Genomic DNA, 142,575 nt, shown 5'->3' on the forward strand with positions numbered 1-142,575 from the left:
CTTCATTCACTTTGAAATGAATATCTTAGGTCTGTTGATCCCATTCACCATCCTTATGTTCTGCTACATTAGCATCCTGCACCAGCTGAAGAGTTGCCAAAACCACAACAAAACCAAGGCCATCAAGTTGGTACTCATTGTGGTGATCGCATCTTTACTCTTCTGGGTCCCATTCAATGTAGTCCTCTTCCTCACTTCCCTGTTCAACATGAACATCTTGGATGGATGTGTCCTGAGCCAGCGGCTGATTTATGCCACCCATGTCACGGAAACCATTTCCTTCACTCACTGCTGTGTGAACCCTGTGATCTATGCTTTCATGGGTGAGAAGTTCAAGAAACACCTCTCAGAAATATTTCGGAAGAGTTGCAATCACATCCTCTTCTACATAGGAGGACAAATCCCAAAGGAAGGCTTGGAGAGGTCCCACTCCTCCTGTCAACACCCCTCCCGTTTCTCCACCACAGACTACATTTTATGAGTGGGTGCCTGGAAGCAGCTCTTCATTTAGGGGACAAATGATTTACACCAGAGTCTGAGGCTACGTGAAGGGATACTTTTAGAAATGTTACAGACAGATGGCATATTTCATGATAGTTAATGAACTCCTATTGCAAATTAATTTTCTCAGGTTTTGAAAATTTTGTTACCATTCTCTGGAATATCTCACTATTATAATAGGAACTTTGGAATTTTTTTCTTAGTTTTTGTAGTGTCTTTATCATATATCAATTTAAAATTTATCAAACGCTTTTTCATATATATTAAGGTGATCATATAGTTATTCTCTGTTATTCTGTTAATTCAGTGAACTACATTGTGTGATTTTCTTATTTTAAGTCAACCTGTATTTTCCCTGGAAAAGATGACCTCTTGGTCACAATCATTTTAATAAATAATTGGATTCTCAGGGTTTTCGTGTCTGTGTTCATGAGAAACATTGCCCTATAATTTTCCTTTTTAAATGTCCTGGTCAGATGTGCAACAGCATGAATGGACCTAGATGTATTATGCTAAGAAATGAGTCAGAGATAGAAAACCAAACACAATGCGATTTCACTCATATGTGAAATTTAAGAAACAGAACAAATGAAAAGAGAAAAAAAGAGATACACAAAAAAACAGATTCTTAAATACAGAGACTGAACTGGTGGTTGCCCAGAGGGCAGGTGGAGGGGGCTGGGATGGGTGAAATAGATAAAGAGGATTAAGAGGTACAAACCTCCAGTGTTAAGATAAACCAGTCCCCAAGATGAAAAGTACAGCATAGGAAATACAGTCAGTAACGTTGTTTGGTGACAGGTGGTGGTGCCTACACTTACTGTATATGAGCACTGAGACATGTACAGAATTGTTGAATATTGTATACCTGAAACTAACATAACACTATATGTTAATATATATTAAATTAATAATTTTAATAAATATCATAATATTATATATATATTTAAAGATTTTTTTTATTTATTCATGACAGACACAGAGAGACAGGTAGAAACATAGGCAGAGGCAGAAGCAGGCTCCCTGCAGGGAGCCTGGTAAGAGACTCAATTCCGGGACCCGGGGATCATGACCTGAACCACAGGCAGACGCTCAACCACTGAGCCACCCAGGTGCCTCAATGTATATTATTATATATTATATTGTATACAAATATACAAAATATATAATGTTATATATTATATAAATACCATATATAAATATAATAAATTAATATATTTTTATTTTTAAAAAGTCCTGGTCAGATGTGGCCTCCAAAAACGTGTTGCAAAGTATTCCTTTTGCTGCTAGTCTCTGAAATAGTTTGTGCACAATATTGGGTGTTACGTCCCCCCTTAAAGGTTTGGTGAAATCAATTAGTGAAGCCATCTGGGATTTCTCTTCAGGATGATTTAAAATTATGCCTTCAGTTTCTTTGGCACATAAAGATTATTCAGACAACTGCTTGTCTCAGTTTGGGAACGTTGTGATTTTTAAGGAAATTTCCCAGTTTAAGATGTCAAATTAGCATAAAGTTGTTCCTAATATCTTCTTATAGTATTTTTATGAGACTATGAAGTGATGCCCTATTTCATTCCTAAAATTGGTGATTTGTATTTTGTCTCTTTTTTGTTCCTGATCAGTCTTAGGAGGTTTATCAATTTTATTAATCTTTTCAAAGAAGCAGCTTTTGGCTTTGTTGATTTTCTGTTTTTGTCTTTACACTGATTTCTGCTCTTTAGATTTTTGTTTAAGATTTTTAAACTTAGGGGGCACCTGTGTGGCTCAGTGGTTGAGCATCAGCCTGTGGCTCCAGTCGTGATCCCGGGGTCCTGAGATCAAGTCCCACATCAGGCTCCTCTCAGGGAGCCTGCTTCTCCCTTTGTCTGTGTCTCTGCCTTTCTCTGTGTGTTTCTCATGAATAAATAAATACAATCTTAAAAAAATTTTTTTTTTAATTTATTTCAGAGAGAGAAAGAGTGTGAGTGGGGGAGTGCAGAGATAGGAAGAGAAAGAACTCAAGCAGATCCCAGCTAAGTGGGAGCCCATCACCACATGGGGCTCTACCCAGGGCTCCATGAGGGGGTCCATCTTCTGACCCTGAGTTCAGGACCTGAGCGGAAACCAAGGGTGGGAGGCTTAACCGACTGAGCCATCCAGGCGTCTCTGCTCTTATTTTTATTTCACCTGCTTTCCTTAGGTTTAATTTCTATTTTATTCTAGCTTCTTGAGAAGGAATCTTAAATCACTGATTATCAACCTTTGTTTTTGAAAGATGTACTTTAGAGCTACAAAATTTCCTCTCAGCCAGGCTTACATGGCATCCCACACATTTACATGTGATAGATTTTCATTGATTTGCAATTTAAATTATTTTCTGTTTTTCATTGTGAAGTCTTCTTTTTATCATGAGTTGTTCAGAAATGAATTTAAAATTTCCAAATATTTGGGGATTTCTTTATGCCTTAGTTTCTAGTTCAACTCCACCGCCCTCAGAGAATATATATGTGTGCATTTGGCTTTTTGAAATCTATTGAGAATTGTTTTATGACCCAGAAGAGGGTTTATTATGGTAAATGTTCCCCGTACATGTGAAAAGAATGGGTGTATTGAGTGGTGCTGGCTGGAGCTGGTTAATCAGATTGCTCAAGTCTCTATTCTTTCCTTCTTCTTCTTCTTCTTCTTTTTTTTTTTTTTTTTTAAGATTTATGTATTCATTTATTCAGGAGACCCACAGAGAGAGAATCAGAGACACTGGCAGAGGGAGAAGCAGGCTCCCCACTGGGAGCCTAATGTGGGAGTTGATTCCAGGACCCTGGGATCACAACCTGAGCCGAAAGCAGATGCTCAATCACTGAGCCACTCAGGTGCCCCGCTGAAGTCTTTATTCTTGCTGATTTTTGCTGTTTGCTTATTCTATGAATCACTGCAAAAAGTGTATTAAAATCTGTGTTCAGGCGCCTCGGTGGCTCAGTGGATTAAGTGTCTGCCTTTGGCTTGGATATGATCCCGGGGTCCTGGGATCAGGTCCCACATTGGGCTCTCTGCTCAATGGGGAGTCTGCTTCTCTCTCCCTCTGTCTGCGCCCCTGCTTGTGCACTCTCTCTCTCTCTGTCAAATAAATAAATAAAATCTTTTTAAAAATAAAAAAATTAAAAATAAAATAAAATCTGTGATCGTGAGTTTGTCTATTTTCATTTTAATCTCTTTAAATTTTGCTGTATATATCTTGACACTCTGTTATTAGGTGCATGCAGATATAAGATGTGTATACCTTTTTATTGAATTGACTCTTTGGGGGCATCTGTGTGACTCAGTGGTTGAGCATCAGCCTGTGGCTCAGGTCGTGATCCCAGCGTCCTGAGATCAAGTCCCACATCAGGCTCCTCTCAGGGAGCCTGCTTCTCCCTCTGTGTCTCTGCCTCTCTCTGTGTTTCTCACATGAATAAATATATAAAATCTTTTTTTAAAAAAAGAATGAAAAAAAAGAATGAACTCTTTTATCATTATTAAAGTTTATTTATTTGTTTGTTTGTAATCTCTACACCCAATATGGAGCTCAAACTCCTGATCTCAAGATTCTCATATTTTTCTGATTGAGCCAGCCAGGTACCCCGACTCTTTTATCATTGTTTTTCTTTTATCATTATTAAATATTTCTTTTCCTCCAACAATACTCCTTGTCTGAAAGTTTCCAATGTTCAGCATTTATATAGCCACACCAGTTTTCTTTTGATTAGAGAGTATGTGTTGTGTTTCTCTATACTCTTCTACTTCAAACCAAACTATGTTCTTATACTTCCTTTCTCTCCTGTAAATTTAGGTGGGACTTTTTTTCTTTTTGCACAGACAAGGTTTTATTACTACGAAGATACATAATACATATAAAATCTAAAAATCACCTTTAGATGGAATATTCTCTTGGATCCCATTATATAGTACACAAAAGGTTGATTTCTGATTTCAGAACAATTATTTCTTTTCTTTTCCAAGTTAACAACATAATTTCAATAATAGATGATACATTCTCCAAAACTGACACACATTATATTGACCGTATTGTAAATAAATGCCTGGAGGGCAGCCTACTCATTTTAGGATAGCATCCAAACAGCTTCCTTGAAATGTTCAAAATGTGCTTAGGATATTCACATACTACTCCTGCAAAAAATGTAACTTCTAAAAAACATGAGAAGGTTGCTTCTTTCCCCTGCTTCAGACACAAATTTGCTTTATTCTGAATATTCCCCGAGCTCCATTATTAGGTCAGGTCACTAATGACAAAAGACAAACTCCTCATTCTGAATGTCCAGACACTGAAATTCTGAAACATAACCTTATAGCAATTTCTTGATAATCTGTGTTTTTGTGGAACTTTCATTATACTGTCACCTCAGTGCTTAGTAGATCCTCTTTTCTTGGAGTAATTTCTTACATTGATGCCAGTAAGTGCGATATGTGCTTATATAATTGTTGTTGAATGAATAAAGGAATGGGCCCCTGAAACAAGACAGGGTTAAGAACTTAGGTGGGGTAGGTAGGTAGGACCATGTGTCCTCATTCCCAGACACTGAGGTTATCTGCTCTCTTCCTGGTCATTGTTAATCACCCTGGTAACCCCAGCTGGGTGTGCCAGGTAAAGGCACTGTCCCTCCCAATTCCTCACCTGTACTGTACCTGTCTAGTCTACAGGAGTCACTGGGTGGGAATAAGGAGATTCTAGGAGTGATTGTGCACGGAATAGAGACAGCATGGGACCCAGAGACAGGAATTTCTGATTCTAGTGTGGGCTCTGCCCAAACCTCACTGTGTCTCCCCTCAAGGCCTGCTTTCTCACTTTGAAAATGAGCAAGTTGAACTAGGTGGTCACCAAGTTCCTTATCTGGCCTAACATCATGTGAGTCTAGGATCACCATGTTCATACTTGTACCTAAATCTCAGGCTAATGCAAGCTACACCAGAGGGGTGGGAGATGTTTTGGGGCACAGAGCACCTTGAGAAAAATACCCACACATAAGCGAAGTTTTGACAACAGTTTTGAATTATTCAGAGTCCCCATCCAGCCCAAGTTAAGTGCTCCTGATAGAGGTGTTCAAATTTACCAGGGATAGCTTTAACATCTTAGCAAGGTCTACCTCTTTAAGAAACTGCACAGAGCACCTACAACCTGAAAGTCATATCCATGACCCATCCGCAGTCTTCTCTATGAATTCATAATAAAGCTCCACCATGATGGGCCTCCACCCAGCATTGGGATGGAGAATAATCCTTACACTGGACTGGAAGTGGCTGCTGAAAACCTAAGAAATCCAAAAGAGGTGCAGTCTAGACTTCGCCTGATACTATCCTGATTTGACTCACTAGTTCACGCATGTATTTAATACACAGGTCAGTTTTCACCAGGAAGAGCAAGTACCAAGGTCCAGAGGTGAAATGGACCATGTCAGGTTCCCAGAACTGCAGAAACAGAAATGTTTAGTGGTAGGGAAGGGAGGCCAGGGAGCAGGTTGGAGAGAAAGGCTGGGGCCTGGCCTGCCATGTTAAAGAATTCAGGCTTTATCCAGAAGAGTTATAGGTAGGAGAATGAAATGGTCAAATTTGCATGTTGGAAGGATCCTTACTTGCATATGGGGACTTGCAGTCTGGTTAAGCCTCAATGACCTGTGACACACAATTCAAAGACACAGTCTTCCCTGGCACTTCCCTGTCCTGCTCCCCCGTATCATCCAGGCTTTGGTCCTGAGATGCTTCACCTTGGTTGGCCATTTGGTTTACTATGCCCTCTTACTTGTATGCCCTCCTCCCAAGGATTTTGGATAATCCATCATACGGCAACATTTTCTTATACCTTCTACCTGGTTATTATTTGCGTTCACTGGTACCAATCAGTTTCTACTTTTTTCTGGCTTACTTATTGGCTTACTCACAGTTTCCTGTATACGCCCTTTCTCATCTATACAGATGGAAAGAAATATAGATTCTCATTTATAGAGAGATGGGCTCTTCAGGGGGGAAAAAGCCTAGTAATGATCTCCAATCCTCACTGCCCACCTGCTGGGGGCTTTTTTGCCAGCAAGTAGATAGTAGAGCGGTATTTGAATTCAGTTTCCATAACTTCTTCCCATTAGTATACTGTACTTCCAGCTGCTTGTCCCCTAATTGCTCTGAGCATCAGTTTCCTAGTCTGTAAAATGAGAATAACACCCCATCAGTCAGGTTCTGTCCCAGAGGCCAGGAGCCATAACCTGTTGGGGACAGGGCTCATGCTCCCTCTCGTGGCCACTTTGAGCTGCAATTCCGAATGGGTGAAGGAGCACCAGTGGAAAGGAAGGGCAAAGGCTCAGAAGTGGCATTGAAGGGACAGGAGGAGTCAGTTGGAAGACTTCTGGTTTCATATACCTAACCTGTCATGAGAATTTCTGCTTTGAGATTCTTGGCAAAAGTGCAGGTGCTTGACAAGTGTTTGGATTTTATGTATTGAAGGCTTCACCCTTGGACTCTAAGTCCTCTAAGCCCTCCCCATGTCCCTTGGAGATAATACTGCCCAGGAAAATCTCACCTAAATTTCAGATCTTGGTAATTAGAGGAGGGGACATATTTGCTTATTTTATAGACAGGATTTTCACCTGCCAAAATCAGTGCATTTCAGATTGATATTTGTTATTCAGTTGATAGAAACTGTGGCATCCCAAATTCATGGGCAGTCCATTCCTCGCTACTAACCTCTTCTCCTCTCAGAGGAGTGTGGCACTAGGTGGGAAGCTAGGGCAGCGGGGTTTCCCGAGGACCTCCCTCAGGGTCAGGGGCTTTCTGCCTTGGAGATCTGCACAGCCTGAACAGTCAGTTTCCAGCCTGAGTTCCCCAACCCGACCTGACTCTTCTCTCTAGTCCAAATGATAGAAGGCCTCCTCCAGATCACATAGATGGAGAGACTTGGCTTTGAATATGTCATCTTCCACAGTGACCCAGAGAAGAAGTGTGTCTGCTTGTTCTAGCCTGGGCACCTCCTGGAGGGGCCATCTGGGTGAGGCTGGAGGGCCAGCCAAGCCAGCAGCTCAAATGGGCTTTTTCTTGGCCAGAAAGCAGAGAGAGGGCCCTAGGCTGGCTGATGAGTCTGTGGCTGCCATGAGCAGGTTCTCAGTTACTGCGAAACAGAGGAGCATCAGCCTCATTCTGTTGGCTCCCTGGAGAAGGGTAGCTCCATCGGCCCCTCAGCGATCCACCCGAGATGGGGCCCACTCCCTGTTTAGGGATCTCTTCACTGGTCCTCAACCTCCTAAACGGCAGTGGAACACACAGTGGAGGTTAAACATGATCAGAGAGAAAACTATGTATTCAGTTCAAGTAGATGCCAGACCCTGTGCAAGGGGCTTTAGTTATGTTTTTGCTCACAAAAATTCTTAGAAGGAGGTACTCCTTTTTCCTGTCTTACAAATGAAGACAAAGATGCCCTGAGTGGTTATGTGACTGAGGTCATGTGGCTGGAAACATGGGATTCAGAGTCGGGTCTCTATCGCTGTTCAATTCTGTTTCCACCAGACGCTAACCCAGAAGGGTATACAAGATTCAGCAGAATTTGAAGTTGAGGCTGGTGGTGGAACAAAGGGTTTCTTCTGCCACTTTGAATAGCTCAGCCCCTTCTAAGCAGGTGCTGCAGCTTACTTTAGACAACTTTACTTGTCTTCCCCTGGCGTATGTTTTCTCTTGCTTCTCTGCTCCATTCCGAGGGAGGTAAGAATTTGATCTCGGATGACAAGGGAGCCTGCACCATTTTGCCCCACCAGCACCTGGCTGTGCCAAGTGAAATCTTGGGTGACTATTTCTCCCCTCATCTGGCCCTGCAGGATTATCCAGGGTGGTGAGCTGGGCACCATGATAGATGCCACATTTTCCATGATGGCTTACAATAGTGCCAACGCAGTCTTTACAGGAACCATGAGCATCACCTTCAAGAGGTCTGTTTCCTTGGGGTGCCTAGGTGGCTCAGTGAGGTAAGCAGCAGACTCTTGATTTCAGCTCAGATCATGACCTTAGGGTCATGATCGAGCCCCCGCCTTGGGCTCACACTGGGCATAGAGCCTGTTTAAGAGTCTCTCCTTCTTTCTCTGCCCCTCCCTCCCCTGACCTCTCTCTCTCTCTCCTCTCTCTCTCTCTCTAGGTTTATTTTCTTGCCTGTGTCCAAGTTAGGAGTGAGCCCTGTGGGGTTATTCTATGTGTTACGATGGACAATAAGTGCTCATGCAGCAATCCTGATGTCAAAGGAATTTCTACTTTGTTTTTCTCTTGGGCCAATCTTAGATGTTCCTTTTTTATCCCAGGACAAGGTAACAAGTTTCAAGATGGGTAATATGTTCAAACCTGAACATAATCTACATAGGATTTTTGGCCTCCTCTGATTTGGGAAAACACCAATCAATGAGCCTGCAGTCAGTCTACAAACAATTTTGGACCCCAACTGAAGTAATTCCTTACAGTTAATGTCTTACTTAACACTTCCATGCACTTTATTTCATTTGATCTTTACTGTAATCCTGGGAGGTAGGTACTTTTAGCTCCAATTTGAGAAATGGGGAAACTGAGGTGAATGCACAGCAGCAGTTGACAAAGTCAGGATTGGATGCAGATATCACTGCTGCTTCCCAAAGACCACTTTCTTTGCACGCTAGTGCTCTGCCTCCATGGGCTCTCAAGGGCACACAGGGATGAGGAGGACACAGCCCCCGTTCTCCAAGAAGGGAGAACCAGGTGTATTGGTCAGAGTTCTCCAGAGAAATATATGTGTGTGTGTATGCACACATTTAAAAAATTGTATTAATATATATCAATATAGCTAGTATATATAAGTACATTAATAGATTTATTTCAAGGAATTGGTTTATGCAACTGTGAGGATTGGCAAGTCCAAAATCCACAGGGCAGGCCATCAGGCTGGAAACTTTTGGGAAGAACTCAAGCTGCAGTCCTGAGGCAGAATTTCTTCTTCTTTAGGGAAGCCTCAGTTTTGTTCATAAGGCCTTCCAGCTGGTTAGGCTAGACCTGCTCAGATTATTAAAGACAATCTCCTTTGCTTACAGTGTACTGATTGTAGATGTTAATCCCATTTACAAAATACCTTCCCAGCAACTCATAGATTGGTGCTGATTGAATAACTAGGGATTATTACCTAGTCAAGTTGACCCATAAAACTCAGCATCTCACAAGGAATACTTGTTTACTGATAGGGCCTTTCTGCTGAAGATGAAGATGAATACAGCTTGCCATGTGTGGGTAGAGCTACTTGATAGTCGATGAACTGCAAATGCGTCCTGCTCACCACTGTGGGCAATTCAAACTGGTCAGGAACTGGGAGAAAACACGTGCTTATGTTTGTGAAGTTTTAGCCAAAATGTAGTATATGTTTCCTCACTGGGAAGACAGCAGGAAAATTCAAGGAACTTGATCATTGCAAAAGATAGGGAAATGGTTTGTCACAATGCTGTTAGAGAGGTTTGTGGCTTCTATGTGATGATTAAACACACAATGCCATATGGCCTGGGTTTGTTTCACAACTCGACCCTGATATTTTGGCCCTTGGAGTAAAATCCCAGGACCCCTACTCTGCGGGGACATACCCCCAACACCTCACACACACTGTAGAGTCTTCTACCACTTTCTCAGAGACGAGCCCATGAACAGCTCTACCTCCTTGCTCTCTCTCATAATCTGGTCATCCCCAGCTCAGTGGTGAGGCTGGAGGCAAAGGTCAAGGGTCACTGGCACAGAAGAAAGAAAGCCTGAAACAGTGACAGGACCATCCTTTCTGCCGAAGCTTCTGGTAAAGCCATTAGAATTTTTTTCCTGCTGGTTGTGCGCAACCTTGAGGCTAGGCACAGAGGGTGACTCCCCCCACTGCTGAGGGCAGTGTGTACCCTTGGAGACTCTTAACACTGCTCTTTTAGACTGTGTTTGGGGTGGAAGGGAGTTCAAATGGATAAGAGCTTCTATTGGTTACAGGATGGAGCCCATCATAACATACCCATTCACCTCTCTGGGAGGCCACTAGTTGTAAAGAGGCTCACCCAGGTGCAAGGCACTGTAAGGCTCATCTACTTTTGCCTTGGAGGGCGGGAACCAAAGTTGCTTGGTTTCAGACTCTGCCTCCCATCCATCTCCCGTTTCCCATGCTTACTACAGCTTTTTCCTTCTTGGATGGTGGTAACACCTCCAGATATCAAAGCTTCTGTGAATAAAGCTGTAAGAGGGGGGTCATGTATCCAAACAGAGGTATATGTTTTTCTTCCTGGATTGAGAGTGACTAAAGTCACTGGGATGGGAAAGCATCACGAAACCTTAATGAAAGAAAGGCCAGAATGAGCTCAGGGGACCTAATGTATAAGTGGGGGGAGTTAGGTCATAGAAACAAAAGCTACCTTCCATCGACTGCAGACAAATCAGGGGAGCTGTGTCTGATGCTAATAACCTTTTTTTTTTTTTTTTTTAAATTTTTTTTTTTATTTATTTATGATAGTCACAGAGAGAGAGAGAGGCAGAGACATAGGCAGAGGGAGAGAAGCAGGCTCCATGCGCCGGGAGCCCGACGTGGGATTCGATCCCGGGTCTCCAGGATCGCGCCCTGGGCCAAAGGCAGGCGCCAAACCGCTGCGCCACCCAGGGATCCCTAATAACCTTTTTTTTGAACTAAAGTCACAAGCAGCATTTTTACCATATATTTTTCTTTTATTTTTTAGCTCACTGCTCCAAGTTCCGCCGTTAAGTAAGTATTGTTCCAAAGCCCTCGCTCATCTGCTAATGAGTAATGCTTCTTTCATGTGATCTCATACATTTCCACATCTCCAAGAACATGGGTGAAGGATTGGAGAGGATAGGGGGACTCTGGGTTCCAGGGCTGGGAGTATGGCAGAAGCCATACAAATACAGAGGAAGAAAACCTGGCAGGCATCTACCACCCTTGAAAGCCAGCGCATATCTTCTGAGCCCAGGGCCAAGCCAATGCATTTGCCTGTGGTGGAGTAGCCAGTGACAGCAGGCTTTCATTGTGGGTCCCACCTCTGCCCCAACCCCAGAGTGGCTAAGGGCTGCCTCTGAAATACACCAATCCACTGTTTCTCAAAAGTAGGAATCCTCGCCCTATGGGGGAAAATGTAGCTGTTCTCTAAAAAGAAGTTTTAGCTTAGCCATCAACACTGCACAAAGAAAATGAGCCTCATGCTTAGAACAAGATAAACAGATTTGTGTATTTTTTTTTTAATGTTTATGTTTTGCTTCATCCCTTCCAGGGATAAAGAGCTGCTTCCTTGCTTGTTCCTTGTGACTTAATGCACAGGAATGAAGTCTTTAAAAACTGCATCTTAAAAAAATAAATAAATAAATAAAATAAAATAAAAACAGCATCTTACTCCCTAAATTTATCAGTTTCTTCCCTGGCCTAGATTTCCTGGGTGAAGAATGGATACTGGAAAGTATTGGAAGCCTGTCACTATGAAAAGCTTGGACTTTATTCTTCAGATAATCAGGGACATGGAAGGTATGTGCCTGCTTTTTTCAACAGGAGTTGCAGGATCCCAGCCGCAGTACTTTTTCAACGGCTCCACCAGACTGGAATAATGGGAAGCTGGGAGACCATACAGGTTATTCATAGAATCCAGAGGAGAGGTAAACAATAATCGTAAAACAGACCACTGTGGTCTAATAGATATGTAGTGTGAGCCATCTGTGCAATTTTTAATATTCTAGTAGCCATATTTTTTAGAAAAGGAAAAAATACATAAAATTAATCTTAATAATATATTTCACCAAATATATCCAAAATATCATTTCAACATGTAATAACAGTTATTAATAAGCTATTTTACCACATTACTTAAAGTCTTAGAAATGCAGTGTGTGGGAGCGCTTGGGTGATTCAGTTGCTTAAGCCTGGGGCTCTTGATTCTCCACTGAGGTCATGATCTCCAGTGGTGAGTTTGAGCCCTTGGAGGGGGCTCCTCATTGAAAAAGCCAACGGGTAAAGATTGTGTCTCCCTTGCGCACTTGTGCGCGCCCCCTCTTTCTCTCTTAAAAAAAAAAAAAAAGAAAGAAAAAAGAAATGCAGTGTATGGCCAACCTACAGCACATGTCAAACAAAGTCGTCTAACAGAAAAATATTCCACATTGCTTTAATTTTTAATACAAATTGGGGGATCCCTGGGTGGCGCAGTGGTTTGGCGCTTGCCTTTGGCCCAGGACGCGATCCTGGAGACCCGGGATCGAATCCCACATCGGACTCCCGGTGCATGGAGCCTGCTTCTCCCTCTGCCTGTGTCTCTGCCTCTCTCTCTCTGTGACTATCATAAATTAAAAAAAAAAAAAAAAAAAAATTTAATACAAATTAACTACAATTAAATACAATTTAAAGTTCTGGCCGTCAGGTACACGAGCCACATTTGTAGGTCAGCAGGCGCAGATCACTACTATGCTGGATTCGGAGTGCAAACGTGTTCAAATCCCTTGCAGCACACCTGGCAGCCCCGGCCTGGTCTCAAGCCCGGGCCAGGGGAGCCGCGCGCCCCGCCGTTCTGCACACCTTCGCCAGGTGGCGCTGCAGCGAACACCCTCCGGAGCGCCAGACCCGCCCCGGCCCCGGCCCCGGCCCCGGCCCCCGCCCCGGCCCCGGAAGCGAAATCCCAGGGCTGCGCGCAGTTCCTCCGCTCTCCCCGCCCCCGCACGCAGCCTGCCGGATCCCGGCTCCAGGAGCGTGCGGCCGGGCAGGATGGGCCGGAGCGCCGAGCTCGTCTAGAGCCGGGAGCAGGTGCAGGGGTGCCCCGCGGAGGGCGACCCCGCAGAGCCCGCGCGCGAGCTCGCTGCCTGCCCCCCCGGGGTTGCCGGCGCTGGGCCCGCGCTCCCGCCAACGCCCCGCAGCCCGGCCTCCCCGCCTCCCCGCCTCCCGTCCAATGTTTCAGAAGTCACGCCCGGCGCTGCTGCAGCCTCAGGATGTCGGGGACAAGGTGGAGACGCTTATGGTAACGTGCGCGGAAGGGACGCAGGGGCTCGGAAACCGCCGGCTCGTGGAGGGGGATTGGGACGTGGCCGAGGGTCAGCGGCCCTGCGCCCCCCGGGTGCGTGCGGAACCGGGCGGGGACGTGGCGGCAGAGGGATGGATCGGTCCAGGGGACGAACGGGGGGCGAGGGAGGCGTTGCACCCCCCCCGGGACAGACGAGCCGGGGTCTCGCCGCCGCGCTGGTGTCCCGGTAGAGTGAGCGGAGCTGCCGGGACCCGGGAGTGCCGGGGGTGTGCTCGTGCGACCCCGAGGGATGCGGGCGCTACCGGAAGCTGCCCCGAGTTGGATGCCTCATGGCGGGGGGGAGGGCGCTCGGGCGGGTATTTGGGCCGTCGCAAGGCCCAGTGGTAGCGCCAAGCCTAAAAAGCAGCAAAGTGTGCCCCAGCGAGGCGAGTCAGGTCTGCGGGCCCGCGGGCCCGGCGGGAGGGCGGCCTCTGCGTCTCCACCTCCCTGCGGGTGGGCGACTGGCGCGGCGGGGGGCGCCGGGCCACGCCCCCTGAGCCCGGATTGGCTGCTGCGGTCGTGCCGCCAGGCCGCCATTGGTGGGGGCGGGGGCGGGGCGGGGCGGGCCGCGAATCGCCGCCGCGTTGGTGCCACCGTCGGGCTCCCGCCCGCAGGTCACAGCTGCGGGGCAGGGTGTGTGGGGTTAATCCTTCAAAAAGGCAGCGGCCGCGGCTCTGCTTTACATCTTTGGAAACGTGCTTGCCGTTTCTCCTTCTGGGTCCTTCAGCTGTGGCCTGGAGACTTCAATAGGGTTCAGTTTTCCAAAAGGAAGTCAGTTGCTCGTGCAACCTGTTTGTTAACTTACTGCTTTTGCCTACTGTGTAGCGTTGGGTTTCTCATCCTTAAAAAAACCAAATTGTTACTCATCAGTTTTTTGTTTTTTGTTTTTTTGTTACTCGTCGTTTTCACCTTGAATAACTTTCGGCTATTTAGAAAAAAACATACCTTCAAAGGGTGTTCATGTGACAATATCGTAAGACTATTCAAGATGAAGGGCACCTGGGTGGCTCAGTGGTTGAGCTCAGGTGATCCTGGGGTCTGGGACTGAGTCCGCATCTGGCTCCCCACTGGGAGCCTGCCTCTCTCTGTGTCTCTCATGAATAAATAAATAAATAAAGTCTTGTTTTAAAAAAAGACTATTCAAAATGAAAAAAGTGTAAATTCTGGATTTGTTTTTGAAAACAATGGTATTACCTGTTGTGTGTGGGGTTTTTGTTTTTTAACTAGTAGAGGTTTGTACAGCTGGTATATATTTAGTATCTGTTCTAATGCCTGGAAAATTACAAAGTTAAAAAAGTTCAGGCTCTATTCATTCAACAAATATTTATTAAACCAATAATCTGCCCAATCATTAGGCTGTAAGGGTAAAGACCTAAAATAGTTCTGCAACCGGGGTGGTTAGGTGTGTGTGGCGTATGTGTGTCAACGACCACAGCCTTAAAAGACAAATCCCATACAATACCTATGAGAGAATTGGGTAAGCAGGGCAGAGAACTGCACCAAAGCTGCAACTACTTGTCATGCCCACAACCCATGCAAAGGGCTGAAGGGAGCCTGGGGAGATGACCCTCTCCCGGGATGGGCCACGCAGGGCCTCCACTAAGCTTTAGCCTATGGAATTGTGCTCAATGGAGAGCCATCCTGCAGATGATGGGATTCATTCATTTGTTACTCTTGGGCACCTACTGTGCACCAGGCTCCCTGGTCAGGGCTTGGACGTACCATCGTGAACAGGACAGCCAGTGGCCTCTTCTGTCCTAGACCCTAAGGGTACTGAGGAGCACTGAAGGTCAACAGGGCGATTAGAGGCTTTTTCACTGCAGGTGAAAGCTAAGCAGAGACCCCCAGGGATTAATCAGAGTGGGAGGAGCTGGGATGGGGTTTTTCAGAGCTAAGAGAAAGGCAAATTAGAACTGGCTGCACCTAGGCAGCCCCGGTGGCTCAGCAGTTAAGTGTCTGCCTTCGGCTCAGGGCATGATCCTGGAGTCCCGGGATCAAGTCCCACATTCGGGCTCCCTGCATGGAGCCTGCTTTTCCCTCTGTCTCTGCCTCTCCCTGTGTTCTCATGAATAAATAAAATCTTTAAAGAAACAAAAAGGGTAACAAGGGCCCACTTGATCCAGAAAGGACCTTGTAAGCCTACCAGTGGCCTCAAACTCTCCCTTAGGACACATTGGTCACTTCTGTAAGTTCCAGGTTCATCTGTAAAATGGGTTAAAATACCTCGCTTTTAAGTGTACACAGATGCCTCACCCAGTGCTGCTCCAGGAGGTCAGGGGAGGGTAGATTAGTAGTAGTGGAGGCTTGAGGCTGCTGGGACAGATGGGTGTGGGCAGGCACCGGCAACACTGACAGTATATCAGCAGGACTGGGTCATGTAGCAGGAGGTACAGTGAGGAGTCTCACGTGTCTCCCAGACTTACCACTGGAATATCTTGTGGAGTGGAGGCAGGGGTGTGGTGAACTATTGCCTGGGTTTCCATTTTGGAGCAAGATTTGGAGATGCCTGGGGGCCTCCCAGGGAGAGGGGTGCTGGGCTGAACTGGCTGTGGGCGTGGTGCCCTGTGGTGTGGCTAGGGGAGATAAGAGAAACCTCTGAGGCTGAGGGACTGTAGCAGCCTGAAAAGCAGCCCAAAACAAAGAGGTGGGCCAGCTGTTTGAAATGCACTGGAACGGCCAAGTAAGGGAAGGTCTGGGACGGGCAAGGGTCCTGGGATGGGCAGGTTCCTGGTGAGCCGGAGGGGCAGCTTTAGCTGGATGGCAAGTGGTGGGGACTGAGGGATGACTAGCCAAGAGAGAGCAGAGGAGACGTAACATCAGGCTGGAAAGATAGGGGCTTTGATGCTTGCTGCCAGAAGATGCCACTTGGAAGGATGAGGCCGAGAAGCTCAGACTCACAGGAATAGAGCTTAGCCAAAGGAGCAGGACAGGGAATGGTGAGGTAGACACATTTTGCTTGGTTGCAGGTGTTGTATTATCAATTCTGTCACCCTTGGATACTTGACAAGCCTTTTGAACAGAATTAGGAAGTTAGGACCTCCAGTATTTAAGTGATTTTTTTTTTTTTTTAGTCTTTTAAGTGGTTCAAGTTCTAATTTGAGACTTGCTCGTTTGGTAGAAATGTGGAGTGATCTCTGTTCCCTTTTGTGAAACAAAAAAACCACAGTTTATGCACATTTTAGTTCTGGGTGGGTGGCTGTAGGTGTATAACCGGAAACTTCATAGTGTCTTAGGACAACAGCGTACTGTGTGTTAAAGAATAATCGTGCAAGTGCCATTTAATGAGAAGATCTTTTTTGGATGGAGTTTGCCAAATGTCTTATTTCGAGAAGAGGGCTTTTCTTTCCTGGTTGGATTTTTTTCTTTAAAGATTTTATTTATTTATTTGAGGGAGGCGGAGCATGAGCCAGGGGGAGGGGCAGAGGGAGAAGCGGACTCCTCACTGAGCAAGGAATCCTAGGACCCTGGAATCCTGACTTGAGCCTAAGACAGACGCCTAACCAACTGAGCCACTCAGGCACCCCCTGGTTGGATTTTTAAATGCACCTTTTCACAATTGTTTGTGATGGAGCTGATTCTGCAGCAAGCCGCAATGCCTCTAGCATGGTGGGCTCAAGGAAGGACATTTAGTCTTTGCCCTCTCCATTAGCCAGGGTATACTACTGTCCTGGTTTAAAGGAGAGCCAGCAAACCCAGGGGTCAGGGGTAGCTGCTGGTCTTCCGTGCCATCTGTGATCTGCTTAGGTCCCAGGGAGAGGCATGGGTATGAGAGAAAGGGAAAGCTTCAAGTTAATGAAATGGACAGGTTTTTACAGGAAGTGGTCCATGTTTTACACCGAACCTGAGCTTATGGTTTCACTTCCTTTGTCTCACTCCTGTAAATATCTACAGGTTCTATTACCAAGAGAGCCTGGCAACCAATAGTTCAGACACTAGGTTCAGTTGATTTTACTTCTGTGAAGATAAGGTGATGGTCGGGACAGAGAAGGAGCTGCAGTTGGTGGCCTAATTCACGGGTGGACGTAGATGTGTTGTTCAGGAGGATACTCCTTCCCCATTCTCAAGATTAAGGGCAGAGAGATCCCTCTAGCAGGGAACTGTGTTCTCCACAGCATTCCAGCACTCTTCTTTCCTGGGTACGCTTTTCCCTTCTCTGAAGTGGGAAGATAATACAGGTCGTCGCCAGGTAGTCTCTCGGGGTGGAGAAAGCAGCAGGGGCCATGAGGCCTGTGGCTGCAAAGTTGCTGATTCAGTGTTCTCTTGCCCTAAAGCTGCATCCGGTGATCAAGGCTTTCCTGTGTGGCTCCATCAGTGGGACCTGCTCCACACTCCTTTTCCAACCCCTGGATCTCCTCAAAACACGCCTGCAGACTCTCCAGCCCTCAGCCCATGGGTAATACCTGCTGTTCTCCATTTCTTTGAGGAACTGGTTTCAACAACTTCTCTCAGACACAAAGCATCTCAACTGTGTTAAGTCAACTCCCCTTCTGTGGGTTGCTTAAAGAGAAACCCAGGCCATGCCCAACTTCTATTTGATATTTCTTATTAAGTAAATGGGGCCCTCTGAAGACCCCTTCCTGGGATCTGCCTTGGGGACCTTGCATTTTACTGTGCTAGCTTGTAATGTCGTAACTGTGCTGTCTGATATTCTGATATGAGTAGTATGGGTAGTTTTCTGGAAATAAGGCGAGTATTACGTGTTTCATTTATGCCCCACATTGGGCTCAGCCCTGAGGGAAGTACATCAAATGCATGTGAAATGGGGGGTCATCCCATTGTTTGCAGTGTGACTGGGCAGATACACACGTCTGTGCCAAACGCTGCACATGTGGAAACTCAGTGATTCCCAGATGTGTTGTGGAGATTCTTGAGTGCTCTTAGGAAAGAAGTCTTTGGATGGGAAGTTCTTTTCTAAGGACAAACTCTAAGGGATTTTTTTCTTTCTGGCCCCCATTTCGTCTGCTTTCAGATCCGGACGCATTGGGATGCTGGCTCTGCTCTTGAAGGTGGTTCGCACGGAGAGTATTCTGGGCCTTTGGAAAGGAATATCCCCTGTAAGCTGCCTTTTGGGCCTCCTCTTGCACCCTCTGCTTTAATAGTTAGCCCTTTCTGGGGTGGCTCAGCAGTTGAGCATCTGCCTTCTGCTCAGGGTGTGATCCCTGGGGCCCTGGGATCGAGTCCTGCACTGGGCTCCTCACTGGGAGCCTGCCTCTCCCTCCGCCTATGTCTCTGCCTCTCTCTGTGTGTCTCTCATGAATAAATAAATACAGTCTTTAAAAAAAAAAAGTAGCCCTTTCTCACGCACCTCACATATCATCCCAAGGAAGGATAGGTGAGCGTCAGAAGCAGGGGGAGGACTTGTGTGCTCTCCTGGTCTCTGTTCCTGCTCACTGTTGCCAGAGGGCTTCTCCCTGTCTGTGTTGCCCTAGACGCAGCTTTTTGGAGCAGTAGCAGGTCTAGAGCAGGTGCAGCTGGTACTGCCAGCTGCCAGCATATCCTTGCCCTTGCCCTTCGGTGCAAACAGGCTGAACTTGCGTTTCTTTACCTGTGGGCTCTTCCTGGCCCCAGGAACCTGCTTTGCTGGGAGTGCCAGGGCATGAATGCTCACCCCAGCCCACAGCAGCCCCTTCCCAATGGAAGATAACCGCTGATGTTTAAAAACCTCACTCTCCCTCCTCAACAGGAGGGGTAACTCTGAGGTGCCCTACACTGATTCCCAGAGTTTCTGCAAAGGGATTCCATTGCCCAGGGGAGTCAGTAATGGGTCGGCAACCTGACCTTCGCTGGGTGCCATCTCTCTTGCCTCACTGCCCCATTCTCTTATGGATATTACCTCCACACCTTCAATCAAGTACTTGCATGCAGATCTCCATCTTCTTTTGGTAAAACCCAGCTAAGACAGTATCTAACAGCACGAGTCTCTGATTTCTTTCCTCCCTCTGACTTATTCTGCAGTCCATTGTGAGGTGTGTCCCTGGAATTGGCATCTACTTCGGCACTCTCTACTCCTTGAAGCAGTACTTCCTGCGAGGTCATCCCCCCACCGCCCTGGAGTCCGTCATCCTGGGAGTGGGCTCTCGCTCAGTTGCAGGGGTCTGCATGTCACCCATCACTGTGATCAAGACACGTTACGAGGTGAGTCTGACTGCTTCAGGCCTTCAGGGTGGATGAACAGAAGCACTGGGCTTTTGTCAAGGGGCCACCGAGGTCAACTCCAGATTTAGAATCTAAAAGAGAGGCTCCTATGGTCAGAGAATCTAGGCCACATGTGATCCAGACCTCCTGTGCCCTGGTAATGCCATGTACCCTGAAGTCAGGTTGGTTCATTGTTCAAAACCAGGGCCGCTGTGAAAGCCACTGGTCTTGTGCTTCCTTTGCAGAGTGGGAGGTATGGCTATGAGAGCATCTATACAGCCCTGAGGAGCATCTATCGCAGTGAGGGGCACCGGGGACTCTTCAGTGGCCTGACAGCAACACTCCTTCGTGACGCACCCTTTTCTGGAATCTACCTGATGTTCTACAACCAGACCAAAAATATCATGACCCATGGTACGGACAAAAGAAGGTCTGGTAGGGAAGAGATATCTCCAAGACCTCGTATCCTCACCACTTCCTCTGTGATATGAGACTCTTTATTCTTAGCATCTCCAGATTCTTCTTAGACTGTTAGGACCTAAGCCATGTCAGCCTTGTGTCAGGGTTGGGTGCTAGACCACAGTAGTAGTGGTCATGACATACTTGGCCACTGACCTTTCGAGTTGATAGACTATGATAGCAGAGTACTGGTATTACACCCCACACTTCTTGAGTGGGGTGGGGTGGAATAAAACATGTTTTGCAGAAGTCCTGCAATAATACCTCGCAGATTTACCTGATCTTTAGAATGCTGGGTCCCACCCAGGGCCTCCTAAATCAGAAACTTTGGGGTAAGATCTGGGAGACTGTTTTTCTCAAGAAGCACTTGATCTGATTCTTATCAGACACGTTTGATAAAGTTGGGAGGTTAGCACCTCCCTTGCCATGTTCCCAGTCGAAGTGATTTTGAGCCCTCTGTTTGGGTGGAAGGGTACCAAACCTCAGGCATTCTGACAGACCCATGCTGTCAGTAAGCTCATGTTGGTCATGACGGGGGTACGATCAGTGGGCAGCGAACGTCTAACTAAACAGAGCCTGGTCCTGATAGAAACATCCTGTGGAATGAACCTGCATTCAATAAGGTGTCCCTGGATAATCTGAGCAAGGAAATGCAGTCAAGGTTGTGGAGGTGGGAAAACTGGCATGCCACCATCACGACAGTGGTAATCAAGTAAGTTGGGGTGCTTTAGGAGTTCATTGCTCTGCCAAAGGCACCAGGAGGTATGACACTGCAGGTCACAGCCTTATGTTGCCCTAGAAAGTTAGGGCAATAAGGGAGCTTGGATGTACATTTTTGACTTCCCTATGTGTATAATTGTTTATTCTAATTCCGTTTAAGAGTAAGTTGCAGGAGTGATGCCCCTTTACCCTTAAATACCTCCATGTCTGTTTCCTAAGAACAAAGAGATTCTCTGAGAACGATTTCCTCAAAATCAGGAAATTTATTTTTTTTAATTTTTTAAATTTTAATTTTTATTATTTTTTTTAAATCAGTAAATTTAACACAGTTACAGTTCTTTAGTCTCTAGCACCTATATCAGGAAGCTCATGATGTTGTTTGGACCCATTGTGGGCGAGGTTGACTTTTTGTCACTTGGACAAGATAGTGTCCCCACTGAAAACTCATTTTTTCTTTTGTAATTTGAAAGTGTCAGTGGGGGGGAACACTTTGAACCTGTATAAATCTGTATAAAACATCCTGTTGCTTTCACTTGAATGTTTGAGCTTCAGTCAGTGATTCTTGCCCAAATCAGTTACGGTGATGGTTGTAAAGACAAATTTTTAACTCCATCATTCCCATTCACACTTGGTTATAGCTTTAAATATCCACTCCTTAACCTTGTTTGAATCTAGACTCCTCTGACTTTGGGGAAGAATCTGTGGGCCACTTGGTATTGATATTTATGTGATGAATGTGAGATTCATTTGTAATTGAATGTTGCCTTTGTCCTGTTTCAGACCAGTTGGATGCAAACCTTATCCCTGTGGTAAATTTCAGCTGTGGGATCTTTGCTGGCATTCTGGCCTCCCTGGTAACTCAACCTGCGGATGTTATCAAAACTCATATGCAGCTCTCCCCAATGAAATTTCGGTGGATTGGTCAGGCAATGACACTCATTTTCAAAGTAAGGCTATGGAGTAAATATTGGTTCTTGTGGTTAAGGCGCTCCCTCTCCCTCCCTCTCTCTCTCTCTCTCTGTAGTTCATGTCTTTTAAATATTAAAATCAGCTGCAGAGCTTTAAAAAGTCCCCACTCCCAGGTCACAACCTGGGCTGCTTCTATCTGAAGGCCAGATCAGTAGCTTAAGTTCCCCAATGATTCCAAAGAATCACTGCTAAACACATCTGGTTGGTTGTGGGTTGTTTTGGGTTTTTTGTTGTTGCAGGGTTTTTTTGGTGGTGGGTGGGGGGAACTGACTACATTAGGACAACCTGTGATACCTGTCAAACCTGGCAGATTGCTGGGCTCCACCCCAGACCTATGGAATCAGGCAATCTGGAAGGGCCTGGTCATCTGGTGATCAAGGACCAAGGAGGAACTAAAGTCAGAAAAAAATAACAAACACATTATTTGGTTTCTAGAAATTTGCTCTAACACAAATGCACAAACGGTATTATTAAAGATTTTTTTTTATTAAAGATTTTTTAAAAATAAAGATAAAAAGTACAGGAGACAAAGTACACTCAAGCACCATTTTTTTTAAAGAGTTTATTTATTTATTTATTCATGAGAGACTCAGAGAGAGGGGCAGAGACTTAGGCAGAGGGAGAAACAGGCTCCCTGTGGAGAACCTGATGTGGGACTCAACCCCAGGATCATTGACCTGAGCGAAAAGGCAGACGCTCGACTACTGATTCACCCAGGTGCCCCCACTTAAGCACCATTTAAAAGCCCTTGGGTTGGTCCCTTGGAAGCACACAGTTATCACATACCAGCTATTGTTGTTCAAGCTAAGTTTGTCCCTACATTTTTATATTTTTCTGTATGTAGCAGAGGAAACAACGTGAGCCTACGCATGCTTTATCTGTCTCACCCTAGATATAAACAGATAGTTGGGAATCTGATCATAGTCTTCACTGCTTGGGTCGTCTGCTTTCTTATTCTCTATACCCAAAACCCTAAACTTTGAAAATAATATTATTCAGTTATGTATGAAAATAGCAGGAATGATAACGGTTGGAATGAATAAATCAGTCCCCATTATGAAGGAGGAATAAGAGGTGTTTTGTCTTTAATTCTTATATAGGACCACTAAGAGCATATGGTGAGTTAGGAAAAGATGCTCCCTCCAGGCACACAAATGGCCAAAAAGGCGCCCTTTTCTCTAGCTTGGTGCCAGAACCCAGGGTGTGGCATCCACACTGTGGCCTGGATCTTAGCTGCCTGTTGGGTCTTGGTGCTTACATGAGCTATATAAGCTATCCAGCTGTATACGGCAATCCAGTATAAAGATTTTCAGCTGAGGGGGATCCCTGAGTGGCTCAGCGGTTTGGCGCCTGCCTTCGGCCCAGGGCATAATCCTGGAGTCCTGGGACTGGGTCCCACATTGGGCTCCTTGCATGGAGCCTGCTTCTCTCTCTCTCTCTCTCTCTCTCTCTCTGTGTGTGTGTGTGTGTGTGTTCTCTCATGAATAAATAAATAAAATCTTAAAAAAAAAAGATTTTCAGCTGAGAAATTGTCCCAGCTAAAGCAGGCATAAAAAGATAGAGTTTAGTAAAAAGTTATGCAAAAATGTTTTTATGCAAAAAAATGTTTTTAGTTCATTGTCTCCTTAGATCCATTATTCCGTTTTGGTATCACCTATAAAAATCTAAAAACCCAGGCTCGAAAATGGGGTAACAGAGACCCTCACTCTCACGCTAGGTGTGTTCATTGCGTTGGTACTTGGCTTCTAGAGTATTGACGTTCGTTTTCCTCATAGGATTATGGGCTGCGTGGCTTCTTCCAAGGTGGCGTCCCCCGGGCCCTCCGCAGAGCTCTGATGGCAGCGATGGCATGGACCGTGTATGAGGAGATGATGGCCAAGATGGGACTGAAGTCCTGATCAAGAGGGACCAGGCAAAGATGGGCTCTGTTGCCCTGCCTGGCTCTTGCCAAAGGCTGCTTCATCTCACTGTCCTAGAGTAAGATGAAGTCCTATCTGGAAAACCAGGCTGATGTATCCCCTTCATTCCCCAGTTTGAGTAGGGAAGAGATGGGCCTGACTCAAGCCTTCAGAATCTCCCCAAAGTGGAGTTACTGCCACATACAGCACACTGGGAAGTTAGAAGGGTTTGCACATCCTGCCAGGCTACTCGATAAGGCATTTCTGGAAAGAGCTCTTTCAGGTGGCTCTGCCTGTTTGGATCTGTTCTGGGACAAGGCTTCACACAGCCAGAGAAGCTGCGGCTGAAGAGCTCCAGTGGGGGAAGCCGGGTTGGTGGAGAGAGAGGGGTCCTTGTCACCAGGCTTTAGTGTGTCTGGGATGCTGATAGGATGAGAAAGAAGAGATGTCATTACTTAATTGGTTACTAATCACCTCAGAGGCTCTGAAGAAGTGGGGACAGTGGCTTCTTAGCCTGTAAGTGTCCAGATGACGTTCTTTTTGGTTTTGGCCTCTGCACTGTTTCAATTACAAGTTGTTCTGGCATTTTTCTGCAGCTAAAGTTCGCATAAGTAAAGTGGAGCACTTTATCATTGAAAACTGGAAAACCTAGTGTCTGTACTGTGTTTTAAAATAACCCAATAGTCTAAGGGGGCTGGCTCTTAACCTGTATAGGTCCTAAAAATCTAAACATTTTTTTTAAACAGCTTTATTGCACACATTGTACAATTCACTCATTTCAAATAAGCCATTCAGTGATTGTTAGTATTCATCACTATGAATCCATTTTAGAACACATTCATCCCCCAGTAAGATCTCAGATTTATAATTAATCCTCATTCTGAGCCCCAGCCCCCAACCACCATTGATCTGTTTTCTTCCATAATTTGCCTTTACTGGACAGTTCGTATAAATGTAGTCCTACAATTTGTAACCTCTTGCATCTGGCTGCTTTTACATGGCATCATGTTTTTGAGGTTTATCCGTGTAGCATGTTTAACACTGTCCTTTTGTTTGTTAATACAGTATGCCTGTATGAGATTTTATTTTTCCATTCATGAGTTGATGATTATTTGAATTATTTCCACTCGAGGCTCTTATGAAAAATGCCACAATGAACATTTATGTACAGGTGTTAGTGTGGACCTATGTTTTCATTTCTCTCATGTAAATACATGCCTAGGAGTGGAACTGCCGGATCATGTGGAAACTATGTTGAACCATTTGAGAAACTACCTGACTGGGTACCATTCTACATTCCCACCAGCAGTGCAGAAGGGTCCTGGTTTCCCCACATCCTCCTCAACACTTGTTATTATATGTTTTGTTTATTATAGCCACCCTCGGGGGTTTCTAGGTGTTTCTGTCCACTTGCCAACTTAGGAAAGAGCCATTACATTATCATGACAGCAGGAAGGGGAATTTTGGTCTGGTTAAGAATATAGGCTGTTCTAGATGGAAAGCTTGGTTCTCTACTTATTTAGACACACTTGTAACTGTTCACAGAAAGTGGGGATAGTAATGATGAAGGTTAAAGGAGCAGATGTTTCTGGTGGTACCCTGGGTTAGTTTCCTAGGGCTGTCACAACAAATTACCACAAATTGGGTAGCTGCTAGCGGAAATTTATTCTCAGTTTTAGAGACTAGGAGTCTGAAATCAAAATGTCAGCAGGGACATCTTTTCTCTCAAGGCTCTAGGGGAAGATAGCACTGGTCTCTCCAGGCTTCTGGTGGTTGCTGACAATTCTTGGCATTCATCACTTCAATCTGCCTCCATCTCCACAAAGCGCCTGCACATCTGTCTCTATGTCCTAATTTCAATGACACCAGTAATTGGATGAGGGCCCACCCTACTCTAGAATGACCTCAGTCTGATTACTTCTGCAAAGACCGTATTTCCAAATAAGGTCACATTTCCTAGGAGCTAGGGTGAGGGTTAGGACTCCCAGGGTATGCACAATTCAACCTCAGACACACATTAAGTTTATTTATTTTTATTAAGTTTAATCACAAGTTTAAGTTTATACTTAAGGTTTAGGTTAAAGTGTCCCATTCAAAATAACAGAAGGAGGAGTCTAGGAGAGGACAAAGAGGATCCTAATCTCAGCTGCACTGAAGCCACCAGTGCTTGGTGACCTGCATGCATGAGGCCTCGTGCCAGAGAAAGTAGAATATTATGTAAGACTGGAAATGTTGCTGGGATAGGAATGGAGGGAAGGCCGGTCACCACAGGTGATGGATATAGGGGTTGCCTCCCAAAAACTTAGGCCCTGACCCTCATCTTGGGCCACGGGAGCCTCATGCCAGTGGGGGCCCTCCCAAGAGCCCCTGGCAGATGAGGGACAGAGATGAAGTCCAGAGGTATAGGCTTCACTCCAATCTATTCATCTTATACTTGGCTGGTGAATTTCAGTCACCAGAGTCACCTTACATGTTCATTTGTTCTTTCAGCGCAAAGAAATAATAATTTGGAGAAACAGTCTAATTTCCTCTAAACATGGAGTAAAACTGGAATTGCCCCTTTTAACCCTGATTCCAAAGGCAAGTGGCCCTGGATAGCTGCATTATCTCCGGCCCCAGGAATTGGTTTTTCCTCTTCTGCAGTCTGTCACAACTATTAAAGTTTGAGTTTCAGCTGATTGGAAACACTGCCCAGTGCCTTTTTAAACTAATTTGTTCTTGACTACCTCAGACTTATATTTATTTAGAGGGAAAGCTTTGTAGGAAGGAAACACTTATTTGGCCACTTACAGGTAAGGCCTAGTAAAGCATGGGCCAAAAGAGGACAGAAGCAAAGCTTTCAAGATGTTATATTCAGTTTCCAAAAATAAATTACAAAATATTTCAGTCATAAAGAGTAGAGCAAATGGTACAGTGGCCCTTCATTCCCATTACTGAGAGATGAAACAATTATCAGGATTTTGCTACCCTTGTCTTTCCACTCTCCCCTTTATGAAGGCTTTAAAAAAAAAAAAAAAGACTCCAGACACAGCACCATTTCACCCTTCCATAGTTCATCTCTAAAAACGCACACCTGTAAAAATAATGAACTTTCTTACATAACTACAATGTTATTATCCCACCTGGAAAACGTTAGCAAATTTTTTGCATATTATCCAATACCCAGCCCATATTCACATTTCCAGTTGTCTCAAAACAGATTTTTTTAGGGGTGCCTGGCTGGCTCCATCCCTCAAGTGAACCCACTAGATATCAGGGTTTTAAGTTCAAGCTCCACATTCAGTTTAGATGAAGGGGGATACAAAAGCAGAAGGAAATTAGATAAAATTAAGTGTCCTTATAACCTGCAGTCCATTGCCAAATGCTTGAGGCAGGCAGAGTATAATGTTACTCCAGGAAGCTCCCACCCATCTTCACGTTAATGCCTTGCTAGAGAGAAAAACAACCCTAATTTGACAATAGCAAGGCCATTAAGTTTCCAGTGATATTTAGCATATGAATATCCTTCTGGAATTCACCTTATCTATACTTCCCCTAACCCCAAAGTATTTATCAATAGCTCCTCACAATCCCAGAGCAGCAGCCACTGCTGCTCTTTCTGCCCAAGAGTCCTGTCCCCATGTTTTAATAAAATCACCTTTTCACACCAAAGACGTCTCAAAAATTCTTTCTTGGCCTTTGGCTTCGGACCCCACCAATATTCCAAAACTACATCATAAAGCTTACTTAAAAATAAGATCTTAGGGATGGCTCGGTTAAACCTCCAACTCTTGGTTTGGGCTCAGGTCCTGATCTTGGGGCTGTGGGATGGGGCCATCCTGGGCTCTGTGCTCAGCCAGGAGCCTGCTGGAAAATTCTCTCCCTCTGCCCCTCACCCCCGCTTGTGTCGGTGGGGTCTATCTGTCACTCTCTCAAATAATTTTAAAAAACAAAATCTTAGTGTTTTTTACAGTTGGCTTATGAGAATCAGGATGCAAACAAGGTCCTGAGGTTCCTTCACCAGATCTCCCACGGGGTAAGTAAATTTGAGTGAAACCACAATTAGAATGAGTGAATTCCCGAGGGTCTCATCAAGTTAGGGAACGGAACAGCAGGCACAACAATCACCAAGCTAGATCTGCTCCCCAAGGTAATGTCCCTCCCATGCCCCCCAGGGTGAGTAGCTTGCTTTCCAACTTTTTGCTGACTTCAAATTCTCAATTTTTTTCACCATTCCGTCTCCAAAAATAGTAGCCTCTAGGTGTTATCTCAGCGTCCAAGTTCTTCCCAGTGGCTCATCCAAGTGGGAGCCACTGGGTTAGGGAGCCGACAAAACTCAGGTCTAAGGTCAGTGGTTCTCAAAGAGGCTGCATGTTGGACTCACCCAAACAGTTTTAAAACCTGCTGATGTCTGGGGTCTGCCACCCAGAAATGTGAATGTAATCAGCCTAGGTTATGGCCTGGGCAGGAGGAGTTTAGAAAGTGACCCAGGGGATCCCTGGGTGGCGCAGCGGTTTGGCGCCTGCCTTTGGCCCAGGGCGCGATCCTGAAGACCCGGGATGGAATCCCACGTCGGGCTCCCGGTGCATGGAGCCTGCTTCTCCCTCTGCCTGTGTCTCTGCCTCTCTCTCTCTCTCTCTGTGTGACTATCATAAATAAATAAAAATCAAAAAATAAAATAAAAAGTGACCCAGGTGTGGGCCGCCTGGTGGCTCAGTGGTTGAGCGTCTGCCTTCCGCTCAGATCACGATCCCGGGGTCTTGGGACGGCGGCCCGCATCCGGCTCCCCCCAAGGAGCCTGCTTCTCTCCGCCTGTGTCTCTGCCTTTCTTTCTGTGGCTTTCGTGAACAAACTAATACAATCTTTTAAGAAATAAAAGTAAAAGTTCCCCAAGTGACCCTTATGGCGCAGCCCTGGCAGAGAAACACGGAGGAGCCCCGCAGGGCGAGGTCCCACCGGGCGGTCCCTAACTCGGCTGCAGGGGTTAAGCAGGAGCCGGGGGGCGGGGCGGGGGCGGGGCCAGGCCAGAAACCCGGCGGGAGAGTTCGGGTCGCGGCTGCCAGCACGCTCGGCTGCGGCTGAAGCCAGCGGAAACGCCTCCGTTTTACAAAACAAAGGGAAGAAGCGGGAGGCGTGCGCGGTCGGCTGGCGCCGACCTCGGGTGGGTTCCTGCGGCCCCGGCGCTCCCGCAGCTTTGGGTAGCGATGGAGCGGAGCCCGGGGAGCGGCGGGCGCTGGGAGCGCAGCAGCCCCCCGGCGCCTCCAGAGCTCACCCCGGACGTGGAGGAGCTGCAGAGCCGCGTGCAGGAGACCCTGGAGCTGCTGTCCCCGCAGGACCTGCGCAACTTCCGCCTGCTCCTCAAGACCGTGGACGAGGAGCCGCGGGTGAGCCCCGTGAAGCTGGAGCTGGAGGGCCGCAAGAAGGCGGGGCTGGCCCGTCTGGTGGCCCAGAACTACTGCGAGCCCGCCGCGTCGCGCGTCCTCGTCAAGGTGCTGCGGCAGCTCCGCCGCGCCGACCTGCTCAGGCTCTGGCAGGGCGCCGCGGACCGCGGGGGTGAGCCCGGGCGGGCGCCGGGGGGGCGGGCGCCGGGGGGGCGGGCGCGGGGGGGGCGGGGCCGGGGGCGCGCGGCTCGGCTCGGCTCGGCCTCCCGGGGGTTCCCCGCGCGGCTCCCGGTGGCGCGCGGCGGGAGGAGCGAGCCCGGGGGGAAGCGGTCCCGGCAGTGGCCGTTCCGAGCGCCGAATCCCAGGGACCCGCCGGCACCTTTGGCGGGGGAGGGCTCAGAAATCGGATGGACTCCGCAGGCCTGCGATGCTTTGTCAACACGCACCTCCGGGAGAGCGTGATGTGGGAGGCTCACCGTCACGTCTCCAGGGCATGTATTGATGGGGGGCAGGGAGCCCCTCCTGCACACCCTGACACCATTTGCCATAAATCTAAGATGTGGCTTATGATCGAGAAACGCAGTATGTAACAGGTTGACGGAGGCTGGGCGTCCCTCCTCCAGATTTAATAAACGTCCGTGCACATAATACGCGTGGGTGAGGGTACAGACAGAGAGAAAGCAGCAGTTAGGGGCGAGCCATCCAGATAGACGCTGAAATAAACGGTCGGTGACCTCTCCTATCAGCAGGCGTAGGATCTGATTGAGCTTTGAGCTGTGGTACTGTTACTGACTTTGTTTAGACTTGTAGTGGATCCCAACTGCCTGGCCCTCCAGACACGGCCTGTAGGCAGAACACCGGCCGGCCTGCGGACCTTTGACTCGCCCTGTTTTTCTGCACCTGCACAGCGTTTGTGCCGGCCCTCCAGCGTACTTATTCATGTATTACACTTTTGTTGCTACCTCTTTAGACTGTGAGTCTCTTACTCTTGGCAAAGTGTTTGTGGGTTGTTTTTTTTTTCCCCAGAATCATCCAGACTACACAATATTGTGGCTGTACACTTTAGGCACCCACTAAATATTTGAATTAAATACTAAGTGATGACGTTAAATTTTTAAAAAACACCTAGTCTTTTTATCTGTCCCTTGATGGAAACCTTGATCTCCTTTTCAGGAAGGACATGTGCAGTAATGTCAATCAATTAGACCTTGTCCTTTTCATCTCTGGCTTGGCTCTTTCTGCCCTTGTACCTAACTGGGGTCCAAGGGAGATCTGTTTTAAGTTTCTAGCCTCATGAGTTTGAGGAGAGTGTGTTCATAATCCAGGTAACCTGTTCTAAAATGAAATTGAAGCCTGCTGGACCTGAAAGCATAAAAGGCAACAGGATTCCTTGGGAGGCGTTTCCTGTTAACAAGAATGACAGTGGATCTTGATTGAAAAGAAGAAAATGGGAGTTATACTATATGTTGGCAAATCGAACTCCAACAAAAAAAAATATACAAAAAAATACAAAAAAATAAAAGCTATAATAGTGATTCTACCCCTTTGACTCTACAGAGGAGAAAACTAAGGCAGAAAAAATAATAATACTCTTTCTCTGTTTTATTCTCTTTTCTCAAAAATGCATTCAGGGATTCCAAGAAAGATTCTAAAGAGAAGCTATGACTGTGTGGATGGAGAACTGGTAAATATTTTTGCTCTTATATCAGCAGTACACACTGGTTAGGAAAGATGGTATTTAGCCACTTTTTCTAGCTGACATTGGAACATTTTTTGTGCAGCTCTAGTTAACTAAAGGGGATTGTCTGTACGGTTGTCTAAAGTAGTCAGATCTCACTGCTTTCTGTTATGATGGTGAAAGATAAACATGAGCCATTGAAAACTACTGTGCCTGCATTAACCAAACAAGGTAGGCACTGCCGTTATCTCTCTTTGTAAATTGAGAAAATGAGGCACTAGACGTTCTAGCATGACAGGCTCTATGGCCTTGGATGGCCATGTAAATCACTGGTTGCAGAGTTTGGTTTTTTGTTTTGTGATGGAAATTTTCAGCAAATACTAATGAAGAATAGAAAACGAACCTTCCGGTTTCCAGCCCAACTTACTTATGACCCCGTGTCAGCAAATTAATAACATAGGGCCAATCCTGTTTTGTCTGCTCCCCACTCCAGTAATTTTATTTTATTTATTTTTTTTAAATTTTTTTTTTAATTTTTATTTATTTATGATAGTCACACACACAGAGAGAGAGAGAGGCAGAGACACAGGCAGAGGGAGAAGCAGACTCCATGCACTGGGAGCCCGATGTGGGATTCGATCCCGGGTCTCCAGGATCGCGCCCTGGGCCAAAGGCAGGCGCCAAACCGCTGCGCCACCCAGGGATCCCCCCACTCCAGTAATTTTAAAGCAAATTCAGATACCTTCTCACTTTTATCTACAGATACATGCGTATGATTCTTTGTCTTTGAGCATGACAAAGAGATTTTTCAAAACAGAACCACAATGCCATTATTCTACCTAAAAACAACTTCCGTAGTGTGTACAAAGATGCAGTGGCATTCAGATTTTCTTGACGTGGTCTGTCTTTCGCAGGTGATTTGTTTAAATCAGGATTCTGATTCATACAATACAGTTGATTGCTTTGTGTCTTAAGACTCTTAGGCTACTTCCTACTTCTTTAAACTTTTTTCTTATTGTTTACTTGTTGAACAAACTAGGTTGTCTGTAGAATGTCCCATATTTTGGATTTTGATGACTACAGTCCTGTGTTGTCATTGACTATATTCCACTCTCTGCCATGTTTCCTTAAACTGATAGTTATATGTATACATAGGAATTTAAAACTGAGATTGGCCTATTAGTCCCAGTGTAAGGAAGATATTTGAAAGAAGTATAAATCCAGTCATGCCTCCCCCAACCTTCCTTCCATAGCTAATAAGAAAGACAGGCAGTATTGCACCCCTGATCCAAACCGGGAAACCTCACCATTGATTCTAGAAGAAACTCATTATTTCCTATCTGTGACATTTTTGGATTTGTGAATTTGGTTTGGTTTAAACGTTGGCTTTCCTGAAAAATAGGACCGTTATGACCTGAGTGGCAGTCGGAAGGCTTTTCTCATGTGTGTGGAGAAGAGCAGACCAGGGGCTCACCGGGACATCGAGCTAATGAAGGAATGGCTTGGCCAGTGCCAGTTTGAGCATACAGCGTGCATCGATCCGAACAAGATGGTAAAATTAAAAACAAAAATGAAAAACTGTGGCTTGGATCTTATAATTTTCCTTTCTTTTTTAAAAATTGGATTTTAGAATGCCTGGGTGGCTCAGCGGTTTAGTGCCGCCTTCAGCCCAGGGCCTGATCCTGGAGACCCGGGATCGAGTCCCACATCGCGCTCCCTGCATGGAGCCTGCTTCTCCTGCTGCCTGTGTCTCTGCCTCTTTCTCTCTCTCTCATGAATAAATAAATAAAATCTTTAAAAAAAAAATAAAAATAAAAATTGGATTTTGAGGGGGGCACCTGGTTGGCTTAGTCAATTGAGTGTCTGACTCTTGGTTTCAGCTCAGGTCATGATCTCAGGATCAAGCCCCATGTCTGGCTCTGAGCTCAGTGGGGAGTTGGCCTCTTTAAAGAAAAATTTTTTAAAAACCTTTTAAAGGACAGCCCTGGTGGCTCAGCGATTTAGCGCCACCTTCAGCCTAGGGTGTGATCCTGAAGACCAGGGATCGAGTCCTATGTCAGGCTCCCTGCATGGAGCCTGCTTCTCCCTCTGCCTATGTCTCTGCCTCTCTCTCTCTCTCTCTCTCTCTCTCTGTCTGTCTCTCTCTGTCTCAGGAGTAAATAAATAAAATCTTAAAAAAAATAAAAATAAATAAATAAATACCTTTTTAAAAAAAGATTGGGTTTTGGGGCACCTGGGTGGCTCAGTAAGTTGAGTATCCAGCTCTTGAGTTCAGCTCAGGTCATGATCTCAGGATCCTGGGATCCAGCCCCGGCTCTGCACTCAGTTGGGAGTCTGCTTTAGGATTTTTTTCCCCCTCTTTCTCTGTCCCCACCCCTGCTGGTGCTTGCTCACTCTCTCAAAAGTAAATAAAGAAATCTTTAAAAAAATAAAAATAAAAATTAGATTTTAATACCTGGCAAGAACCAGGACTACTGAGCAATCCCACGTGTGTCCTGATAAAATTTTTGATGCTTTTGTAATCTTAAGTGTGTGATACCTTACTTCCCCTTCTAGTCAAGCAGGGGCCTCTTGGGCTCCAGTCTTGGCTAAGGCTCTGCAGTTGAAGAGGGAAGGGGACCCAAGAAGGTATCCTAAGCAAGATGAGCAAGGAGGCCCAAGGACAAGGTGTGTGTGAATCTGGAGTAGGCAAGCTCCAGAGCATTTGGGAGCAGGAAAGACCAAAGAAACCCCTTTGAGAGATCACCAGGAGGCAGGCCATAGGGATTCCAGTTCTTGTGGGATTCATTTAAAACCTGAAAGAGGTGTAAAGAGGGAGCTAAAAGCCATGGGCAGAATTGCATTGTGGATTAACTAGATGATGCTGAGTGATGGTGGGAACTCCATTTGACCACTCTGACTCTAGCTGAGTCAGGACCTACACCTGCCTTAATTTAAGGATTATAACATAAGAAGACCCTTCCTAGTATAAATAAATGTTAAGGAAGAGTGCAGTAGGGGCTGTGTGTGACACATAGACCGTCTGAGCTGGAATCCTGTCTCTTCTGAGTTGTTACCTTAAATCTGATACTCAAACTGGTGAATTGTCCCTCCTCATTTGGCCATGTGTGGAGACACTTCGGGTTGTCACAACTGGAGTGTACTACTGGCATCTAGTGGGTGCTTGCAATGCCCAGAACAGCCCCTACAGCAAAGGATTTTCTGGCCCCAAGTGTCCATAGTGCAATAGTTTTAGCAACCCTGCCTAAAAAGGATTGACTACTTTCCTTCCTCTTCCTGGAATGGGGTTGATGTGAGTGACTTATCTTGGGGGGCTATCGTGATAATGAATGAGCTTCTGTGTGTCAAAATTCCCAGAATACGAGCTGGCTTATAGCAAAAGCCCAGTAAGCTTAGATTTTATTTTTGTTTCAAAGGTAAAAACAGACTCTCACTTTCCCCAAGGATTGTACTAGAATCACTTACATATTGGCTGGCTTTTTATCTGGTGCCTTCCATTTGAATGGTAGATACTGCCAAAGTTCCTTTTATTTATTCTTTTAAGGATCTTCAGTAGTGCTTTTCTTGCATCCCAGCAATGTTTATAAATGTTTAGCACTGTTACTGGCAAAAGTATTTCATTGTTTTGGGTTTCATTTTCTAGATTATTAGTTTAGTTAAACATCCTTTGGCCGTTTTTTTTCCTTCTGCAAATTATCTGTCCTGTCTCCTTTGCCTTTTTTGGCGGTGGTCTTTTTCCTATTCTTACAGTTATTTTCCTGGACATTATTCATTTACAAAATGTAGTGAAAATACTTTTCTCTTACTCTATTATTTGTCTTTTGATTCTTTTTGTTCTCTTAAGTTGTATGGAGGTCTTTAAAAATTTTTTTTGAGTAAACTTGTTAATCTCTCTTGGCAGGTTCTTGACTTTTGTGTCTTGATTATATCCCATGCCTTCCCAACTTAAAAAATTTAAATAATTTTTCTGTATTATTTGTATTTAAAAGTTTTAAGGTTTCCGGGACACCTGAGTGGCTCAGTGATTGAGCGTCTGCCTTGGGCTCAGGGTGTGATCCCAGGGTACTGAGATCAAATCCTGCATCAGGCTCCCTGCTCAGTAGCGAGTCTGCTTCTCCCTCTGCCTATGTCTCTGCTTCTCTCTCTGTGTCTCTCAGGAATAAATAAATAAAATCCTAAAACAAAAAAAAGTTTAAGGCTTCTTTTCTATGGAATCTTGTTTTTGGAACAGTGTGAGATAGGAGGTCCCATCTTATGTCCAGATGGATAGTCAGTTGTCTCAACATTTATTGAATGTTGAAGACATATTTATCTTTCCCCCACATATTTGAATCTCCACCTTTATCATGAAACAAATTCCTATATGTAATCTGATTGGTTTCAGGAATCTAAAATATTTTGTTCCTATATTTGTTTATATTTCTGCCAGTATGTCACTGTTTTCATTCACCATGATTTTTCTAGGATATTTTGATGTCTGATAGAACCTATTCCTCTCCATTTTTTTTTACTTCTGAATGTTCTTGACTCTTCTTCAATGTCATCTGTTCTCTGTGAGCTTGGGAATAATCTGGTTAAGGTCCACCGAAATCCTTTGGGAGTTTGATTGCCATGACACTGAATTGAGATTCATTTGGTATGAATTGGCAAATTAATAGTATTAACAGAACCATTGGGCATGTCATGGTGTATGTTGCCTCTTCCCTGAAGCTTTCTTTATCCTTTTCTTCATTTAGGTATTATGTATTTCTTCAGTTTATTCCTAGGTATTGTCCTAGTTTGGGTGTGACCATGAATGGAACCCTCTTTTTCCATTATGTGGTTTAAATGATTGTTGCCAGGTAACTGGGAGGGGTGTTTTATCTTTGTGAGTTAACCTTGTGTCCAGTCAGCTCACTGGTTGCTAGTTCCAATAGTTAGTTGTTTGATTATTTTATATTTCTAGATAATCATGGTATCTGTAAGTAATGAGTTTTGGCTCCTTGTCCTGTATTTAGACTTCATTTATTAAAAAATGTTTATTTAAATTCAATTTAATTAACATATACTGTATTATTAGTTTAAGAGGCACAATTTAGTGATTCATCAGTTGCATATAACACCCACTGCTCATTATATATATCACATGCCCATCACCCAGTTATCCCATCCCTCCACCGTCTCCCCTCCAGCAATCCTGTTTGTTTCCTACAGTTGAATGTCTTAGTTTGCTTCCTTCTCTATTTTTATCTTATTTTATTTTATTTCATTTTTTAAAGATTTTATTTATTTATTCATGAGAGACAGAGGCAGAGACTCAGGTAGAGGGAGAACCAAGCTCCCTGCGAGGAGCCGGATGCGGAACTCAATCCCAGGCTCCCGTGAGCCGAAGGCAGATGCTCAACTACTGAGCCACCGAGGTGCCCCTATCTTATTTTTCCTTCCCTTCCCCTATGCTTATCTGTTTTGTTTTCTATTTTTTTGTAAAGATTTTATTTATTTATTCATGAGAGACAGAGAGAGAGGCAGAGACATAGGCAGGAGGAGAAGCAGGCTCCATGCAGGGAGCCCCACGTGGGACTCGATCCCAAGTCTGCAGGATCACACCCTGGGCGGAACATGGCACTAAACCACTGAGCCACCTGGGCTTCCCTCTTTTGTTTCTTAAATTCCACGTAGGAGTGAAATCATATGGTATTTGTTTTTCTCTGACTGACTTATTTCACTTAGCATAATACTCTCTAGCTCCATTTACGTGGTTGCAAATGGCAAGATTCCATTTATTCTTTTTGATGACTGAGTAATGTTCCTGTGTGTGTGTGTGTGTGTGTGTGTACACACCACATCTTCTTTATTCATCTGTTGATAGACATCTAGGCTCTTTCCATAGTTTGGCTATTGTGGACATTGCTTCTATGGTTATTGGGGTGCATGTGCCCCTTTGAATCACTATTTTGTATCCTTTGGATAAATACCAAGTAGTGCAATTGCTGGGTCATAGTGTAGTTCTATTTTTAACTTTTTGAGGAACCTCTCTACTGTTTGCCACAGTGGCTGCACTAGTTTGCATTCCCACCAACAGCATAAGAGGGTTCCTCTTTCTCCACATCCTTGCCAACATCTGTTTCCTAAGTTGTTCATTTTAGCCATTCTGACTGGCGTGAGGTAGACTTTATTTAACTTTTAATTTTATTGAAGTGACTAGGATCTTAACTGAGGGGCATGGGAGCAGCAATAGTAGCCATTCCTGCCTTGCTTCTCTAGGGGGCTTGATCCTGGTGACATCTCCTCATAGATGCTGGCATGGAAATATTATTGGTAGACACTTCCATTCCCTTCCATTTCTAGCTTATTGATGACATTAGTTGTAGAGAATAATAATTTCTATATGTTAAAATAAGTTAACAATATAAATTTCTATATGTTAAAATAAGTTAACAATATAAAATTTATGTACATTAGCCCTTTGGGGGATTACCATTCTATTGTATTTTGTGGTAGAGAATAAAAAATGACCTAATTCTGTCAAAGAAGACCCAGTGGCACAGGAAGCATTCTGAGAGCAACCAACAGGGAAGTGACAGGTTAAAGAACTGATATTTACCTCATACTAACCCTGTTCGAGACATTCTTTTCATATTTGTCATGTCCTTGGACTGCCTAGGAAAGGGGCCGTCTCTAGCATTTTGGTTTTTTTTTTTTTTTTTACCTTCAGTTCTTTTGAATATGTTATCCTATTTTCAGGAGTTACTCAGGAAAATAACATTATTTCGTGATGGACTCAATGAAATTAAAGGTGATGTTGGCTGTTGCCTCATTACCCTTATGTCCCATGGGGAGAATGGCTTTATTAAAATGGAAGATGGTGAAAAAGTCAGCCTGCAGGACATTTTTGAAATGTTTAATAATAAAAATTGTCCAGCACTTCAGGAGAAACCGAAGATCTTTATCATCCAGGCCTGTAGAGGAGGTAAGTGGAGACTTCTTTCTAATAGCCATGTTTCGGGGATGCCTGAGTGGCTCAGGAGGTTGAGCGTCTGCCTTTGGCTCAGGATGTGATCCGGGGGTCCTGGGATTGAGTCCCGTATCGGGCTCCCTGAGAGGAGTCTGCTTCTCCCTCTGCCTAGGTCTCTGCATCTCTCTGTGTTTCTCATGAATAAATAAATAATAAATAAATAAATAAAATCTTAAAAAAATAATAGTCATGTTTCTAGGAAATTTTCATATGGATGATTGAGAAAAGAAGTTAAAAATATTTACTTGTTTGTTTTTTAAAATCAGAGGCCCCTCAGCTGATGTGGCTTTAGTTGCATGGTATCCTGGAGATTTTGGACTGGGAGAAGGGCTAGAAGAGGAATTTAGCTGGGATAGAATGGTTAGCTAAGGCTGAGGTGGGCCTTGTGTCATGAGGTGGGCCAGGGAGGCTCACAACTGAGAAAGATGTGTGCAATTCTCAATGTCCGTGGGATGGCAGGTGGCCTGTGGAGCTGACATCCAACTTTTGTAGCTTCTTCAGATATTTCTCTCTTGTGGAGATACAAGTTTTGTTGGAACTTTGAGTAAGGGTTCTTAGTGTCTGTGGTATATTCCTGTAGTATGTATTTTTGTTCTTCAAAACACAGAGAGAAGAGACAGCGGTGTTGAGACCGATGATGAACCCATGGAGTCTGATGATGTATCTGAGAAGAGGAGGCTGCCCACATTCAGTGATTATTTCATCATCTATCCCACCCAGGCAGGTGAGTTGTGAGGTGTGAGGGTATATGACAGTGACGCACACCTTCCAGAAGTTTTGGGTCATTCGTAACTTTCCTTTTTTTTTTTTTTTTTTAGATTATCAGTGCTTTAGAAATTGACATATATGAGGAGATTTTTTAACTCACCATCTCTCTTTACAGATGTTCTCACTTTTAGAGATGGCAGGTTGACATCTTATTGTTTGTTTCTTACAGGAAGACACAAACCTCTGAGCAAAGTATCACGTGGTAAATAAGATCATTGGCTTTCATATGAAAAAGATCTTGTCCCAAAAGCTAGTTCTGCCACTTGCTGTATTTGAGACCTTCAGCATTTTTAAATTTCTAGATATGTCCATTTCTTCATGTAAAACAGGAATGATGGAATTTACTTATATCGGGATGTTCTATAAATTGAATTATATAACCACAGATGTGCTTATCATAATAACTGGCATAATAAAAAAAGTAATTAGGTTCTATTATTACTAATACATTATGTTAATAAGATTTATCATCATTACTAATAGTGTTATTAATAGTAAAAGCCCAAAAGAATCTTGTGGTAGACTTTATTCATTTGTAGGAGAGGTAGAATTGAGAGGTCAAAGACATTTCTTTAGCTTTTTTTTTTTTTTTTTTTTTTTAAGTAATCTCTACACCCAACATGGGTGTAGGCATCAGGAGTTGCATGTTCCACCAACTAAGCCAGCCAGCCAGGTGCTCCCCTTTAGCTGTTTTTATCTTGACCTCTTTCAAAGAGGATAAAGGCAGTTTGCAAAAATACATATGGAATTCAAGATAAAATGTTAGTGAAGAAATGTAAGCAAAGGAGAATAGGGCAACAACTTAAAATTAAACATACTTAGTGGTAAGATGTGAAGAATACTATCCCGATTCAAGTGAGATGTAAGATTTCACTCCTTGGTTATTTACCCAAGAGTGGTAAAAGCACACGCTCTCCCAGAGACTGGCACACAGATGTTCTTAGCATCTTTATTTGAAGTAGTCAAAGACTAGAAACAACCCAAATGACCATCAACAGGTGAATGAATAAACAAATTGTGGTGTGCCATCCATGGAATACTACTCAACAATAAAAAGAAATGAGTTCCTTATATAAGCTAACCACAGAATTATTATGGAGCATTTAAGGGTCAAGGTGAGGAACTTAATGTTCCAGTTTTATTGAATGAATGGATTTTATCACTGTGTGCTGGACTATGTATGTTTAAGGTCTAGAGATTCAGTATTATTATTATTATTATTTTGAGATTCAGTATTGAACAGAAGAACTAAGAATCTCTGCCTACATGGAATTTATGTGTTAGTGGAGATAGACAATAAACACATAAACCATATATTGTGCTACTTTATGATCCCATTTATATAAAGTTCTAAAATAGGCAAAACTAATCTGCAGTATTGGAAATCAGGATACTGCTTGCCCTCAGGGATGCAGTGTTTGGGGTGGTCATGACCAGCGCGTGCAAGAAGAGGACTTCTAGATGCTGGCACCAACTTGTTTCTTGAGGAGAGCACTGGTTAAAGGGTGTGTTCATTTTATGAAAATTTATTGACCTATTATATACCTCATGCACACTTTTCTGTGTGATGGTTACCTTTCAGTGAAATGTTTACTAAAAATAAAATATGTTGCATGGTGACCAGTGCTATGGAGAAAGATAATGCAGGGACAAGGGATACAGGGAGTGTCCCAGGGCAGGAGTGGAGATTGCAGTTTTAAAAAAAGAGATGGGGCAGCCCCGGTGGCACAGCGGTTTGGCACCACCTGCAGCCTGGTGTGTGATCCTGGAGAACCGGGATCGAGTCCCACGTCAGGCTCCCTGCATGAAGCCTGCTTCTCCCTCTTCCTGTGTCTCTGCCTCTCTCCCTCTCTGTGTGTGTGTGTCTCTATGAATAAATAAAATCTTTAAAAAAAATAAAAATAAAAATGAAAAAAAAAAGATGTATATGGGATGCCTGGGTGGCTGAGCGGTTGAGCATAGGCTCAGGGCATGATCCCAGGTCAGGGGATTGAGTCACACATTGGGCTCCCTGTGAGGAGCCTGCTTCTCCATCTTCCTATGTCTCTGCCTCTCTGTGTGTCTCTCATGAATAAATAAATAAATAAATCTTTAAAAAAATTTCAAAAGAGATGTATAGAGATGTCCCCACTGAAAATCTGATTGTTGTGTAGATACTTGGGGGACATGAGAGAGTGACTCCAGATATTTGAGAGAATTTGTGTTGTAAGATAAGAATACTTAGTATATAGCAGTAACAAGAACTCTGTGTATGGACAAATAGGCCACAGGCTGGAAGAGAGAACCTAGAGGCAAAACCAAATATGTAGGGAAACTAGACAGGTGACAAAGCAAAGCAGTCATTGCTAATCAGTGTAGAACGAATGGGTGTTCAATAAATAGAGCCAGTTTCTTCATGGGAGAAAAATAAAAATTTATTTTCAGATTTCTTGGCCAGGTTTCATTGCATGAAATGTCCAGTCAATCTATGGTAGTGTTCCTTTTATATGATATTTGTGGCTTCCCCCTCTTTTATCAGTCTTGCCAGTCGTGTATTTATTTAATCAAGAATCTATTTTTAGTTTTGTTAATCTCCTCTGATATCTGTTTTTGATTTCATTAATTTTGACTCTTGTTTCCATTTTTCTTCCTTTTGGTGGTATTTATTCTACTCTTCTTTTCCCAACTATTTCATTTAGGTACTTGGCTCATAATTTTCTTTTTTAAAAATATAAGCATTTCTATTTTTTAATTTTTTTAAAAGATTGTGTTTATTTGAGAGAGAGAGAGAACACAAGCAAGGGGAAGGGGCAAAGGGAGAGGGAGAAGCAGACTCCCCCACAACCCAGAGCAGGAAGCCTGATGCAGGACTCCATCCCAGGACCCTGGGATCATGACCTGAGCCAAAGGCAGATGCTTAACCAATTGAGCCACCCAGGTGCCCCTCCTGGTCCTAAATAATTTTTCCTTTGACCTTGTTTGGTAAATCGGTGGAAATTGACTAGCTTTCAGCCAAAGTCTAAAGTTCTCCAATGTCACTTATCAGACTCCATTTTTTGTGGCCTAGAATCTGTCTTGAGGACTGAACCCATGGCCATGGACTTAGGATCGCTGATTATTTTCAAAGCAATGAGAACTTTATAATCTTTCATTTGATAAGATACCTGGCAGCTACTCTGATTTTCGTTTTACTGACTGGCACATGATTCTTCAAAGAGCTTGAGACTATGTTAGGTTAGAGGAGGTTCTCAAGTGTTATTTGCCATAACCCACAAGAAGATTGTGTTTCATCAAATCTAATGCCTTGATTGTAAGACATACCATTATTTTGTATCCTCAAGAAGCTACCAGTTGATCTATGACACAGAAGATATTATAGAGCACATCCAGATTTCAGAGATGTTAAAGTGGAAAAAAAAAACCTTTGATCTTAGAATTGATAAAATACATAATTCACTGTAGTTTGTCATATATATTTATGTAAAAATATAAATATATGTGTAACACACTAGTTTTATAAATCATAGCTGCCCTTGCTACCATTGAGCCACTTTAATATTTTCTGGTATAGCCCGTTTTATCCCATTATAAAAAAATGCAGCTTAAGGGACTCCTGGGTGGCTCAGCAGGTGAGCGTCTGCCTTCAGCTCAGGTCATAATCTTGGGGTCCTAGGATCGAGTTCCGCATTGGGCTCCCTAGAGGGAGTCTGCTTTTCCCTCTGCCTATGTCTCTGCCTTTCTCTCTGTGTCTCTCATGAATAAATAAAATCTTAAAAAAAAATAGTGCAGCTTTAATCCACTAAATTGATTTATTGGCTGATTATTGGGCCACAACCTGCAATTTGAAGAACACTGGACAGAATGGTTCACCAAGCTTTGTGATGAGGGGTTTCTGACTGTGATTTACTCTAAGAGGGACAATACTGAAATTCCTGTATAGTTCCCACACTGAACAGATATGTTCTGTGAATTTGTTTAGAACTTCATAGAGATAAAACTGAAGTACGAGCTGTACATGTTCCATGTATGCCATTTGAACACATGTAAGTATACATTCATGACACTATCACCATGATAGAAACAAATGCTTCTATCACCCCAAAAAGTTTCCGCATGTTGTAATCTACCCTTGCCTCCATCCCCATCCCTATGCAACCACAGTTGCACTTTCTGTTGCCACAGGTTAGATTATATTTTCTGGGATTCTCTATAACTAGAATTATATAGTATGTATATACTTTTAGTTTTGTTAATCCCCTCAGATATCTGATATACTTTTTAGTATGTATTTCTTATATATATATTTTCTTGCCTGCCTGCCTATCTTTTTCCACTCAACATAATAGTTTTGTGATTCGTTCATGTTTTGTGTATCAGTAGTTCATTTCCTTTTATTTCTGAGGAGTATTCAGTTGTGTAAATATAATACAAAGTGAACACAATGTGTTGAGCCATTCACTTGTTTTTGAACATTTGAGTTGTTTCTAGTTTTTGGTTATTACCAACAAAGCTCCTGTGAACACACATGTGTAAATCTTTGGGCATATGTTTTTGTTTTCCTTGAGTACATACTAAGAAGCAGAATGTTTGATTCATATAGTAGGTATATGTTTGACTTTTATTTTTTATTTATTTTTTTTTTGTTTGACTTTTAAAGAAACTGCCAAATTGAAAATTCTTTTTCAAAATGATTGCATCATTTACATTCCCGCAAACAGTGTATGAGAGTTTTAGTTGCTCCACATCTTTGTTATCAGTTGGTTTGACCTGTTTTAAAACTTTCAGAAAGTCTGAGGGGTGTGTAATAGTATCGCCATGTGGGTTTAATTTGCATTTCTTGAAGAATTAATGATTATCTTTTCCTGTACATATTGGCCATTCATATATCTTCTTTTGCTTAATGTCTGTTCATATCTTTTACCTAATTTTTTATTGGGTTGTTTGTTTCCTTGTTGAGTTGTAAGATTTATTTATGTATTCTGGATACATGTAATTTGGAATGTATTACAGATGTTTTCTCCCAGTCTGTGGCTTGTTTTTCAATTTCTTAGTAACATTTTCAAAATATAAAAGTTTTTGGGTGCCTGGGTGGCTCAGTCAGTTAAGCATCTGCCTTCGTCTCAGGTCATGATCCTGGGGTCCTGGGATTGAGTCTCATATCAGGCTTCTGACTCAGTGGGGAGCCTACTTCTCCCTCTCCATCTACCCCTCCCCCCTGTTTGTGCTCTCTCTCACTTGCTCACTCTCTCTCAAATGAACAAATAAAATCTTAAAAAAAAAAAAGTTTTAAATTCTGATGAAAAAAGAAATTCTGATGAAGTCCAACTTATCAGCTTTTTCTTTTATAGTTTATGTTCTTTATGTTCTAAGAAACCTTTGCCTATGTTGAAGTTGCAGAGATATCCCCATGTTTTTTCTGTTTCAACCTGGATTTATTATCAAAGTGTACAGTTTTGATATTCCCATCAAATTTCTACACTAAACAGACATGTTTGGCGTTTTTTTAAAATCTAATTGATAATAAAAATAATTTCACTAATTAAACTTTTGAGGACCCTAAAATGAATCTCTATGGGTGTATTTTGGGGGAATTTAGCTTAAAATCCTATAGCAAAAGCCAGAAATTAAAAAAAAAATAGGGAAGGGATAAATGAAGTAAATATGGCAAAATGATGATAACTGTTGAATCTGGGGGATGATTATATGGGAGTTTGTTAAACTTTGCTTTCTAATTTTGTGTATATTTGAAGTTTTATTTGGAAAATTCATATAAGAGAATTGCCCTCTTGAGGGGTTAGTTTGACCATGCTGCTGGTCACAGGAGTCCCCTGAGACACTCAAGTACTTCCTCTTTTTTTGTGTCTATGTCTCTTATGGCCCCAGACACTCTTATTAATGCAAGAATGCTTTTTTATTCTCAGCTCAAAGCCATTTTCCAGGCTTAAATGTGAGTAAAAGACAATGTTTGGTGCAAAGAGAGGAGTAAAATGGAAAAAACGTCTTGTGTTTGTATTGTAGATCATGTTGCTCTACGGCACCCTCGCACTGGCTCCGTGATGATTGAAGCAATGTCCGAAGTCTTTAAACAGTACGGAAATAAGTGGCACATCGCTGACTTTTTCACCAGAGTAAGTAAATTCCAAGGGAACAGGTGCTCCTTTCATGCTGATGGTAATGCACTTGATGAGAGCATTTTCAGGCAAAGGTTGACTTTAGCAATGGAGATGAGATTACTCATCTCCATGAGTAATGAGAGATACTGAAAAGTTGCCTGGAATGATGGGCTGATCATAAGTTTCGATGACTGTGGCATTCAGACAACATGGTTGAGCCAGCTGATGAGGGAAATTGATTGTGACATTTTCTGGTCATTGGTAATCTGAGTGCGTTCGATATGAGGTGAGCATCAAAGTTCTTGCCTGACTTGGCTTCTCGAGAGAGGAGAACCTTGGAACTTTAAGGATGGACTCTAGCTCACATTTGTCTTCCCAGTTGGTAGCCCATAGTAAACAATCATTGAATGAATGCATGCCCATAGTTACAGTAGATTTATACATGAACCATAGTTTGGAGAATGGCCCGGTTATTGTAGTTTATCATATCAAGATTAAAGGGTAATTTTTTTCTCAATATGAGAGTTTTATACCAACCAAAAGAAAGCTAATTAGAAAAAATTGCAGAAGGGGTACCTGGGTGGCTCAGTGGTTGAGTGTCTGCCTTCGGCTCAGGTTGTGATCCTGGGATTGAGTCCTGCATCAAGCTCCTTGCAGGGAGCCTGCTTTTCCCTCTGCCTATGTTTCTGCTTCTCTCTCTGTGTCTCCCAGGAATAAATAAATAAAATCTTAAAAAAAGAAAGAAAGAAAAAGAAAAGATTGCAGAAGAGTACAGTAAGAGTGATACTAAAGTCTATTGCATGGCTCACTCCAGAGCAGTTACTATTTTCTGCGGTTCACAGAGAGTAATCCATTAAAGCCTTCCAACACCTCTCAAGTAGCTACTGGGATTCGCATCCACCGTGACACATGGGGGCTAGTCAGTGGCCCAGCTGGCATTCCAGCCTGGGCGGAGTGCTTCTACAGTTCATGCCCTAATCAAAATTATGTATTAATTACTTCACACCTCCCCAAGGTATAGTAACTATTTTTGTTTCTTTAGAATAGATTTATTGTTAATACTTTACATATGATGCTTAATAGCTTTTAAAACTCCTTTTCACCTCATAGGAACTTGGGGGGAAATATTAAAGGGAGGGGCCATGGATAGTTTTGATGCTTATTTCAACCATATTCCCAAATATCTTATATTGTTCAATTTCTCTAAGAACATAGTTTCTGGTCAGCTCAGGAATATGTCATAAAAAAGACAGATTTAACCAGCTCTGAATAGAAATCCATTTTAACTGATGCTAACTGAAAAAATTGTTCATTAAGCCTTTACTCAACACCCTTCATTTTTATTTACATACATGAATTTTACATATTTATTTTTGTTTTTCAATTTTTTTTTACTTTTTTTAAAGATAAATAGTGCAGGGTAGGGGCAGAGGGAGGTTAGACTCCTCACTGAGGTGAGACTCGATCCCAGGACCCTTAGATCATGACCTGAGCCAAAACCAAGAATACACTTAACCTACTGAGCCACCCAGGCACCCAGCCATTCAGTTTTAAAGCACTTTCTGAGTAGACACTGGCCAAAACAACAACAACAACAAAATCCAAAAATGTGCATGATGAAGCTACATACAGCTTAGGTAGCAGATGGTAGATGTGCTTATTGTAGAGTTGTGGGATGGTTTGGACATAGCGTAATCCAACCCTTTCATTTTACCGTGAGTCACCAAGACTCAGAAAGGGTTAATGCCTTGCCTACTATTACCCATGGGCAGGTTGAGACCAAACCCAGGTCTGTGGACCCAAAACTAGTGCTCTTCGCATCCAGAGTGCTACCTTCCAAGCACTTGGTGGGACGTGCTCATCTGAATGCCGTCTGCATCACTTTCGGGAATGCACAGAATTTCACTATGTGGAGTTTACTAAAAGGCTTTTTGCTCAGGGCTCTTGGACAGTTTGTGCTTTAATCTTTCAGGTGAATAACAGAGTGGTGCACACTGAGTTTCATCTGCACGAGGAACCAATTAAAGTATCACTTGTCATGGAATCAACTTTAACTAAATCCGTGTACTTTTGACAGCGGGAAGATGAAAAACTGAGGACTGTTTTGTAGCCAACTTTGTAAATAGCGGGGAGTATTTGTAGCATAGAACGAATGGTTATCATTTTGCGTTATTACTGTCACTGGCTGTATTTCTCCAATTTGTTTTGTCTACATACGGTATTTCTCCAAGACTGGACTGGGCTTATTTGACACTTGTAAATAATTTGGCTTCTTTGAAAAGAGAACTGTTTTTTGAAAATGATTTTTCCTGAACTGTTATCAAAACATGGGAGTCCAGCTCTATGCGTGGACCATTTTTATTGTGTGCTTCTCTTCTTGATTACACCCCATCATCTTCCGATTTGGTGCTGGTGTCCTCGTTTCCTTGGCTCAGTCTTCATGTAGTCTTACCTGTGTTTCACCTGATTTCCCCCATATTGTTGTCTGTGGCCAAACTCGTCTCCGTTTTGACTCTATAAGCCATTCCTGAGTCTTATCTGGATGTCTTCGTTTGCACTTTATGCCCTTGATGCCTCATTGTTCACATTCGCCTCATTCCCCAGCTTCTCCTGTGCCATTATAGTACCTTGAAGAGGTACCTGCAGAGTTTGGCTGAAGCATCCTTTGTGCAGGAAAGCTTTTGTAACCCCTCATGCTAGGTCAGCCCTTTCTACATGCCCACAGACCCCGTGACTTAGCAGTTAGCACCACTGAACTTATTAAATGACCGAGTATTAGCTGTTGATCTCTTTCTCCGGTTCAGTCATAAGCTCCAAGAGGCAGAGGCCGCTCGTCTCATTCATTGTTGTGTCTCACCATGCCTTAAGACATAGAGAAGCACTGTGATGCATGTTTATTGAATAACTGGTCTCTGTCTTTCCATTATTTTGTTCATTCCTCAGACCTTGCCTCATTACCTCTGTGCATCTAGCCACCTTCTAGTCATCCCCACCAGGTTGGATGTCCTGTGGCCACTTTAACTGAACGAGTTGGAAGTCAACCTGTTACCCTTAAATCTCTCCATAAAACTCATCCCATTATTGATAATCTTTGACTTTCCACTGCCTGCAGAATATATGCCAGTTCCCCTAAGAGAATATTCTAAGTCCTTCTCTGTCGGGCCTTAAACTATACTACTTGTTTTGGGGGGTTATTTTTGTTGTTATTTTAAAGATTTTATTCACTTATTCATGAGAGACAGAGAGAGAGAGAGAGAGAGGCAGAGACATAGGCAGAGGGAGAAGCAGGCTCCCTGTGGGGAGCCCAATGTGAGACTCAATCCCAGGACCTCTGGATCACAACCTGAGCTGAAAGGAGATGCTCAGCCGCTGAGCCACCCAGGTGTCCCAACCTATACTACTAGTATACTACCCACTTGTCCTGGGTCTTGACCACACCAGATGATTTGCCCTCCCCTCAAAAGTCCCCTCTCCCAGAATCAGGCTTATAGATTACTGAATGTTGAATGAATGCTTTTGGCTATTTTATCATAGTTCATTCTCTCCTTTCCCTTTGAAATGCCCTTTGTTTTCATTATGTTCTTCCTCTATACCATATATTCCTTAGGGTGCAAGTTGGGTCCCATCCCACTAGAAGGAAAACCTGCATATAGGCCAGGTTTAGAGTAAGAAACTCCAGACTGAGCATGAGTTTTCATTGCAACCGTGTTCTAACTTTCTGTGTAACTTTGGACCATATTATGCCCGGTTTCCACATCATAAAAGGAGATTTGGCTCGGCTGAGAACTCATTCCACTGGACTTCAATGAACTTTGGCTTCTTAATAAACTGTGAATATCCTGCAGGTGTGGCTATTCCTGAACCTAGAGGTTCAAGCTGGCAGTTGCCTGACATGGTTGGGCCTGTATGAGGATACAAGTGTTTGGTGAAAATGCTCTGAAGATTGAGGGTCACAGTGACTGAAGCAACCCAGAATCTCAGGCCAGTCTCCATTTCAGGGACAATTGTGTCTTTTTTAGTTAATGTGACTTCTCAAGTGTATATGTATGTGATTTAATTTTTAAACCTGTTGAGTTTTGTATTTGATGTGTAACTTCACTTTTTTTACATAAAGCATTAAAATGTCACCTTGGTTCATAAAATATGAATATCAGGTGAGCCTTCTCTGTTCATTTGCATACGGTGTGATCCTAGGATTCCTGGCACAGGGGCTCATCTCAGGGGCACAGCAGCAGCTGAAATAGACAATAGCTCTTATTTCCTGGGAGAGGTTAAGTGACTTGTTCAGAGTCACAGCATGTAATGAAGCTAGGAATCCAATGCATGAACTTGTATTCAGTGCATGAATACAAGACAAAAAGTGCCAAGTGAGAGAGAAATGGTGTAAGACAGAATCCTTTCGGTGGACAGAAATCCATTTAATTAAGGATATGAGAGCTTTGGGACAAAGGAAGGAACAGGGAACGGTTATTTTGGAACATTGCTCAGGCCATTGCAGGTAAGTTTCTTGGAGAGGGCTGTAGCACAACTGGATAACAGACCAACAGGTGAAGGAGGAAGCTTGGTTGGGGAAGGAGGTGGATGGTGCCCAAGATGAACTCGAAACCTGGAGCCAGCTATGTGTCCTATATTCTCTCAGTTATAAATAAGAACAGGGACTCCCCTAGCCATCCAGTGCCCTGTGTAGTCCCCCCAAAACCACAGTCCCTAGCACAATTGTATATTTGGAAAGAAACCTACACCAGATGTTTATATTTTTATTTTTTAAAGATTTATTTATTAGAGAGAGAGAGAGAGAGAGCCACGCGCACACAAGCACACACAAGTAGGGGAGGGGCAGAGAGAGAAAACCCTCTAGCAGACAGTACCTGAGCACAGAGCCTAACTCCAGGCTCGATCTGCAACCCCGAGATCACAAGCTGAAACCAAGAATTAGAGGCTCAATTTAGGAGCCCCAAGATTTTATCTTTTTTACTTTTATTTATTTATTTTTTAGATTTTATATATTTGAGACACAGAAAAGCAGGGGGAGGGGCAGAGAGGGAAGGAGAAGCAGACTCTCCACTGAGCAGGGAACCTGACCTGGGCTTGACCCTCAGGACCCTGAGATCATGATCTGAGCTGAACACAGATGCTTAGCTGACTGACCATCCAGGTGCCCCCTAGTTTTTATCTTTTTAAATATGAGCCCCAGAAATCAAGTTTGCAAAAGGAAGGCTCTGAGATTTTAAAAAATGGGTGTGTATAAAAATGCTGCAAAGACTTGTGCAGAGGACTGGGAGGCTGCACAGTGGAGGACACCACAGACAGTCTTCGGCAAGTGCTTCTTGGGGCAAGGGCTCCTCACGGTGGTTTACTGCCACTACAGTTGGTACCTTCATCTTTGGACTTCTGTGAACTCGGTTCTTCGCCAAGGATTTTCATCATGTAGATTAGTTCTCAAGAGCAAAGTTATTGTGATCCCTGGGTGGTGCAGCGGTTTGGCGCCTGCCTTTGGCCCAGGGCCCGATCCTGGAGACCCTGGATGGAGTCCCACGTCAGGCTGCCGGTGCATGGAGCCTGCTTCTCCCTCTGCCTGTGTCTCTGAAAAAAAAAAAAAAAAGGAGCAAAGTTGTTTTGTGAGAAAAATAGAATTTTGTGGAGAAACACCTGAGAGTAAAATGTCCTTGTAATGCAGTAGTCTTGGGACTGAAGGGTGCTTATAGAACAGAGCTGCTAGGGTGGCTTGGGAATGTCCCACAGGGCCCTCCGGAGGAGTCATGCAGTGACAGAAAACTGGCCCTAAAAGCCACCCATTCAGTTCATACAGCTAGGTTTTTTTTTCTTTTGAGAGCCGAAATGCCTAGATATTTTCAATAGTTTTGAAGAATGCTTAAAGCCATGCCTGTTTGTTTCCTTGCTATCAGCTTTTTATTTTTTTCTTTTCTAAAAAAGGTTTTATTTTTTTGTGAGAGACAGTGGCAGAGACACAGGCAGAGGGAGAAGCAGGCTCCCAGCAGCGGGGAACCCCATGTGAGACTTGATCCAGGACCCTGGGATCACGACCTGAGCAGAAGTCAGACGCTCTACCGCTGAGCCCCCCAGGCGCCCACGTCTTTGTTTTGTTGTTTTGAGAGAGGGAGAGGGAGGCGCGGCGGGGGCGGGGCGGGGGCGCGGCGGGGGCGGGGCGGGGGCGCGGCGGGGCGGGAAGGGCGAGACGGAACCTTAAGCTCGGTGCCGAGGGGGCTCCGTGTTACGACTCCGATCGTGACCTCAGCCAACATCAAGAACTGGCAGCTCAACCGACTTAAACTTTTTTTAAAAAAATTGTAGAATAGTTGTCACGGGCTTCAAGTCTTTAATCTCCCTGGAGTCTTTTTTGTATCCCAGAATATCTTTCGAGTATTTTTCAGTGTCTGCATAGTACTATAGGAACAGAATAAATTTTTAAAAACTAACTTATTGATAGAGATTCCTCTTCTAAAAAAAAAAATCTGCCCTCTGTATAGTCTTTTTTTCCTTTTGATTTATTCAGGAAAATTTCCCATAATCAGATTTCAAACTCTGAATGTATTCCTGAGCTGTTCTCCCAAGAAATGAAAATAATTCCTTCGGCTCTTATTGATGGAATACTTGGGCACGATGTGATCAAGACGTAAGGGACCCGCAGGTTCGGACAGGGACCGGCACAAGGCCCCCGGAGCCGGGAGCGGCGACGAGAGCCCAGGCCGCAGCCCCCGCCGCCGCAGCCGCGCTTTGCTGACGCAGGACTCCGTGGGCGGCCGCGCGGCGCGGAACCTCTTCGCGGCGCCGGAAAGCGCCACCGCCGCAAACGGCTCCGCGGGAAGAGGGTGCCCAGCCGCCCTTCCGCTCGGCTTTTGTTGTCATTGGCTGCTGGCGGAGTATATAAGGACGTCACTTCCGCCCGCCTGTCCTTTCCGCGCTACCCAGGGAAGGGTCCATACGGCGTTGTTTTGCGTGAGTGCCTTGTAGAGTTCCTGGCGCCCCCAGAGCCACCAGGAGGGCTTCCTGTTGGGAGTGCGGGGTGCGGGGACCGGGAATGGAGCCGGCAGGGACAGCGAGTCTATATCCCAGGCCCCGCGCGCTCTCCGCCTCCGCCCGGCCGCTCCGCACGTGGTCGGGCTCGGGCCCGCAAATTCCCACAATGCTCTGGGAGGGCGCGGAGGTCGTGCTGGACCCGGGGTGCCCGGTGCGGGGGTTGGGGGGTGCGGACTCGCCTGCGCTGGTTGGCAGGGGTGCAGAAAGCGTCGCCGCGCCGCGATCGGGGCGGGCCCCAGCACTCGGCCCTGCGCTCAGGCCCAGGCGCCTATTTACAACGGCTCGGGCTGATTGGTTTATCCCTTTTTTGTTAAGGTTTTTGGCAAGGTTTTAGAGAAAATTAGTTGTGTTCCCAGAATTTTGAAGCGCCCACCTGCAGTCTGCTTGAAAAAAAATCTTGTTCGCATTTCTGCTTCCCTTGCTCAATTTCTGCACTTCGTTAACCATGACTCCTATCTTCGTACTTGGTTATCTTTGCTCATCCATAGCTTTACTCCTGCTGACCCTGGAGGGTTAAGTGGCAATTCACTTTTCGTTTTGTTTATTTGGGTGTTTTTCCCACTTCCACACTCTTTGCTGTAGTGTGTGGGATGCGTCTCTTCTATTGTCATTACACTAGCCTGTAAACTGAAAAGTATCCTTGGGTTGGATTCCAATAGGAAGTTGTTTAGCTCTCAAGAGTAATTAGAATGCATCTGGTCCCTAAATCTGGAATGAATATGGCTGGATTGTTAACTGCTTTTTCAGGTTCCCATCGTAACTTAAAGGGAAACTTTAACAATGTCCGGAGCCCTTGATGTTCTGCAAATGAAGGAGGAGGATGTCCTCAAATTCCTTGCAGCAGGAACCCACTTAGGTGGCACCAACCTTGACTTCCAAATGGAACAGTACATCTACAAAAGGAAAAGTGATGGTTAGTCTTTGCTTTGGTTTGGGGGGAGGGGCATTGCATTTAAGTTATAAATGAAACCACATCCCTTCATTGGAAATAAGCTTTAAAACTAAGTAAAAGTGGGGTGCGTTACTGGCTTAGTTTGTAGAGCATGCGACCAGTTCTCATCGCTGTGAGTTTGAGCCCCATGCTGGAGGTAGAGATTACTTTTAAGAAGTTGTCTTTTTTTTTTTTTTAAAGATTTTATTATTTTATTTATGAGAAACGCAGAGAGGCGAGACACAGGGAGAGGGAGAAGCAGGCTCCATGCAGGGAGCCTGATGTGGGACCCAATCCCTGGACCCTAGGATCACACCCTGGGCTGAAGGTGAGAGCTAAACCACCCAGCCACCCGGGCATCCCTACTTTTAAGAGATTTTAAAGATTAAAGTGTTCTGGTGGTTTTTGGAAGGCTAGCTTTCCGGGTTCCAGTGGAAGAGTATATCAAATGGTAGATTATGGGATTGCTTCATGAAGGAGCTGTGAGATAAAAAGATGATGAGGAAGCTCACTAGCTTATCTTGTATTGTGCCTTTTATTTTGCAGGTACTGATACGTGTTCATTTGACTGAATTTTCTTTTTTAAAGATTTTATTTATTCATGATAGACGCAGAGAGGCAGAGACACAGGCAGAGGGAGAAGCAGGCTCCATGCAGGGAGCGTGATGTGGGACTCCTTCCCCAGACCCCAGGATCACGCCCTGAGCTGAAAGCAGATGCTCAAACGCTGAGCCACCCAGGGGTCCCGTCATTTGACTGAATTCTGAGCATAAAACGGAGCAGGAGATAGGAACAAATAGGTTTGGAAGGCATGTTGGGAAAGGCAGTGAGTGCTTCAGCTCAAAGATGGAGCCACTGAAGGACATAAGCCTGGGAGTGGCACGTTGTAAAGCAGTTTGGGGCGAATCTGTCATGGAGGCAGGTGAAAAGGAAAGTGGCGAGAGGCCAAGAAGTGGCTAAGAACTTGTAGGAATCCACATGGGGGCCTGATGGAGGGAGGCTTAGTGCAGGAAGACAGATGTGCTTCGCCTGCTGAATCAGGGCTGCACACTATTAAAGCTCAAGGTTGAGGCCACCGTGGCCAATGAACTTCTGAGTGTCGGAAGTGTGCTATATAAACAGCAGGGTTTTCGCTAACACCAGTAGAGCTTGTCTCTATGACTGGAGTTTGATAGTACTCACTGCTACATTGTTTTTGAGAAGAAAATCCATTGCAAGTTACGAGGTGTTAAAAAGCTCTCTGCCATCATAGGTATCTACATCATAAATCTGAAGAGAACCTGGGAGAAGCTTCTGTTGGCAGCTCGTGCCATTGTTGCCATTGAAAACCCAGCTGATGTCAGTGTCATATCATCTAGGAATACTGGCCAGGTTTGTAAATAATATGATTTTTATAAAAAATATGCTTATAGACCTTGTGGGTGTAAGGAAAAGTAAGAAAAAGTATTTTACTACTTGGAAATCTTGAATTGCTAGTATTTGAGGTCTTTAACGTATACAATTTGGCATCTGGTGGTGTGTTGAGCTTCAGTTTTCATATCCTTGTGTATTTTCGTGCGCCACCAAGTAGTGAGAGTTGATCTTGTTAAAAATGGTTTATCAGAATTTTCTGTAGTCCGTTTTTTTCTATTTAAAATGGTGAAATAGTCAAAATTTGGGTGTCCATTCCAATTTTTTTAAGATTTATTTCTTCATGAGAGAGAAGCAGAGGGGAGAAATAGGCTCCCCTTTGGGGAGCCCAATGCGGGTCTCATTCCCAGGACTCTAGGATCAGGACCTGAGCCAAAGGTAGATGCTCAACCATTGAGCCACCCAGATGTTCCTCAACTGCAAAATTTTTAAGAACGTTTTTCTTTTTTCTTTTTTTTTTTTTTTTTAAGTTTTTATGTGTTCTTTAGAGACACAGGCAGAGAACCAGAAGGAGAATCAGCCTCCATGCAGGGATCCCGATAAGGGACTCAATCCCGGGACTCTGGGATCACATCCTGAGCCAAAGGCAGGCGCTCAACTGCTGAGCCACACAGGAGTCCCAAGAAAGCTTTTCTAATAGGGTACCACTCCCTTTCTAAGGCTCAAGTCTCCTAAGAGTAAGAATCTTTGCCAACACAAAAGAAAACTTAATTTCTTTAAATGGCCAGTGGGTTAAAACTTGTTTTGCCCCTTTTCTCTTTTGACAATTCTTTTTCTGTTGAGAAAATTTAACAGTTAATAGCCTATGGTTGACCTTCAGCAGCCTCACCAGTAAGCTAAGCAGTCGATTAACACCTTTTGTTAATACATATATATATACTATATTTTAAGCTGTAGAAAGGAAAATACACCATACTGTAAAATATGTCCTTAATGAGTGGATCTCCATGGTTTAAAACTAATGGTGGTGTTCAAGAGTCCACTATATATAAAAGCTCTAGCAAGGATTTCGCTCAGCCCATTTCTAATTTGAAAAAGATGTTTAGCTTGGATTTTGACAGGCATTTAAATTGTATAATGAGACAGGTTCTCTTGTACTTGAAGGTTGATGGTAAAACTGGTTCCCATGAGTTTAAGATTGTTTTCCAGGGGGTTATTCCCCAGAAGCTGGCTTGCGACAGGACTTAGAGTTCAGTGCATGGTAGAAGACCGTTAAGAATGAAAATTAGTGCCCACTCTCAATTTCCCTCCGCAGAAATTTACTGTGTGTTTATTTTAAGTCTAGTGTTGCTAGGGGCTTGAGATACAGCAGGAAAACACCAAGTCTGCCTTTTTTGAAGGGATGCAGGAAACCAGTTTTATAAAGGGAAAGAGTATATTCCTGCTTTATTAAAATAGGGTAGCTGTGATGAAATTGAACCAGAACGTGGAAGTGCTTATTGCTGTCGGGCACTGTTGTATTGTCTGTGTTGGTAAATTTAACTTTCATGATCCCATGAGGAAGTTAGAAGCACATAAATAACCTACCACATTCACTCCAGGAGTGAATTAGTTGGTTCTTGAAACCAGGCGGTGTGGTCCTGGAGCCTCCAGATGTGAGGAAGCCAGTGAGCTGCAGGTGATCTAAGGGATGTGGGAGTGGGTTGGGCATTCCAGACAGACGGCCTGGAGATGGGGTGTACTTAGTTAGCATTTCTGGGCCCTGGTCTATAAGTATTTCTCAGGTAGCATAGAGGACAAAGAATTGTGGGTGTGAAGTGCTTTGATGTTTTCATTGTTGAGGGGATATTAGAAGGGCTCCAGCTCCATGGGCTGCTTTGGGGTTACAGAACTGAGTGTCTGCACATGGACATTTGGGGAGGTCCTGGGATGCCATCCCTGGAGCACTGCTAACTCTTGGTATTAATTCTTCAAGCGAGCTGTGCTGAAATTTGCTGCTGCTACTGGAGCCACTCCTATTGCTGGCCGCTTCACTCCTGGAACCTTCACTAACCAGATCCAGGCAGCCTTCCGAGAGCCAAGGCTTCTGGTGGTTACTGATCCCAGGGCTGACCACCAGCCTCTCACAGAGGCATCTTACGTTAACCTGCCTACCATTGCTCTGTGTAACACAGACTCTCCTCTGCGCTACGTGGACATTGCCATCCCTTGCAACAACAAGGTAATGGCATTATGACACACTAGAGCCTCAATAGTGAGTACTCTTGAAACAGTTGGGCATTCCTCTGCACATTGTTAGAGCTTGGAGTTGAGGCCACTGGCTGGCCAATGAACTCACAAGTGTAGGTAGTGTGCTACATGAGGGGCAAGTCTTTTCGCTAACACCACAAGGGTCTCTGGCCCAATGAGTGGAGTTTGATAGTAATTCTTGCTACAAGTAGAATTCAGATATGTCAGAGCTTTAAGGAGAACCCGGTTTTTAAATGGTCTGTGTTTTCTGCTTTTCTCCATATTTCTTAACTGTTTGGGCGACTCAGGCATTACTGGGCTTTTTCGGTTTTCAGAGCAACTTGATGAATCCTGCAATGAGGTCCTTAAAAGGTGGGTTGTGTATGGTTCAAATTGGTCCAGTTTATTGGTCTCAAAACCTTGGTCCCATGTAAGAATCACCTAGAGATGTTTTAATACCAGGGTCCAGGCACTCTTTAGGTATTTTGTTTCATTGGGGTGGGGGGTTCTTGATAGTTGTGTTTTTGTATTTTAATTCCCATGGGTCCAGTGGAGACCCACTAATTAGAGTACTCCTTGTTAAAAATAAGTGCTTAAAATGGGAAATGTGTCTATTTTCTTGGTACCAGGGATCTAGATGATGGGACAGAAAAGTGGAATTGGGAGGTGGCTAGGTGTCTCTTCTTAACCTGGCACTCTTGCAGGGAGCTCACTCAGTGGGTCTGATGTGGTGGATGCTAGCCCGGGAAGTCCTGCGCATGCGTGGCACCATTTCCCGTGAGCACCCATGGGAAGTCATGCCTGATCTCTACTTCTACAGAGATCCTGAAGAGGTAAGCTTCCGCAAAGGCCTGTGGTTACATAGCAAATCAGACATCTTGGTTAACGCTTCTTTGAAATAAAATTTGTCCCAATAAACTTTTTTTCCTTAACCAGATTGAAAAGGAAGAACAGGCCGCTGCTGAAAAGGCTGTAACTAAGGAGGAATTTCAGGGTGAATGGACGGCTCCGGCTCCTGAGTTCACTGCTACTCAGCCTGAAGTTGCAGACTGGTCTGAAGGCGTGCAGGTGCCCTCTGTGCCTATTCAGCAGTTCCCTACTGGTATGTATCGTGATAGATCAGGCTAGTCACTTGGATTTTTGCTAATAATCTAACTTAAAAGATCTCCATGACTATATATACTAGTATTGAAAGGTTTTTATGCCAGTGTGGTATAGCTGTGCTGATAACTTGACAGATTGAATTTGGGTGCTTTTGAAGTGGTCTGGCCTTGCGTGTTTGTCCTTTGAAATGTGTATTTGGTGGAATTCATAGCACAGTGCTGGTGGCAGCGGGGCTGACTATTTTTTGGTGTTTTCTTAACAGAAGACTGGAGCGCTCAGCCAGCCACTGAAGATTGGTCTGCAGCTCCCACTGCTCAGGCCACTGAATGGGTAGGAACAACCACTGAGTGGTCTTAAGCTGCTCTTCCACAGAAGGAACAGAATGGAAATAAGGTTGACGGAAAATAAACAGTTTCTAAAAGTCTTGTCCGTTTCCGTGTTTCATTTACAGATCAAGATGCCTGGGATTACTTCAAGTCTTGACTTCCGTTTTACTTCTCTAAAGCCTGCTTTAGAACATAGTGCTTCTTGGGAGTTTCCTTTTAAGTGCCAACTCTTGATTTCAGCTCAGGTCATGATCTCAGGGTTGTGGGATCAAGCCCATCATTGGGCTCTATGCTGGACATGGAGCCTGCTTGAGATTGTCCCCACCCGCTACTCTTGTGTACACTCCAAAAAAAATGGGATAATTGTAAATATTATAGTGGTGCCCTTGGAATTTTTTTTCTAAGTTCAGACCTGATAATTCTTTTACTAATGTCTGCACTGGCAAATTCTGTAGAGCCAGAGTAGAGTAAATTGGCTTTTAGTGATAGCCCTGCTGTATGCCAGTTGTGTGGCCACTTTTTTTTAAGGGCCAAATTACCAATCTTTTATTTTTTTTTAATAAATTTAATTTTTACTGGTGTTCAATCTACCAACATACAGAATAACACCCAGTGCTCATCCCGTCAAGTGCCCCCCCTCAGTGCCCGTCACCCATTCACCCCCACCCCCTGCCCTCCTCCCCTTCTACCACCCTTAGTTCATTTCCCAGAATTAGGAGTCTTTATGTTCTGTCTCCCTTTCTGATTGTGTGGCCACTTCCTGAGTGGCCTCTGTATTTGAATACCAGCCTAGGTTAAAGGTAGAGTATAGTCTTCTGGAACCACTAGAGGGGCCCCAGCCTGTCACCAGGTCAGCTTGCCTTCAGGTTCTGGGAGGGTTGTACAGGTGTGTGTACAAAAATGTCATCCTGTTGTGCTCTCCATATCTGTTCTGTGTTTTCAATTCTATTTAATATGCTTAACAGCTCTCCTGAATTCCTAATAACATTTGACCCATTAAAAATTAGAGAAATAAGAGTGGAGGTTTTGAGGAACCTAGATTTGTTGATTAACTCCCAAAGAGCTATAAATGTCTGTAACCTGATTTCCAGGTCCCCTTCCAGTAGGACAGGGGTAGTGAAGGGATCCCATCACTCTCAAGCATGGTGATTGTACATTGGCTATGCAGAACAAGTTTGGATACCTCTACCGTAGAACTATAAAGTGCAATGTGCTTAGGCCTTGAACTCCTAGCACTCTGTAGTGCTCTAAGTGGCTAGCAACACCAGTTAATTCCTGGGATCAGGATGGCTGGGGAGGAGGTGGGGAGAAACAGGTACAGAAGGAAACCCAGGAAATGGGAGCAGGGAGAGGAGTAGATGGTATTAACAGCTTGCTTATTAGCATTATCTGGGGGTAGGGGTCCTGTTCAGGGAACAAGGGCTTGAAAAACTATATATTCTGGCAACTTCATCTGTCTTCCAGAGAATAATCATGGCGTCCTATACCTGCTCTCAAGCTATGTGTGCTAGTGGCCAGGACCTCCAAACCAGAGACTTTGCTGTGTTCTTTTGCTTCTTGCTTAGGCATTTGTTTCCTGGCATTCCCACAATAAACAGTTGTTTTTTCCCTCTAGAATCCCTGGCATAGTTAACTTGTGCCCAGCATGAATCAGGCAAGGGATCCTAGGTGGAATTTTTCACAGATCTTACCCACCTAGGTTTAGCTTGCCCAGGGCATCTTCCTGCCTCCAGGAGAGAGATCCTATTCCTTTTGTTCACAGCTAAGATTCTGCCCCAACCCAGCACCGCAAGGTGGCTCAGACCTGTCATCCCACTCTGTCAGCATAGTGGCCCCATGGGTCCAGACCCAGTGCCTTTAAGCCAGCAAGAACTGGGATAGGCATCTTAAACACTGACTCAGTGGTGCCTACCTGATGGTCAGTTCATCAGCACTGCTGAAGGGAAGATTAACACACACACACACACACACACACACACACACACACACACCCGGTGTGCACCCTGCAACTGGCAGCTTTCCTAGCAGCCTTGAGTTCCCAAGGACCTTGGCTGGAGTGAGGAAGACTTCCTCCTTCACTGCATCTGATTTGGCCCAGTGGGCCGCCTCTATTTCCTCAGTACCTCTCCATCTCCGTTCACACTAGCACTAATCTTCCTGGACATGGTAACTCATTCAGTTGTCCCACCTGATCTTGGGGACTGCTGTGAATAATACATGGTTTGTCATTTTTCTCTTTAACGATACTTACCATGAGAAATCCCTAGCTTAAGGTTTTTCCTATCATAGCTTCCAGCTTTTGCACTTCCCTGGGTCTTCTACACTTCTAGAAAACGAATTACATCCAGAAGTTTTGTAGAGTTCTCCCATTTCTCCCTCTGCTTTCCTAAATACTTTGAGGATTTCTCCTTCCATAGATGTGTTTCTTGCTATGTCCCAGGACAAGGGCAAATCAACATCCCCATTGAATTCAGCCCTACAGAACTTGACACTTGGTAGATACCGGTGAATGAATACTCTTGAGTGAACAGACTAAATGTTAGGAGTGCCTCGGTGGCTCAGTCGGTTAAACATCTGATTCTTGATTTCAGCTCAGGTCATGATCTCAGGTTGTGAGATTATTGAGCCCCACATGCAGCTCCACACTGGGCATAGAGCCTGCTTGGGATTCTCTCCCTCTGCTCGTTACCCCCCACTTGTTCTGTCTCTAAACAAAATCTTTACAAAAAAAATTTTAAGTCTTTGTTTAGGGAGCATTTAAGAAAGAGCTGAAGAGGGGTACCCGAGTGACTCTTTAAGTGTCTGCCTTCAGCTCAGGTCATGATCCCAGAGGCCTGGGATTGAGCCCCACATCAGGGTCCCTGCTCTGCAAGTAGCCTACTTATCCCTCTCCAGACCTCCCCCATCCCTCCCACCACTTGTACTGTAAATAAAATCTTAAAAAAATTTTAAAAAGCTAGAGAGTTACATTCCACTTGGCAAACCTGGGGCTCCTAACAAGGCTTGAATTGCCCACTCTGTTGCATGTTACTCATCTGCACAGAGCTCACTTCACAGGCAGCTGCATCACCTGCTCTAAAACTTTCTTAGGGTGTTTCAGTCAGCTCCACGTCAAAGCTGCAGCCTCACACGGTGTTCAGGGACATGCTATATACTCCCTGAGCTTGGCTTGGGTTGTGGTCTGGTGAGTGGGTGGGTTGGCCTGGGTCTGGTCTGGGCTGTGACCCTGCACCAAGTACACGCTCACATATCCCAGTGGCCAGTGAAGGGACTCTGGCTGTTGTACTACCCTGGACATCCTATGCTATGAGAGAGGCAGATGGTGGAGCAGGCTTTGGAATCAGCCATGCCTGAGATGAAAGAAAGCCCTACCCAGCTCCTTCCTCGTGTGTGGCTCTGGACAAGAGATGATGTCTCCCAGTGACCCAAGTGGCCCCAGCATGGGAATAATGGAATTGTGATTCAGGGATTGTTGTGCACAGCAATTAGCCTGGGTCCTGGCAGGTAGCAAACATTCATTCTATGAATACATTGTCTTGTTAGTGCATAATTTTAAAAAATTTTTAAATTGTAAGATGCATCATATGTGCAGATGACTGCAAAAATATATTTGTATGTTATATATTTGTATATTCTAAAGAATCAAATGAACGCCTCTGTAGTCATTACGTGGATTTTGAAATAGGTGCCAGGACCTGAGAAAGTGAGCCTCCTTGCCCCCTGAAGTCATAGAGCTCCTCCTGCAATCCCTTGGTTCACTTGATTGTTTTACCTAAATGTGCCCTTGCAATCAAGAATTGTTTAGTTTCCCCATTTTTTGAGTTTCCCAAAAATGGAATCATAGCATATCTTCTTGTGTGATTTGCTTTTAAAATTTTTTTAATTTTAATTTTTCTGGGGGGAGGGGAGGGACAGAAGAATCTTAAGCAGGCTCCATGCTCAGTGTGGAGCCTAAGGTAGGGCTTGATCTCATAACCCTGAGTTCATAACCTGAGCCCAAATCAAGAGCGCTTAACCAACTAAGCTGCCCAGGTGCCCCTTGTGTGATTTGCTTCTTGCCCTCAATGTTATTTTTGGCTTTTCATCCCAGTTGCTTTGAACACTTTTGATAGATCCTGGTACACCAAAATTTCCCCAAGTCTAACTTTACCGGCTAACATCAAATGGCTTCACAATACTATACAAAATCCTATGAAAACACTGCCACAACCCTCAGTACTTTGTATTAAAAACACCATCCTTTCTTCTTCACTGCTCAGAACTGCTGCCTCTCAAAATCCAGGGTCTGCCCAAGCAAGATCTGATCAGGCTGGCCTCTCTATTCTACCCCTTGCTGACACCACCCAGGCGTCCCAGTTATATACATTTTTTAATCAATTAGTACATTTCTATTATGAATCCAGTTGGGATTGTACCGATCCTGTAATTTAGAGCAGTATAGACTGATTTACAACACTTTTTTCAATCCTATATGTCTTGCCAGTTTCTTATTTTATGTTCTTCCCTCAATGAAATTATATAATTTTTCCAGAAGAGGTTTTACACATCTTTTGGTAAATTAAATTCCTAGAGACTTTGGATGCCTGGGTGGCTCAGTGGTTGAGCGTCTGCCTTTGGCTCAGGGCGTGATCCCAGATTCCCGGGATCAAGTCCCACATCAGGTTCCTTGCATGGAGCCTGCTTCTCCTCCCTCTGCCTGTGTCTCTGCCTTTCTGTGTCTCGTGAATAAATACAATCTTTAAGAAAAAATTCCTAGACACTCAAGATACTTTAGATCATACCCTTTCATACCCTTAAGGAAACCACTTTTAGCAATCCTGTTGTAACAGCTTAATCCATATTCTAAGTAACAGATAATCCAGTGATGAATGTCACTATTGCCATGGGGCTTCTGACTCTACCTGAGCAATCCAGACCTGTGGAAGGCAAGGATGACATTACTAAATCCCATCCATGAAAAATCTGCTCCATTCACTACTCCATTCTGTACTTATTCAGTAGAGCAGAACCTGTGGTGCTGAGTGCAGCAGGTTTCACTTAGGAATAACCCAAGAATTACTCAATTTTATCTCTACAAAGAATCTCAAGCAAAATAAGAATTCAACATTCAATAAATATTTATTAAGGACTTAACTCCAGGCCAAACAGTGTTCTAAACGTTGGGGATAGAGTGGTGAATGAAAACAAAGCCTGTGACCTTGGTACCTATATGTTGATTGGAGAGGCAAGTAATTAGTTAACAAGCAAACCATTTTCTATGGGAACAGAAGTGAGGATGATGGAAATATGGAGAAAAAGTTATGTCTGAAACAAGAATCCTAGGCATTAAGCTATAGAGAAGAGAAGCAAATAGAATCATTGAGAGAATCAAAAGAGAGTAAAGAAACCCCTCTGGAAAGAGGAATCTAAGGCCAGTCTCACCAGGTGGAGCTGAGAGAGATCTACTCTCATGGGGAACTGGGGCCTTTACCATAGGCCCTGGAGTCCCTTGGAGTCCATGCTCTGTGAAAGGTATAGATCTCAATCTCTACTGTCTGCCCCACAGAAAATTCATCTACAGTTCTCCCCCTCCCTTTTCCTTTAGATATTTCTGGAAATGAGTTGGGGACCAGGAAAAAAAATCTCAAACCACTTAAGACACCTACCCCAGTTCTGCTTCCTTCTGTATCCTCCTGAAAGTGTTCTAAAGAGCACTTTCCCCTCTCTGTGGGTTGTTGGCTCAGTTCACACTGGTGCAAAGAGCACCGCACATTGCCAGAAGTGCCCATCATCATGTCGCCACCAAAAGGCCCTGCACCACCTGCTGGGCCATTGGCCTCTGCATTTCTTTCTATCCAATACCCTATCCCAACCCAAAGGTGTCTTCCATTTATGATTTGCAAGAGAAAGTTACAGCCTTAAGCATGGGAAAGTAGTTCTCTGGACCATCATGGCCATACACAGGACTCTGCTCAGGGCCTCAGAGGCTTTCAAGCCTGAAGGAATGAACGGCCTGGTTTGATGTTTATTTTAAAATCTGTTATAGAGGACAATTTTTTTTAGAGGATAATTTTTTTGTGCAAGTGTATATCATTTCATACAGATACAATTGTTAAGCAAATTGGCTTTTCAAAACAATGCCTATTAATATTCTGCATTTGCAATTTAGAAATGAAGAAATATCACAATTTAAAATACAATGGACAGATTTAACAATAAGACACTGTTGGAGGGAAGTTTTGTGAACTAGAAAAACATGAAAAAGTTACAAGAAGAACAGATACAGAGGGGCAGAAAGAAGTTAACAGGATAAAAATGAGAAAGTCAAACATCTAGTGGGAAATTGCAACAGAAGAAGAGAGAATGAGGAAAATCACTGTCAACAAGAAAAGGCTGAGAACTTTCTGAAATTCTCACAAATCCGCAAATTGAGGAATCCCACTGTGTACCAAGTAGGATCAATTTTTAAAAACCCGTCCTTTGCATTGTTGAGGAATCATGGAAACACCAAAAACAAAAATGTTCTTGAAAGCAGCCAAGGAGGAAAAGAGCACCTGAGTATTCCCCATCAAGAGAGATGGAAGAATGAGAAAAATGGTCAACCCAACTCTGTTATTCAAGAACTAGGACAATATAAGGACTTTTCCAGACAACAAAAATAAAGTTAATAAGGGGAGAAAAAGGTGATGCCAGAAGGAAGCTGTGGCCAAGAATGCTGGTGGTCCACCAATGCCCATCCTCCCTTCTTCCACACTAACAGCTTCCTTGATTTTTATAGCTGGGCATAGGCTGAGAAGCTGGTACCTCAAATTCCATGGTGATAGAATGTTTGGTCAGGTTTTGAGGCCTGCACTACTTTGGATGGTAGACTACAATTTGACCAAATCTGTAGCATTAGGGAAACGGTAGGAAAGATCCAGAATGATGGCTTATGTTGACAATTTTTTTATTGCTTTGGGCAAAGTCATGAGAGAGACAACTCCAGCTAAATCTAGTGAGCCTATAAAGCAGAAATGGAAGGATCCAGAGTTTTGCTAATACAGGCATATTCTATCTCTGGCATCTGTATATTCAGCCAAGTATTTCCAACCAAGTCAAACAGTTAAGAGCTATGCATCAGAGGGGGCAAACTCTGAAGGGGAAAACATTCTTACTCTTTGGAAAGATGGCATGCAGGAAGGTGAGTTAAGATAGGATTAAGGTATTGTTTTCTATTTCAAAGCTACCATAAACAAAAAAAAAAAATCTGGCAAAATCAGATTATGGTAATAGGGCTTTGGAGCAGGAACTCTCATACTGGCTGGTGAGAGTATAAAATGGTACAGTTTGGCATTAATTAATAATAGAAGCATCTGTAATATCCTTGTTAGGGATGTGCACCAAAGCAACTCATGCAATTTGCACTAGGATTTGTGGACAAGAATGTTAATCAACAAACCTGGAAGTGGTCAATGGTCCATATACAGCACTGTTGATCAACTGTCCTATATTTATATCACAGAGTACCAGGCAGCAATGAAAATGAACAAAGCACAGCTCACACAATGACATTCATCAACTTCACAAACTTAACTTTTGGTAAGAAAGTGGTAACAAAAATTATTCCTAATATGTGGTTCCATTTGTAAAAAGCTTAAATACAGGCAAAGGGAAACTATAGCAATGTATTCCTTGGTGGCACACATTATAGACATCAATAAAGCATCCAATTTATGGGGTAAAAATCAAAAAAAGGAAAAGAAACGGGTGCCTGGGTGGCTCAGTTGGTTGAGCATCTGACTCTTGGTTTCGGCTCAGATGGTGATCCTGGGATGGAGCCAAGCACTGGGCTCTACACTCAGTGGAGACTCAGCTTCAGATTGTCTTTCCCTCTCCATCCTGCTCTTGCTCTTTCTCTCAATAAATATAATAAAATCTTTAAAAAAATAGAATGCTTAAAAAAAGCATTCAATAAAATATATACAAAGAGCAGAAAGGACATGTTGAAGATAAAGTGTTTCAATATCTTTGTAAATGAGAGAGGTTAAAATACCAACTTTAGAATATAAGAATGTCTCTCATCCCACAGTTTACTGTTTAATATATAACCTACCACTACCCCATGGGTGGATCTGTCCTCCCCCTCTTAATCTAAGTGAAATTTTGGAATTCTCTCAACTAATAAGGAACAGTGGAAACTGTATTGTGTGATTTCCAAGGACAGCGTGAAAGTGCCACCACCTTTGCTCTGGATTTCTTTGTTCTGGGAATTCCACCATCATCCAGTGAAGAAGCCCAAGAAGCTGAAGAGAAGCCCACTTGAAGAAGAAGCAAGGCCCCTTGCTCCCAGGCCCCAGACCAGCCGAACTGCCAACCAACAGCCAGCATTAATTTGCCAGCCACATGAGTGATCCGTATTGAAAGTGGATTGTCCAGTCTCGGTTTGAGCCATCTCTGTGGATGCCATGTGGAGCAGGTGTAAGTCATTCCTGTCAAGCTCTGTTGAAATTGAGTATTTGTAAGCAAAAGAAATCACTCTTGTTTTAAGCAGCTTACTTTTAGGCAAGTTTGTTATTCAACAATAGGTGGCTAATACAATGGAAAAATTCTAGAGGCCTTTCACTACAATAAGAAAGAAGACATGATGCCTACTATTGCCAGTCCTTTGTATCATATCAATGAACTTATCAGGCAATTAGTTACTCTTGTGACTAGGCAAGAGTAACTAATTATAGACACAGTAATAGCCAATTGACTTTTCCCTATAGAATTTACAATAAGCATTTATCTGTAATATTATAGCTTTTGTACCTATTGTATATGTTACCTTTATAATATAAATTGTTAAGTGGCTACCAAATAATTTGTATGTTTATTTTCCTATTTTTAATACTTTACAAAATTTCTCCTTTATAAACATAGCTGTCATGAACATCCTTGTGGCTAACTGGATCAAATGACAGGGATATTTTAAGGATTTATTTTTTATTTTTATTTTTTTAAATTTTTTTATTTATTTATGATAGTCATACAGAGAGAGAGAGAGAGAGGCAGAGACATAGGCAGAGGGAGAAGCAGGCTCCATGCACCGGGAGCCCAACGTGGGATTCGATCCCGGGTCTCCAGGATCGCGCCCTGGGCCAAAGGCAGGCGCCAAACCGCTGCGCCACCCAGGGATCCCTATTTTGAGGATTTAAAATAAAATCATTACATTTTCTTAAATTGAAGTTTAGTAGTGTCAAAAGAGAATGCAGGGATCAATTTATCATCACCCACAATAATTACCAATTTTTGTTAATCTGATTAATGAAAAATTTCATCTCAGTGCCATTTCTTTTGCTTTCTAACTAGGTAAAGAGGAATTGCTGACCTGCTTTGAGTTGAATGTCTGGGAAGAGGGTGCAAGGCTTGCCGCTCTTAAAGCATTCCTCCATGCCCTGGGAAGTGGGTCTGAGGGGCATAAGGTCCCCTCTGCCAGCAATAATCTATGCATAAGAGGATCAAATAAAAAGCCACTGCTTTCCATGTTTGCTGCAAAAATAAAGAGAAAAAGAACGTAAACTCTCACACCTTATAATTTTGTTCTTCACCAATATTTGCTGAAAGCCATGTGCTCTTCATGGAGCTAGGAACATGGGATCTGACAAAACTGGAAACATTCCTTACTGTCTGGGAATTTACCTTGTAATTTGGAAAGAAGCCAAACCGAAAGGCCTTTATCATGTGAAGGTGTGGAGAAGTAGAGATATCTCTACTGCTTTTTTTCCCCTGTAGAAAGAGTAGGTTTATGAATTGAAGATAGAGTACTTGAGAAAAAACTTCCATTTTTATATTTCAAAGAATTTACATCTTTCACCTTCCCCACACCTACAGTAGAGACTACCATCTAAATTAAAATGGGAAAATAGAGGAACAAATGGCTTTCATTCATCTCAATCCATAAACCAAAGCAGGGCACCTGACAGATCACTGTCATTCTGTTAACCACGGGAGGGCAGTGGCACTCCGCATGTGAAATGCTTCCTGGCCAGTACATTTTCAAATACTGATGAAGACAGGTGCCTTTTCCATCAGCTGAGATGTAGTTCTTGAGACCAGAACACCACCCAGGGTGCTTTAAAACATGGCTTCTCTCCTGTTGGTAGGGTTCCACCGGGAGATGGCTCGAAGGTCCCCTTTTGTGACAGATTCACAAGGAATTGCTTTTGAGCCCCCTGCATCTTGCCAGTGATGGGCAGTCCAAGGGACTCCGTATCCCAGAAGACTTCCTCCAACTCAGATGGGCACTCACCATGAGAAGGCACCATGGGAATTTCCCACAGCACCTTCCTGAGGCTGGGAGGGGCATATGGTGGTCACCAGTGCAGTTCCAGGTGTCCTAGCTGGCCTGGAATGATCCTACTTTGTGAACAAACTGTCTTTTGCTTTTTCTTCTTTTTAAGATGATTTTATTTTATTCGAACTTTCTAGAAACCAAATTAATGCATTATTTACCAGAGCACAGATCCCAAACACTTGCTACTGTAGAAAATGCCATCCACCATTGTTCAGGAAACCAGAACCTTAAATAAAAGACTGAAAAATTTCAGCAAGTGAAGAATATCTAATTTAATTCGTACCATTCTGGTGCATATTATACACATTCCAGATTGAAAACAGCTTTTGTGAAACAACCCAGAAAAATCTAATTAAGAGTTCTTGTTCTTGCCTTCTAAATCCCCTTGGGCAGCAGCTTGGCCTCTTCCCTTGAGGGGTCACAGCTTATTACCACTCTGGACTGCCTCTTGGGAGGCATTCCCCAAAAACCAAAGCCCTTGGCTCAAGGGACTCTTATTTTCCAGCATGGGAAATCTTTATAAGACAGTGAACTGAATTTCTGACACACAGAGAAAGAAGTTTGGAATGTGTGAGATGAAAAAAAAGGGCAGTGTAAGAGGGTTCCCTTTTCTCCGCATCCTCTCCAACATTTGTTGTTTCCTGCCTTGTTAATTTTCCCCATTCTCACTGGTGTGAGGTGGTATCTCATTGTGGTTTTGATTTGTATTTCCCTGATGGCAAGTGATGCAGAGCATTTTCTCATGTGCATGTTGGCCATGTCCATGTCTTCCTCTGTGAGATTTCTCTTCATGTCTTTTGCCCATTTCATGATTGGATTGTTTGTTTCTTTGGTGGAAGGGGGGAGGAGGGCGGGTGTTGGAGGGGAATGGGTGACGGGCACTGAGGTGGACACTTGACGGGATGAGCACTGGGTGTTTTTCTGTATGTTGGTAAATTGAACACCAATAAAAATTAATTAAAAAAAAAAAAAAAAAGGGCAATCGAACTGCATATTATCACTTGGGATGGAAAATGGAAATTGACATGATAGGCAATGAGACCAGGTTCTATCACTTCTAAACTGGCTGCAAAGGATATTTCCAGCGAGGGGTCCTAAATATGTTTTGAACACCTGTAGGGCAATATTACTGTGCAAGTCTAGTCTCTAGGTTAAGGGTCAGTCATGCAACTTCACTCATATATCTTAGAACTCTGCTAACAGACTGGACCTGCTTTTGTAATGGCCAAGCAGCTCCATTTAGACAATCTCCCATGGATAAACACTAAAAGCTCAGGAGGAGATGTCAAAAGCTGTTGCTGGAAGATAAAAAAAAAAAAAAAAGTGGGTTCTGGAAGGGAGTTGACCCCTATAAAGTCACTAGATGAGTGTCCCATTTTTTTGTAGCTGTTATCTTTTGTCAACCCCTATCAACCTTGATCAGGACATGCATAACCAGAACTAGTTTGAGGCAATTGAGTTAAAATCACCTGTAACCCCCCTGGCCCTTATTGGCTATCATCTCATACAATGTATTTCCTATCCACGTTTTCGCATGTGCAGGGATGGAATGTATACCTGAGATTGTTCAAGAACAAAGGATGTCTTTGTGAAAGGACTAACTACAAGGGTTACAGCGCGTGGCAGGCATACAATGAATGTTTTCTTCCTTTCTCCTCTTCCTTCCTAGGAAATAGTTACACTGAGTTCAGACTTCACATCCCCAAATTCCTCTTTTGATCCCTTCTCTGAGCTTGGTATTGTCTAATAAACTTAAAAGGAGGGTGTCTGTCTGTGGATTAAGTATTATGGAGCAAAGAGCCTTCAAACACCAAAGAAATCCCAAGTCCAGGTTACTGCTGGAAAAAAGAACAGCATGAAGGAGTTTAGCAGAGAAAGTAGCTTTTGGGGGACACTTAACATTAGAAAGTAAAAGGACCTAGTAACCACTGGAAAGGACAGCTAAGGCTTCTCCCTTTATCCAGAAACAGGCCATGGTAGGATAAAACCCAGGAGCCTCGGGCACCCTAGGGAGGATTTAAGGGGGCTCTGTCTTGGCTACCATCACAACCAGGCCCTCATAATTCTATCACCCTTGCTTACCTTTAAGCGTTTGTCTGTCTCAGCGGTGTAGGGTGAGGAAGTGACTTGTCCCACCTTGATGGTGCCTGGCTCTAGTGACGAAGGGCTCAGCCCAACCGTGCCTGCCTAGGCCTTTGGCAGACAAGCTCTTGGTAAACGTGGACAAGCCTAAGCCTGGCTGGAGAAGGCTTCCTTCAGGATTTGCCTTTTGGGAGTCAGGCTCACGTGATCTGAGTCACTGAGGTCAGCCCCGGGTGCTCAGTGCACAAGGGCACTGCACTCCCCCTTAGCCTTAGCCCGGACTGCCAAGAGCGGTGGCAGGTGACAGCCGTGCTAGCCGGCTGGGCTAGGCTCCCTCCTCCACAGCCTCTAAAATTGGAGCCTGTGCTCCAATAGGTCGGGAAAGAGGCACAGGAAGACGGGCAACTGAGTCCAGTCCCACATCCCTCGCTCCCGGGGGTGCACGGGCCCGGCTCCGGGAGCCTCGGGGCTCCGGGCAGTCCCGGCCTGGGACTTGCGAGCGAGCGGAGGGCCGCACGACCCGGCTCCCCGGAGGACGAGGACGAGGACGGGCCCGGGGGCTCCTCGGTCTCCCCGCCCCACCAGACCTGCTCCCCGCCCCGGGGGCGCCCTCGGTCCCCCGCCCGCAGAGGGGCTGACCCAGCAGGCTGCTCCAGGGCACCGCAGCGCTCCCCCATCCGCCTGGGGGCCTCGGGGCTGGGGGCCCCCCTCGGATTCCTCCTCACTCCAGGTCCGGGCGCCGGCGCCAAGGGAGTCCCCTCCCCACCTTCTAGCCCTGTTTATCCGGCGACCCACCCTGGGCGCAGGCCCGTCTCCCTCTCTCAGCGCTCTCAGCCACTGCCTGTGACCCAAGATCCCTGGGAGATTCCCAACGGCCCCCCGCCAGCACCCCAACAGCACTTAGTCACCCTCGGGGGAATCCAGCTAATCCCAACGGACCCGGGGCCGTCCCAACGGTTCCCACCAGCCCCAAAGGCCTCTAGCCAATCCCCAAAGGCAGCTAGCCAGGGGCCAACGGTCCCCAGCCAACCCTGAGTGACCCCTGGTCAACGACCCTACCTTCAAATCTCCTGAGGGGTGGGGCTGGGAGGGCTCCTCAGAGGACGCTGTGTTTAAAGGGGTGCTGGGAGGATGAGGAGGAACTGACAGAGAGGGTCTGTTGTAGGCCGAGAAGAGGAGGCTGCCTGGAGAAGCCATAACTTGGGGTGGGGGCACCTCTCATTATCTAGAGTCCAGCTGGAGCTTAGAACCAGAAGAGGGGAAGTGGACAATGCTGAGTAGGAGAGAGGAAGCGAGATCACAAGGCCTCCATCTCTAATGGAGAGGGTTGTGCAGTGTAGTCAGATGTCTGGTGTAGAAGGAAGCTCTGGGGACAGGGGGGACGATGGAGGAAGTTCGCAGGCAAGTCTGGGGTGAGAAGCTGGCCAGGAGATTGTGTGGATGAACTAAGTAGGAGGGAAGATGGCCTGGGCTAGAAGAAGATGGCCTTTTGGGTGGAGAATTGTAGACTTGTTTTAAAGCTACGAAAGAGAACCTAAGTCACACAAAGCAAGAAAGAATATCCAATGGAAAAAAAGATAGTCTCTTCAACAGATGGTGTTGGGAAAATCGGACAGCCACATGCAGAAGAATGAAACTAGACCACTTTCTTACACCATACACCAAAAAAGACTCAAAATGGATGAAAGACCTAAATGTGAGACAGGAATCCACCAAAATCCTGGAGGAGAACACAGGCAGCAACCTCTGTGACCTCGGCTGCAGCAACTTCTTGCTAGACAAGTCTCCAAAGGCAAGGAAAACAAAGGCAAAAATGAACTATTAGGACTTCATCAAGATAAAAATCTTTTGCACAGCAAAGGATATAGTTGACAAAACCAAAAGACAACAGAATGGGAGAAGATATTTGCAAATGTCTTGCAAATATACTGTATTTGGATATATACTATATCCAAAAATCTGTAAAAGACTTATCAAACTTAACACCAAAGAACAAATAACCAAGAAATGGGCAGAAGATATGAACAGACATTTTTCCATAAAAAGCATACAAATGGCCTACAGACACATGGTAAAATGCTCCACATCACTCGGCATCAGGGAAATACAACTCAAAACTACAATGAGATACTACCTCACTCCAGTCAGAATGGCTAAAATGAGCAAGTTAGGAAATGACAGATGTTGGTGAGGATGCAGAGAAAGGGGAACTCTCTTACACTGTTGGTGGGAAGGCAAGCTGGTGCAGCCACTCTGGAAAAAAGTATGGAGGTTCCTCAAAAGTTGAAAATGGAGCTACCCTACGACCCAGTAATTGCACTACTGGGTATTTACCCCAAAGATACAAGTGTAGTGATCCAAAGGGGCATGTGGACCCCAGTGTTTATAGCATCAATGTCTACAATAGCCAAATTGTGGAAAGAGCCCAGAAGTCCATCGACAGATGAATGGATAAAGAAGATGTGGTATACATATGTAATGGAATACTACTCAGCCATCCAAAAAAAAAAAAAAAAGAAATCTTGCCCTTTGCAATGACATGGATGGAGGGTATTATGCTAAGTGAAATAAGTCAGAGACAATTATCATATAATCTCATCTGTGGAATTTTTTTAAAGATTTTATTTATTCATGAGAGACATGAATGAGAGACATGAATAAAAAAATAAACTGGGACATAGGCAGAGGGAGAAGCAGGCTCCCTGTAGGGAGGCTGATGCAGAACTGAATCCCAGGATGCCAGGATCACAGCCTGAGCCAAAGGCGGATGCTCAATCACTGACCCACCCAGGTGTCCCTTTGAAGAAAACTTGCCCTTTGCTATGACGTGGATGGAACTAGAGGGTATTATGCTAAGCAAAATAAGTCAGTCAGAGAAAGACAATTATCATATAATCTCACTCATCTGTGGAATAGACAAAACAGAGGATTGTAGGGAAAGTAGGGGGAAGAATAAAATGATAAAGTCAAAGAGGGAGACAAACCATAAGAGACTCTTAATCATAGGAAACAAGGTCACTGGTAGTGGGGGGGGGTGAGGTAACTGGGTGATGGACATTAAGGAGGGCACATGATTGTAATGAGCACTGGATATTATATAATAATACTGATGAATCACTGAACTCTGCCTCTGAAACTAACAATACACTGTATGTTAATTGGATTTATTTTATTTTTTAAGATTTTATTTATTCATGAGAGACTCAGGGAGAGAGGTAGAGACATAGGCAGAGGGAGAAGCAGGCTCCCAGTGGGGAGCCCAATGTTGGACTCAATCCCAGGACCCCGGGATCATGACCCAAGCCAAAGGCAGCCATTCAACCACTGAGCCACCCAGGTTTCCCAATTAATTGGATTTAAATTTAAAAAATAAACTGGGAAACCATAAAAAAAAAAAAAATCCTGTCATCTGCAAAAAAAAAAAAGAACCTGTCACAGACCAGGCAGGATGGTGGAGACGGGGGTGTGAAGACAGGGAGCCCAGTTCTGCACTGTCCACCCAACATTTTAGTTCTCTTCAGACACCAGTTGTTTTTGTGTTCTGCAGTAAAACCCAGAGTAAGCTCTTAGATAAAATGACAATGTCTTTCTGGAAGAGGCAAAACCGGTATGCTGACGATCCTTATCAGAAGTATCATGGTCGGACAAACCTGAAAGTATAATTCAGAAGTTTTATGACCTCCCAGTTATTTAATATGCACCTTTGCGTATATGATGTCTTTGCAAAATAGAATAAATACAAAACTTGAAGAAAAAAAAGAAAACATTTGGCAGCACTTTTGAAAATGGGAATGCAATTCTACTTTTCAGCACCTACCAGGAAAGACAGAGGTGGAGAGAGTGAGCAGTCCATCCCTGCAGGCAGGAAGGGGTGAATTGAGCAGAATTGACAAGCAGTCACTGACTAAAAAGCATATCTTCTGCTAATGATCGCCATTCAATAGAAATTGATAACAAGGGCATTGATAGACTCCTCCCCACTGTGGCGACTGCTGCCACATGCCTCTCCAGCTGGGTATGGCCCTAGGGACTAACATTATTGCTGCCTTGTTTTTAGCAGAGGAACTTTGGGAACAACCTAAATGTCCATCCACAGGGGAAAGGCAAAATCAAAGATGATCCAAGCACTTGAAACAAGACATACAAGGAATTCACATACCTGTGTGTCTGAATGGATTCTAAAAACACTGAACGAGCAAACATGCTTTGAATATGAAAATATTCATATTGACACTTCTTAAGAAAAAACACATTTATGTAATATGTATATTATATACATATATAAAGTATAAGGAAGACAGGCCTGGAGAGACACATTCGTGAAGCAGTTATACTGAACAGGACTTGAGGGCACTGGGGTTGGGAGTGATACTAAAGAGGATTTGGATTTAGGGATGTCTGGGGGTGCTCAGTGATTGAGCATCTGCCTTCAGCTCAGGGCATGATCCGGGTTCCCAGGTTAGAGTCCCACATAGGGCTCCTTGCATGGACCCTGCTTCTCCCTCTGCCTGTGTCTCTGCCTCTCTGTGTCTCTCATGAATAAATAAAATCTTTAAAAAGAAAATTGGAATTTTGAATTCCAGCAAAGAAAAAAAGGCAAATGAAGTTACTGGTTTAATTAAAAGTGGCACAACTGGAAGTAAGCAAGTATTTTTTTTAAAAGTACCTATGATGAGAGGCGCCTAGGTGGCACAAGTTGGTTAAGTATCTAGTTCTTGACTTTAGCTCGTGATCTCAGGGTTGTGAGATCCAGCTCTGCATCAGGTTCATGGGCTGGGTGTGGGCACAGAGCCTGCTTAAGATTCTCTCTCTCTCTCTCTCAACTTCCCCTCTGCCCCTCCTCATGCCTCTCTCTCTCTTAAAAAAAAAAAAAAAAGTGTTAAAAGTATTTAATGAAAAAAAGGCATCAGCCTCTTCACTCCATTGTTTAGAAAGTACAATACTCTCCCTCCGCCTTGCCTCATTTTGAGGACATGAGTGGGACACAAGAACATCCTGGCCATACCTCACTGATTTATGGTCCTACCTACATATGGAAACTCTCTGGAGCCTTTCAGGCCTTTTCACAGCCTGCTGTTTCTGGGGACCTGAGGGTCAAGTTGAAGCCTTTCCAACCCAGCTGTGCCCCAAGGTCCAGCTTGGGGTAAGCATAGCATGCAAGGTGCTTGTGATTTGCCCCTACCTCTTGTATCTGCCATGCACACTCTCATGAACCCTCCCCACTCACCTCCCTAACCCCCACCCTCTACCCCACCAGCCTCTGTTTGCTCTGTTCAGTTCTAGCTCCTTCCCATCCCACCCAAGGACACCACCTTCTGGCCCTGGCTGGGAAGTAAACATGTATGCTTTTGCCACCAATATTGGAATGTTCATCGCAGTAGAGTACAGTATCAGAGCAGGATGTGAGGTAAAGGAAGTTCTGGAAAATGTGAAATGTCCTAACCATCTCCAAGAAATGTGTTCTTAAAAGGACCTTGACCATGCAGGGAGCCTGGTGTGCTGCCATGAGAGTCAGGTGGGAAACCCAAGGGTCTGAGAGGAGAGGCAGATGCCTGTGTAGGGGGCCCAAAGGACACTGTGGTTCTCAGGAAGGATGTTTTTAAACATGGTGGGGAAAACCCAGGTGTAGAGACTGAAGGCTGAGGAGCTGGCCCAATGGCACTGGCAAGCAGTGGAAGGAATTCTAAGACCAACAGGGTGCTCAGCTCCAGCTCTGGCCAGGTCCCCCGTCTATGGAGAAGGAAGGGAGCAGTGCATGCAGGTGTAGGTGTGTGTTCAGCATGTGGATGTCCTGGGATGAGGATAGGCTGCCCTGCACTCCATGAGGCACTCTCAATCTGCTCTGTGATCACAGCAACAGGAAGTAGGATGGGTGACAGGTGGCTCTGTCTTCCCAGGATGGTTGGAGTTGTTTCTTTATATTATTTGCTCTCATCTCACTACATATATATAGATGCTGTCTTTATTTTTTTTTAAACATTTATTACTAGAGAGAGAGAGAAAGCACGAGCAAGGGGAGGGACAGAAGGAGAAGTAGGCTCCCAGCGGAGCAAGGAGCCCGATGTGAGGCTTGATCCCAGGACCCCGAGATAATGACCTGAGCTGAAGGCAGACACTTAACTGACTGAGCCACCCAGGTGCCCCCTTTTGTTTTTAAGTAGGCTCCATACCCAGTGCAGAGAACAACACAGGGCTCAAACTTAGGGTTAAGGTTAGATCAAGACCTGAGCCAAGCAAGATCAAGAGTTGGGCTCTCAACCGACTGAGCTTCCCAGGCACCCCAACAGATGCTTTCCTAAAAGCATACCATGTGAATTTTTCTCTGACATTTCCTTTCTCCTGTGGTCCCAGAGCTTCTACTCTTGTGATACCTTGGTTAACTTTATCGTTTTACCCCTAAATATGTCCTTTTTATCCATACATTGTTCAGTTTTCCCATTTGTTTTTTTTAAACTTTATTAAGATATAATTCACATACCATACAATTTAGCCATTTATAGTGTATGATTTCTGTGGTTTTTCACATGCTCAAAGAGTTGTAGTTGTGTAACTATCTTCATAATCAACTCTAGAACATTTTCCTTATCCTGAGAAGAAACCAGAGCCCATCAGCAGTATTCCCCAGTCTCCCTCATCTCTTTCTCCAACCCTAGGCAACTGTTAATGTGCTTATAGTCTCTATAGATATTTCTGTTTTGGATACTTCATATAAATGGAATCATATGCATATGGTCCTTTGTGACTGGTTTCTTCCTCACAATATAATGTTTTCAAGGTTCATCCATATTGTAACATGTATTCATACTTTTTTAAATTGTTGAATAACATACCACCTTATGAATATACCACATTTTAAAAATCTGTTTGTTAGTGATGGGCATGTGGACCATTTCCATTTTGGGGCTGTTACAAATAACGTATTATGAACATTTGTGTATAAGTGTTTGCGTGGGCATAGGTTTTCATTTCTCTTGCAAATACTCCTAGGAGTAGAATTTCTGGGTCACATCTTAAGGAACTACAGACTGTTTTCCAAAGTGGCTGCACCATCTTACATTCCCATCAGTAGTGTATGAGGGTTCCAACCCTTTTGCATCCCTACCCATACTGCTATTATCTGCCTTTAAAATTGTGTTGATGTGCATTTCCCTGATAACTGTGTGCCTATTGGCCATTCATATACCTTCTTTTAGAGAACTGTTCAGTCCCTTGCTCATTTTTTAATTGGGCTCATTTGTTTTTGAGCTTCCTACCAATGGAATCATAGCATATGTATTATGCTTTGTGTGATCTGCTTCCTTTTCTCGATGTTATTTTTGTGCTTCTCATCAACAGTTGCCATGTTCCTGTAGAGTCATTGATGACAACGTCCTGCTATAACAAAACACCACAGCCTGGGTAGTTTATGAACAACAGAAATGTATTGCTACAGCTCTGAAGGCTGGAAGTTAAGAGATCAGGATAGCATCATGGCTGAGTAAGGGTCCTCTTCCGAGGGAATGGAAGGGCTAGGGAATTCTGGGACTTCTATTTTATAAGATACTGATTCCATTAATGAGATCTCTACCCTCGTGGCCTAATCACCTCCCCTAGGTCCCACCTTTTATACCATCATGTTTGGTGGTTAGGATTTCAACATATGAATTCTGGAGGGATACAAACATGCAGACCACAGCAACTGGAATGGCCATTTGAATTGTTTCCACGTTCTGGCTCCTACCAATAAGGGTGCTTTGAATATATTTGATAGATCCTGGTGCACTAAAATTTCTCCACTGTGGGTTTTAAACTCTAACTTCACCAGATAATGTCCAATGGTTTCATAATCATATATCAAATCCTATGAATAGAGCCACAACCCTTGGCATTTTCTGCTGAAAACACCATCCTTTCTTCACCTCTAAGAAACGATGCCTCTCAAAAATCCAAGGTCCATCCATGCAAGGTCTGATCCTGGTCTCTTCTTCCCCAAGCTCTGTGAGTCTGTCCCTAGGCCAATACTATATTCTTCTAATTAGTAAAGGTTTATAGTTTACTATAAACTTTCATTACAGTTTATCATGACATCTGGTAGGACAGATTTTTTACCTCCAGATTTTGGTTACAGAAAGATAATTTGCCTAGTGTGTGTGTGGATATACCAAAGGCATTGATTGGAACAAGGGAAGGGTGGTTTTCTATGAGCAGAAGCCCTACAGGATCCATTGTCACAAGGTAAAGTGATAGCTGTGACTGAAAGGAATACTTAATATGATAATGGGCCAGAGGGCTGGTGGTACAAAACAACAGGAGCAAGGTCTTCGGGGAAAACAGGACTGTACATTATCCTTTGTTCTTCCTTCTTATGGTCTTTCCCTCTGTAGCCTTCCAGAAGTCACAGGATTGTTCCAAATACTTCCCACAGTTCCTTTACCAGTCCTATCTTCTATATCCCAGTGTCAGAGACCTGAAGGGCTACTTCCATCTTGGAAAATGAACATTAAAATAGAAGGAAAGGGCTTTCAGATTTCACTAAGGAGAATGATCACTTTGTACATCATAAAGAAATGGAACTTAAAAACTCATAGCCAAATTCCCTGATTCTGACTATAGGAATGCCATTGGATTTCTCCACTATCCTATCAATATATATAAGAAAGTGGTGTCCAAACCACAAGGAGTAAACTCTTAATCCTTCTTTGAATTGAATAGCACACCTAGCATCTTTATAAAGAAATGGAATAGCATTGTGAGCATTATAATAAAATAGAAACCAGAAAAGCACTCCTGATATGGTTGAGCAGGGTTTGGTGAAATTATATTTCAGTTATTTATAGCATGAACGAACAAATTCAAGATGCTAAATGCATTTTTAAATGTAGTCTTGTCAAAGATTGTTAAGCACAGAATTCTCACCATAGATCTAGGTGTCAACTCAAGGTGCAGAAACATCTGAAGCGTCTGTGTAGGATTCTGTCTCCAGGGGGCCCTCGGCAGAACGCTTTGGCCCTTGGGGCCCACTCTGAGTGAGATGTGGGTCTTCCACTCTGGAGTCTTACCTTGGTTTTCTTCTCTTCTCTCCATTAGATATGCCTAGAAATGAACCAGGAAGAGGCATCTACCTACATTTCCCTGGGTAAATGAGGTTAACAGAATTTTCCTACTCTTCTTCTGTGGTATAATAAAAAATATATTGGTCTTTGCCTCTAGTTCCTGGCACAGAGCTCCTAAAACTCTTGGAATTTCCTCAGTGAGAAGAATGCCTTGTGTGCTAATAAGATGATTCAAGGTCGGAGCCCCTACATAGCTTCAGGGTGGCAGCTGTTCACTCAAAAACCAACCAGATGATTAGAGGGCCAGACCTTTCAGCCCAACTCCAACTTCTAACCCTGTGACCTCCAGGGAGGCGAGAGGGACCAGATTGTGTTCTACCACCAATGATGGATGATTTAATTAATTATGCCTAAGTAGTGAAACCTTGATTTAAGAAAAGAAAACAGCCTTTATTTTTTCAAGTTTTGTTTTAAAGATTTTATTTATTTCAGAGAAAGAGAGAACAAGTATGAGTAGAAGGAGGGGCAGAGGGAGAAGTAGACTCCCCGCTGAGCAGGGACCCCCCCCCCCTCCCCAACATGGGGCTCCATCCCAGGACCCTGTGATCATGGCCTGATCCCAAGGCAGACACTTAACTGACTGAGCCACCCAAGAAAACAGCCTTTAAGGAGGTTCCGCAAGAACCATAGGGCTACCCTATGACCCAGCAATTACACTACTGGGTATTTACCCCAAAGATACGGATGTAGTAAAATGATGGAACACCTGCACCCCAATGTTCATAGCAGCAATGTCCACAGTGGCCAAACTGTGGAAGGAGCCACAATGTCCTTCAACAGACGATTGGATAAAGAAGATACGAGATATATATATATATATATATATATATATATATATATATATATATATATATTCAGCCATCAGAAAGAATGAATACCTACCATTTACGTTGACATGGATGGAACTGGAGTACATTAGGCTGAGTGAAATAAGTCAATCGGTGAAAGACAATTATCATATAGTCTCACTCATATGTGGAATATAAGAAATAGTGAAAGAGGGACCATGAGGGAAAGGGGGAAAATGAATGGGGATAAATTAGAGAGGAAGTCAAACTGTGAGAGACTCCTAACTCTGGGAAACAAAAGGTTGCAGAACGGGAGGTGGGTGGGGAGATAGGGTAACTGGGTGATGGACATTAAGGAGGGCACTTGATGGGATGAGCACTGGGTGTTATACTATATGTTGGCAAATTGAATTTATTTTATTTTAAAGATTTTATTTATTCATGAGAGACACAGAAAGAGAGGCAGAGACATAGGCAGAGGGAGAAGCAGGCTCCCCACTGGGAGCCTGATGCAAGACTTGATCCCAGGAACTGGGCATCATGACCTGAGCCAAAGGCTCAACCACTGCGCCACCCCGGTGCCCCAGGTGTATTGAATTTAAATACATTTTTTAGAAAAGAACTTCTGGATTGGGGATGTCTGGCTGGCTCAGTCTGTAGAGTGTGTAACTCTTGACCTTGGAGTTGAAAACTCAAAGCCCCATGCTGATTATAGAGATTACTTTTTTTTTTTTTTTTTTTTTAAAGAAAGTACTTCTGTGTTGATGAACATATCGTTGTTCTGGGAGTGTGGCTGTCCCAGAGAGGACACAGAAGCTCTGTGACCCACCCCCAAACCCCAAGATATCTCTTCCCTATGTTTTTTTCTTCCACTTGGTTCGTTCCGAATTATACATCCTTTATAGTAAACTAGCAATATAAGTAAAGCTCTGCGGGTCCATTTTTATATATAAAATTTCTCAAGTGAGCCATTCCTGCATGTCAAGTTTCACTAAAGAGATTCCTCCCAGGACTAGACAAGCTCTACACAAAAGACAAATTCCAATCCCACACTTAATGTCAAAAAGGCAGTTTTCTAGAAAGCTTGCTTTGTCCTGCCTTCAGAGTTGCAGATATATCAAAATCACCTTTCTGTTACTGGAGATGGGGTCTTGGGACCCCACAATGCTAGGAATGAAGCCGGACCTAAAATTCAAAGGCACAGGCAAGGCTCAACTGGGGCAACAGGTGGAGGTGAACAGAAACTCAGCGCGGCCAGAGCGCAGTACGGCGGGTCTCCCCGGGCACCGCCCACCTCCCCACCATCGAGGCCCGGCTCCAGTGCAGGTTCTCACGCTGGTCCATTATGCTAATGAGGGCAGGAAGGGCCTCCTCCTGATTGGTGGATATTGAGAGGCACCTCAGGCTGCTCAGGTGGTTTTGAAGGTGGCTTTTTAGGTTTGTGGAGCCTCCGTGAACCGGCTGTGACTGCAGCTGGTGCACTAGACGCAAGCAGTTTAGTGATAACAGCCAGCAGGGAATGCATATTTTTCACTTGAGATTTGTTGGTCCCTGACTGTCTCATTTCTACCCAGTTCTTTAAAAACGTGAAGCTGGATTACTTTACTGCCTTAGTGTATTTAAAAAAGTATTCTTTAATCGAGTAAGACACTAAAAGCAAGAAGAGAAAGAAGAGAAGGGAGGAAGGGAGGAAGGAAGGGTGTCCATGGTCAAGTTCGATTCCAGACAGTGGTAATACTGTATTTATAAATGTTGCATATTTTTTCAGAATTTAAAATAAAATCAATAGACCACAGAGAGTTTTTGCTTTATTTATAAAATAAGGAATTTGGTTAAGTGATCTCTAAATTCCTTTTTTCTCCCGAGTAGTGGGTGATAGAGCAGGTTCCCCAGGTGACCTGATAAAACTTCACATGGGCATGGACAAAGAAGTGAGGTTGCCTTCTGGGGTCATTCAGCTGTTTGGTGGCAGGATGGGGACTCTCGCCAGCACCCCTCAAAGAAGTGCAAAAGCTCCCGAGGCATCACAGCTCCGAGTGTGGGGCATGCTGGTGGCATCTGACTCCTCTCTCCCTCTGCTGTAGCTTCAGGCAGCACCTCCCTGAGGACAGCAAGAGACCTCCGGGAATTTACTTCGTATGGCGTCAGGCTGAGGGAGGTAGCAGAGGCTGTAGAGGTCTGGAAGGTCTGGAAGACTCAGACCATATTTACTTTTTAGGAGGCTCAGATGGGCCCACACAACTAAGAGCTCAGGACTGGTCCACGACTGGTGGGAGGAAGCCTGTTCCCCTTTGCTTCCCTTGCCTTGCTGCTGTAAGTTGGGCTCCTGAAGATATTAACTAAAGGGAGAATGAGTAAAGTAGTTATTGCAAAAATGTAGGGCCTGTGGCTTATGAATTATACAATACACGATGAATATTGATTCAATCCTTTACCCAAAAACTATGTACTTGGAAACCAAGGTACCCAATCTTTGTGCTGGTTGCTGTGGTGCTAATAGCAAGAATTCAGTAATTTCAAAAACCACCGTTGCTCAGCTTAGGGACTGAACTCTCCATGTAACCAATAGAAAATGTCATAAATTTTCTCTGCTCATGTCTCCAGGTCCATGTCACTACCCTCTAAAAATATCTTACCCTCTAGACACACTGAGGTGCCCCATATCTCCCTTCCAGGACTTCACAAGGCACTATTCCCTCTCCCTCTGTAGTTTTTTGTTTTGCTTGGCATATGGCAGTTTTTACAATTTCTCTTGGAGAAAAAGAAGGAGAATATATTTTTGATTTTTTAAATTCAAAATATGTTTCATATTTTGAGTGCTTGGCTGGCTCAGTCAGTGAAGCAATGCAACTCTTGATCTGGGGGTTGTGGGTTTGAGCACCACAATGGGTGTAGAGATTACTTAAAAAATACAAATAAATTAGGGGCATCTGGGTGATTCAGTCAGTTAAGTGTCTGCCTTCATGATCTCGGTGTCCTGGGGTTGAGCCCTGCATTGGGCTTTCTGCTCAATGGGTAGCACACTTCTTCCTCTTCCTCTGTGCTTGCTCTCTCTCTTTCTCAAATAAATAAATAAAAATACTTTAAAAAAGAAAAATAAGTAAAATATACAAAAACTTAATAAAAATGTTAAAAATCAAGAAACCCCACCCTAAATATGTTTCAGTAACAATGAAATAACCATATGCTAATAACTTGAATAAAAATGAAAAACTGTAATAGGTATTTGGTTCAAAAATGTCCCTGAAAAATTTAGAATCACAACTCTTTATGTGTCCTGCAAGCTCTCAATTATCTGTGCCAAATTATTTATTGTATAGAATCCTGTGGGAAGACTTCAAATCCTAGGTTGCTCCTGCCTTTCTCTTTAGATAACACTATCTAGAACTTTTTATTTTCAAGTTAGTATATTCTCAAAGCCTGCAAGGTAATTGAATGTCTGCTTAAGGAAGTATGAAAATCATTCTAAAAATCATGTTCTTCCATAGGTAAAGAGTGCTTTGTTTTCTCCAATCGTCACACAAAACTGATGTAGAAACCCCAACTCATGTTGGGGTTTGGAGCCAAGAGTCAAGAAAGAATTCTTGCTCTTTGGTACAAAAAGGTGGTTTTTATTAAAGCATGGGGACCGGCCCTGTGGGCAGAAAGAGTTGCACTGGTATTGTGACAGGTTTATATACTTTCAAATTGAAAGGGGGTCAGGGACAGCACAAGCCCCCCAAGGATTTTGTAAACAAGGTTTCCAGGGTCCTAAAGGGGTTAGCTATTGTTAGGAAAAGGTCGTTTATTGCCTTGTAGTAAAAACTCAATCATGAGACCCTTTAGATGTATATCAGTGGGTCATAGGCTTGGATGATGACTGCCAACATGTATCTTAGAGGGTAGAGATAAAGGAAGCTTCCAAAGGAATTTTTGTATGTTAAAGTAGACTTACAGGATCCTGGGGGATTGGGCTAAGATTGCCTCTTGCCTTTAGCAAAGTATTAACATCGAGGCAGCTGAGTTCCTAGAGGAAAGTCACTCTGCCTGTTTCGAGTATTTGTCAATGGGCTCTAAGTAGTAAGGAAATTTAATTTCTTTTGCCTTCGTTTCCCACATCAAAAACAACTGACCAAATTGAAAATATTGAGGTTATAATGAATAAGTTCCACTTGTTATACAAAGAGGAAAAAAACACCCCAACATCTAAATTCTTTAAAATTCCAAACTGGGGAAATATGTCTAAATCACTGACTACTTATAGCTTTTCCATCTTCCAACTTCTAGAAAAACAAATATTACAGAAGCCTCCAGTCCTACTCCACAAAGTCCCAAGGGCTTGAAGTACAAGGAAACCAGAAAAGTCAAGAGAAAAGTCAAAAGAAAAGTCAAGAGAAAGTCCTTTTTTTTTATATTTATTTATTTATTTATTTATTTATTTATTTATTTATTTATTTATTTATGATAGAGAGAGAGAGAGAGAGAGAGAGGCAGAGACACAGGAGGAGGGAGAAGCAGGCTCCATGCCCGGAGCCGACACGGGACTCAATCTCAGGACTCCAGGATCGCGCCCTGGGCCAAAGGCAGGTGCCAAACCGCTGAGCCACCCAGGGATCCCTGAGAAAGTCTTAAATACCATGAAATGTTTATAAAGAAAAGCATTATAACTTGCAGATGAAAGCAGGCTGTTGAATGTCCAGCTTTGAAAACCATAACATATTATTGCCGCCAGGTCAGGTCCAAGGACCCAAGGGGGGATGTCTGGTGGGACCAGCCAAGAGGGTCTTTGGCTTCATGCAGGATGGAAATCAAATGTGAGCCAGCAGAAGGTGAAAGCAGAGTTTATTATCGGTATCTATCTATCTATCTATCTATCTATCTATCTATCTATCTATCATCTATCTATCTATCTATCTATCTATCTATCTATCTATCTATCTATCATCATCTATCATCTATGTAGAAGGTTAGAGAGAGGAGATACAGAGTGTCACGGAGTCTCCTCTTTGTTCAGAGCCTGGGTTTTTTATTCAGGATGGTCCTGAATAAAGCTATGGGTCCTCTGAGGCATCTAGTAACCAGTTAGAACAAAGGCAAGGGCCCAGGCCTTATTCCTTGGAGCCAGGGGACCTTGGTGTCCATATGTCTAACTCTTGTGGTCTGGAATATACATATGAAGCTTCATCTGGTCATTCTTACCTGGTCTTTCCTTAGATATTATTTATTCTAGAGAATCATTAATTCCTTGTCCCCTACAAGGAGGACATATGCTATTTGCATTACAAATAGTAATTGGCGTGGAGATGCAGGTCCTAGCAAGAATAGAAGCTGAAAAAGAAGCAAAGGAAAAAACCAGAATTTTCTCTTATGGGATCCCTTCAGTTTCCCTATCTCAATACAATTTGTAGACACAAGTGTTTCTTAGAATTAATCTATGTTGGAACGCCTGGGTTGCTCAGTGCTTGAGCATCTGCCGTTGGCTCAGGGCCTGATCCTGGGGTCCTGGGATTGAGTCCCACATCGGGCTATCTGCATGGAGCCTGCTTCTCTTTCCTCTTCCTATGTCGCTGCCTCTCTGTGTGGCTCTCGTGAATAAATAAATAAAATCTTTTTTTTTTTTTTAAAGAATTAATCTATGTTTACCTGTATCCTCTCCATGCTCTCTGACCAATATGTTGGACATTCTGTTCATTGATTTCTCTTGTGGATAATTGCAAATTCATAGCAATCAGTTACTGTGAGCAGCAAATCAGAAATGGTCAGTTTTGAAATATTTAAAATCTGGGGCCCACTGCACCAAAAAAAAAAAAATCATAAAAGTACTTTTTATGTCTACTAAATGCAGCTGGATGTATTTTAGACAGTCTACTAATTCTGAACTGTTGGATTTTGTAATTATTTATTATTATTATTATTATTTATTTATTTTTTTTTGGTAATTATTTATTATTATACATAATAAGGACTTCAGTTCCTGTGTGACCAAATACGCCAGTTAGGATTTTGCCCTGAGGTTTGTGTGATGGAATAGAAATTGTATGATCAAAGCCTGGTGTTTCATCTGAAAATACTTGAAATGCATTGGCTAAGAAAAATATCTGTCAATGCAATGGGTCATATTTTCTTTATCCTTTAAGTCACTGTTCTTTATAAGTTTCTCCAGTGAAGAAGCCCCTCTCCTTTGGAGGAAGAGGAAGAAGAAGAAATGAGTCTGAACTCTGATCTAATGGGTTCTGGGAAATTAAACCCAAATAAAGAAGAATGGTGTTTCCTTAAAAGCTCTTGTTTTTATTTTACTCCATAATGCACCTGAGTAAAATTAATACTGTGTGAAAAACAAATCATCATTTTATTCCCGAAGACTCAACTACTCTTGTAGTCCTTTTACTCTCCATCTTAATAAGCAAAGCACAAACACATTCCCCAAACTGTGCAGAATCCTAGCACCATTCAGAAATGACAAAACAGGGGCACCTGGGTGGCTCAGTGGTTGAGCGTCTGCCTTTGGCTCAGGTCATGATCCCTGGGTCCTGGGATCGAGTCCCGCATCGGGCTCCCTGCATGGAGCCTGCTTCTCCCTCTATGTCTCTGCCTCTCTCTCTCTCTGTGTGTCTCTCATGAATAAACTTTAAAAAGAATTGACAAAACAGAGCATAAACATTTTACTTAAGACTAGAGATAAGAGGAGCACCTGACTGGCTCAGTCAAGAAGAGCATGTGACTCTTGATGTCTGGCTTGGAGTTTGAGCCCCATAATGGGTATAGAAATTATTTTAAAAATAAATAAACTTAAAAAAATATGGGGGTAAGAGAAACTTTGTTTTCATGTGCTCTCTTTAAACATTTCTAAATAGTGGAGGATCAGTTCCCACTTTTCTCTAAAATTCAGTGAATATGTAGAAAAGATTAGCAGGTGAATTTGAAACAGAAGCAAAATCCTGTAGCCATTTGTATTTTTGCAATAGCAAATAAACTACCAGCTGAGAGTTCTCTTGTAATGCCAGTTTGAATTACTGAATATCACCAACAATCCCATGAATTATCATGTTAAGTTTGGAATTATTGCTAAATTGTTAGGTATGAGGGGGATCCCTGGGTGGCTCAGTGGTTTGGCGCCTGCCTTAGGCCCAGGGTGTGATCCTGGAGTCCAGGGATCGAGTCCTGCATCGGTCTCCCTGCATGGAGCCTGCTTCTCCTTCTGCCTGTCTCTCTCTCTCTCTCTCTCTCTCTCTCTCTCTCTCTCATGAATAAATAAATAAAATCTTTATAAATAAATAAAATGAATTGTTAGATATGAGAATAGTATTTTGGTCACTTTTAAGAAGTCTTGCTTTGTTAGAGATCCATGCAGTATATAGTGCAGATTTGCGGGGGAAATAATTTGATGCCTGGAATTTGATCTTTAAACTTCTGATCCTCTCCCCTGCCTCCACCAAAGTAGTGTTTGTGGATTTGGGGGGCAGGGGAGTAAAAATGGGAGGGTAAATGAAACAAAAGGAAAATGGTGTTATTGGAAATAGGTACAAAAAAAAAAAACCCAAAACAAAACAGAATTCCCTTCTAATTTTGTGTATATTTAAAATTCTTCATAATAAAAACAAACTATCAAGTTATTATGCTGAACACTGTAATTCACTAAAATCTACTGAGAAAAAATAAAATCAGATTAACATCAAATATTTAAGTGAAAATACTGACCATAAAATACAGCTTCCCCAGTATGTTTCCTGAAATAATTCTGTGTCCAACTAAAGTTTTTGCTGAATCTTGGGTTTTGGCCTTGTTGTGTGTTTTTCTTTTAAACCAATTACTGCCATTAAGCGATACTCAAAATGTTGATTATTCATGAGGAGATCAGAATCCCATGTTATAAAATAACTATGATTGTGACTCCCCAGGCTCAAATCTGTACAGAGACTGAGGGCGTTTGTCATTAGAATGTAAAATTACACTTTGTGAGACTAACAAAGACACTGCAGATGTGGAGAGATGCCACAAGTTCCTTATTTGCATGCCGGGGTGCCCCGTCTTTCAGTATTTCTTTCTCCCAATCACTGGTTCCATGAGGTCAAGTCTATAGCCTCATGAGTATGGACTTCACGGCTTGACTTAACTGCTTTATCACTGAGCTGGCTGTGTCTATTTGTAATCTCCAAATGTTCAAGCATGAAGTAGTTTCCTTCAGTAATCAAAGAGAATGTTATATATTTATGATTTAACATATACTATATGCAGAATCTGTTCAGATTATTTAAAACTTTTAAAATATTATTATTATTTTAGAGAGGGGAGGGCAGGGAGGGGCAGAGGAAAACGAGGAGAGAGAATCTTAAGCAGACTCCACAACTAACATAGAGTCTCAGTTTCATGACCTTGAGATCATGACCCAAACCAAAATCAGTCAGATTTTTTTTTTTTTTTAAGATTTTATTTTGAGACAGAGAGAAAATGCATGAGTGAGGAGGAGTGGCAGAGGGAGAGGGAGAAGCAGACTCCCTATTGAGCAGGGAGCCGGAGGCAGGACTCAATCCCAGGACGCTGGGATCACGACCTGAGCTGAAGGCAGATGCTTAACCTACTGAGCCACCCAGACATCCCTGCTCATATTATTTTAAAAAGAGTATTTTTCAAGCTAATAACAAAGTAAAGCTGACTGATGGGTAGCATCTTCATATGGGGATGTCCCCAGTCTCAGCAACTACTAATGGACCAGTTAGAGCTGCATCGGGTTGCAGGAAGGACTGCAGTAGCATCTGCTTTAGCAGCAATGAAGCAAACACTTGGCTAAATCACGCCAAAGGATCAGGACAGGAGCCCTTGGCCAGCTCAGTCCATGGAGCATATGACTCTTGATCTCAGGGTTGTGAATTTGAGCCCCACCTTGGGTGTGGAGATTACTTAAAAATAAAAATAAAATTTTAAAACAACAACAACAACAACAACACACACACACACACACAGACACACAAGGTTTAGGACAAACTAGAGCTTGGTGGATCCAAGTAGGAAAATCCTTCCCATACAAGGCAGACAAATTCCTCCTAGTTTGATGAGGCTACAGGTTATGTGAAGGAACAAAGGGCAAGGGTCACAGGAGGACCGTCCTGTGTTCTGTCCTTAGGTTGGGATCTACCCGAAGCAGACCCAGGGACAAGAATTCTAGTATAAATAACTTACTAGGGAGGTGATCCCAGAGAGCCTGTGCACTTAAGAGAGTGGGGAGGGGAGACTGGGCTGGCCTGTCACTGAGCAGGGAAATGCTATGGCCAAGTGGGGCTCCATTCACTGGGGACTCAGGAGGCAGGTGGAACACAGGGGATGCAGGATGGGAACAAATTGCCAAGTTCCTGGGGTTTAATGATAATTGTGATTTGCTAAAGTTTCAAAAGCTGGAATTGTTTGGTGTTCTGTTCATTGAATACTTTGGTAAGATTCCAGTTGATTTTGAACAAAAACACAGCGAAATTTTAAAGTAATTCATTTACAAAAGTGAGTAAGGACTCTCGGCTTGATTTACAAAGTAGTTTTGCAAAGACTCAAACATTTCTAAAATCTGATGATTAGCACCAAGATTTTTTTAAGATTTCATTTACTCCTTTGAGAGAGCCTGAGAGAGAGAAAGAAAGAGAGAGAGGATAAGCTGTGGGGTGGGGCAGAGGGAGAAGGAGAAGTAGACTCCCCGAGGAATAGGGAGTCAGACATGGGTCTCCATCCCAGGACCCTGAGATTATGACCTGAACTGAAGGCAGACGCTCAACCTACTGAGCCAGGCCCCCCATTAGCACCAAACTTTGGATGACAAATGAGCAAAAAAAATTTTTTTAAAGATTTTTTTTATTTATTCATGAGAGACACAGAGAGGCAGAGACATAGGCAGAGGGAGAAGCCGGCTCCCTGTGGGGAGCCCCATGCAAGACTCGATCCCAGGACCCCTGGATCGTGCCCTGAGTCAAAGGCAGATGCTCAACCACTGAGCTACCCTGGACCCCAACTGTCTTAATGTTAATACCTTACTAGAGGGAAAAACAACCTTAACTTGACAATGGCAAGGCTTTCGGTATCTTGTAGGTCCTCTTTAGCCTATGGAAGTTTTTTCTGAAAGCCTCATTACCCCACTTCTCAAGTGTATACTCAGCCACCCCTCACAACCCTAGTGCAGCAGGTCTTTCTGCCCATGAGTCTTTTCCCCGTGCTTTAATAAAACCACCTTTTGGGACACCTGAGTGGCTCAGTGGTTAAACCTCCACCTGCAGCTCAGGGCGTGATCCCGGGGTTCCTGGATAGAGTCCCACATCGGGTTCCCTGCATGGAGCCTGCTTCTCCTTCTGCCTGTGTCTCTGCCTTTCTCTGTGTGTCTCTCATGAATATATAAATCTTTTAAAAAAATAAATAAATAAAACTACCTTTTTGTATCAAAGACATCTTGAGAATTCTTTCTTGGCCACCGGCTTCGGACCTCATCTACATTCCAAAACTCCATCATCATGGTTGTCAGATGGCCACCACCACTTCTTACAGGCAGGAGGTAAAAGAAGGGGCAGGGGGAAAGAAAGGGTCCCTCTCAGCCAAGTGAGCCCCCGGAAAGAGCCCCCCCCAAAGGCCCTCAAGGCTTCTACCCACATCATTGGCCAACACAGGCAGGAAGGCTGGGGTGTGCAGGTTCTTTTAAAAGCTAAGCACATGGGAGGTGCCTGGGTGGCTCAGTCAGTTGAGTGTCTTCCTTTGGCTCAGGTCAAGATCCCGGAGTCCTGGAATTGAGTCTTTCACTGGGCTCCCTGCTCAGCAGGGAGTCTGCTTTTCCCTCTCCCTCTGCCTGTCACTCCCCCTGCTTGTGCTCTCCCCCCACCCCGGGTGAAATAAATAAATAAATAAAATCTTAATCATATGGTGACTCCAATCCAAGAGAGGTGATGTGACTGGGGAGGAAATGTGGAAGAGGAATTGGGTAGGCAGTCCGTGGTTCCCGATTCACTGCTCTCCCCAGACAGCCCAGGATATTCAGATAACACGCTCTCTTGAATTCCGACTGCTGTCACACCCAGGGCAGAGAGTGTCTGGATCAAGGGTTTAGAACAATTCATGTTCCCAGTTTTTCATATTTTTCTCTGAGGAAACTTAAGGGTCTACAGACTTGGCTTCAAGGGTTTCACAGACAATAAATTATTTGCTACTGAAAGTGAAAATTTAATGTTCTTGTGGAACACTTCTGTTCATTTTTATAAGTTTCATACCTGAGATTCTCAATTCAAGGGGCTCTTAGTGTTTCTGTGATTTTTTCATAGTACCCATAGGCTAAAAGAAATACCAAGGGGCTCCTTTTACAAAGCAGTTAGGCCCAAATAATTTATGTTCTAAAACTTAGTGGTGATTAGAAAACCATACATAAACTGAAAGGAACAATATTTTTATTCTTAGATGGCCACCATCACTTAACAATGGGACATGTATACCTCTTGGGCACTGCACAACTTCCCAAATTTTGGAATCTGATTTTGACACCACCATTTTCATGATTTTCCTGAAATACTTGCTTTTTAGCATGCAAACATCTAAAAAGCCACCCTTATAAAGGTAGTGACATCACCTAAAGGAACGTTTTACAATCTGCTGTTGAAATAGTGAAGTATCTCAAGCTACCGGTCCATGGAGTGGGTATAGGACAAAGGCCTGGTATCTTGTTGTGTTCTTAAAATTTTACATATGCCATGGCATCCCTATGAGCTTGCAGTGGCACAGCAGGGCTTCTTGCAGAGCTGGAAACCATGACTTTTACACACAGGATGCTACCTGAGATCCACTGGTATGGCCCATGGATGGAGGACACATGGAATGGAGAACCATGGAGGAGGGGTTGACATGATGAAGCTGTGAATGCATCCACATGGATAGCAAACTTTTTTCTTTCCAAAAAGATTTCTGAAACTTCTAACAACAGCCCTGAGGCTGGATAGTCACCGCATTTGTCACTGTCACTCTGAAGGTCTGACTATAGGACAGAGGACAATGCCACACAGTGACATGCTTCAGCAGATAGAAGCAGGGGACTTACATACACACCATTATTTCACTTGGAAGGAATGAAGGACTCTCCCTGTAAGTAGCAGCTGCTTCTGACAAATGTTTAATATGCAGGCTTGACCAAGGGCAGAATTTCATTCTGGGATCTCTTTTTGTAAAGTGGAACATCACTCTTCTCTTTACTTCATATATCACATGAAATTTTCTATATTGGTAAATGAGTTCAAGGTGTGGTTTATCATGCTTGTAGCTCTTCCTCTCTTCAAACGATGGAGAGGTTATGGGCTCAAGAGATAAGTATGCAGTAACTGTGAGGAACAACCTAACCTTTCCCCTCACAAAGTCCTTTATAAAGTGATGGTCCAAGTAACTGCCTTTCAGAAGTCAGGGTTGACCTGGCCAAGTTTGCTTTGAGGGACAGTTCACTGGTCACTGGCCTACTGGGCATTGAACTCAGAATTATCTTATTTTATTTTATTATTATTATTTTTTTTAATTTTTTTTTTATTTATTTATGATAGTTACACAGAGAGAGAGAGAGAGAGACAGAGACATAGGTAGAGGGAGAAGCAGGCTCCATGCACCGGGAGCCCGACGTGGGATTCGATTCCAGGTCTCCAAGATCGCGCCCTGGGCCAAAGGCAGGCGCCAAACCGCTGCGCCACCCAGAGATCCCTATTTTATTATTATTTTTAAAGATTTTATTTGACAGAAAGGGATTGAGAATGAGCAGGAGGAGGGGCAGAGGGAGAAGCAAACTCCCTGCTGAGCAGGAAGCCCTATGTGGGGTTCAATCCCAGGAACCCAGGATCATGACCTGAGCCGAAGGTAGCCACTTCACCTACTGAACCACCCAAGCGTCCCATATTTTATTATTATTTTTAAAGATTTTACTTTTAAGCAATCTCTATACCCAACTGGGGCTTGAACTCACAACCCTGATATCAAGAGTCGCATACTCTACCCACTGAGCCAGCTAATGCCCCTGAACTTGGAACAATTTTCATTAAAAAAAAAATTTCTTTTTTTATGAAAAAGAAATCTCACAGTAGTTGTACTGTACTCTTCCCCCTCTCTGAGAAATGTGCCCAAGGCAGTCCCTGAGGCAGGGCTGGTGAGGAGAGCGAAGCTGAGAGAGAGAGAGAGACAGCAGGTGACTAGTGGCACTGAGAATGCCCAGTGGGGGACAGTTTTCTTCCCAGAGCCCTGTGAGAGTGGCTGGCTCTGTGTTACCAGGGAGCATGGAAGGTACAGATCCTCCTCTAATGAGGCTGCCCTCGCCCAGAAGCCAAACTTGGGAGTCAGGGGGAGAGGAAGACGTCACTGGGAACTTCAGATAAGAACTGCAGTAAAGATTGTGTTAAAGAGAGTCTATTCTCAGTCACATGTGTGCTGTCTACACTTAACTGTGGACTTTAGATTTACAGGATCAGAAACCAGATTTTTAGTTTGTAGGAGCAATAAGTCAGGGAAGCCAGCTTCTATTAGAGAGGTTTTACTGCGCTCCAGGCAATGAGATGGGTGGTTTTTTGTTTTGTTTTTAGTAGATTACATGGAATCTGTGATTTTCTCAAAGCATTTTCTAAACAAACCAGTCGATAACAAAATGGCTGCTTGGCGAGCTGGGAATTAAAACAAAGATAATTCTTTTTTTTTTTTAAGATTATTTCCATTAACGTTGGGTCCCACTTCCCTGTGTGTATTTCTTGTCTCTGGACAACTGACTTCAGTAACTAGACCCTATGATCCCTCACTGCTACATGCTGACATAAGAGACACTCTCCTTAACCAACTTCAGTCAGGTTCCTCTGGACCCTCTTCCTAATCAGGCCTCAACCTGGGAACTTCTGGGTCCATCTTTACACCTATCAATTTTTAAAAATTTTAAAAGACTTATTTATTTGAGAGAGAGAGAGAGAGAGAGAGAGAGAGAGAGAGACAGGAGAGCAGCAGGAGGAGAGGGAGAAGCAAACTTCTGGCTGAGCAGGGAGCCAGATGCGGGACTCAATCCCAGCACCTCAGGATCATGACCTGAGCCAAAGGCAAGATGCTTGACCACTGAGCCACCCAGGTACCCCCTACTCCATATTTCTTAATTAAAGTAACTTTTTATTTTTATTTATTTTTAGTAATCTCTACACTCAATGTGAGGCTCGAACTCACAACTCCAAGAGTAAGAGTCACATGCTCCTCCAACTAAGCCAGCCAGACAGCCCTGCACTGACCAATTATTTTTTGAAGACTTTATTTAATCATGAGAGACACACAGAGAGAGGCAGAGACATAAACAAAGGGAGAAGCAGGCTCCTTGTGGGTAGCTTGATGTGGGCCTCAATCCCAGGACCCTGGGATCATGACCTGAGCCAAAGGCAGATGCACAACCACTGAGCCACCCAGGTGCCCCTTGGTTAAGTTGCTTTAACCAGAAGTATCCTGTCACCCAAAATTACCTCTTGGTAATTTCCTATCCATTGGCTCCTCTGACCTCTTTGTTGGCTATAAATCCCCACTGGCTATGTTGTATTTGGAGTCGAGCCCAGTTTTATACTGAGGTCTCTTTCCCCCTATTGCAATATTTCCTGAATAAAATCTGTTTTTAACACTGTTGTTGGGCTCTGGTTTTCTTTAACACATGATACTGACACATTCTTATTCTGAGTCTTTCCTTTCACTAGGATCCTTGCATCTGGCTACCCTGTGTCCACCTTTTCCTTCTCTAGTGGTAATATTACAAGGGGTAAATCCGCGCATGGGGTGCAGGCAGCTGACCAGCAAAGGCATGTCTTCTACAGAGTGAGTTTTAACACAGCAAGTTGGACAAAACCAGACCCTTAATTAGGGAACACAGTGTACATTCTTACACAGGTCCCCACTGGCCAGAACACAATTGTGACTGGGCCCTAGCGTAGTGCAGAGGGAGAGAGAGAGATTGGGTGTAGAGGTTGGGAACACATAGAGGCTTTGTCTGAGCGGCTGGCAGCTCAGTTGGTATCATAATCCTCTGTTCACCATTGAAAGCTGGGCACTGTGTAGTTAAAAATCTATAAGATCAAGGTCAAAGTCTTGGAAGAGGCAGATTTTCTCTGAAAGTGAAGATTGAAGGGCAAGTGAGAAACCATTTAGGTTTGTTTCTCTGAGGTTTGATCAACTGATTCATTAGTAAATACCATCTTACAATAATTAAATGGTCTTACAGCTAGTTATAAAACTTACCCTCTGCCCCTCCGTATTTCTACTGGAAAAACAGTATTATTGTCATGAATCTGAAAACCTCTAGCTTGCCTTTTATCCTATTAATCAAAAAACAACTTTTACAACACATATTTTGATACATAATTTGTTGGGAAGCAACAATTGTCTCACTGTGTATATGACTTTATGTACATTTCAGTTTTTAGGTGAAATATGGGGATGTCATTTTCTTCTATAGATAATTTGCTCATTTTATACTAATTTTCAGTAATCCCCCTAACAAAATGTTTGCCTTACTCTGTAATCCATTGTATGCTTATGCTTGACTATGTGCTAGTATAAAATAGTATTATGTCTAACTGCTAATGAGTCTAGGTTTATTTTTAGAGTGATGAAAACATTACAGAATTAAGTAGTGGTGATGCCCCCAGGGGATCTGGCCCTGAGTCAAGCTTCTTGCTCAGCAGGGAATCTGCTTCTTCTCCTCCCTCCTCCCTCTCTCTCTCTCTCTCTCAAATAAATCTTGAAAAAAAAAAGACAGGTTAGGGGCACCTGGCTGGCTCAGTTGGTAAAGCATGCAACTCTTAATCTTGGGGTTGTGGGTTTGAGCCTCATGTTGGGTGTAGACATTGCTTACAAATAAAATCTTTTAAAAAATCTATTAAAGAAAAATGGCAGGGTAACTACACATGCTTATTTTATCTATTCTCCCTTCCAAAAAATTGTTAAATTATAGCAGTAAAATGTATATTTTAGAAAAGTAAAGAATTAAAAAATATTTTATTTAAGAGGTGTAGTGGAGAATTTTTTAAAGGCTTTAGCCCTTCAAGAGAAGGAGACACCAAAAAGTGAGAGATTATAGCCCACTTTTGGGACATAGAAAGTGGGAAGAGGATGATAAGTGACTTGGCAGAGTGGAAACAATTCCAGTTTAAGTGCTTTCAGAGGCCATGCCCCAAAAAGCAGGCCAAATGTATATGCTACCAGCCATGGCAGAAAGCAGGGCAAAGGCTTGGTGAAGCCAACATTCAGAATGGGTTTCAAGTTTCACTGCATCAACTTGGTCTGGTCACTGGAAATTTATTATGGAGAAATTTCCAGACTCAGAATCTGTGGAGAGCAGAGAAGAGATGGGCATGGCTTGGAAAGGGGACACATCCATACAGTCATGCGGTCTCTTGCTTCCCTTGACCACACAATCAGTATCAAGATATTCAAACTCCCCTACCTTCTCTATTCCTTCTAGGCTTAAAAGCAGACTACTCTTCTCTGAAGAAGCTGAAAGACCCTAGGGGAAAATCTTCCAGCTACTTGGATTTTGTGGGGTTTTTTTGTATTAAGATTTTATTTATTTACTCATGAAAGACATAGAGAGAGAGAGAGAGAGAGAGAGAGAGAGGCAGAGACATAGGGAGAAGCAGGCTCCATGCAGGGAGTCCAATGCAGGATTTGATCTTGGGACTTCAGGATCACACCCTGGGCCAAAGGCAGCCACTAAACTGTTGAGCCACCCAGGCATCCCACTACTTGGATTTTGAAGTCTGCTCACATAAAGTCCTATGTGGCTGCCCATTCCACCACTCATCAAGCCCAATGCTTGTACTTGGAGCATCCAGTCACAAAGGGACAGTGAAAGATGACCAGACAAAGGAAAAAGCTTTCAACAAGAAAGGGAGAGATGAAAACAAAAGAAGGTTGAAGGAAACTGGGGTAAACTTACTAATTCAATTCAAGGAACAAAGCTAACAAAGAAGCAAACAAACAACAAGAAGTAAACAAAGAACCCTAACATAGTATAATTAGTATTTTCTTAAAGTTTAGAGAAAAGACCATGTGCTTTGAGAAAGGGAAAGTCAGCAAACAATAATGAGGTGTTAGAATTTAAAAATCTAATTCCAAAAGAAAATATAAAGTTCAATAGGATGTATATAATGAATAAAATAAGAAAACTTCATCAAAGGAAGAACCAAAAGTTAAAGAATTGGAAGCTTCCTAGAGAGAAAAATGAGGAACAATTGGAGGATCAATTTAGTTTTCTGTCATTACTTTTCAATAGCCAACTAATAAAAGTTTTCAGGCAGAAGCAAGAAAATGAAAGGGAATAAATTAATAAAAAATAACAGAAGGGGCACCTGGGTGGCTCAGCAGTTGAACATCTGCCTTTGGCTCAGGGTGTAATCCCAGAGTCCTGAGATTGAGTCCTACATCAGGCAGACTCTGCCTGCATTAGAGCCTGCTTCTCCCTCTGCCTATGTCTCTGCCTCTTCTGTGTGTTTCTCATAAATAAATAAATAAATAAATAAATAAATAATAAAATCTTAAAAACAAAACCATAAAACAACAGAAAAATTACAAAATACAGTGTTGTAAATTTCTAAGGGACAATGATCTACCAAGTAGGGATGAAAAAGACTCATATCGAAGGAATGGGGCACTTTTAGCATATTTGGAGTTGAAATAAGATCTTGAACATTTCCAGAGATTTTTTAAAAATCACAAAAGAATGGGAATCTGAAAGGTCTAGAGCTTTTCAACAACAGCAGTGGAAGAAACAAAATACAGAAAAATAATATACCCAGAGTTCTGTGGAACTCTAATTTTCAACTCAGAATTCTATACCCAAACAGGCAACCAAGTGGTAAGAATAGAAATAAGCAGTTTTCAGCATTCAACCACCCAAAAATATATGACCACTCATATATATATATATATATATATATATATATATATATATATATATATATATATATGACATGGAATCCAGGGCACAGGTGATCCACTACAGCAAAGCAAAGAAAGGAAGGCCCTGTCCTGCACTGGCTTTGAGAGCATCCAGTTTAAAAACAGAACAAGAGAATAGAGAATTTCAGAAGACAATAGATGGAAATGATCATTTGATGTATTGGAATGCTTGAGAAAATTATTGATGGATATTTGAGAGATCTGCTGGAATGTTTGGGGAAAAATGAGTAACAAATAAAAAACTAAGCAAATTAAAATAAATAAATGAAAGCAAAAACAGGACAACTATTAACTCCAGGAAAAATAAAGTTGTAAAGAGAGAAATAATCACAGTTGATCACAAGTTTCTGCAGGATATAGTATTTGCATATTTATAAGACTATAGATACTGACCTAGCTACATTCAGTGGGTGAAGGAGAAGAGAGAGCAAAGAATAGAGGGCAAAAAACCCACACCCTCTTCAAAAAGCCAAAAGCCTACAATAAATAAATATATAAATGGCTGTTAGTGGAATTATTTAGCAATGTGGAAATAAATATAGAAAAAAATAGCTTAAAAAAGTTAAGTGCGGTTGCCTTTGGATTGGGATTATGGAGTGGGATGAGATAGCAAAAAGGGCTATTGTTTTTCAACATAAGCCTTTTAAAAATTGGGGTATAGTTGACACACAACATAAGTCTTTTAATACCACTATAAATAACTTCATGCATGTATTATTTTGATAAATACAAAAACTATTTAAAATAGTACATATAGGGATTATGGTGTATTGGTTTGCTGGGGCAGCTGTAACATAGTACCACTAACTGGGTGGCTTAAGTAACAGAAATATATTTTCTTACAGTTCTCAAGGCTAGAAATCTGAGATCAAGGTGTTGGCAGGGTTGGTTTCTTCTGAGGCCTCTGAGAGAAGGTCTATTCCAAATCCTTCTCTGTGACTTGTAGACGACTGTCTTTTCCTCATGTCTTCTCATTGTCTCTCCTCCATGCATGTCTCTGTGTCCACATGTGCAGACACTGGGTGAAGGGTGTGTGGGTTGGTAGGGTGAGCTGGCATGTTGGTTTGGTTGTACCTGGCACATGGTTTGATGTGTGGAGTTGGTGAGGGGTGAGCTTTGGTGAGGGGTTTAACATGGAGTGTTGATTATGTTCCAACATAGAGGACCAAAATATGTGACTGTGTGTAGAGATATAGTGTGGATGTGGTATGTGTGTATTTCTGTGTGTATATATGGTATGGCTGTAGCTTAGTTTAGCTTTTGTTTAGATTTTCCTTTGCCCTTTGTTTTAGTCTTTGTTTTTGTCTTTGTTTGGCCTTTGTTTTGTCTTTGTTTCACTCTTTGTTTAAACTTTCTTTGGCTTTTGTTTGGTCTTTCTTTAGCCTTTTGTTTAAAGTTTGTGTGGCCTTTTTGTAGTCTTTGTGTAGCTTTTGTTTTTAAGTGGATCTTGGCTGAGAAGCCATCAAAAATACCTTGTGTAATGAAAAACCCGGATATATAATCTCTCCCTATATATTCTGTGTGCATTGAGGTAGGCTCAACACCCCCAGGGACCTGGTGCAGACCTGGAGCCTGTTTCACACGACTGCTACTTGAAGGTAAGGGAATTCCATAGGTTTTCATTTTACTTCAGATTGTACTTCGGCTCAAGTGGTAACTGCACATTTTTGTATGGGCCATTTCATTATATTCCACAGGGAACTTGCTATTATAGCAGTCAAGACTGCGAGAACATAAAGTGATGGAGAAAACAAGAGCAGAGGACACCAAGGTTATTCTAATGTGAGCAGAAGGCCCCTTCTGGAATGTTCCAGCTACAGTTTGGGAATTGTCTGAGCCTGGGGAGAGATTCCAAACCCTAACTCAGATTCTTTCAGGTTTAAAGCTTCAGGGACGCCTGGGTGGTTCAGTGGTTGAGCTTCTGCCTTTGGCTCAGATCAGGGTCTTGGGATCAAGTCCCTCATAGGGTTTTCCACAAGGAGCCTGCTTCTCCCTCTGCCTATGTCTCTGCCTCTCTCTGTGTGTCTCTCATGAATAAATTAGTAAAAAAATTAAAAAAAAAAAAAAGCCTCATGTGTCTGGAGCTAGATTTGTGGAGCTATTGGCTTCTTCTTTTTCTATTTCTTCTTTCATTATTTGTCATGATTTGAAAATGAGTTTTTCCTTCTTATCTAGAAACAACATCTTCCCTTACATAGCTAGGTTTATGTGTGGTGGATATTAATGGAATAAGAAAGTCTAAGTCTTGTTAGAATTTTGCTCCCTGTAGATTAGAAACCTTAAATGGAAAGATGTTAATGCTCTGTCTTGTGCAGAATCTCTTAGAAACCAGAGTTTTGGGAACCCTGGGTGGCGCAGCGGTTTAGCACCTGCCTTTGGCCCAGGGCGTGATCCTGGAGACCCAGGATCGAATCCCACATCGGCTCCTGGTGCATGGAGCCTGCTTCTCCCTCTGCCTATGTCTCTGCCTCTCTCTCTCTCTCTGTGACTATCATAAATAAATAAAAATTTAAAAAATTAAAAAAAAAAAAAGAAACCAGAGTTTTCCAATGTTGTGGTGGATAGAACAAAGAAAGAAAAGATTTTGTGTCAAGGGAATAAAGCAATGAACTTGGCTAAAATACTAGGAGAAAAATAGGGAAAATAATTTTTGCTGCTTTGTGGATGAAACAGGAAGGAAAAAACAGATTGGTGTTCGATGCATAGCTTTGCTGTTTTATGTTTATTTAGATTAACAAGAGAATGCCTGCCTTACTGAGTGGATTTTAAAAATTGTTTCAGGGGCACCTGGCTGGCTCAGTGAGTAGAGCATGCAACTCTTGATCTCAGGGTTGTGAATTTGAGCCCCACGTTGGGTATGGAGCCTATGTAAAAAAAAAAAAAATTGTTTTAGATTAGCAGGAATATCACAAACTCTAGGAACATTCCAGATATACCCAGATCACTCAAATGTTGACATTGTTACACATTTGCTTTATCATTACCTCTCTTCTTTCTCTCCATACACATATACATATTATTTTTTTCTGAGCCATTTGAGATTTTCAGAGATGATCAAAATCAGAGAGCCAACGTTAGAAAACAGACATCTAGATATTGTCAACTGTTCTAGGTATCAGCCCCAGATCATGCATCACTTTGGTCACCACATGTCTTATTGTCCTTTATTCTGGAAGACACCCGAGACTGGCATTCTCTTTCATGGTCTTTACAAGTTTAAAGAGTATAGGTCAGTTATTTTGTTAAATGTTGCTCAGTTTGGGCTTGATCTGATGTCTCCTCATGATTAGATTCAGATTATGCAGTTTTGGAAGGAATATGCTTGTATTTCATGTCATACATCTCCAAATTCATACTTGAATCTGATTGTACAGACTTTTAACTTGAAGTCTGGTTTCTGTAATGGGTAACTAGAATTTTAAATGAATACCTAAAATCTTACAAGAAAACATAAAAAATCTAAAATCCAGAGCTTTTACAGATAATTCCCAAGTATTCACTAAAAGTGTATAAACGGTGGTCTTTTGTTAAAAATGACAACTGCAACAATATGTACATGAAGTTGATAGGAATAAAGTGAAGTATTTAATATTGACTCTTTGCATGTGTTAGATTCATGTCTACTGCTTTATTTATTTATTAATTAAAAAATATTTTATTTATTCATGAGAGACACACAGAGAGAGGCAGACACATAAGCAGGCTCCCGGCAGGGATCTCAAAGGGAGAGAGAGAGAGAGAGAGAGAGAGAGAGAGAGAGAGAGAGAGAGAAGCAGCTTCTCTGCAGAGCAGGGAGTCCGATGCAGGGCTCAATCCCAGGACCCTGGGACCATGACCTGAGCTGAAGGCAGACACTTAACCAACTAAGCCACCCAGATGCCCCATTTTATTCTATTTTAAATATTTTATTTTTAAGAATCTCTACACCTAACGTGGGGCTTGAACTCATGACCCTGAGATCAAGACTCTTGAATGCTCTACTGACTAAGCTGGGGGGTGGGGGTGGGGCTCCACCCTATTTTAAAAGAGACTCTCCTAGCTAGGCTTGCTTGCTCTATCTTGAAATCTTTTTTACACCAGATATATTATTTGCAAATATCTTCTCCATTCAATATGTTGCCTTTTCATTTTGTTGATGGCTTCCTTTGCTGTGCAAAAGCTTTATATTTTGGCATAGTCACAATAGTTTATTTTTGTAATTTATTTTAAAAAATTAATTTAAATTTAAAAGGAAGAGGCTCATCTGATTTGACAGAGAAATCTTACAATAATTTTTACAGTTAGTGATACAGAGTTGTCAGTTGCATCATTACTATGATTAGCTATTGACTAAGACAAATTATCAACTAAGACAACTGTGGTATTATGATTTATAAGGAATATATATTTAGTCATGCAAATGACCAAAATATATTTCTGTCATGTATTTGGTCTTTGTCTATGGTTTCTGGTGCATAGCTCCTAAAATCTTTGAAATTTCCTACCATGGGGGCATAAAGATATCTTGTGTTATGTTAATTAGATGAGCTTGGAAAGCCCTTAGACAACATAAAGATGCAGGGGTGGGGGTAGGGGGCTGAAGGTGATTAGAAGGATGGAACTCTTATTCCTGCTTCCTGACCCCTGGGGAGGAGAGGCTGGAGGTTGAATTGACCAATGGCCAGTGATTTAGTCACTGACAACTGTGTAAGGAAACCTCAATAAAACCCCAAGGGTTTGGTGAATGCTTGGAAATGCAGGGAGAGCCACATGCCTGGAGAGGGCAAGCTCTGCCTCTTTTCCCTATACCTCATTCACTGTATCTTTTCATCAGGCTGTTGATATGTAACTAGTGTTTCCCTGAGTTCTGTGAGCCAGTCTAGCAAATTAAGGGAACCCAAGGAGGAGATTGTTAAAACCTTCAAGCTGTAGCTGGTTGGTCAGAAGCACAGGTAACAGCCTGGGATTTGCCACTGGCCTGGAGTCTGAAGTGGAGAGTAGAAGGCAGTCTTGTGGGACAGATCTCTTAACCTGTGGAATCTGATGCTATTTCCAGGCAGATAGCATCAGAACTGAGTTGAATTCCCTGACACCCTGCTAATGTCCCAGAATTACTTGATGTTGTGTGCATGGTGGTGGTGGTGGTGGTGGTGGTGTTGGACACAGCCCTCCTGCACAACACTGGAATCTGGTCTAGGAACTTTAAAAGAACCAATCAGAATGACAAGTTTGCAGGTTATTTTTTGCAGGTTATTTTTCTATCTATAAGACCTCTTTGTTCAAATAGCACTTCCAAGATCTGATACATAGTAAGAAAGGAGGGAGCAAATGGTTATGGATGGTCAGTCACACATCTCCATATTGCATGGGAAAACAAGATTGATATTGTGAAATTCTCAATTTAATGTCTTATCAAATTGGATTCCTTCCTTGAGTTTTTAATGTAAAAACTGTGTCTCTCTTCCAGAGCTGTATAGGAGGAGGACATTCCAACTCCCTTCTTGAGATGCTTTACTTAATTACCATGACTTGCATTTTTAAAGGCAGACTCTGAAATTTCATTTATTTTAGGACTTTCATTCATTAGTGTTATAAGTAAAAATCTGATTTATAGAGCTCAGATATACTAGAAGTGACTGAAGAATGTTTACTTAATGGCAATGAATGAACTACAGCATTTTTCCTCTCTAATGATAAGATAGTCTTTAAAAAGTTTGCATGCGATTTTGTGATTATATTCTCTCCCTAGTCCCCAAAGAACAGATAACATCTAAATTACATCTCATAATCCTTTCTAGGATGGTGAGAGTGAAGTTCTGTCTATAGTACATATGAAGTAACTACAACTCGAATTACCAAAATACTGAATTAACCAGAATACATTCTACTGCTTCACTTTTAGGGAAAAAAGAAGCAAATGATACCAAGACAAGCTCATAACAGAGATCTAATCAGCAGATGTGTACGGATGAAAATACAGGTACAAATGAATTTCTTACACTCTTTTGGATCTCCATCTAAATCGTAGTATAATGATTACTAGTATTCAAAATGTTAAAGTAGAATGTGGAATCAGCAAAAGATTGAGCAATCAAACTTTCAATGAGAGTTAAACACTTTAGAAGAGCTTATTCCAGGTGTTTCACAGTACCTTAGGTTTAGGGAGGTGGAAATATGCAGACGAAGCACCTGATGCCCTGCATCGCGCAGTTTTCAGTGGCTGTGGCAGATGACTCTCTTTGGAAACCACTGAACTACCAGATTTTGCTCAAGACAAGAGACTCTTCACCCAAGGTTCGATTTGCTGCTCTGATTACCGTGTTAGCACTGGCTGAAAAACTAAAGGAGAATTACATTGTCTTGCTACCAGAGTCCATTCCTTTCTTAGCTGAATTGATGGAAGATGAATGTGAAGAAGTAGAACATCAGTGCCAAAAGACTATTCAGCAACTGGAAGCTATACTGGGAGAACCACTCCAGAGCTACTTTTAAAACTTTGGGGTGTTGGTGTTTCTTACTCTGTTCAGAGGTCAGATTTACTTTTCATATTTTTATTTTGGGTGTGGTACCATATTACTTTTGGTACCCTGTCACCTGTCTAGGCTCCTTTATGAAAGTCCCACCTGGTTTGTACTACTATAGAAGCCTCCCCTGCCACTTGTACAGAATTGCAATAAGAATAAATGATACCTGCTATTTAAAAAAAAATTTACTTCTCTGTATTCGAGGAATGATGACCCCAGACACTATTTGTCTACTTTTGGCAAACTCATGTAGTATGCATGGGGAGAAGAGCCATTCTATGAAAAAGAGCCTTCCTTGACCTTTATCTTTAAATTCTACTCAAGTTTCCTTCTATTTCTTTGTCTTAACTGAATCTAGACAATCTTCTAAGAACAAGGCTTCATCTGTCAGCCTTCCAAATGGGGGGATATTTCCCCTCCAAGTGACTCCAGAATTGAGTGTGCCAGTGTCCTCCCCATTGCCACATTCAGGCCATTACTCCTTTCCTCTCTAGCTAGTTTTCCTTGCTTTGAAGCTTGTGTTCCATTCCTTGTGCTGGTCTTCACCTGAACTCCAGTCAGGCCTCCTCCACTGGTGCTTCTCTGGTCAGCTCCCTCACCCCTTCACACCAACTCCATCTATCAGCCCACATGACTTTAATGTCCCTATGAATGAACAATTCACCACTCCAATGAATTACCGACTCTGCCTCATCCATTGTATGTTATGGAACTTGGCAATACTTGAAACTACTCCATTTCTGAATCTAATGGTGCAAACATCTTGTATTCATTCATAATCTTCTTTTCTTTCAACTTGCTTTGTTAAGTACCCTACTACTTCAAGTGGACCTTTCCTTCCATCTCTACATCCTCTAATGAATCTATTCATCAATTTCTCTTTTCTACCTATTTTCTTTCAATTATTGGTAGATTTTGGGATCCATCATGTCAATTACTTTGCAGCAAATTCACTCCCAACCCTAGATGAACCCAAGCCTTCTCCTTGTCTGCACCCTGGCTGCTGAAAACACCTGAGGAAAAACACAGTGAGGCAGACTGCTACCACTACACATTAGTGGTCAGTGGTGACCCCACCCAGGCCATCAATACTACCTGGCAGCTTGGTCTTCAAATGTCTACAGATTCTCTGTTAAACCTGTTTTATTTTTCACAAATTCCCAACTTTCTCATTCTCAGCTAAGTTTGCTTCCTGTTTCACTGGAAAAATGGAGTCCATTAGAAAGGAACTTCATGCAGCCAACTGCTTTCCCTCTTCCAACAAAGGCCAACCCTTCTGCATGTGCTCTGCAATCCATCTCACCAGGGTTTTCTCAGGGACATTAATTATTTTCTCTTTTATTTTATTTTAATCTCTTCCTCTCTTAGACCCTTCCCATCAGTACTTATGTTGCTATTAGCTATCACATTATAGCAAAAAAAAAAAAAAAAAAAAAAATCTGGAAACCACATAATCCTCTAGCTACCACCCCTCTCTTGTCCTTCATTCTCAAATCTCTGGCCTGAGTTGCCTACAGTGTCTCTCCATATTCTTAGCTCTAATTCTCTTCACAAATCTTCCCATTTACCTTCTGTCTCATCCACTCCATGGAAACAGTTCTTGTTAAAGTCATGAGTTATCTCCATCACTTAATTCAATGTACTCTTTTTTTTTTAACTTTTATTTATTATGTAATCTCTACTTCCAAAGTGGACTTGAACTCAGTACCCTGAGATCAAGAGTCTCAGGGTCTACTGGCTGAGTCAGCCAGGAGCCCCTCAATGTCCTCACAACACACCACCTCTCAGAATCATTCCACCAAATTGACCACTCACTCTTTTGAAACCCTTCTTCCCTTTGGCTCTCATGATATCATGCATTCCAGTTTCCTTCCCTCATTCTGACTCTTCCCCTCACCCTTTGACAAACACTCCTCTTCCACCTACCTTGTAAATGTGGGACGGCTCCCAGACACAGTTCCACCTTCTCCCCACTCCACATTCTGCCACCAGGCAATCCCCTCCATACCCCTGGCTTCAACTGCTACCTATGTTCCCACCAACTTAAGTTCTATCTCCCACCCAGACTTCTCTTTTGAAACATTCATTTGACATCTTCATCTAGATGTCCCTCAAATACCTCAACCTAAGTGCACCTAAAACCGAACTCATGATTCAGCCTCTTCCCCTAAAACTTCTCTTCTAGTAGATGCTTTTACCACTCACCTAGTTCCTTGAACTATATATACCTTGGACTCAGCCTTGACTCCCCTTCCTGCTTCTTTGAATTGACGAATGATTTCAACATAATATAGTAAATATGAAGATGGAAGCATATAAATCGCAAAATGGAACAAAGATAAGTAGCATTTCATCAATCTGAGGAAGTCTACCAATGTAGCTGCTAGTGAGTGACTCAGAGTGGCCTTGGACCCAAAATTCAGACAAAAGCTTAGTCAACAATCTGGTGCTTATTTCAGCTTCCCTTATAGCTGGTTCTTTTCTCTGTCTTCCTGAGACTAATGCCCTTGGAGAACCCAAGGCAGTTTAGCAGCTCTCTTTGCCGAGCTGTCAGTGGAGCAATAAATCAGCCCATCAGGTGATCTAGCTTTCCCTTTTTGCCCTCTTGCTGTGAACATAGGCCAAACTAACATTTAGGTTTTTCTGTAAGACAATGCTAATCTGGAAGATTGGTTGCCTATACAGGGAAAAGGTGAGCAGGGACCAAATCACTAGGAGTCTTGTTTGACTTCTTAAGAAGCAAGGACTTGCTTTGTAACTGGGAGAAGCCTCTGAAGTTGTAAGTAGGAAATGGATACATGAGGAGATAAACTCATGCCTTTGGTTCTTTCTCCTGGAACCTCCTGCCCCCTATTTATAGAAAATTGTGGAATTTCACATCCGAATAAAATTCTAGTGTAAGTTCACCAATCCATACAACAGTGTGTTGCATAACTTTTATTTTTTTTTAATTTTTTAATTTATTTATGATAGTCACACACACACACACACAGAGAGAGAGAGAGAGAGAGGCAGAGACATAGGCAGAGGGAGAAGCAGGCTCCATGCACCGGGAGCCCGACGTGGGATTTGATCCCGGGTCTCCAGGATCGCGCCCTGGGCCAAAGGCAGGAGCTAAACCGCTGCGCCACCCAGGGATCCCTTGCATAACTTTTAGAAAAAAGAATGTCAGGTTATAAAAATTACATTCAGAAAATTATTGTACTTCTTACATGTTTATCTGGCTCCACTATAATAAGCAAAGTTTTTACTCCCCAAACATTTGCAAAATATATTATCTATGTGCTAAGGATACCAACCTTGGGTCACACTTGTTCCTTTTCCTATAATAGCTGAATTCAGGTAGAGTTTGTTGTCAGAAAGGGCTCTGCACAAGTCTATGGGATAGTGGGCCACTGTACTTTGTCCTTGTCACCTGGCACAGAGCAATGAGGGCTTTGTTCGCTCTCCAGATGCGTTGTCAATCCTCAGACAAATCGAGGCACTTTTATGCTGTTATTTTAAAGCCTCAGCAGCTCCCCAACTCAGTATTGGAGTTTGGCAGGATGCTGCTGTCTGTGGGAAAGTACCCTGATTCAAAATAAATATCTCTTAAGAAATTTTCCATTACCTGGAACCGGTTTCTTAGTTCAAGAACCCACTGTTCAACATTCATGCTATTGATATGTAAACATTTTGGTTGCTAAGGAGATAGACAAATGGATAAAAGAGGTCAAATGGATAAAGACATCCTTAGTGAAGTCATGTAGTGACAACCAAAGTTTACTTCTAGGCATAGTTTTACTGTTGCGGACGATCAACACGGAAGGCACAGCCTTTTATTGTGTAAATCTACACTCAGAGGAAAGCATTGCCCTTGGCCTGGTTTTAGAAAGCATTAAGGGTCTCTAAGGAAGGTGGTGAATGTGAAGTTGAATTTGCGTCGCAGTGATACTTTCTTTCCTGGCGGAGGAGCTGGGCCTGAGTAGAATCTGGAAAGCTATATGGTAGGTGATAGATGCCCTGGTCTGCAGCGAGCGAGACCGCTGAGCCTCCGGGTTTTATTCCAGAAGCAGCTCCTCCGCAGAGCAGTGGCACTTGCGGGAGGCCGGGGCTCGGAGCCGGGGCGGGCCCTGGGCGGGGCTCCAGCCCAGCCCCGCTTCCCTGCGTGCCCGCCCCCTGCGCGCCTCCCGGGCCCGCGGGTCCGCTGCCTTTTGCTCGCCTTTTAGCTCTTCTGGTCCTGTTTTAGCTCTTCTTTTTGGGTCGGTCGGAGTAGGCGTCGATTTACATTTCCTTGCTGTCATTTCCTGGAGTCCTACGGAGTTCAGGATATTTGCATAAGATTACTGGCTTTTAAAGATACTTCCTTTCTATTTTTTGTGTGTGCCTGTTTTCATATTTTTAAAAATTTGTCATTTGTTTTCTCTTTAACACTCTGATTATGAAAACCTTGTACTTTTATATATTCCTATGTTTTCTCCTATAATGGCACCGACCTTTTACCTTGTAACTTCATGGCATCTTTTGTTCTATAAAATCATAATCTTTATGATTTGTTTTCTTTCTCTTCACATCTGCTGTGTTAGAAGCCCCACAGACCAGCCTACCTTAGGTGGGATCCTGGGGATCCATTTACTAGCTCTGTGTCCCCGGGGTAGGTTCTTTGACTTCTCTGTATCTTTGCTTTCTCACTTGCAGGAAGGGGCTACTGTGAGGTTGTGAGGATGACGCGTGTTGAATGCGCAAAGCCCTGGAATAGTGCGTGGCTGGTATCTCTGGACAGGTGTTTGCTATTATTATTCTTACCCGGGTTACTAGTCTGCTTTCATTTTTCTCCATTTTGAGTAATCTATCCATTTTCCAGTAAAAAACAAACAAACAAACAAACAAACAAAAAACCCCTCTGTTATGAACTATACTATATTATACCTATGTGGGTCTGTTTCTAAGCTCTGTCCGATCCCCTTGATCTACTGGTCTATTTCCAAGGGCAATACTCTATTGTGTGTGTGTGTGTGTGTGTGTGTGTGTGTGTGTGTGTGTGTGTGTGTTTTAAGGTTTATTTATTTATTTTAGAGAGATAATGTGAGAGCAGGGGGAAGGACAGAGGGAAAGTGAATCCTCAAGGAGACTCTTCACTGAGGGAAGAGCCCAAGGTGGTCAATCCCAGGACCCTGAGATCATGACCTGAGCCAAAATCAAGAGTCCCATGCTTAACCAATTGAGCCATGCAGGCGCCCCAATACTCTATTGTTTTAATTAGTATAGCTTATGATAAGAGTCTCTATGTGGTAGGATAAGAACCTACGCTTATTCAAAATTGTCTTGGCTTAACTTGGTCTTTTATAGCTTCATAATAATGATGAAATCATCTTGTCAATGACATGAACATTTGATATTTATTGGAATAGCATTACGTTTATAGATTTGTTGGGGGACATTCAGCATATTTACATTGACTGTTTCTTTTGCAGCCTTCAAAAAAGATTTGCAAATTTATTCACGAAGGTCTTGCATTTCTTTTATCAGATATATTCTTTTTATCTGAAGTTATCCTGTGAATTTGTGGTCAGCTTGAATGGATTCTTTTATTTTACATTTCTAATTGAATCTTCCTAATCTATAGAAATGATTTTGATTTTGGAATATTGATCTAGTGTCCAGAAATCTGGTTGGAAATCTTGAAATCTTCTTTTTGGTTCTAATTAGCTTGTAGAGCTTCAGTGTTTTGTTTTGTTTATTGCACTGGTTAGGATTTCAAATACAGTGTTGAATAGTAGTGATAGCATCCCTCTTGCGGTGTCTGATTTAGATAAATGTTTCTAAAATTTCACCCACAGTAAGCTGTTATTATAGATGTTTTGGTAGCTAGCTTTTAATAGTATTAGGACCATCCCCTTCCCCACCTTCTTTGTTAAGAGTATCTATCACGATTGGATTTCGAATTTTAGTTAATGCTATATTACTGATCTTATTTCTCCCCTTATTCTGCTAATATGGTAAGTCATACTTATGGACTTCCCAAATCTAAAACATCTGAGATTTACCATCTCTAGTTTGCATTATGAAACATTTTACCAATCAGGTTGGCAAAAATCTGAGGGTTCAATAATCTACTTTTATTGTTGACGTGTTGGGAAAATGGGCTTTATCATGCATTGTTTGTAGAATAAATAATAATTTGTACCAATCCCACAGAGAGCAAATTGGAAGACACCTATCAAAATCTGCAGAATTACAAGTCCACAGATTCTTTGATCCATTGATCCCACTTTTAGAGATACATCCCTCAGACACTTGCACGTGTGTGACATGATGGGTGCACAGTTTTATTCAGTATGGCATCACTTGTAATAATAACAGATGGGAAACAATCAAACTGTTTACTTGTAGGAAACTAGTTTATGCTCTGACCTTTAACAATTTAGAGGCATCTGTCATGCTTCCTTCCATCCTGCCATGTGTCATCATCAACATTAGATCCTCCTTGGCAACTCAAGATTTAGCATGTTTGGGACATAGTAGGTTCTAAGTTAATATGTTGAATAAATGAATGTTCAAAACGGTACCCTTTCTCCCCTCTTTTGGAGCTTTCCCCACCTCAGTAAATGGCTCCACTGGGGATTTGCTCAAGCCATATGCCTGGCAATCATCCTTACCAATGGACCCCATATCCAACCCATACTCAAGATATATTTGATTTCCAAGATCCATCTTTGTTCCCCTGCCTCAGTTGAAGTCCTTGCCTCTGTCATTGGTCCCTTGCTTCCTTCCTATTTACCTCCAGTCTATGTTGCAAGAAGCCTGAGTGATCTTCATGGAACATAACTAGGAAGACTTACCTCCTCCAGTCCAGATCTTTCAATGCCTTACATTCTTCCTATCCTTTAGCTCACCTTCAAGGCCCTGCCTGGCCTTTCTGCACCTCATCCTGCCACCTCGCAATGCTCCAGCTGTATCCTTGCTTTGTTTTCTCAAGCACATCAAGTGTCGGGACTTCTGTCTGAACTCTGTCCTTCCCTGTGCATGGCTGACTCCCACTTATCCTTCAGATCTCAGGCAGAGATCTGCCTTAGCCCCCCATCTTAGCTTCCCCCACTCTAAAGGGTTCTCACCACTATATTCTCTCTTAGTACCACACTCCCTTCCTCCAGACCCCTCATTACATGGCAGTCATACATTGGCTGTCCTGTTCTTGGGATGGTCTAGTGAGTCTCCCTCCACATCCCCTGAGCTCTGTGAGTACCCAGACCCTCTCTGTTTTGTTCAGCCCCCGGCACTTCAGCGTTCAACAGATGTTTGAATGAATGGCTGAATGTTAGTGTTGTGTTTGGCTGTACTTACTTCAGTCTTGTTCTGTGTATAATTTTTACATGTGCAGCCTGATGTCGCCTGGCCCCTCTGCCACCAGGGTCACCTGGTCCCCTCTGTCATTTGTGATCACAGATTGTTTCCAAAACTCCTCCTGATGCTCCAGAGGGAGCTCACCAGCTTGAACATTTGCCCAAGTTTGCTTGAGGACCAGTAGCTCATCTCTTCAAGACAGTGTCTGAGCCTGCAGCCACCTTGCTAGGGGCCTTCTAGTTCCTGTACCAACCTTGGCTGAGGCTGCAACCACTGGAGATGTCTGGGGGTACCTAAGACACTACCACATGGGCTGTCAGCTGGCTTTAGTTGCAATGGCCAGCTTCCTCCAGTTGATGCATGCAATAAATAATCTAGCTTCCTGTGGCTTTCACTTTGGTATTTTGAACATATTTTCTATGTTAATACAGCTTCTTTCATTTTGTAAAAGGGCTGCCTAATATTCAGTCAGCCTTCAAATGGCTACTTAATATTTCCATGATTAATCAATCATAAGAATATCAATAATTAAACAAGTCAAAGCCTTGCCGATTCCATTGTATTTGTACAAAAATACTAAGATTCCCTTGACCACCTTCTCCTTTCATAAGCTAGCTTAATTTAAAGAAATGTATAGAATAATGAATCTTGTACTTTTTCTGTTGTAACAATGTCTTGAAAGACTATCCCCTGTTTCTTGGGGAATATGCAGAAATTAAATTGGGGATTTTCCTACCATCTCCCCAGAGAATGTCCCTCCCAGTAAGTAAAAAGCCATTTAGTATTTCCCGTCCATATTCTTACATTATTACTGGAAATGTATTTTACTTCTGTCTCCTCTTCTAGAATGAAAGGTTAAAGATTTTATTACTTTCAAGGTCTTTGCTTTTCAGAGAATAAATGTTAAATTGTAAAATAGAGGCAACGTTTGACAGAAATTCATTCAAGATTTATAAGTATTTTAAACACTTTAAGTTAATTCTCCATGCTTTTGAAATAATTTAGTATTTTATTTTTATTTATTTGTTCGTTTATTTTTAAGATTTGATTTTTGAATGATCTCCACATGGGGCTCAAACTCACAACCTTGAGATCAAGAGTTGCACGCCCCACTGACTGAGCTAGACCAGTGCCCCTAACTTAGTATTTTAAAAATTGGACATTTCATGTTGTTCTTGAGACAAGTCTATGAAAATTGCAATTCCTGGTTATTCCCATCTCTTCCTTACTGTTTTCCTAATCACTTGAAGGCAGAGAGGGTGGCAGTAGGGGATTTAATGAGAATTTATAGCCATGTATGGGGAGGAGTTGGGTAAAGGAGAAAAAAGGCCTAAGAAGAGCATGTCCTTATTTGTTTAAGCCTTCTTCACTTTGTGAATTTATGGAGGAACTCTGCACTCCAGGAAGCTTGTTCAAGGTAGGGGGAGAGAAAGAAAGCTAAGAAGCAAACATTCATGTTCTCTCTTTTCTCCAGACGAAGCCTCAGAATCATAGCAGGGGCTGTGGTATGGTGCGGTAGAATCATCCAGATAGGTTTGAAATTGTGTATATGCGTGTGGTGGGTGATGGGTCCTACTGACACACTTGAGTAGGAGCAGTGAGGACAGGTTGCAAGCCCCTGGGGTTGCCCATCTAGTGTGGCCCATGAATCAATGCACAGCTTCGGTTGGGGAGCTTGTCTAAGCCAATGGTCCCAAGATAGGACTCTTGATTCCCCACCTGTAACACATGACACACACAGGAGCCAGAAGTTGCCTCAAGTAGATATGGAGGAGCTGAGAGGACAGAGTAGGGGGCTACTGAACAGGGACCCTGATGACCAGTGGCTTTGCTGGGGTTAGCAGTAACTTGCGTCATTCATGCTATGGCATTCCACGGCCAGCAGACGAGGATACTACCCAAACTAGCCACCTCTTCCCTCATAGCCATGAAGACCACCAGCTTCCCCATACCCTTATCCACCTTTAGAAGGATCAGAGGGAGGGCAGGAATAGTTCTGTCAAGGAGCTGAACTTTAGCTGACCACTTATAAGAAGAGATAATTTACGCCAGAAATGATCAAGGCAGAATACATTCAGAAGTTAGTTTTGTCTCTCTTTTCCCAGTTAGTATTCAGCATGGAATAGGCTTGTAATACTGTAATTATATAATTATAGCGAAATGAAAAAGTCCTTTTTTGGGGGGTGCAACAGAGCTGATTTTGTATGGATTTGAAATTTCTTGCTAAAAAGTGAATAAAAGATAAAATAAAATTTCTTACTTTGGTATTTTTAAAAGATTTATTTATTTATTTATTTATTTATTTATTTGAGAGAGAGAGGGAGAGAGATCGTGTGCAGGGGTGGGGGTGTGGAGAAGCAGAGGGCAAGAAAGAGAAACTCAAGCAGATTTCTCACTGAGTGTGGAGCCAGTGCAGGGCTCCAACTCTAGACTCATGAGATCACCACCTGAGCAGAAACCAAGAGACACTTTGCCAACTGTGCCACTCAGTGCCCCATCTTGCTTTGGTTTTTAATTAAAATTTCCCCAAGTATATGTTAAACATTCCATTCCTTAATCCATATAACACATTACATCCTTGGGACTGATCATTATCTTCCTTTGGAGTTTTGCTTTCTGAAGCCAGAACATTGTTCTCACTGGTTTTGGACCATGAGAGGGTGAAGGCTTGCCTCCTGTCTCTCCCATGTTGAGTTCCTTAAACAAGACAAGTGCAGGCCCTTGCTCATGGCTCTGACAAGAACTGAAGGATTGTTCTGTGTTTCCCAAGTACTGACTTTCATCCACTCTTCACTGCACAGAGCCTGTACCCATTTCCACATTTGACTTCCTGTGATGCCCTGTGGATTGGATGTAAGGAGTACATAGCTGCAACATGTCAGCTCGCTACTTGCATTGTCTTTCCTTACCAGAGGACTGCCTAAGACAAGGGCCACATGCCAATGCTATTAAATAACTACCTCACCTCCCTATTCTCTTTTAAGAAAACATAGTGGAAAGGAAGGAAGGATGGATAAAAGGAAGGAAATCCATTTTATATTTAGGGTTCTAAAGCCACCGGCAGTCTCCTTAGGGAATAGTGAAGCTATGTTTAAACACAGCTGGTGGTTATATAGAGATGCTAATGCCATCTCTAGAATATGTAATTGGATGTGTGTGTTGACTAAAGCTTCCTAATTAATTTGCATGAATTAAGAAAAGATGTAGTGGGTTCACAGAAAAATTTTTTTCTGAAGAATCCAGTTTTATAACTTTCAAGGTCATTTGGAAAGGTCGCTTCCTGTGTTACCTTCTCATTGAACATACACTATTGCCTGAGCCAGAGCAGAGGTCCCTGTGGGGACATCTGGAGACAGGCAGCACTTGTGTGAGACATCCTTGTTCAGTCATTTTAATCAAGTATCGACTGAACACTTGTTCTGAATCAGGCATTGAACAAGGCTCCAAGGGCAGAAAATTTAAGAAAGCAGTGAAAGGGTAAGGGTAACAAAAGCTTTCAGATGCTTTCCCAGAATTATGTATAGCACACAAGGTCAGGGCATGAAAGAGGAAGGAGTGATGGTTTCTCTTTGGGGTAAGGGAAGGCTCTGGAAAGATTTGAAGAAATGACTTGCTTTTGGGCAAAGATGATGGAGGTGTTTGCTGTGCAGTTGTTGGATGGGAAGGAAGCAAGGGGAAGGAGCCCTATGGACCAAGGTCCAGAAGTGTGAAATAATCCTACTTACTAGGAGCTGGAGACAGCTGGCTTGGGCTGGATGCACACACCAAAGAAGAGTCTCTCTCTCTCTCTCTCTCTTTAAAGATTTATTTATTTATTTATTTATTTATAGAGATGCAGAGAGAGACAGAGGCAGAGACACAGGCAGAGGGAGAAGCAGGCTCCATGCAGAGAGCCCGACGTGGGACTCGATCCAGGGTCTCCAGGATCACGCCCTGGGCTGCAGGTGGCGCTAAACCGCTGCGCCACCGGGGCTGCCCCGAGTCTCTTCATTTTTTAAAGATTTAATTAATTTATTTATTTATGAGAGAGTGAAAGAACACAAGCAGGGGGAGTGGCAGAGGGAGAGGGAGAAGCAGGCTCAGGGACTCCCCCCCACCCCCCCCATGGGGCTTGATCCCAGGACCCTGGGATCATAACCTGAGCTAAGGGCAGATGCTTAACCTACTGAGCCACCCAAGCACCCAGGAGCATCCCTTCTTGAATAAAACCTTATCATTAAAAAAAGGTCATCTCCTTATGGACTTTTGCCTGCAGCTCACTGTCAGAACATGATCACATGGGGAGCTGTACATGTTTAACTGGGCATGTCATGGTACCAAGCAAAATCCAGATTTGTTATTCAAGGGAAGAATGGATATTGGGCAATCACCTAGTCATATTGACTGTGATGAGTTTGCTGTTTTATTATTATTATTACATGATGTTGGAGCATTTACTTCTTCAGGCCTCAATTTCCTCATCTCTAAAATGGGGTGAGTAGGGACTACCTAGAAGGATTATTTTGGGAACTAGAAATGATGGATATAAAGCATCCAGGACATAGCAGGTATTCAATAAATAGTAGGGTGAGGTTCATTTTCCCCTCCCTTTGGTTCCTCTCCTTTACTCTCTCCTTCTTCTCCTTCTTCTTCTTCTTCTTCTTCTTCTTCTTCTTCTTCTTCTTCTTCTTCTTCTTCTTCTTTCTTCTTCTTCTTCTTCTTCTTCTTCTTCTTCTTCTTCTTCTTCTTCTTCTTCTCCTTATTCTTATTCTTATTCTTCAAATACATGCCTCACTTTCCTCCTCTTTAGTTTTAGAGTATATAGAAATATCTGGAAAGCCTGGAGACTGTATTTTAGTTTAAAATTAAAATTCTCCATCCTGCCAGATAGTTCATGTTGTCTTTGCTCTGCAATTAGGTGACATCTTTTGTGAAAACATCATGCGGTGTTCATAATGATTTGTCTTCAGCCACTAACATCAAAAAAGATGTAATTAATGCTTGAATTAAATGTCATCAGAAATAACCCACTGAGATTCATTGAGAATGTGTCTGAAGAAGTCAGTAGAATTAGATAGGTTGTTTGAATTCTCAATGAAAGGGAAATAGAATTTATTAAGTGAGTGACTTACATAAGGTACAGTGTTAGGTTCTTTACCTACTTTATTTAATATTTTCAAAGGCCTCTTGAGTTAAGCATTATTATTATTTGTTCTTCTGTTATGGACTGAATGTTTGTGTCCCCAAACTTCGTATGTTGAAATCTAACCTCCAATGTGATTGTATTAGGAGATGGACCTTTGGGAAATAATGAGGTCCTTAGGTGAAGCCCTAATGAATGGAGTTAGTGTCCTCATAAGAGACCCCAGAGAGCTCCCTTGCTCATTCCACCACGTGAGGACATAGCAAGCAAAATGTCATCTCCGAATTAGGTAGGGGGTTCTCATCTCGCAATTTGATATTGGATTGCTTGACTTCTAGAACTGTGAGAAATAAATTTCTGTTGTTTGTAAGCCACCCCGTTAGATGAAGAAACTGAGCATATTAAAAAAAAAAGATTTTTATTTATTTATTCATGAGAGACACACAGAGAGTGAGAGAGAGAGGGGGGCAGGGAGAAGCAGGCTCCACGCAGGGAGCCTGATGGGGAACTCGATCCTGGGTCTCCAGGATCATGCTCTGGGCTGAAGGCTCGCTAAACCGCTGGGCCACCCGGGCTGCCCGAAATTGAGCATATTAATTTGAATTGTATTTGCTTGTTTTTAACGGAAATAATAGTAGTTTAAATGAGGTGCAAGTTTGTCTTGTCTCTTGTGTAAAAGATACTCAGTGTTCATGAAGATATAGATTTTCTTAGAGGCTAGCCAGTCTGGCTCTTGGCGGATGCACAGAGCCAAGTTGTAACCCAACTATCCTAAGACCAGAACTTGAAGTCTTGACCACAATGCAGGCTGCATCTTGCAGGTCGATATATAAAAAGATCCAAACATTTAGGTTTTAGGCAGCCTCCATATCTAATTTATAATGTATTATGAACATGTGCCATGAATGGTTTATTTATTCAATGTCATACTATCTTTTTTAAAAAATTAAAAAGATGTTTAGTGTTCAAGAGTTAGTCCTAGAACAGCAACTCCATAGTCAATGCACTCAGGCTTCTCCAGTCTTTCTGCTCTTCCACTGGCTTCCCCTGCGGTGTTGAGCCATGATCCAAGATGGCTGCTGTGCCTAAGAATAGATGCTAGATGGTAGTTTGTGCACATTTTTACCTTCACTAGACAATCCTAAATTGTTACATATTAGTTATAGAAAAGATCACAATCTTTTCAATCACATGTGGAACATTATAAAATATGGACTATGAACTAGGCCACAAAGCAAATCTCAACACATATCAGAGTCATTATTGCACAGGCCACTTTCTCTAACTAGAATGCATTTAAATTAGAAGTTAATGTACAGTTGAAAATTTTGTGACAGATTTAAAAAAAAATAATGGATGAATCAAAGAAGAACTCAGCTATATTCAAAATGAAGTGAAAATGACTTATAGTCATATTTCTGGTATACAGCTAAAGTTGTACTTAATGGAAAAGTTATAACCATAAAAGCATATGTGAGAAGTGTTTGACTCAAGAATAGAGGAGGAGCACGAGGCTGGCTCAGTCAGAAGAGTATGCGACTCTTGATCTCAAAGTCATGAGTTTGAGCCCACTGTGGGTGCAGAGATTACTTAAAAAATAAATAAACTTTGGGCACCTGAGTGGCTCAGAGTAAGTGTCTGCCTTCAGCTCAAAACATGATCTCCAGATCCTAGGATTGAGCTCTGTGTTGGGCTCCCAGCTCAGTGGGGAATGTGCTTCTCCTTTTCCCTGTACTTCTCCTTCTTCTTGTGCTCTCTCTCTCTCAAACGAATAAGTAAAATTTTTTTTAAAAAACTTAAAGAATAGAGAAAAAAAGACACAAGCCGAAAAAAAATGAAGAAAAGAAATAATAAATGTCTACAGAAATTAATGAACTAGAAAAAAATAGAGGAAGAAACAAGCAAGAAAACCAAGAGCTTGCTTTTGAAAAGAATAATAAAGTCGGATAACTGCTGGCAAGATGACTCAAGAAAAATGAGACAAGATGCAAATATATGAATTATAAAGGGGGTTGTAACTATAAATTTATCACGGATTTTAAAAGCCATAAGAATACTATAAATAATGTGTATATCTGTAAAACTTAAACAAAATGAATGATTTTTCAAGTATATAAATCTGAACAGTATGTAAGATATGATCCTGCTTTTTATTAACTATATATTTATATGTAGCTATTGTAAAAGGAAAAGATGTTCAAATATTTTGTGTTAACTATGGGATACAAATTTAGGAATTTTTATTGTTTTTATCCATCCAAGTTTTCTAATTTTCAACAGTAAATATAGATTTTAAAACCCACTAAGGGCTGGTTGGGAAGGGATGGAGGAGGGTCACACTACCTCCAGGACACTCGGAGTTTATATTCTAGTGTCCTTTCATGGGCCTCTTGCTCTGGCAGGGACACCATGCTGTATGATATTCCCCAACCCATTCTCTACTCTTCCTTCTGGAGTGAGCTGTTTCTCCAACTTACAGGCTTTCTCACCCTGGGACATAGACCCTTGCATCTATGCAGCCATATCCCGTCCTAGGCCCATTTCCAGTCCTTCAAAGTCCAACCTTTCTGGGAGAAGAGGGTTGAGCACAGGAGGCACAGATAGTGATGGGTCTGGTCAAAGGACCTGGGATGTTGGAGTCACACAGACACACAGATATGGATTTATATCCCTTGTTTGCCTCTTTCTGGCTTTATGGAGTTCGTCCTGTTCCTTAGCTTCTCTCATCTTTAGTTTGTTGGTGATGATGCTATGTTCTAAAATGAGGTGAAGTGTATGAAGCAACCACCATGTAATGGATGCTCAGTAAACGTGAGTTCTTTCCTCCACTGTTTGCCTGTGGTTGTAACTAATTTACTAGTAAGCTTGGAGTGTTGGGAAAGGATGATTCGTGTGTGTGTTGCTGTTGCTTAGCACGTGGGGCTTAGTATTCCTAAACTGGAGCATTGTTGGGGGGCAGAGTTGGAGAGGCAGGGAGTATACGCAATTAATCAGATACCCCAGCAACTAAATGCTGGGTTTCTGCTAGCAGGAGAAATAGTAGTTAGAGACTTTCCATAGACTATAAACATTTTACTAGGGGAAAGGGGTTATGAATTTTCATCTGCTTGCCCAGGAAGAATGTCAAGGTCCACAGAAGGGAACTGCTTTTGCTTTAGGGAACCACACACGGAGGATAGCAGGAGGTGAGACTGCCTCCTGCTGGACTTGTTGGGGAAAGGCAGAGGGTGAGAAAATTCCTGCAATGAGAATTTGAGAACTTTTCCCTGTGCTGGGGGAAGAGATGGCTGGGTGACGGTCTGGCCATGCATGGAGTGAGCCAAGGCATCAGTTAAGTGGGTGGGAACTGAGAATTCAGTCAGAGCAGGAATTCAGAATCACAGCTCTTACTCCATGCCAGTCATTTTTAAAAATTTAGGGCAGGTGCTAGATTTTTTGCTATTTGTGATGAATGCCTGAACCATTTGGGAAAAGAGGATTCCAGAAAACTGGAGAAATTGGTGGGTGTCTGGGTTGGCCATGAAAAGTTGAGTAACATTGTCTCCATGTGCTAGGAGTCTAAAGAAATGACTCCTACAGGTTAGTCCTGGAGTGTTTCATCACTTCCCACGAGAGCAGAGACTTGCACTGAACTTTGCCACATTGTGCAGAACTTGGGTAAGAGTTTGACAGATCTTTAAGAGTCTTGCGATGAATCAGACCCTAAAAATCAACTTTAGCTTCTGGTTGGTTGAAAAAATGCCTGTTTGCCCTAAGGGTTTCTTTGGGTACTCTTGACCATGTCCTTCTCTGCAAGTTTGGAAATTCCTCTTCTAAGAGGCTGTTCCTCCGCCCACCTCTCTGGCTGCCTCTGTTGTTCTTTTCCCTTGCCCCTCTCCGGTAGTTTGAACATAGTGACTCTTCCTGGCAGCCTTCCCCAGCCCAACTCCTCGCTCAGTTCATACTCACCACATCCATTCCCAAGGCTGTGCCTCTTCCATGAGTTGAAGGACTCACAAGTTGATGGCCGTAGCTGCTGTGTTTTGGGTGCCCACTTCCCCATGAATGTCCCGAGTGCCTTCAAGTCACCATATCCCAGACAATGAGATGATCTCCCTCTCTCTCATCTATTTAGATGACTGATGGGCTGATGGCCATGACAGGGCTCCCAGTCCCCAGGATTAGATCCTTCACGATGACAGTTAACTCTTGTCCTGCCTCATCACTTGCATCTGGCCACCCTCGCTTCTCCCACACTGCAGTGCAGACAGAGTGGGCTCTCAGGCGGACTGTAGTTGACCCTCTGTGTCTTTCTTAGGTATCAACCATTCCCATCCCTCCACTAACTCTTATCTCTGACTGTCCAAACACTTAGGGTGAGATGTGATGTTTGTCCCCATGATTCTCTACCTGCTTCCCCACCCCAGCATATTGTCCTTCTCCTGTGAGCCCTCCAGGCCAATTTACCCACACATTCTCATGTTGCAGAACATGCTGTCTTTGTATCCCACTTACTGACATCTATGTAATATTCCTCCTTTACACTGTAAGCTCATTGTTAGCAGGATGTTAACCTGAACCATCCCCTTAACTCCCTCAAGATCTGGTACATATTTGGGCCCAATAAGTGGGTTTAGTGGCTGTCAACACCCCTTGTACATCCTTGGCTGCCTGTCTACCCAGATTGTGGATAACTCTCTTGAGGACCGTGATGATTCAGCTCTGTGTCCCTGACAGCAGCTGAGCACTGTGCTCGCTTGACCAAAATATATGTCTTTAACTGAATGGTTGAAGATGACCCCATTAATCACTTCCTGTTTATTGTACCTCGAAGAACTGCAACATTAAAAGTTTTGGATAAAGCAGTTTTGGATAAAGCGGGTGAACCTTTATCCAAAGGATAAAGAGGGGTTAGAGATGGAAGAGGGATTCTAGGAGAATGTAGTGTGACAGGAGAGGAAGCCTTTAGATGGAGAGAGGGATCAAAGAAGACAACTGGTTTGATAGCATGGAGGTCTCTGGGAGGCTATGGAAAACCATTTTTCTTTGAAAGGAAAGGAACAGAAGCCAGATTGAAGTACAACCAAAGGAGTTCGATGTCATGACCCTGAGATCATGATTTGAGCCTAAGTCAAGAGTCAGGTGCTGAACCGACTGAGCTACCCAGGCTCCCACAGTGAATTTTGACATGCATGTGCACCCAAAGCGATCCCTCTCAGATCCAGACTCAGAACATTCTCTGGCCTCAACAGGCTTCTGGTGCCCTTTCCTAGCCGGACTTCACCTTCTCCAAACATAGCTATGTTCTGATTTCTAGAACTGTAGACTAGCTTTGCCTATTTTTGAACCTCATGTAAATTGAATCAGGCAGCTTGTATTCCTTTGTGCGCCACTTTTTTTGTTCAAGATTATGTTTATGAAATGCAAACATGTTGATCGTTCTTTTTCATTGCTATGTAGTAATTTTGTATGAATGATGATTATAATTTTAGTACCGAAATATTATTATTATATTTTAGAGAAAACGCCTTCCCTAAACCTAGACTATTATTTTGCCACAAATATGTTTGATTTTGTAATATTTTTCTTACACTAAATGGGTCACTAAAACATAAGTGAAAATGTATCCATTTTCAGAAAACATGATTAAAAACTGTGCAAATAAAAATCAATAAACTCTTAATTTAGTTCCTTTCCATAGAGTTGGACAAGAAGTTGATCTTCTAGAGTCAGGGTGTAGGACAAGGCTGAATGTTAATATTGGACTATGGGAGTAGCAGGGAGTAGCCTCCTTGAGTAGAAAGGTCCCCACCTCATGTGCTGTTTTATTTCTCCCCACTGCTCCTTGCTGCAATGATTTCTAGTGAGATGAGTCAAAAAACGACTAAGGAGGGTCCCAGACTCTCCAAGAACCAGAAGTTTTCAGAGCACTTCAGCATACGTTGCTGCCCGCCATTCACCTTCCTCAACTCCAAACGTGAGATCGTGGATCGGAAATACAGCATCTGTAAAAGTGGCTGCTTCTACCAGAAGAAAGAAGAGGACTGGATCTGCTGTGCCTGCCAGAAGACCAGGTAAGTGGTCTGCGCTGCCCTGGGCATCTGCCGGTGCGGCCTGCGGTCTCGCTCCACGCCCCCGCCTGCTCTGCTCTGCGATTTCTGGGCTGCTCGTCCCCCAACGCCCTGCAGTCCGCTCCCCGTTAGACTCTGCCGCTGGAAGGTGCTGCAGGGCGATCGGAAGGTGGGAGGGGGAGCAGGGCCTGCCTCCCGGTTTCCAGCTCCTGTCAGCATCCCTTAAGCAGCAGAGGAGAGCCATGGCTCCAGCCTCCAGCTTCTTTTGGCCCCCTCAGCACCAGCCGCCGTGCAACGTCCCCTCAGAGGCCCAAGCACCAGCCAGCTGCACCCCCCGCCGTGGTCAGAGCACCGGCCAAGCCACGGTCCCCTCCGGCCAAGCCACGGTCCCCTCCGAGGTTCGAGCGTCAACCACGCCCCCGCCCAGAGGTCCGACCACCACCAGCCAAGCAGCGCCCCCCTCAGAAGTCCAAGCAGCCGCCGCGCAGCAGCCCCCAGAGAGGGCCAGGCACCAGCCGTGGGGGGTCCCCCATCAAAGCTTCTAGGTTCTGGTAACACCATCTCTTCCCTTTTGTTCCCCCAGCCCTAAGGTTAGTAGCTGCCTCATGTATTTACTAACATCTGGGTTACCTCAATGGTGCTCTCTTGGCCTTACCAAACCTGTGTCAATTCCCTGCATTAAATCCCCTCATTTGAAATAACTAGTGTGGCTTGTGTTTTCCTCATAGAGCTGCGGGTACAGGACTTCCGATGGCAGTATCAGTTGCTTCTTTTGTCTAGGAGGACTTGATCAGTTGATTAATTTATCAACTCAGAGATCCACCCCCGTAATAGATTGTGTAAATGAGGCCCTCCGTCACTGTGCCTCAGAGAGAGGAGGAAGGGTGATGAGGGAACTGGTTCAGCCAATTCATGCACCCATCCTCCTGACATTTCATCTGATGTTAATCTCAGTGGCAAGATCCTTCATTCATTCACTTATTAAGTCATTCAACAAACTTGATTGCATACCATAGAGTTCCATACATCATACAGGGGGATGGGACTATAGCAGTGAACAAGCCAGGTTGTGACTCACCAGGATGAAACAAGAGAATAGTTGGTCACTATGTGGGGCGTGATTGCCTTAATATTGTCATAATCATCAAGTATATGGAGCTATGGGAACCTGGAGCAGGGCTCTGCCCATCTGGGGTCTCACAGAGGAGGTTAGGCTAGGGTAAGCAGAGAATGAAAGGAGGTCATGCAGAGACAAAAGGTGAGCCATAGACATGTTTTTGTCTGTCCCATCTGAGACTGGTCAGCTTTTCTCTTTTTTATTTTTATTATTTTTATTTATTTTATTTATTTATTGTTTTTTAAGATTTATTTATTCATTCAGAGAGAGCGAAGAGAGAGGCAGAGACACAGGCAGAGGGAGAAGCAGGCTCCCTGCAGGGAGCCCGATGTGGGACTCGATCCTGGGTCTCCAGGATCACACCCCGGGCTGTAGGCGGCGCTAAACCGCTGCGCCACCAGGGCTGCCCCTCTTTTTTAAAATAGGCTTCATTTTTAGGTCAGTTTTAGGTTCACAGCAAAATTGAGTGGAAGGTAAAGAGACTTCCCTCCCTGCTCAAACACATGGCAGGCCAATCTTTTAGTTCTTTTAATATTTGGAAATTAAGCAGTTTTGCAGATTAATAGTGGGTACTAATTATATTTGAGATTCTCATACCTACTCTGCTTAGCATGTTACTGTGTGCGCATGTCATGGGCTGTTGAATGACTTACAGGGGAATCAACTGAGGAGCATGTTAAAGATGCCCCCGGAGAATCTAATTCCTTGCGTCACCGATGAGGTCTGGAGATCTGCATTTCCAACAAGCAGCACCTCCACCCCAGCATAGTGACACAGGTGGTACACAGACCACCCTTTGAGAAGCACTGATTTAAACCATCCATAAATAAATGATCCACATTATCTGTAATGTGCAGTAAAGACACGTGGAAGGGGCCACACGTATGACGAAAAGTGAAAGCCTTAAAAAGATGCAAGATAAGGCGAGGTTAATTTGTGAAGGAGGTAAGAGGCCTCCAGTCTCTAACCCTGGAACAGGAAGTTGCATGCTAAGTTAATTAGTCATTAACTAGTCATTAATTAATTAACTAGTCTCCCAAGGTGCCTAAGTCCAAGAGGGCTGGCCAGGTAAGATAGGAAGTGTGAGAAGCAGGGGAAACTAATTAGATGCAAGGCATGTCATCTGTGGGGGTGCCTTCAAGCCACCATTTGCAGCGAGTTGCGTGATGGCTGCTTGGATGGCTGGGAGTTCAAGCAGTACACAGACAGGAGATGGAAGACCGTTAAGGCCAGCTTTATCTGTCTGCACCCAGCCTGCTGGTTTGATTCACCTAAACTCCAGAGACATCCTAATTAATGTTGGCGTAACTTGATTTCCTGTTAACTGTTCTCAGTGGGTATCAGGCCGTCTTTGCCTCCTCAGTCCTCGTTGCTCACCCGGGATAGGGGACCCAAAAGCCTCTGTTTATAATGTTCCACTACATAGAGGATGGACCATTGGAGTTCTTCCCGAGATACTTATTTTTCCTTCTCAGATTTCCAAAGGTCCTGAGGAAAAGCATTAGAGCCATTGCTTCACCATGTTATTTATTCCCTCTGTTGATACTGGTTAACTATCCCAAGTCAAAGGGGTGGGAGGAGTGCTAATGGGGAAAAAATTCACTCTTAAGCAGAGCTACTAAACTGCACTTGGAGAAAGGGTCAAAGAAGAGTTTCTGAAACAGACTTGCTTTCTGAAACGGTGCCATTCCTGAGTTCTGACCTTTAAAGATAAAACAAAAATTGACAAAGGCCTTTTGAATCCTTACTAATTCCCTTGGATAGATCTCAAAAACCAGAGAATATTTATATCTTAGGACCTGATTGGTATAATTCCATGCAGCCTAATTGAACATGGTAGAGTTCTTGTATCTGATGGGAGGAAACCCTGGCATCTCCCTCTTAATTTATTCTACCCTCAATTCCTCAAAATTTTAGGATTTCACAGGTCATCCTTGCCTTTAGGGTTAACACATGTTTCCTGGGCCAACCTTCTTTTGGTTCCTTGGTGTTTTGCTTTAGGAGCATGGGATCTGTGGTTTTGTGACTGATTTGGGGCAAGTCACATAACTTTGAGCATTGTGATGTATGCCTTTGACTCATTCCTTCACAAAATGTCTTGTACCAAATTGAGCCCTGCACATCAGAAACGTGGAGGACCAATCTATTTCTACATGTATTTGCAAACTTATTCATCAAGACTATGTGCACAGCACTGCTCCAAGCTCTGGGCAATCAAAGGAAATGATATATGCCCCTGGACCAGCTGCTTGTTGTATTTATGAGTGCCCCCCGCCCACCCCATGTGATGCTGCTCTTCCCTCCAAGAATCACCCCAAGCTTGGCTGCTTCCATACTGCCTGCTCCCTGCCTCGTCCCTCTTCTCCTCCAGCCACTTTTTTTGCTCTCTTGTCTCACTTCGGCAGATGATAAAATCAAAGCCCAGGAAAGTAAGTGATTGCTAGAGGGTTAAGGTTCTAAGTGGCTTCACGTTCTCCACAGAGTTTGGTCTTTTGGAGACAGAGCGCTTTAGTTTTGACTCTCAAATTGAAACAAGCAGGGTTTGGTGTTTTACTGACCATGCATTGTCCTGAGCTAGACATGGTAGTGCATTGCCTCTGAAGGTTAGGACAAGTACACCCACTGAATGACTACGTGCTACGTGCTCGTTACATTGGTAATGGAGTAGAAACCACTCTACTTTTCCTTTGTACTGTAGAAGAAGATATATGTGTCAAACAACAATGCAATTATAGACACTTACATACTTGATGAGCTAGAATTTACTTCTGAAGAGCACTGACCCAGAGCAATTACTCTGATGGTCTGAGAGTGTGCACTGACAGAACCAGGTATTGGGGCTAAGATTCAACTGTCAGGGGTACCTACCTGCTTTTTAGGTGTGCAGGCCCAAATTATTTCAGACTCTTTCTATGACATGACTTGACCTCACCTTGTCCTTCCTGATGCCAAAAGGTACACTGCATTTTGTTCTTCTGGAAAACCGTGGATCATTTTCTCTTTCCTTGTGCAGGACTGACTAAACTTCTGGTCCCTTTTCTGAGCTCTCTTTGTATTTACAGAAGCAAAAAAACCTACTCTGTACTCCTTTCTTACATGCTTGTGGAAAAATCCCACCCAGGCATGTATTAGGCTTAATTGCATCCCAGTGTTTATGCCCTGGCGATCTATTTTTGGTCTCTCATCAGCCAAACAGAATCGGAAATTCATCATTTCTCAGATAATGCCAGGGTTAGGGAAAAGGCCTGAGCACTTTGCTCTTTGATCAGGTTCTGGCTCTGCCTGCCTCTCAGGTCACATTATTGCTTTTATGAGTTTCGATGACTGAACTCTTGAGTTTTGCCCTAAGTCATAAATCCCTTCTTGTCCAGAAGCAGGCTTCTATACATTGTGCTGGTCCCCATAGCACAGGGCCTGTGCAGAGCAGGTATTCGCAGAGGCCTGGGTTAGCCAGAGAGACCTCTGGTCTGATGAGCTGTTTGTGCTCTTCCATTCTGATGTCCTTAGTCTGGAGCACATGGTTAACGACTCTCTGTAACAGACTTAATGCCATTGTTGCCCATCCTCCGGCCACATTCATTCCACAAATCCCTCACATAGATCAAGCTGATGATCCACGTGTACTACTCTGGCTTCCAGCTGCTGAGATGAGTCATGGATACAGAGAGCTGCTGAGTACAGCTAGGAAAAGCCTCTAGCCTTAAGGGTTGGTGCTAGCATGAATGGATGAGCACGATGGATGAGCACCTGTGTCTCTCCAGGCTAGTTTGCCTCCACAAGCCCCAACATGTCAGGATATGCATCTGTCTTTCGATCCTTCCTGTCAGCCCTGGAGGAGGAAGCATTTTTTCCTGATCAGATCAACCCTTCCTTCCTTCCACTCAAGTGTGATCTGTGTGATCTTCTTTCCTCTACTCGCGTTTCCTCCAGGGTCTTACTGTACCTCCCTGACAACTTTAGCTTTTTTCTAGTGTCTAAAGAGAAAGCACTTCAGCTTTTAAACATGTCCAGCTATCTCTTAATGACTGAGTTCACCTCTGGTCCCTGTTTTGTCTCTCCTTTTCTCAAACAAATTTTTAAAAATAGTGTAAATTCATCACCTTAACTTTTCTATATTGCATTTACTCTTCAACTTACTGTGCTCTGATTCTTCCCCATAGCACTTCACTAGAATTTCTCCTGTGCAGGTTCCTCCAGGAGCAACCATGCAAGGGCAGGCAGTTTGGGAGGCAAAGGAGGAACGGGGAAATGAGGAAGGGAAGCAGCTGATAGAGAGTGTGTTATCAAACCAGTTCTCACTGTGGGCTCCTGGGCTTAATCCTGCTAGGAAGCCCTAGGAGCCAGTGTAGGAGTGCACTCAGTTTTCCTATCCAATCAGCAGGTGAAAGAGCTGGGATATTTATACAACCACGCCCTGTCAGTCATTAGTCAACCAATGCTACTTTAAGGGTAGAGATGTTAATTCGTTGACCTTCTGGCCTGCCAAGCAAAGTGGGCTACAGCAGCAGGAAATAGCCCCAGGCAGAGAAAGGCATCTGGAAATTTGGCCAGTGTGCACACAGTGGTAAGAGCAAGGGGACATAGGCAAGGCATCAGCAGCATCTGCTCTAACAGCTTACCTATGGTTTTTGTTACTTTACTTTTTTTTTTTGAAGATTTTATTTATTTATTTATAAGAGACAGAGAGAGAGAGAGAGACAGGCAGAGACACAGGCAGAGGGAGAAGCAGGCTCCATGCAGGGAGCCGGATACAGGACTCAATACCGGGACCCCAGGACCATGCCCTGGGCAGGAGGCAGGAGCTAAACTGCTGAGCCACCCAGGAATCCCCTGTGTTACTTAACTTGATGAATGTTGAGTCCAATTTTTATATCAGTGATGCTGTCTGATAAATTTGTTGACTACTCACTCATTCAGTCATTAAATTCTCTGTTCTCTTGCCTTCAGTGGCTATCCTGTTTCCTGATTCTCTGTGTGAACTTTCCTTCTGTCTCTATTGTGAATCCTTCCTTTTCTGCTAATTGTTAAATCTTCGAATCCCCTGGGGCTCCATCGGGTGATTTTTCCTTCTCTCATGACTAGCATACTGATTGATAACTTTCAAATCTTCCTCCAGCCCTGACACCAAACTCACGTATGGGCTTGTTTGTCTAGCAGATCAACTTGGATGTTGTCAAACCTGACTGTCTCCACTTGACTTCTTTACCATGAAGACTTGCTCTTCCTCTTCTCTCAGCAAGTAATGTTACTGTCTCTCCTTCCACACATGTTGAAAACCTTAGCACCATCTTAACTTTCAAACATCCCCCCAACAAATGACTGCCAATTTTACTCCTAGGGTTTTTTTTTCTTCAAACTATTACTTAGAGCACACTAAGAGCCAATGGAGAGGGGTATAGACATGAGGGTGAGACTGAAAACAAAAGAGGGGGAATGGAGATCGTTGATAGAGTAAGACTCCTCCTTCACAATATGTGTGGAGGGACTGGCTTTCGATGAGAGCAGGAAAAGCCATTTGGTTTTGCAAAGGAGAGAGAGACCCATTAATGGGCATTAAGATGGAGGCAAGTTCTACCCAAGGATGAGAGAGTTGGGGGATTGAGAAGGTTAGGGTGGGTTTTGAGTACCTGAGACCACACTGGGGCAAGTACTGAGGGCTAACTGAGCTCTGATCCATGGAGCTGTGTCTGAATCTTTTGTTCTTATGGAGTTTATTCTCCAAAGAGGGAAACAAATTATTATCTTCACAATTGCCATTGGAATCATCCAACTCCACATCAGGTCTGCTTTTCTTCTAGCTTACTTTGTCCAGTGTCCCCACAACAACTCTTCCTAAATTTCACTAGGCATCTCTACTACTCTGACCCTTGTTTTTCCTTCCCCATTCATCATAATCCCCCCCTTTTCCTCCCTGGTAGTTTAATTTTTGTATTTATTATGTTGTATAGTATTGTATTATAATTATTCAATATATTTAAACCAAAAAAAAAAAAAAACCCAGTTCACTCATTTCTCCTGTCCCCTACTCCCTACCCTCCACCTTTGGCTACTATCAATCTATTCTCTTTATCTATGAGCTTGGTATTTGTCTTTCTCTGTCTGACTTGTCTGTGTAATGCCCCCCCCCCGCCTTTTTTAAGATTTTATTTATTTATTCATGAGAGACACAGAGAGAGAGAGAGAGAGAAAGAGAGAGAGAGAGGCAGAGACACAGGCAGAGGGAGAAGCTGGCTCCAGGCAGGGAGCCCAATGTGGGACTTGATCCTGGGTCTTCAGGATCACACCCTGGGCTGAAGGCAGACACTTAACTGCTGAGCCATATAGGCATCCCATGTAATGCCCTTAAATATATCCTTGATGTTGCAAATGGCAGGATCCCATTCTTTTTTTATTGCCAAATAATATTTTATTGCATATATAAACCACAATTTTATTATCCATTCATCCATTTATGGACATTTAAGTTGTTTCCATATCTTGGCTATTGTAAATAATGTTGCAATGAACATGGAGGGTCATATATCTCTTTGAGTTAATGTTTTCATATTCTTTGGATAAATACCCAGAAATGAAATTGCTAGATCACAGTTTTAATTTTTTTGAGGAACCTCTATGCTGTTTTCCCCATAGCGGCTGCACCAATTCACATTCCCATCAACAGTGCACAAGGGTCACCTTGTGTTCTCCACACCTTTACCAACACTTGTTATTTCCAGTCTTGTTGATAATAGCCGTTCTAAGATGTGTAGGTGATATCTCATGTGGTTTTGATTTGCATTTTTCTGATGATTTGTGATGTTCAACATCTTTTCATGTACCTGCTGGCCATCTGTATGTCTTCTCTGAAAAACTAGGTACTCATCTTCTTTCACCACTTTCCTCCCTTCCCAAATGAGAAGCCATGGCTCAACATTTTAATCTCTTTCAAAAATACCCTACACCGAATATTTATCTGTCTTATATCTTTGGAAAAACTTTAACTTTGGATAAATCCAGCCATCTGTCTTCACCACGTCTGTTTCCAGGCAGTTGAGTCTCATTGGAAAATAACCTACAGCAGGGCAGTAGTAGTTGGGTGTAAATAGGATTCTGCTCATCATATCACCTAGCACTGTTAATTTTGGGGCAGTCATGGTTCAATTACCTGCATTCAGATAAAGGAGGAGACCATGGAACCCAAAAATGTCATGTATATATGTGAAAAACACTCACTCACCGCCACACATACCAACATATATCAGGTTTATTGAGATATAATTGGCGTGCAGCAGGATTTGACCTTTTTGGCAAACAGTCACACAATCATGTAAACACCATCACAGCTGAGACATTTTCATCACCTCTTCCTCCCACCAAATTTCCCTCATAATTCCTCTGCAGTCAATCCCCAAGCCCCTGACAACCACCAATCTGTTTTCTGTCCCTAGAGTTTTATTAGTCTAAAATGTCATATAATGGAATAATACAGTATGTAACCTCTTGAGTCTGGCTTCTTTAACTTAGCATAATGCATCTGAGATTGAATCATGTCGTTGTATTAATCAGCAGTTATTTTATTTTTATTGCTAAGTAGTATATGCATGTACCTATTGTAGTTTTCCATTAACCAGTTGAAGGGTATTTAGATTGTTTCCAGTTTTTGGTGATTATGAATAAAGCTGCTGGAAACATTCATGTGAGTGTAAATTTTCTTTTCTCTTGAGTAAATAACTAGAACTGGTATTGCTGGGCCATATGGTAAGTATGTGTTTAAATGTGTAAGAAACTGCTAAATTGTTTTCCAAAGTAGTTATATTATTTTGTATTCCCACTAGCACAGTGGGATGCTCTGCATTCTTGTCATCTTTTAAAATTTTATCCATTCCAAAAAGTGTGTAGTACTATCTCATTGTAGTTTTAATTTTGTATTTTTTTAATGACTAATGATGTTGCACACATTTAAATGAACTTATAATAAATCATCCACCAAAGATAGGTGATATTTATTAGATAAGTGCTCAATCTTTTGCCCATTTTGGAAAGTGGATTGTTATTTACTTATTATTGTGTTTTGGGAGTGTAAAGAATATATCTGGATATATTTTTAATGTATAATCAAATATAACAAATTTAATATATTTATCAAATATATGTTTTACAAATATTTTCTTCCAGTATGTGGCTTGGTTGGCTTGCTTTCTCATTTTCTTAAACTGTCTTTTGAAGAACCAAAGTTTTGAATTTTGCTGAAGTACAATTTATTGATTTTTTTCTTTTATAGATCGTGCTTTTTGTATTGTTTGTAAGAATTCTTTGCCTAACCCAAGGTCACAAAGCTTTTCTCCTATGTTTTCTTCTAGAAATCTAAAACTTTAGGTTTACATTGACATTACTGTACATTTTGAATTGATATTTTGTAAATTGTGTGAAGTATGGATCGAGGTTCAATTTTTTTTTTGCACGTGGATATTTAGTTGTTCCAACACCATTTGTTGAGAAGATTCTCTACTGAATTACTTTTGCAATTTTGTCAGAAATTGGTTGACTACAATGTGTGAGTTTATTTCTGGACTTTCTATTCTATTCTGTTAATTTATGTATCTTTTCTTTACCAATTCTATTACTATAGCCTTATAGTAAGTATTGAAATCAGTTTAGTGTGAATTCCCCAACACTGTTCTATATTTTTGGAATTGGTTGTGACTATTCTAGTTCCTCTACTTTACCAGGCAAAATTTAGGGTCAGTGTGTCAACTTATGCAATATATCCTGGTAGAATCGAATGGGATTATGTTGAGTTTATAAATCAACTTGATAAGAACTGTAACAGTATTGAATCTATGAACATGGCACATCTGTCCGTTCATTTAGGTCTTTTTTTTTTTGTTTTGCCTTTTCAGCGTATGGATCTTGTATATAATTAGTTTGCTTTATAATGAAACATTTCATGCTTTTAGTTACTATTAAAATAGTTCTTTTTTCAATTTCAATTTCCAATTGTTTGTTGCCAACACATAAAATATAATTGATCTTTGTATATTGATCATGTATCTTGTGATCTTCCTAAACTCAGTCTAGCTTTTTCCGGGGCAGACGCTGGGATTTTCTACAATGACAATCATGTTGTCTGTGAATACAGACAGCTTTCCCCCCCCTTTTCAATATCTATGCCTAATTTTTGTATGGTTTACGCTATTTCACTTAGAACATTTCCTTCTTGGAGAAATATTTTTAATGAGATTAAGTCCTTGCAAAATAGGCTTTCTGAATCACTAAAGGGGGTAAAGCCCAAATTACATGCTCTGCTACGTGGACAGTCTTTATAATTTTCATCATTCAAAGCTGTGCTACAATAACACGACTAAGGCATTTTATATAGGGTTTGACTTTTGTGTAATAATGAACTGTTGTTTTCCTATTTTCAGTTTGTCAATGGGGATGATGTACAGAGTATTTCATGTAGGCATAGAACTCCTCTCCTGTGTCAGCAGAATCATCGTTATTATCATTGTTAAGGAGCCTTGGTGTACCCCTTTGACTTAGCCTTCACACTTCTTGCTATCAAATGGCCACTTCACCCTGGGGTTGTCTCCTACTTCCACTACTACACATCAGACACAATAATGTACATATTCCTTGCTGGAACATTCATGAGTCAGGACCCAGGACTTTTACACTCATATCCCTGGGGACTGACTCAGGGGTTGGCTGATGTTATTGACTGAATAAGACCTATAAATACAACCTACCTGTCATTCTGGCAATGGGAAGGGCAAGGGCTCTGACATCAGGTTTGAGTCTGAACACTGCTGTCTGGTCAAAGTTATTTTTTTAAAACTATATTTTTCCTATTTGTAAAATGAGGATATTATCTTCCTCATTAGTTATCAATGTAAAGTGCATAGTTCATCATCTTATACTTTTAGGTGAGTGGGTATTATTAGAATTTTTATTTAATAGATACTTTGTGTCATTTAATCTTCCTCCACTCACTTGCTTCCTCTGATTGAATTGGAGTTTATGGGCTATTGCTGCACAATTTGGCCATCCCGGTGGCATCCATCCCAATGGCTGCCATTGCCAGTGGAGGACTAATTAGATAACAAGCTGGTCACACCATCTAAGATGCCACAGTGACTGATTGCAGTGCTGCCTGCATAGGATTATGCCTGGGATCTGAGGGCTTCCATGTCAGTGCCAACACCCAGGGTTTCATATATAGCATAATTTATGGGGGGTTCGCTTATGAACAGGTTGTCATGTCTGGAGTTCATGGAAGCAATCCAGAAAATATAGGGATTCTCTTCTTAAATTTCCAGGGATGCATTCCAACCTTCTCAGGCTACAATTCATTCTACAAGTTTCAATAAAATATTTCTTCTTTTATTTTTCTTAGTATACAGCCCTGTTAGTTTGATATATAATTTGGGGTTTGGGAAAATGGTATTGCTAACACCTGAATGTGAATCTTATTTCTAATTCCACCCCCCGCCCCGCAGTTATGGAAAACGTTATGTTTCTCATAAGTTTAGTTTTCAGTGTAAAAGCATGGCACACTCCTAATGCATGTATCTTCGTGGGTTTTTTTCTTGTTTGCTTTTTAAATTAAATTAAGAACTTTGATGATGTTCTAAAACTATTTGACAAGGCCTCATTTCCAAGGTGATCACATAGAGTTCTGCTATCTAAATAAATTGTGGTTAATTTGCAATCCCTCAGTTGGAGAGCAAGCTTGCAAGCAATTGTTGTCTGGGTCCACATATTTATAATGCTTTTACTGGGTGTTGTTGATATCCTGAACACAATCTGTTCCCCATCAAAACAGGAACATGTCAATATGGTCACAATTTTATAAAATGAGTTCAAATACCCCAAAAGTATGTATGTGTACAAACATATTTTTATGTCTATGGGCACTAAAACTAGTTTTTTTAGGAGTGAGATATTTTGATTTCCTTTGTGTTTTTCTGTATCTTTAAATTATTTGCAATGATTAAACAGAAAAGCAATAATTATTGTACATAAAAACAGAAGAACTTCAAAAGAATGTCTATCTTAGGCTCAGGCCAGGAAAAAATTATATATGATTTTGGCCAGATACTACCAGAATTATGAAATACAAAAAAGAATTTAAGGCTAGATTTCCCAGAAGAATAATAACCCCAAAGATAGCCTACAAATTCATAATTATGTTAACTGAGCACAAAGAGTGATCATCACTTAGAAACACTGGATTTTTGTTTCTCTTTGTAAACCAGATTGAAAAGGAGGACCAAGACTACCCCACGGAAAAAGTGAGGGAGGACTTTCAAGTGAATGGGCCACCTCAGGACCTGGACTCACTGCTTCTTGACCCACGTGCCTTTGGGCAAGTTATCCAGCTTCCAATATGATGCGGGCGCAGACACCTGCTGATGTGGCAACTGCCAATGCCCACAGTCCCCTTGGTTCATGGGCTGCCAGGCAGCCTGCCTGGAGGTGAGAGGGGGCATCTTTGTGCATCATGTTCTATTGGTGGGTCCCAAAGTGCCCCTTGGGCCCCAGAGCTCAGTGCGTGGATTCTTTGGTCTCAGCTGTGCTCCTTTCTTTTCCAGAGCATGCACAGACCTCCAGGGTCTTTGGATCAGGATGGTCAAGTTCTAGCCCTTGTGTTGTCCTCTAACCTCTCTTCCCCTCAGTCTCTGGCATGCTGTTACCCAGTTTGACATTTGACTTTCTTCTTTGTAACTAATCCTCTGCCTTGTTCCTCTCTTCCTTGGATTCCATGTGACCTCCTTAATCAGTTCCTTGTATTAGCACACAGTCAGAGGCACAGTTGGTTCTGGGGAAAACCAAGTCCTTTTGAGTAAGTTATTAGGCTAGCTGATGAACCACATATGCAAGGAAATTCCCAAAAAGGGTAGGAGTTGTCTAAATCCACATGTTGGATGCAGCTAATGTGCTAACAGAAGCTGAGAGAGCTGTCAGAGCTGAGAGTAAATTCATGAAGAAGTAGATCTCTCCCACTCCCCAGATCCCTGTCTCCAACCTCACACAGGGATATGTGTATGTCTTCTTCTGGTCCATGCCTGGGTGAGAGCAAATACTCTAAGACACTGCCTTTGAGCCTTATCCAATCCATCTGGACAGTTCCAATTCCAGAATTAATTGCTTCAACTAGTTGCAACCTTGGGCAACTACTCAATGCCTTACCCCCTGCCCCTCTCCTGAAGGCTTCTGGAGACAGGGTTGCTAAGAGGGGCCTTCTGTGAGGCAGAGATGCTGCTCTCCCATGCTCCCACTTCAGGACACAGGCATGTGGCCTGAGGGCCCTTCATAGGACCAGAAGTACCCCTTCTGCAACTCAGAGTTGCTATTTCCAGGCCAAAGTGCCCCACATTTCCAGGGAGAGCTGAGTCCTGGTCCCTCTATGCTGTTTCTGACTGATGCATCTATATACTATAGTGGGGTCAGGCAAAACAGGAAAGGAGCTTGGCCTTGGAGAGAGGAGAATTAGGGGGAGTGTGGGGGTGGGGACAAGACTAGTTAAGGTAGATAAGCAGTCCAAGACCTCCCTCCCTGTGTGGGAAGTTATCCCATCATATGTCCAAGTCTGAACCCAATTATAATGGAGTAAGGTTATGGGTTGACTTCTCATCTCTGATTTGCCCCCACTATTTATAGCCCCAGATTCTTGGGAAGAACTTTGATCTTGAATGTAAGTCCTCAGTCAGGGGCATAGGAAATAATGTCCTGACTTTTTCCTGGCTACATCACACACACACACACACACACACACACACACACACACACACACACACACACACTTGTTTGGTGGGGGTTGCCCCTGGCTTAAATGGAGGACTCTCAGATCATCTTATCCTGTGGATTGGTGTATGTGTTATGTATATGTTGGGGAACTTGGCTTTGGGGGAATCGTTTTGGGCTCTCATTTTCTCTCCCAGGCCCCTCCTAGTCTCACTCAATTCCATTCTTCCCCCACCACCCCTGCCACCGGAGGACCCACTGAAGCTGATCACATGGGAAGAAGGCCACACCACTAATAGACTCCCTTAAGGGGCCTGACCTTGACTTAGGGTTTCACTGTTTACCCAGCAGCAGCCTTGCAAGAACCTCTCTTGGACCACTTTCCCTACTCATCTCAGAGTTGGGGGATGGAAGGAGGAGGGTTGGAATGGGCCTATTTGTCTTGAGGCTCTAGTGGGATCCACTCCAGAAACTATCTTAGCTTGTTTTAATCCCAAGTCCAATGACTCCTCACCCACACCACCCTCAATACTTTTCTACTTAGGGGGACAGTGGAGCATGGCTCCAGCTCCTAGAGTACAAGACTTATTGCCCTTTCCAGGTTTCATTTACCCCACATGTGGTTCAGAAGCCCTTTCCCTACCCAGAAAAATGACACGTTTCCTGTCTTCTTTCTCCCCTTCTGTGGGTATAAACATTATGTTGTCATAGCTACTCAGTGCTTGTGCTCATTCGGGACTCTGTTCTTGCTATTCACACTGCATGTGATGCTCTGGTCCAAGATCTTTGAACTGGTGACTTTAGCTCAGATATCATCTCAGAGATGTTCCCCTTGGAAGCAAACTATAGTTTCCATAGTTACTCTCTATCTCACCACTTTAGATTTGTTAGTTATGTTTGTCTTTACAGCACTTATCACCTTTGGGAATTACCTTGTTCATTTATTTACTTGTTTATTGTTCGGCTCTCCTTCTGCTCCTAATGTAACCTCCATGATCACCAACACCTGTTTCCTGCTACATCCTCAGTTTTCAGTACTAGGAAGAACTCAATAAACACTTGCTGACTGAATAGATGTTTGGTTGTTGTTTTTTTAAATAGGAATAATTTTTCAAAAGTTTAGATACTTTTGAGAAGTCAAAGGTGTCTATTGTATTTAGCAATAAGGAATGATTGGTGCCATGTTAGGGCACTTTTGGAGTAAATAGGAAGTCAGGAACAGGAATTTGACTATAGAGGGAAGCAGGTAGTCCAGTAGTTGGGGTGTTCCATGAACTCAGGAGATGGTTGAGCATGGTGAAAGCTACTGGAAAGGAAGCAGCAGAGTGGGTGTGCAAAGGAGGAGGAAGTATTGAGGAAGTCAAGAATGCAGGAGGTGGGAGGGGGAATCTGGGGCACAAGTGAGGGGATCAGGCATGGAGCAGATGTCCCTTTTCAGTGGAAAAGGGGGAAGGAGGGAAGAAGGATGTTGATTCTGGTGGGTTTGCAGGATCAGTGGGAGGAGCTTGAGGCAGTTCCTTTCTGTGGCTTTGATTTTCTCTTGAAGTTGGAGGTGAAGTGACCTGTTCACAATGGGGTTGTCGGTGGTGTCAAGGGTCAGAGATATAGGGACAGTGGAGAGGATTATAAAGAGATCATTTCATTTCAGGTCTTTGGAATCTTTAAAAAAAAACCTCTTTTTCCAGAGGACTTAAATTAATTAAGTAATTAATTAACAATTCAAGGCAACGTTTTGCCACTAAGTGGTTGCCTACAACTTCATATTTAGATGTAAGTCCTAGATCTAAACTTAAGTTCCATATGGTCTCAGATGGAAGATGAAAGAATTAGAGAAAGAAAGGCAGAGTCTAATCTTAAGGAATAAAGAATCACAAGGAAGCTTTCACTACGGGAAGCTGCCAAAATTCTCACAAATCACAGAGAGATGAGACTGTACTGTGAGACAGTAATTTGCTGAATGTCCATCTGGACTCTTCCAACACCAGAGAGATATGGAAACTCAGACCAGGAAGGGTCCTGGGAGGGCTTCTGGACTCCATAGCACATGTCTCGATCCCACTAATAACACCATCAACAGGCATTTATTATCTCTGCTTAAACAAAATGCAGTGTTCTTATTTTTTTTTAAATGCAGTGTTCTTAATGAGCAAAGGTGATTCTGTTAACTCAACAATAGAACATACATTTATAACTTGGAGAGATTTTGCATGCTCACTCTTCTTGTTTGTAACATACATACACACTAGTAGGAATGTTGGCTAAATATAGTGATAAAGGAACTTCTTTCCATTAAATATCAAGTATGCATCCATTCTACACTACATGTGTTTTGGGTTTGTAAATGGGAGAGGTTGGCCATGGCTGCCATGGCCACTGAAACTGTGACCTTGGTCTTTTTGCTACCATGCTGCAACCTAGAAGTTTCCAAACAGAGATTGATGGAGCCCTGGGATACTTGGGGTACCATGTTGTGAGATGAGAGGGAGGTGGAGCCAATAGGACCCCAAGCTGCAGCTTTTAGGGTCTACGCTGACTTCTAATTTTATGTAGATGAAGGCTTCAACTGAGGTTAAAGAGTCTGACAATCTCCACTGTCCTGACCGAGAGCAAATTCTGATACAATACTTACACTAGTGATTTTCTAAATGATTTATTGAATCAAAGAGTGTACTATTTGGCATTATATCATAGGCTTGCGTGTTTCAGTGACAACTTATTTTCCGTTAGGCAACAAGTTACCCACCACCAAGTTGAGTGTTTTGACTTTTGATGGCTAGGTTTATCCAAAGCATGGATGAGCAAAAAGTACACAGATTAGCAAACAGTCCTGATAATTATACCTATACTTAATTTTTAAGCAAATTTATATAAAAGTATTATATTATATATAATATATATTATATATTTAGTACATGGTACTAAAACTCCACTTCTGTCGCATAAGCTATATTAACTAAATAAACTACATTAATAATACATAAAATAGAATGGAGAAAATGGAGGCTATAGTGTAAGTGGTGGTCTTATAATAGCAAATCAAGTATCTATCAAATTTGAATCATTTGGTTCAAAAAGATCTGTGAACAATAAACTAAGTTCTAAAATAGTGTTAAATTTTAGTATCAAAGTAATATTTGCCTTGGATTTTGAAGTACATGCACTGTCCCAAGAGTCCATTCATAATGTAAGGCTAGAAGCCTGTGGGACTTAGTGGTGATATGTGGGAGGCTGGTGCACTCCTCTTTAGAATCCAAAGGCTATAAATATTTTGTAGAGAGAAAGGTAGATAATCTCAAGTAATTAGGCCTAGAAAGAAGATCCTTTTAGATGAAAAGGATTTGGGTTTCTAAGATTTCCTTTAGTTAGGGGATGTAATCTCACCAGCAAGAAAGGTTGGAAGTATCTAAGTTCATGTTTGAGAAGGTGGTGATGGCAGTTGGAAGTCTTTCATCTGTTGAGTTAATAGATATTCTTAATAAATATAGGAAGTTATTTGCATCGGCATTAGCCAAACCAGCCCTCACTGCAGAAAGTAAGAGATTTTGGGCCAGTCTTTTTTAAAAAAATATTTTATTTATTTATTCATGAGGGACAGAGAGGGGCAGAGACACAGGCAGAGGGAGAAGCAGGCTCCCTGTGGGGAGCCTGATGAGGGACTTGATTCCAGGATCTCAGGACCACAACCCGAGCCAAAGGCAGACACTCAACCACTGAGCCACCCAGGCATCCCAGGGCCAGTCTTTGTTAATGAAGCCACACTAGGGCCAGTATTAGAGGCAGATATATTATCAGATAATGCAAATGGTCCCTTGGCCCCTATGATGGTCCATGCACAGCCTCCTGTTGATTAATGCTGAAATGGAGATATTCCTATTGTGCCCACCACCATGGAGGGTTGGGTAATCTATCATTCAGTGAGTGCAGGATTCAATAGACATTCTGGCAACTTTTCATCAATTATATTATGTTTGCACAAAGATCAGAGGGTAAAGTTTTTCCTGACACTTCATAGGTTGCTACCCAGGTGGCAGGCCATTCATAGCTAATTTACTTCTAGGAGTGCTTCTTCCATAGCAGGAAAAAGGTGAATGGCACAGTGGGAAGTAGATTGCTCCAGTAGTCACAAGGAGTGTCCCATGGGAGACAGCCTGGCTTCCAGGATCTCTTATTGATAGGAGTTATTTAGTGATCTTCCTGGATTTGGTTTTATGTCGGATCTCTGAAGTACACCAATCTCTGAGTTTGTTATTTACAATTTCTGTCTCAGCAAGGCAGCATCTCTTTTCCATCCAGGAATAAATCTTAATGCATCAAAAAGAAAAAGTCTAGTATCTTAGGCTTTCTTTACCCTCACATGGCAGTCCAATAGATTTCTATGCAATCTATTTTCACTATGCTCACCCTCATTTCTCGAATTCTCTGTGAACATCCCCTTCTGCAACTGACAACCTCTGTTATTTCTCTCTGGCTTACGAGCTTTCTGAGTCAGACCCTTTAACAGAATCTTAGTTTTCTGCTGATGGAGATCATTAAGGATCTCTACTGCCAGGTGCAAGATTTTGTCTTTAATTTTCAACTAGAGCTTTGGCTACAAGCAGAAAAAAGAATAATTTTCCAACTTTTGTCTTCCAGCTGATGCCTTGCTGACACCTCATTATTTGACTTGGAATGTAAATGGTATCGGGTTTTCTTCAACTCTTTTTAATGTGGATTTTGGTACCATCTAATTTCCCTGACTCTTTATCTTCTTACTGTGGTAATCTACCAACTAACTCTTATTTTTAAAATGATCCTGTTTATTACCTTCCCTGTGATTTTTCTCCTCTGATGCAAAGATGAAGAACAAGTAGTTTCAGCTGCAGAGCACATTTATTCAGAACTTCAATTCCATGATTTTGCTAAGCCACAGCTCTTTTCTGATACTTGAGATCTTCCCTGATTTACTTGCTGATCTCAGTAGGTAGGGCTAGGGGGGCAGGGACAACCAGGGGCAGGAGGAGAACATAGCTTTCTCTCCACTCTGCCCCAATGACTACACCTTCCTCTTCTCCAGCTCCTGTCTTTCTTCTATCTTGCATCTCTTGCCTCACTCATCTGCTTTCCAACAATTTAAAATCACAAAAGAACTTGATTTTTAGATTTCTAGCAGAGCTACCAACAACCTTCATACATTTTTATTGCTCTGAGTTTCATACTGTCCTCCTCAGATCTTGTTCTCAGCTGCTAACTGAGATTCTGCCCAAACCAGCAGGACTTTGAGTTACACAGATTCCCCACTGTCAGGTGACCAAGAATGATCTAGATGGGGTGGTGACCCAAAGCCAGGTTCATTCTGACTCCAGGTCCCTCCAATTCCAGTTTGTCTTGCCTTCTCACATGGCTTGGCGCCAAGCTGCCACCATGTCTTGCAAATGTGCTCATCTGAGTTAGGATGGTTGCATCACGGCTGTCTACCTCTTTAACTTGCTTTCATCTATTGTTTTAATTTGCTGATACTTGCATTGTCTCATGTCTCCAAAAGTCCTCAGTTAGATACTGGAACTTAGGTTCTCATGTGATACCCACCGCTTTCTTCTGGTGTAATTTTCACTTCAGTGAACTCTTGGAGTCCTAATAAGAGAATCTCTGGAGTCCAAAGGAATGCTGGGAGCATTTGGCACCAAATGTATATGTGGGTGGCAGAGCGGGGGTGGGGGGAGATAGATTCTTTCCTTTTTGTGGCTTCTTTCCTTCTGCTGCTTCTTGTGTCCTGGGGGAGGTGATTTCTTTCCCTTACACTCTTTGTCTTCCCCGTGCTCAAAATCATATGCAGGTAGAGGTAGAGGGTAAACCTAGTGATGCTTCTTACCCATACAGATGGAGGTCTGGTTGGCATGCCATTCCAGTTTCCTTTCTTTTCTGACTTGCAAAATTCAGGTTGCTGTGAAAATGAAAAAGTGTTAGTGTACATATACCACCCAACAAATCTTCATATAG

At 42.9% G+C, this 142,575-nt stretch overlaps 5 protein-coding genes, 1 long non-coding RNA gene and 2 other non-coding genes across 24 annotated transcripts in view; 7 read left to right on the forward strand and 1 right to left on the reverse strand.

Annotated features, from left to right (window-relative positions):
* CCR8 (C-C motif chemokine receptor 8) overlaps positions 1–481 on the forward strand; it is a 1,068-nt gene extending 587 nt beyond the window's left edge. The window contains exon 1 of the mRNA XM_026000807.1: positions 1–481. This exon is cut by the window's left edge and continues 587 nt beyond it. Within this exon, the coding sequence (XP_025856592.1) occupies positions 1–481 (481 nt within the window).
* A 12,679-nt stretch (positions 482–13,160) lies between these two features.
* On the forward strand, positions 13,161–24,874 carry SLC25A38 (solute carrier family 25 member 38). Of its 4 annotated transcripts, none has more exons than XM_026000973.2 (7): positions 13,161–13,478; positions 17,792–17,913; positions 18,490–18,574; positions 19,476–19,655; positions 19,901–20,069; positions 21,615–21,781; positions 23,579–24,874. In XM_026000973.2, the coding sequence occupies exons 1-7, from the start codon at positions 13,410–13,412 to the stop codon at positions 23,699–23,701; spliced, it is 915 nt and encodes a 304-aa protein (XP_025856758.1). In that variant the 5' UTR covers positions 13,161–13,409; the 3' UTR covers positions 23,702–24,874. The 4 variants fall into 4 exon arrangements, with proteins under 4 accessions (XP_025856758.1, XP_025856761.1, XP_025856759.1 ...); XM_026000974.2 differs by having other exon boundaries at positions 13,201–13,463; XM_026000975.2 differs by having other exon boundaries at positions 13,242–13,478; positions 18,490–18,526.
* An 853-nt stretch (positions 24,875–25,727) lies between these two features.
* LOC112921636 (caspase-14-like) lies at positions 25,728–48,735 on the forward strand. 2 transcript variants are annotated; one of them, XM_026000972.2, is made up of 7 exons: positions 25,728–29,233; positions 30,693–30,745; positions 32,142–32,291; positions 37,463–37,688; positions 38,341–38,457; positions 44,499–44,608; positions 46,566–48,735. In XM_026000972.2, the coding sequence occupies exons 1-7, from the start codon at positions 28,885–28,887 to the stop codon at positions 46,665–46,667; spliced, it is 1,107 nt and encodes a 368-aa protein (XP_025856757.1). In that variant the 5' UTR covers positions 25,728–28,884; the 3' UTR covers positions 46,668–48,735. The 2 variants fall into 2 exon arrangements, with proteins under 2 accessions (XP_025856757.1, XP_072582616.1); XM_072726515.1 differs by lacking the exon at positions 32,142–32,291.
* Positions 48,736–51,394: 2,659 nt separating this feature from the next.
* Positions 51,395–57,674, forward strand: RPSA (ribosomal protein SA). The gene is made up of 7 exons (XM_026000970.2): positions 51,395–51,550; positions 52,379–52,544; positions 53,815–53,933; positions 55,888–56,133; positions 56,846–56,974; positions 57,078–57,243; positions 57,508–57,674. The coding sequence occupies exons 2-7, from the start codon at positions 52,412–52,414 to the stop codon at positions 57,600–57,602; spliced, it is 888 nt and encodes a 295-aa protein (XP_025856755.2). The 5' UTR covers positions 51,395–51,550; positions 52,379–52,411; the 3' UTR covers positions 57,603–57,674.
* LOC112921685 (small nucleolar RNA SNORA62/SNORA6 family) lies at positions 53,605–53,754 on the forward strand. The gene has a single exon (XR_003235295.1). It is a non-coding gene; the product is annotated as a small nucleolar RNA SNORA62/SNORA6 family (small nucleolar RNA).
* On the forward strand, positions 56,197–56,351 carry LOC112921684 (small nucleolar RNA SNORA62/SNORA6 family). The gene has a single exon (XR_003235294.1). It is a non-coding gene; the product is annotated as a small nucleolar RNA SNORA62/SNORA6 family (small nucleolar RNA).
* A 4,996-nt stretch (positions 57,675–62,670) lies between the features above and the next one.
* On the reverse strand, positions 62,671–71,289 carry LOC112921549 (uncharacterized). 3 transcript variants are annotated; one of them, XR_011995231.1, is made up of 5 exons: positions 71,007–71,192; positions 69,948–70,104; positions 66,900–67,060; positions 65,771–66,028; positions 62,671–65,465 (listed from the first exon to the last, which is right to left on the reverse strand). It is a non-coding gene; the product is annotated as an uncharacterized lncRNA (long non-coding RNA). The 3 variants fall into 3 exon arrangements; XR_011995232.1 differs by lacking the exon at positions 69,948–70,104 and having other exon boundaries at positions 71,007–71,289; XR_003235262.2 differs by lacking the exons at positions 69,948–70,104; positions 71,007–71,192 and adding an exon at positions 67,211–67,297.
* A 27,899-nt stretch (positions 71,290–99,188) lies between these two features.
* MOBP (myelin associated oligodendrocyte basic protein) overlaps positions 99,189–142,575 on the forward strand; it is a 50,131-nt gene continuing 6,744 nt past the window's right edge. For 2 of the 11 annotated variants that reach the window (XM_072726524.1, XM_072726525.1), the window contains exons 1-5: positions 99,191–99,356; positions 103,640–103,717; positions 122,550–122,759; positions 123,035–123,307; positions 135,111–135,366. In XM_072726524.1, coding sequence (XP_072582625.1) covers positions 122,554–122,759; positions 123,035–123,307; position 135,111 — 480 coding nt within the window. In that variant the 5' untranslated portion in view covers positions 99,191–99,356; positions 103,640–103,717; positions 122,550–122,553 and the 3' untranslated portion in view covers positions 135,112–135,366. Of the gene's footprint in view, positions 99,357–103,639; positions 103,718–122,549; positions 122,760–123,034; positions 123,312–135,110; positions 135,367–142,575 lie in introns of those variants that run through there. The other 9 variants (XM_072726518.1, XM_072726516.1, XM_072726520.1 and 6 more) reach the window with 7 other exon arrangements.

This window comes from Vulpes vulpes, chromosome 11 (genome assembly GCF_048418805.1).
Source record: "Vulpes vulpes isolate BD-2025 chromosome 11, VulVul3, whole genome shotgun sequence".
Taxonomy (NCBI): domain Eukaryota; kingdom Metazoa; phylum Chordata; class Mammalia; order Carnivora; family Canidae; genus Vulpes; species Vulpes vulpes.

Bases quoted from the DNA above. Each gene is read 5' to 3' on its own strand.
- RPSA (XM_026000970.2), top strand. From the start codon at position 52,412: ATGTCCGGAGCCCTTGATGTTCTGCAAATGAAGGAGGAGGATGTCCTC. The intron at 56,134-56,845 runs GTAATGGCATTA...GCACTCTTGCAG, and splicing joins CCATCCCTTGCAACAACAAG to GGAGCTCACTCAGTGGGTCT. The intron at 57,244-57,507 runs GTATGTATCGTG...TTTTCTTAACAG, and splicing joins TATTCAGCAGTTCCCTACTG to AAGACTGGAGCGCTCAGCCA.
- SLC25A38 (XM_026000973.2), top strand. From the start codon at position 13,410: ATGTTTCAGAAGTCACGCCCGGCGCTGCTGCAGCCTCAGGATGTCGGG. The intron at 13,479-17,791 runs GTAACGTGCGCG...CTTGCCCTAAAG, and splicing joins ACAAGGTGGAGACGCTTATG to CTGCATCCGGTGATCAAGGC. The intron at 19,656-19,900 runs GTGAGTCTGACT...CTTCCTTTGCAG, and splicing joins TGATCAAGACACGTTACGAG to AGTGGGAGGTATGGCTATGA.
- LOC112921636 (XM_026000972.2), top strand. From the start codon at position 28,885: ATGGAGCGGAGCCCGGGGAGCGGCGGGCGCTGGGAGCGCAGCAGCCCC. The intron at 29,234-30,692 runs GTGAGCCCGGGC...AAATGCATTCAG, and splicing joins GGGCGCCGCGGACCGCGGGG to GGATTCCAAGAAAGATTCTA. The intron at 38,458-44,498 runs GTGAGTTGTGAG...TTTGTATTGTAG, and splicing joins CATCTATCCCACCCAGGCAG to ATCATGTTGCTCTACGGCAC.